Below are 115,470 nucleotides of genomic sequence, written 5' to 3'. Positions count from 1 at the left end.
TAGCTGCATTTCCAGAAGAAGAAAAAAAGGAATACTTACCTAGTAGGCATGGTCTGGGTCCTCCTGCTGCTGTCCGGAGCTCTGCCATGTGTCCTGCAGTCCTTGTTCGCCCATAGAATATCACTTCCTGGTTGCAGGATTTAAAAATCACGCCTCCAGGAAGTGATGGCTCTGATTGGCTGAGTAGTAGTGGACGAACCAATCAATACAGCGCTCGATGAACCAATGCGAGGGCTCGGATTGGTTCATCCAGCTCTGCATTGATTGGCTGAGCAAAGTTTGAAGAACCAATCATGCTGTGGTGGCGGGATTTATGAATTGGCTAATCAATGCCACGGTTCAGCCAACCTGATTGGTTCTTCAAACTCTGCAGCCAATCAATGCAGAGCTGGATCAACCAATGCCAGCCCTCGCGTTGGTTCATAGAGCACTGCACTGATTGGCTGAGAAGCGCTAAATGAACCAATCAGAGCCATCGCTTCCTGGACGCGAGATTTTTGAATCCCGCAACCAGGAAGTGATCTTCTGTGGGTGAAAGAAGACTGCAGGACTCTCAGCGGAGCTCCGGAGAGAGCAGCAGGAGGACCCAGACTGCGTCTGCTAGGTAAGAATTCCCTTTTTTCCCCCAGAGATTTCAGCTAGGCCTTATTTTAGGAGGAGGGCTTAACCTTGTCACGATTTTATAACTGGCAGGAGCGAAGTGAAGTGCGATTTTTCACAAGAAAAATGCAACACTGGCTAGAAAATTGCGGAAACACAGCTGCGATATCGCCACGATTTTGTAGCATCGATATCGCTGTCGCACGCGTGGAAGAGGCATATTCAATGACACCTTTTATTTGCATCACAAAAATGTGACACATGTGATGTTACAGGTTATTCATACATGACAGAACCGCAGAATTGCACACTTGTGAGAAGGGACTTCACAGAGACTCAGGAAAGCATTGCACATTTTTTTATCTTATATGGGACACTCCTGCAACCTATGATATCAGAATCACAAATAATGCATATGACCCCCTTCATCACCCCAACATGAAAACAGGTCCAATACAGTGATACCGACCACTATCCCCCGAAGTAAATAAAAACTCCACACCTTCTAAACTAATACAAACTCCAGACCAGACCCCCAAAGTAAATACAGATCCCAGCCCTGACACTCTAAATTAATACAGAGCCAAGATTAGACCCACCTCAATAAATAAAAACACTCCCAAAAAAACTAGTGACCCCAAACTGAACTCTCTGAACTAATATTGACCGCAGGTCAGACCCTCTAAACAAATAAATACCACAGATTACACCCTCTAAACTAATACAGACCCCAAACCATACTTCCCTAAATTACTAGAGACCCCAGACCAGAACAGACCACTAACGCCCTAAATAAATAAAGACCCCAGACCTTCTAAACTAATACAAACTCCAGACCACAGACTAAATAAACACAGTATAGGCTCCCCCTAAATAACTAGAGATTCCAGCCCTGACACTTAAAATTAATACAGAGCCCAGATTAGACCCACCTCAATAAATACAGCCCATCCCAAAAAAACTAGAGACCCAAGATAGATAAATATACAGAGATATGAGATAAGGCCATTTTACATGCAAAGATAATCTTTCCAATGACTGAAAGATTTAGCGATCTATTTGCATAAAGTATTAATGGCCATTACTGGGCATTAACACTTTACCATCTTCATTTGCATGTAAAAGGACCTCCAGGAGTTGTTTGCAGAGCTCATCTGTGTTTAAACACATGCCCCGCTGTGCAAACAGCTACTGAAATATTCCATTGTTCTCCTCTCCACTGGTGTAAACCTGCTGCGAGGAGAACATTGTTCAGTCTTTTGAAAGATAAGCAAAATACATTCAAATGGAATTTAAGTTTTCTAAAATCCACCGTTGAAAGGAAAACACAATGAGAGCATTTACATATAACGATTATTGCTCATTTTCACTAAAATCCGTCCGTTTGGACTAATTTTAAGCAATAATTGTTGCGTGTAAAAGGGCCTTGAGATAGATATGAGATAAATAGATAGATCGACATTCTTCCTATGAATGTAGTCATTCACTTCATGTTTTCTCCTCCCTCATCATTGTTCGTTATAATCCGGAGTGTTTTAGTAATTATCACTTGCACACAATCCTTGGAGGAAATGGATTAAGGACAATGAAGAGTGGGATCAGCAGCTTCCCAGGTGCTTCTTGGAGGTGCCGCGGCCCCCTGGCTGGAGCTGTGGACATTCCTGGGCCTGAAATCCTCCGTTTAGGGGCTCAGCTGTAAATATTTATACACAGAGGTTTCTTCCTTTCTGCTGAGTCACCGTGTTGGGTCTCATGCGTGTTCCTGCCATGTTCCACTGACTCCTGACAACTGAGGCTGACGTTCTATAACACCTAGTAAAGCCGGCGTAGACATTTAACTGGTTGCCGACCAAGTACAGTGAACTCGCGGGCAGTGTTGTCGGAGTACTCAGCTGCAGCCCCTCTCTAATGGCACTGAGATCTCTCAGGGCACTTTTACGCTGAACGACTCCATTGTGCGAAACTGAAAAAAAGTTGTTCGGTGTAAATACTAGCAGCGACTGCACAAGGAACGACAATTCTTTCGCTTACCTTCAGTTTAGGCAGGCCTAAAATCCGACTGACAGTCAGCTTGTGTAAACAGACAGATACTCATGTATGATCGACTGCCTGTTTATTGTGAATGGCGGCGGGCGTCTGGATGCGATCTCCACCTCCATTCACTGAGCACTAAAGGAACATGCTATGTAAGGGGCATCACTAGAGGCACTAAGGAGGCATCTTTAGTGTGTAGAGGGCATCATACTGTGGTGGGGCCAATAAAGGGACATCATTACTGTGTGGGAGCACTACTGAAGGGGTTGTCCATCTTCAGGATAGATAGTAGATTGGCACTGGATCCTCACCAATAAGTTCTCTGGGTTCTCGTACACTGAGCTAATTTTTGCTGGAAGCAGACACCGCTGTTCCCACTGCTGTGGCCAGTTTTGATATTGCAGGCATTGAAGTGAATGGAAACTTTGCCTGCAAGACCAAGCCTGGGCACTGCAGTGGAAACAGCACTGTTTGCTTACTGCAGAAATCAGCTCAGTGCATGAGTGCACCAATCGAGAGAACAGTGGATTAGAGGGTGTCCTAGGTGACACGTGCTGATTTACTTTTGATGGCTTATCCTGAGGATAGACCATCACTAGTTTACAACTGGACAACCCCATTAATGTGTAGGTGCACAAAGAAGACTGGGCAGGATTGCCCGGGCTGAGAGGTGTGGTGTGCTATGTGCGCCACAGGTATTGTTCTCCTTTTCATGCTCTGGAAGGTGGGAGGTATGCAGTATATGGCAGTGATATAATTCCCTAGAAGCAATGAAAGCATCTCGGGAACGAGAGATCCAGCAGAATATGGCACTATTGTTTTTCTGCCTGATTCTGTAGGGTGGAGAGTGCCCTATTACAACTCCATACAAGTTGGAGGTTGTACTGTGACATAATATGGCACAGAGCTGTTCTGCGTGACATGTGGCCCTATAGGATCTGATATTACGGCACATATTATCACATAACTAGTTAATAACTGCACAGAACTTTCTACAATGTGATGAAGGACTCATGTGGTTGATGTAAAGCAGCTTGTATCTTACAGTCAGCGTGAAGCGGAGCCAGTGGTATACAAGGCAGCGCTGTGGGGTCATCCCCTAGAAATACAGCTGCTGTGGGAGAAAAGTGCGGATCAGGTTCCTGCCAGAGAATTGTGTTCATTCATCATTTACCTCATTAAACGGAACAATCATTCATATCCAGAGGGACGGGGAAGGCGGTGAGGATGGAGGAGGCCTCCTACACGTCTAGAAGGGAGGCCACTGGTCATGGAACAGAATATACTCATTACTAATCACTACTGCCCTTAAAGGGCTCCTCATAGCCAAGATGGGAAACTGCAGCCATGACCACCGGCCACACTGCCGGAGCTTGTGCCGTTTATATAGTATAACTCTCACTGAAGTGAATAGTAACTACAGAAACAGTGTAGCACAGCAGAGTTAGTGTGATAATCTCCCACCCCTCCCATTGCCGGCAGCCGACAAGGGGCGGAGAGGGGGAGGGAGTTTAGCAGCAGCTCTGCTAAACTACCACCCCCTTCACTTTTCCGATAGCTCTCATAGGCTCTCATAGGAGTCTATGGGACTGTTCAGCATATTCCGGCAAAAGATAGGTCCAGACCTATCTTTTCTGGTCAGCGTAAAAGCAGTTGTCCGGAATGTGCACCATGTGCGTTATCCTTTCCGGACGGCCGATTTTACCCACCAAAAAAAATCGCCCATCTGAACGAGTGCATTGGAATCCAATGCTTCAGATGGACGCAATTTTAGGCTGGCGTTTTATCGCGGCAAATAGCAGCGATAAAACGCTCGTGTGAAGGAGCCCTCAGGCTGTGCCTGGGACTGCAACTCATTCCATTCGCTTCAAAGTGCTGCTGGCCTTAGGTTATACGGCACCTTGCGCAGAATTTTATTTTGGCACCCCCTTCACAAAAAAAAAGATGACATATATTGGACTGATGGGCAGTCTGCCTGTATTCTATTTGTGCATAAAGTAACAAGATACTGTGTTTCCCCAAAAATAAGACAGTGTCTTATATTAATTTTTGTTCAAAAAGGTTTAACTTTTTTACATGTATAGCTGCCTGGACACTATTTAAATTTACTTTTTAAATTGACTGTTAGCAGGGCTTAATTTTGGAGTAGGGCTTATATTTTAAAAAGCCTGAAAAATCATTTTGCATCCTCAAAAATTCTGAAAAATCATGCTATGTCTTATTTTCAGGGCATGTCTTATTTTCAGGGAAACAGGGTAGTAGTGTACCCACACCAGAACAGCTCAGTGAATACATATTTTACCAGAAACAAGCTCATAATATAAATACAGCACCATGACCAAACTCATAACATAGATACAGTACCAGAACCAATCTCCCTCCGTACATCGATACAGCACTAGAACCAAACTCATAACATAAATACAGCATCAGAAGCAAGCTCAGTACATAAATACAGCACCAGAACCGGACTTAAAGGGTTTCTCTGGGACTTAAACATTGATTGCTTAACCTTAAGATACGTCATCAGGTCATCAGTGATTTATTAAGGAAGTCTGACCTTCAAAACCACAAACGATCAGCAGCAGAATCAAGCTCAGTTCATAAAAACAGCACCAGAACCAAGCTCACAACATAAATACAGCTACAGAATTAATCTTGGTACAAGGATACCATACAACAGCCAAGCTCTTAACATAAACACAGTACCAGAACCAAGCTCACAACATAAATACAGTAGCAGAACTAAGCGAGGGTACCAGTGGACTGACAGTACCACCTTGGAACATCAGAGCGGAGGAGACTGAGCCAGGAGGAGAATGATTCATTTTGCTCCACAAGATGCTGTCACACATAGGAAAACCCAATGGGTGTGATTGCTCCCAGCCCACATCTGCCTGGTGCCCTCCTTACAAGTTAGTGGCTGGCACCCTGTACGACCATACAGCTTGCACATAGCTAAGGCCTGCCATGCTTCAATGGCACTGAGCTGTGGTACCAAGCAGAGCTGACCATACAGATAAACCACTGGGCCCATGTAACCAATTAAGGGGTGCTAAACTCTCTAAATATCTGGTGGGTCTGGTGGCACAGACATTCTGACACACCACTACTACAGTATAGACGAGAAGTCTCTAGGCTAATGATGAGTGTCTGGGTCTGACATGTCTCACCTCCACCTGGTGATTCTCACCCTCCTCAGTATTACATGCGCTCACTGGCATCGGTGCTGCTGGCAGGAGCTGTGCCACATCAGCAGAATTTGGTTATTAGAATGACTCCCCCTCCTATAGACAACCTCTAAGCGCTGGGATTGATGCAGTGAATTTGGCAAAGGCAGAGATTTCCAGATATGAATGAGCCAGACCTCACAGAAATCCTTTGTTTGGTTTGGTCTTCTACATGAGTACGGGATGCTGACAACCAGCTTTCCAAAGACCCTGCATGGCATATGAATCTGCACTGACTACTCATATTGAACATTTACTGATATTCTTGTTTGTGTCAGTCTAACTGAAGCCCTGGCATTTTATTCATAAATCAATAAGATCAGGATGAACAGAGTGTGTTCTAAACTGCAATCCATGGAGCCTCCTGCAGTTGCCCTTTAAATATACCTAAGGTAATTTTTCATTCTGAACCTCTTTTTTCACTTCTCACTGGTAACCAAACTGTATTTTCTAGGCTCTTTGAGTACTTGATGGGTGGGGGTACCCCCGCCATACTGATTGCATAGTAAAGTGTAAAAGAAGTATGGCGCTCCCACCGATTTCAATGGGAGTAAAGCCCGCGCCGCCGTGACCACTGATGACGATGTGCGGTCCACTGTCAGTGCAACTGATGCTGAGCGGCGGACCCTCGTCCAACAACTACTGATGACTTAGTATAGCTCAGCAATGCCAAAAGCCTGGGATACCCCTTTAATTACAGACTCCGTCATCAGCAATGTACGTGCATATAATATGTGGTGAATCACGGCAACTGAAATACATTGATTTTCGCTGTTCCACTGACACTTGCGTATAATCACTGTGTTAGAGCCTTATTGTTCTCTATGGGTGCATACGAAAATGCTGTACAGATGCAATTACATTGCGTATGTGTGGTGTTTTATGCAACAATGCTAAGGATAACTTCACACAGGTGAGAGCGATATGGAGCTGGAATCTGCCCCCATATCGCACTCCCCACCATGGGAATTCCCTAAGGGTGCAAGGCATTTTCATGCCAAAACAGCCTTCCATCACTTCGGGGAAGAAGCTGTTAGCCGAGGCGGAGCATCGCGGAGTCTCTTCCATTGCTTTCAATGGGAGACCTTGTGATGCTGCTGTCGGCCCCATTGAGAACAATGGGCGCTGTGATGCAAGATCCCGCAGGGAGATGGAACATGCTGCGACTTGTTTTCTGCATCGCATTGCGGTGCCATGCAGGAGAACATCGCTCATGTGGATGGGGTTGATGTTTTGTGCTTTGGGGCATACACATATCTCGCCCAGCCATAGGGACAATAGAAGGAAAGTAGAAAAAAAGAAGACACCAGGAAAACCAGTGTGTGAGATACACGGTCATGCGCAGGCATACACGATCAAAATGTGGTGATGCGCAGCTCCACACGCCAGTAAAGCACCGCGATGTTTAGAGTGTTTTATCATACGGTCGTGTGAGACCAGGCTTATGCTATGGAGGAATAAAACTTCATTAACTCCTATATTTTACAGCTTGGACATTGTATATTAGCGCTGAGAAGTAATTGCTTTTTTATGACTTTTACAAAAGTTTAAAGGGAACATAAAATGTGATGATTACAGGGCTCTGGTGATCGTCTGCGCCGCGCTCTCGCTAAGTACCACATTTTACAGGATGAGGTGGGACCCGGTCTAATGAGACTCTGGATAATTACACGTCTTACAAGAAGAGTGTAGAACACACGACACAAATGAGTATATGAGGATGAAGCCGCAGTACCAGGATAATGTCTTAGGAATGCAGGTCTGCTCCGGGCGAACACTGCCTGGAACTCCATGTTTCGTGATCAGACGCGGGCAGGGTCTGCACAACAGACCCTGAGGGCTGAACTTAGGAAGAATCATTTGGAATAGGAAACTGCAGGTTTATAATCACAAATTGCTATGACTGCAATTCTGTTTTCAGATGGTGCAGGTTTTTAATAGGGATGTCCAGTTGTAAACTATTGATGGCCTATCCTTATGATAGGGATGCCCGGGATTCCAGCTAATTAGCTGTATGCACCGAATGGATTTCTGCAGGAAGCAGACAGCTCTGTTCATTTTGCAGTGGCCAGATTTGGTATTACACCCACTGGCGTAACTAGGTAATGCAGTTGCACCCGGGCCCAGGAGCCTTAGGGCCCCTCATCTCCATATAGGTAGCCCAGTACTATGAATAAAGTATTATAGTTGGGGGCCCTGTTACAGGTTTTGCATTGGGGCCCAGGAGTTTCAAGTTGTGCCTCTGCGTTAAGGGGTTAAGAGAAGTTGGGGGCCCCCCGAGATAAAATTTTGCACCCAGGCCCATGAGCCTTTAGCTACACAACTGATTACACTCATTCACTTCAATGGGAACTTTGACTTTAATACCAAGTCTAGCCATTAAAGTGGGACTGAAGCTGTCTGCTTCCTGCAGAAATCAGCTCACTACACAAGCACACCGGTCCAGAGTACAGCTTATTAGTGGGGTACCAGGCAGTAACACCCACTGATCTACTGTTGATGGTCTATCCTAAGGATAGGCCATCAATCGTATAAATGGGTTGTCCAGTTGCAAAGTGATTTCATTCCTTATTCTATCTTCTTAATATTCAGAGCTTTGTTTTGCCTGCACCTACCACTAGAGGGAGCTCAGGAGCTAACTGCATACAGTTTACTGATGTATTTAGTTAGCTCCTGAGCTCCACTAGTGGTGGCTTAAGGTAAGACAGAAATTTTATCATTCAATCCTATGAGAATGCAGCTTTGCATTCTGAAATAGGAGTTTTTACCTCTACAATGATGTATTAAGTCCTTGAGGACATGGACATTTTTTTCATTTTTGACTTCTCCTACCCACTTAAAAAAAATCATAGGCCGAGGATGGCGGAACAGCAGGTGTTTAAGCTCGCCCACCCTGGCGTGATACAAGTCTTTGCTCGCTGAACAATTAACCGGACCTACAAAAGGAAGGTCATTACTCCTCCCCGAGGTTAGAGCTATTCTATTGGTGAACCCCTCTTTCACCCTTTCTTTTTCTTCCTATCTCTCTTATCCACGCCTCCTGGACCCCTACCCGGAGGTGGGGAAAATTTTTGTCGGTTATAGAAAAGTTTAAAAATGTTTGGGAACGAAAGCGGATATGACACAGTCTCCACGGATTCATATGAGTGGAGCAGTTAGTGGGTGCAACTTAAATATGCTCATGTTACAAGGGTTTCATTGTCGAATGTACACCTAATGTTGGTACGATTTATTGTATGCTTTCATATTCCAATAAAAATCTTATTGAGCAAAAAAAAAAAAAAATCATACCTTGTTTATGTTCCTGTCAAATTAGCCATTTGAGGACTTGATTTTTTGCGGGATGAGTTGTATTTTTCAGTGGTAACAGGTAATGTATTGCAAAGCCATTAAAAATTTCTAAGTGGAGTGCAATGGAAAAAAAACACAATTGCGCCATTTTGTAGTGAATTTTGCTTTTAAGTTCAAAAGGTTTTTATTGGCACAGAGAGAAAAACAACGTACATTTCAAGATACTTTTCAATTTTAGTGCAATTAGGATAAATCTAAACTTTATGACGCATCCGCTTACCGGCTCCACCTCCTCTCCACCATGGAGCCTACTGTAGGATTCTCTCTGTTCACCATTTATGTTAAGGAAGAGTCCCCCTTCCCCCTCGAGGAGGGGGTCCAGGGGGGTGTGGGAAACAAACAAACAAAAGGACAGAAGAAGGTATAGCTAAACATGGTGCTCCTAGGAGCGTAGCGAAGAATAAGAAATGATAGGAGTGGGGGGTGTCCAGAGATTGGGGTTATGGCATCGCTATGCGCATCCGTCTTCATGTGTCAATCGTCGTGCTTTGCGTCTCCCGGAAGGGGGTTGGGTCTCAGTAAGAGCACGTCTCCTCCGCTCCGCACTAGCGGGCCAGCGTCGCTTCCCAGTCTTTCTGGGCTGCGCTGTTGGTGTGTCACTTGTTTGTGTCACACCTGTGATCTCTCAATCCACTCTCCCATTCCGGGAGACGACCTAAAGTCTAACCAGGGCCTCCATGTCGCATAATACCCCACCACCGTGGTCTCCTCCTCTGCCCTCATCTCCTCGAATCTGGCCAACATGTTGATTGCCTCGACCCAATGAATTTTGGTGGGGCCCAAGGAGGTCAAATTTTGCTTTTATGGGATACATGCTGCACCAAAAATGACGATGACTTTATTCCGTGGGTCTGTATGATTACGACAATGCCAAATTATTTGTACTAATTAAAAAATATATATATGTAGATTTTTTTAACTCTATTTTGTCACCATCTTCTGACTACCATAACTTTTTTATTTTTCTCTTGATGAAGCTGCATGTAGGAGTGTTTCCTGCGGGACGATCTGCGGTTTCTAATGGGACCTTTTTGGGGTACACGCAACTTTTTGATCACTTTTTATTACATTTTTTTCTTGGAGACAGTCATTCGGTGTACGTGTACTTCAGGTGTTGTCAAGGGGCTCTGAAATTCAAGGGGTTGTGCAGCTCCTTTGAGAATGTGGGTCTCGCCCTGGATTACACTCTAAGCCCCCCCCCCCCCCCCGGGTGATTGGAAGTCGCAGCCAGCCTGACACTTACCATGCAGCAGCCGCAGAACTGGGCGACAGAAGGTCCACCAGATTAGTCATACTTACTGAGGGGCTCTCTGCTCTGGGACATAAAGGGGGGACCCGAGTGGAGGATCCAGCTTTATGATATTCATATGCTCTAATAGTGGGTACCATCTTGGCTCAAACCCCTTAATTATTAGCAGAGGTGAACCTAAACATGATATGATAAGGTGGAGATTCATGTTAAAGTGCTACTACTTATTGATGGTTTCCATCTTTATAAGGGCTCACACCAGTTTTTGTTCCATATTTTTTATGTGCACAATACGGAATACAGAAACCCCCTTGACTTACATTTGGGGATTTAAACATGCATATTTTACCTCTTACGGACAGAAATAGCCCATTGAAATCAATGGGGTTGCGCAAATACGAAGTGAGCACATATGATACATGCGTATTTACTGCGTATTTACTACATGAAATCTATGGGGCCTTCTTGCATTTTTATTTATGCGTGTAAATATGTAGTAATCACTGCGTATTTAGGTACACAAAAAAACTGCAAGCAGGTAAAAACATGTACACAGGCAGAATATTTCCGCAACCAAATACGTTTCACTCTTATACTTTTGCGCTGTTTGCGTGGCATTTTTTTCAAGCAGCACTACAATGACATTTAGGAATAGTTACATAAGGACTTATTCACCAAAGCGTATTTGGATTGCGCAGTAAGTGCACAATTTTTGCGCATAATACGCAGTGAATAGAACCCAATGATTTCAATGGGTTCATTCGCATATGCATATTTTTGAACTCAATCATGTGAAAAAATACACGGGCCACACTAGGCCACTGAAGTGAATGGTCTGGTGCAAGTACGCAGTGAATACACAGGAAAGCTGCGTATTTGTGCAGCAAATCAATAGGCCCTTTTGCGTACACAAATACAGTGTACTTGTGTGCACAAAAACCTGCAGGAGCCGGCAAAATATGCAGGCAAATGTGATTTTCGGTTGCGTAAATGCGTAGCATATTTATGTGGCCGAAACCCGTAAACTCCTATGTGAACGAGCCCTTAGTTTGGAAAACCTCACTTTTTTCTGCTGCCCCCTACTGGTTTAGGATCTATTTTAAATGCAGCTCTGGGTGTGACTGGAGTATAAGACACAATGTCACTGAAGATCAGTGCAATGTTACTTAATATTCTATGTAGATTTAACCATAACATCATGTTCAAAGCAGGAGCCATCCGGTGCCAAGCCAAGAGTTTATAGTACATTGGTTGCACTATAATGAGCATCATTATGATCTGTGTATTTTGGCGCCGATGTATTCTAGGATGCTGTACGGGCTCCGACTCTCCAGGCTTGGTCTACGTGGTTACATTTTATAGAAATGATTACAACGAATTATGACATAAAACACTTTATGATTATAATAAATAACACCTATACGGTCGTCTATCGGGGCTGACAAGTATACTCAATCAGAGAACAAGGGGAAGGAATCCAGATCTAAGATCACCATGCAGAACTCTGGAAAGACTGGGTAAGATCTCTGCAGGAGGTGTAATGGCAGCCATGGTGGTGGTCACCCATGACTGCCAGGATTATACAACTAAAACACAGAATAGATGTTTATGTGACACTTGATGACTTGAAGGGGTTGTCCATTTGTAAACTATTTTAGGACAGGCCAGCAGTAGTTAATCGACAGACCCCACCAATTTACTATTGGCAGTCAATCAGAAGAAAAAGAGGAAGGGCAGAGCGCTCAGGGTGGGCAAACCATCCCACTTATGTGACTAATCAGCCGATTGTCAGGTGCTGCCGGCCTAGTATGCTGGCCATAGTAGCGTAACTAAATGGCAAAGGAGGGATGGTGGATTTCAAATATTGATGGAATAGAACCAATGAAATCAATACATTTTATGTAAAACTAGCAGGTGGTGACAGAAAGGCATGGTCTATCCTGGACCCAGGGCGAGCTGCTGCTGGACAGTAATCCAGTTGTCTGATGAAGAGGTCTGCATGCCCCGAAACACGTTACCTTTTGGTTTTATATAAAGTGCATTTCTAATTTATCGATTTCTTCGTTTTAATTCCATCAATATTTGAAATTCACCAACCGCTTGCGCCAGAGTCTTGCTCTCTCTAGCCCCTCCTATCTGATTTACTATTGGTGGCCGGTCCTAAGGATATGCTATCAGTAGGACAACACCTTTAAACAGACAACAGCCCCATAACTAGAAGACATGTTGTACCCTGTAAAGCTATACAATCAAGTACTGTTCTATTCAGCGGCTTCAGCAAGCCTCTCGCCTTATCATATATTGTGCATTGAGGCGTTTACCTCTCTTGGATGTTCAGGAGACAGGCCGATGTTAGAACTTGTAGATATTGCTCTGGAAACATAATTAAGAACAAAAAGAAGTTGCAGAAAGCCTGGAGAGAGCGAGGAACAGATGGATACATAGAAAGATAGGTGATAGATTCCTTTTAATGTGATGGCTAATCAGTCTGTCACCAGTAACTTCACTATTAGGCCTCCTTCACATGAGCGACACGGCATCGCTGGTCCGTGCCATATCGCTGCGTCTTCTCGTGGCAATACCGCGATTTTGTAGCACCACATGCTTGAAATATAAGTACTACAGTGAAAATAAGCCCTAACTGCAGAAAAAAAAAGTATGCTTCACCTAGACGTGCTGTCCGGGGCTCCGCTGCAGCTTCTTCCTGGTTCCCGGCACTGGCCTTCTTCATCTCTTCTGGCCGGGGATTGAAAAATCTCCGCCTTCTGGAAGCGCTGGTTGTGATTGGCTGATGCTTAGCCAATCAGAGCCAGTGCTCGAAAAATGGCTGTGGTTGGTTCATCGAGCACTGGCTGTAATTGGCGAAGCGTCAGCCAATCAGAGGTAGCGCTTGCAAGAGGCAGGGATTTTTCAATCCCTGCCCAGAAGAGATGAAAGAATAGTGCCAGGGACCCAGGAAGAAGATGCGGCTGGGCTGACAGCGCTTCTAAGGTGATGTATAGTGTTTTTTTAATTTTTTTCCTGCAGCCAGGGCTTAGATTAGGGCTTTGACAGTAGGAATTCCTACTGTCAAAGTTGCATCGCACCACACGAAAATCGCGTTTTTGTGTGATGCAATGCAACAGAGAGGAACGCTAAATAGGGAAACATGGGCTACAAAACCTCCCGAGTCGTGGGCATATCGCAGGACCCGCAAGGTTTTTGTATTGGGATGTTGCATGCTACAAAACATCACGTGTAAATTAACCCATAGGAAAGCATGGGCTTCACATACATGTGATTTGTAGCACTGTAGCAACGCGAGCTTGCTGCCTGTGCGAAGGAGACCTTAAAGGGGTTGTCCCGCGGCAGCAAGTGGGGTTAAGCACTTCTGTATGGCCATATTAATGCACTTTGTAATATACATCGTGCATTAAATATGAGCCATACAGAAGTTATACACTTACCCCTCCGGTGCTGGCATCCCCGTCTCCATGGCGCCGACTAAAGCTGCCTTCTCCCTCGATTAGACGCGCTCGTGCTGCCTGGTCTTCTGTTCTCTTGAATGGGGCCGCTCCGGCATGCTCGCGCCGGAGAGCTGGTCTGCGCATGCGCAGAAGACCCGTGCGGCGTGAACACGCCGGAGCGGCCCCATTCAAGAGAACAGAAGAGCAGACAGTGCGAGCGCGTCTAATCGAGGGAGAAGGCAGCTTTAGTCGGCGCCATGGAGACAGGGACGCCAGCACCGGAGGGGGTAAGTGTATAACTTCTGTATGGCTCATATTTAATGCATGATGTATATTACAAAGTGCATTAATATGGCCATACAGAAGTGTATAACCCCACTTGCTGCCGCGGGACAACCCGTTTAAGCTGTTGCCATTGCGCTATCTAGTATGTTCAGGGCATTACATACATTACTGGTCAAAAGTTTTAGAACGCCTCAATTTTTCCAGTTTTTATTCATATTTAGAGTTTAATGTCTCACATGAACTTTGAAATGAAAGCCGAGAAGAAATAAACAAGATGAATAAAAAATAATGGACTAAATGTGTTGCACCAAAATTAAATCTAGATTTTTGACTCTTCACAGTTGCCCTAATAATTTAGCTAATATAACAATTTTACACAATTGAGGTTTTCTTTGTATAAAATTGCATTCAGATAATGTTCAAAAATTTCCTCCCAACATTGTTGCAGAAGTTCTCATAAATGTGCTGCACTTGTTGGTTGCTTTGCTTTTACCCTTCAGTCAAGTTCTTCCTAAACAAGCTCAATGGGGTTTAAGTCTGGAGATTGAAGCCTTTTCGATTTCTTCTGGTCTTCAAGTAAGAAGTAGGATTTGGTTCATTGTCTTGCTGTAATAACCCCTGCCCAATTAGGCGTGCACCAGGCGGTATTGCATGGCATATCAAAATGCTGTGGTAGCCCTTTTTATTCAGTATGCCAGTCACTGTGCAAGTTGTCAAATCTGAATCCAACGAAAGTGCTCCAGGCCATGATGCTTCCTCCTCCATGCGTGACAGTTGGAGTCACACTCAAACCATTCTTTCACCTACTCATCGGCATACAAAAACACTGCGTGGTGTAACAACGATGTCAAATACTGATTCAGCAGTAGTGCACTGAAAATTGCCTATTTCCTGCGGATTTCATTTCTTCTTGCACACAAAAAAAAAAGCAAAACCGTGCATTCATTTCTTGCAGAAATACGCAGTGAATATAGTCACTTCAGTGGCCTAGTTCGTTCCAAAATAGGACACACTGCATTTTAAAAATTCTTTTACAAATGACCAAAAATCGGTTAAAAATATGCATTTGTGAATAAACGTAATCAAATCCATGGGTCCTATTCACTCCATATTATGCGTAGAGCGGTGAGTATTTACGCCCATCTAAATGGGCCCTAACTGTTGGGTGAAAGCAGATTTAAAGAATCGTTTAGGCCTGACAATTGGTCTGTGTAAAAGGACCTTTGACACGGGACGGAATTAGGATGCAGCCAAATCCGCAGCTGCAGATTTTGGTGCAGGATTGCAGGCAGGTTTTAAGCAAATTTTAATTAGCCTGCAGATTTTGGTGCGGAATTTCCAGCAGCTTGAGGTGCATCATGCAGCCTATTCCGTCCCGTGTGGAACGTCCCTCAGCGTTGATCAGTATCTGGTTGATGGATTTCAGTATCTAGCAATTATTTGATTGCCACTTTGTAGAACATTTCACCCCAGTGCAGCAGCTATGAGCAAGTGGCCCCAGGAGTTGCAGTGGGGCCCGCCCCAAGGAGTCAGGAAGTCATCAATGGAAATCTGATGAAATAATGATAGATGCCGATTTATAACATTGTATACAAAGGGATTAACCCGAGTGATCCCCCCATCCCTGGTACAGATAATCTGTGTCCTCCACCCTCCGGCAGCTCATCACCAGCCTGTTACGCAGAGGGGATTTCTGCACCTGACAGGACTCGTCTTGCTCCTTTGCCTGCACCACAGAGTAATTCAGAATTCCTGGAAGCTTTCCATGACTTCTCCACCTAAAAACCATGGATATAAAAAGACAACACAGACTAGCACCCTACCCTGTGAGGGTTGTAGCCGAAATCTGTTTGTCTGTAGCCTCAGGAGCCTCTTAGCACCCGCTACAATTAGCTAATACGCCTCAATGAGAAGTCTGGTGCCATGCCAGCGGCGGGCCTGTGGTGTGGGCGTTGGCCCCTGTGTTTCTGCAGGTACAACTATGTTCTCATGCACAGAGGGCGGCAGTGCTCACTCTTTCAATGCCAGGCTTTGACTCTCAGAATACACCCTCAGGACATGATCACGTGTAGGGTTTTACTGCTGCAGATGTTATATTGCAGTGACTAGGATTTCACCATTATTCATAATATATACGCTGGCAGCAGAGAGATGTTCTAATTAAGGAGGATACGCCAAAGCAAGGCTTAAAATAGCACCCCCTCCTGGCGACTGTAAGCCTCAGCATGCCCTTAGTCCTGGGACTGGGGAGACCTGTATGTCGACACTGTCCCTTAGATAGCAGAGGTCTGACCTGAACTGCTTCCCCCTTTCAGTAGAAGCTGCCCATAGGACGTACACTAAATGACCACTTTTTTCAGAGACCCCAACTAGGATGGCCAACTTCCAAAAGCCAATGTAGAAATTAGTAGGTCAGCACCACCAGAACCAGGGCTATAGTGGGGCCCTTTTTTTTCCTTCCCTGAGGACACCTTTAATAAGGTTTTGGTGGTGCTGACATTCACATAGGCTTTTGGAAGTTGGCCATCCAGGCCTATGTTTTAGTGTATATGCACAAGTACACACGATACTAACGGATGACTGCTGGTCACATCTCATTTGTTACCACCATTTGACCATTTTAATTATTATTGATGTTGTCTTTTTTGAATAATAAAGCATTTAGATGATATTTTAGGGGACATTACCTGTGGGTATTTTTTGTCTTTGGCAATTAGAATTGTATTTATATAACCCGGAGTATTCCTAGGAAAATTTCATAATAGATTCAAGAAATCCTTGCCCACACTATTACTCCACCTCCTGACAGGAAGGGGCAGTGATTCATGCTGCTTGCACCAAATTCTGACCTCCCATCAGCATGGTGCAACAGAAATCTGACCAAGCGATGTTTTTGCACTGCTCGGTGACACAATTTTTGCCCTCTCTTGTCCGCTGGCGTCTAGTCTTTCTCTTAAGACACAATGGCACTGAAACTGGTCACCTGCTGGTATAGCCCATCCTTGCCGAGGAATGCCGTTCAGGCACATTAGTTGGAACAACAGTGTTGTGTTCTGATGCCCTTGACAGTGCAGCGCCTGTTCATCAGAACAATTCTTGACATCCTTCTCTGACCCCTTTTGGTAACGAGTGGTATCCATCCACAGGATCTCCTTTCTTGGATGTTTTTCCTCGATCACACCATTCTCAATACACGAGAAAACTCTGTACAGTTGACAGCGGCACCATGGCCCCGGCTAGTCTAGCACCAATGACCAGGGCTCGTTGGAAGTCGCTCATATCGCTGGATTTTCCTATGTGATGCGGATTCACACTGAAACTGATCCATGGAAAACTGGTCACCTGCTTTTATGCTGAACTCCGGAGTCACGGCTCTATTTTCCATACAGGTAAGCGCCAATCATGAGAGGGCTGGGCCTTTAATAAAGGGGCCACTCAGTGTATAGGTTCTTGGCTGGGGATATATTCCCTAGTATAATAAACTGCTGTATGCAGGTATTTAGCTTCCAGTGCAGTTCTGCAAGGCAATAGTGCTAAAACGGGCTGAATCAGGAGAGGACACAGATATAGTGTGACATTAAAGGAAGTGCAGCGAGTGTCCCACAATATAAGGGAGCTCTCCAATACGTACTTTCACGCATGTATTCTATCCCAGACTCCACAATGCAGCTGCAGGACCGCATACATAACCAACAACCCTACAGCTGATTTATGACGGCAGTAAAATGGATCTTGATCTGTGTAAAACAGAAGTAATGCTACTTGTAAAATGTTTGCACACTTGTATAATTGCACTTCTAACATGTCAGGGCTTCTAGCAGCAACCAGACAAAGCCAGAGGCAGCATGATTTCTGCTATTAAAGGGAGAGTAAACCAGCTAAAATAACCAGGATGAGAAGAACAGCCACAAGAGGGCACCACTGTAGAGCTGATCTTAAAGCAACCCTCCAGGCATGGAGAAACAAAGATGACTGCATCAGTTTCTCTGCCTACGTGCTATACACTGTACACTAGTATACATCACTACTCTAAGACACTACACCTGCTTTGATTAACCAGTGCTGGTCAGTCATAGCAGCATGTAGTGTCGTAGACTACAAATACATCCTATGCACAGCATGCATCAGGTAGTCAGAGACGAAATTTGGGCATCTTTGTTTCTCCAGGCTCCAAGGGTCACTTTTAGGTACCTTTACACAGGGTGATTAACATCGAAAACATTGCTGGAAACCGTGAACTCAGGTGATAGTTATCAAGTGTACAAGCAGCCGCTGGCATTGGACTTGAGCGACAAATTGCTCCATTCTCAGAAGCGTTTGGTAGTCAGTTGAACTAAAAACCAAGCAACTGTCGGGCAGCTATGAACGGCGGCCTATTTACAGTAAATGGAGGCGGACAGCCAGAAGCGATTATCTGACTGCTATGCCCGTTCACAGAATGACTATCCCACCTGTATAAAGCACAGTAACACTATAATTGTTGGACAGCTGTTGGGCGCTTCTGTGCCGGATAGTCGCCCCATGTAGACCCAGCTTTACTGTGAATCACTGACAACTGTGTCCCTATAGTCTTAATTTGCGGCTCCTTATGTGGGGGAAGATGCTGTCACTGCTTGTGATACAATCTTTAGTGTGAGCACATTATAGGCAAGTCAACAGGACCAATCCCACCATTTAAATTAAATTTTATTCCACATTTCTTTTATCGCTTCTGAGAACAGACAACACACAGACAATCGTGCTTGTCCCTCGTACAAGTTATGCAAATCTTCTACCTGGTAATGTTCTGCGGCAGCTGAATAGGTTCTTACACAGGAAAAAAAAAAATTTCTTCTCAAGAGGGTCACAGAGTTTAGAAACGCAGCCAGTACATTGCATTGCGGATGCGGTTGTACTCAGGAACCTGCTCAACGGGACCTAAAGAAAGAGGAGAGGACGATGCTGTAATAAGATTTACTTGTAACAAAACTTCAAGAACAACTAAACTTTTTAAAAACTTCTGACATGTCATGATTGAAGGGATTCTTGGTGCCGAGACACCCCCTGATCGCAAAATAAAAAGGAGAAAAGCACTTAGTCGAGTGCTGTGCCATCATAGCGAGCAGTGTACGGACTCCACAGACTTTCTATGGAACCTGTACAGTGCTCCAAGCCATGATGGAAGCAGCCAAATGAGCACAATGCTCAGCTAAGAGCTTTTAGTCATTCGTTTTAGCAACCAGTGGACGTCTCAACCCCCAATCCTCCTTCAATCATAACCTCTGAATGTCACTATGTATAGTTACTAGAGATGAGCGAGTATACTCGCTAAAGGCAATTGCCTGAGACTGAAGGTTCGGGTGCCGGTGCGAGGGAGTGGTGAGTAGCGGCTGTCAGCAGGAGGGAGCGGGGGGGGGGGGGGGAGAGAGAGATCTCCCCTCCGTTCATCCCTGCTCTCCCCCGCAGCTCCCTGCCCACCGCCGGCACCCGAACCTTCAGTCTCGAGCGGGCAGGTACTCGATAAAGGCAATGCTCGCTCGAGCAATTGCCTTTAGCGAGTATACTTGCTCATCTCTAATAGTTACCCTTTCATTACGGTGATGCAATCAATAAGACTGCACCTGCGACTGAGCTACAAAGAGATGATTAAAGGGGTTGTCTCGAGAAAGCAGTGAATTTTTTTTTTTGCCCAGTCCCCCTAATTAAGCATACATTACTAAGCCCCCCTGTAAATGACTTTTCTAGCTGGTTTGTACTTACAGTTCCAGCGTTTCAGCAACTTATAAAAATGTTCCCAAGATGGCCGCCGGCTCTTTTCCCATCGCTTGCTGTAGCCCGACGTGCGCCCTCCCGAGACGCTACCAGCTGTGTCTCCCTGACAACCAGACGCCCCACAGCCGCCAACCGGACCCCTGGATTGAACGCGGCCGACCACGGCACACAGTCACCCACCGCCAGGCAGCAGGTAACCGGGGCAGCCCCCCCCCCCCCCCCCAGGCACAGCGGCAGCCCCCCCCCCCCCCCCCCCCCAGGCACAGCGGCAGCCCCCCCCGGGCACAGCGGCAGCCCCCCCCGGCCCATCACTTACCTGGGCGGCGGGACGGCAGGACAGCTGGGCGGCTTCTCGGGACAGCTGGGTGGCTCTGCACCTTCCTCTAACAGAGGATGGTACAGAATGGCCGCGCTAGCGCGCTCCCGAGCAGTGACAGCTCGTCTGCGCATGCGCAGAAGAGCTGTAGCGGCGAGCACACTGAAGCGGCTCGTGCTGAAAGGAGAAGACCGGACTGCGCAAGCGCGTCTAAAAAAGCAAGCTGCCAGCGAATTTAGACGGAACCATGGAGACGAGGACGCTAGCAACGGAGCAGGTAAGTGAATAACTTCTGTATGGCTCATATTTAATGCACGATGTATATTACAAAGTGCATTAATATGGCCATACAGAAGTGTATAACCCCACTTGATTTCGCGAGACAACCCCTTTAATGAACGAAGCAGACATGCTCAAAGGATACCCCAAAGCCTTCATCACATGGAAACTTACCAACTGCGGCCACAGCAGGACAACGATCATACAGGTATTTGGAGCAGATATCCCTCAGGGTCTTGCTGCTGACAGCCTGGAAGACAACACAACATAGATTAAGATCTAATCCTTCCTTCTTCTGCCACTTCCTCATTGTCTGTAAATTTACCAAGAGCTTTAATGATAAACGGATATTTTCAGGTAGCTCCCACTGGGTACTACAGGATTTGCCCACAGACTTATATTCTCCATCTCACAAGCCTTTTCTGGTTCGAGGGCCACTCTGTCAAAGTGAACCAAGCTCGAATATAAGCGCTTGGCTATCTCGGGTAGTCTCTCTGAAGATGAATAGAGCAGTACCATGTATGTAGGACTGTCGCTCCCTTCACTCTCCTATTCATTGGGGAGGGTGCAGTAAGCTTATAATGAGGAAGTGAAGGGGTCATGGGACCCTCTTTCTTGGGAATGACAGCATTAAGACTCCCAATCATCTCACTTTTATCACCTATCCCATGAACAGATGATAAAAGTAAGTTTTGATACATTTGGAGGTTTAAATAAGGTTCAAGAGGGAAGAAACTAAACACAAGAACAATATAAGATTATTTGGGGGCGAGAAGATGAGAAAATGTCAGAAAATATTTTTTTCACTCAAAGAGCAGTAGATGCTTGGAACAAAGTTCCAGATGATGTGGCTGGAAAATAAACGATAAAAGGAATGCAAGCTGCCTGTGATAAGCATCTATCCTAAGATAAAAGGAAACCTATAGGACCGACTAGATGGACCCCATGGCCATCTTCTATGTTTTTCATATGACACTCACATCAATCCTGGAATTCCATTCCTGCAAGGAGATGCGTTGGCCATAAGACAATATCTGACGCCCAATATCTTCACACACAGGAGTTGTTCCTACATAATAAAAGATTGAGATGTAGCATGCTTCCAATATAAAATGTCTGTTATCTAAGTTTTTCTCCACACTTAAAAACCCACTTACCATCCAATTGGGCCACCAGAGAGTTTTTCAAGGTCTTCTTAGCCCGAGACAGTTCGCCATCTGTTGCGCTTGTACAAAGACGCATCCTGTGGCATAAAGGTCAGGAACACTTAGGATTTTACAATAAGGCAGCGAGTGTTCGATAAATAAACTGCGTACTGTGTAATACCACGTTTTCCCTGTGGAGGTGCTGCAGGAGAACGGAACACTAACAGGTTGCACCACAGATTATAGCCGATTGCTAGGACCCTTCTAATAAGATTGCTTATTAACATGTTAGAGACTGCAATGCACCTTTTTACTGACCTTACTAATGGGCTTTAAACCTGCACATACATATTTTAAAGCAGCAGCTTGACAGACCAACAGCCAGGCTTCTGCTTTAATTGCCATAGAATCAGACTAGTAGAGTTGGAAGGGACCTCCAGGGTCATCGGGTCCAACCCCCTGCTCAGGGCAGGATTTGCTAAATAATACCAGACAGATATTTGTCCAGCCTTTGTTTGAACACTTCCATTGAAGGAGAACTCACCACCTCCCGTGGTAACCTGTTCCACTCATTCATCACCCTCACTGTCTAATATCTAATTTGTGTCTCCTCCCTTTCAGTTTCATCCCATTGCTTCTAGTCTTTCCTTGTGCAGATGAGAATAGGTCTGATCCCTCTGCACTGTGACAGCCCTTCAGACATTTGTAGACAGCTATTAAGTCTCCTCTCAGCCTTCTTTTTTGTAAGCTAAACATTCCAAGATCCTTTAACCATTCCTTATAGCACATGATTTGCAGACCGCTCACCATCTTGGTAGCTCTCCTCTGAACGTGTGCCAGTTTGTATATATGTCTTTTTATTAAAGTGGGGTGCCCAGAACTGGACACAGTATTCCAGATGAGGTCTGACTAAGGAAGAGTAGAGGGGGATAATTACCTCACCTGATCTCAACTCTATGCTTCTCTTAATACATCCCAGCATTGTGTTTACCTTTTTGGCTGCTGCATCACATTGTTGACTCATGTTAAGTCTGTGATCTATAAGTATAGCCAAGTCTTTTTTACATGTGCTGCTGCTTAGCTCAATTCCTCTCATTCTGGATGTGCTTTTTTCATTTTTCTTGCCCAGATGTAGGACTTTGCATTTCTCCTTGTTAAATACCATTCTGTCATAGGGGTACCATCAGTGGCGACCCAGCCCTGCGCTTAGGGGGGCCAGAGGCCGCCCTCCGTCATATTATATATGCACATTCAGCGCATTACCGGCTGGTCGCTCTGTCTGCAGCACAGCTCCGATCACGCGGCAGGCAGAGCTGCCAGCCTGAGAGGAAGCAGAGAAGAGCAGGGGGGAGAAAGCCACACGGGACAGCAGGGACCAGTGATGATGTCATCACGTGCTGCCCCTGCCTCCGCCTGTCCTGCTATCACATGGCGAAGTGGTCCAGGCCCTGGGGTGTGTGTGTGTGTGTTATATATATATATATATATATATATATATATATATATCCATCTATCTATCGTCTGCCTGTCTGCAATTGGTATAAATTATACATCATTTTTGCTATATATAATTTCACACTTTACACATAATTAAAAAACACATGTAGTTTTTTAATAGTGTATGCAGACTCTTAATGTACATGGTCTTTAAATACTGCATGCAGATTTTTTAGGTGCTTTCCTTAATTGTGTTTCTAAAGTACAACATAAACATGAACACGCCTTAAGGCCGCTCTCACACGTGCGTTCAGAAAACGCAGCTTGAAATCGTGGCATTTTTACTGGAATTTTGAGTGGAGTTTTTGAACACACGGTACAGAGTTTGACAGCACTTTTTAATGCGTCCCATCATTGCAATGGTTGAGGGGGTGCGTTAAAAAAAGCAAAAAACAGAACAGACCCCAGGGCCCTGGAGCTGAATTTTTGCACCCGGGCCCCTGAGGCTTTAGGTATGCTCCTGCATTCTGTTAGTCGCCACCCACTGTTCAAGCTTTGCTAGATCTTTTTGAATACTCTCCCTCTCTTTCCTAGTGTTAGCTATCCCTACTAGCTTTGTGTCATCGGCAAATTTGATCAGTTTCCCATCCATTCCCTCCTCCACATCATTTATAAAAATGTTGAACAACATGGGCCCAGGACAGAGCCTTGTGGTACCCCACTTGATACATTCTTCCACTTCGATGTACAGCCATTTATGACCATTCTTTGAATACAATCACTCAGCCAGTTGTGAATCCACCTAACAGTTGCCCTGTCAATCCCATATTTGGTCATTTTTCCAATAAGTATGGTATCAGATACTTTGTCAAATGCTTTACTAAAGTCAAGATATACTATATCCACTGCATTTTCCTGATCAACCCTGTCATAGAAGGAAATTAGGTTTGTCTGGCATGACTTGTTAGTCACAAACCCATGCTGGCTCTGGTTAAAGGGGTTGTCCCGCGCCGAAACGGGTTTTTTTTTTTTTTTTTAACCCCCCCCCCCGTTCGGCGCGAGACAACCCCGATGCAGGGGTTAAAAAAACCACCCGCACAGCGCTTACCTGAATCCCGGCGGTCCGGCGTCTTCATACTCACCTGCTGAAGATGGCCGCCGGGATCCTCTGTCTTCATGGACCGCAGGGCTTCTGTGCGGTCCATTGCCGATTCCAGCCTCCTGATTGGCTGGAATCGGCACGTGACGGGGCGGAGCTACACTGAGCCGGCATCCTGCACGAGCGATCCCATTCATAAAAGAAGAAGACCCGGACTGCGCAAGCGCGGCTAATTTGGCCATTGGAGGGCGAAAATTAGTCGGCACCATGGAGACGAGGACGCCAGCAACGGAGCAGGTAAGTATAAAACTTTTTATAACTTCTGTATGGCTCATAATTAATGCACAATGTACATTACAAAGTGCATTATTATGGCCATACAGAAGTGTATAGACCCACTTGCTGCCTCGGGACAACCCCTTTAATTACTCCATTTCCATCCAAGTACTTGCATACATGCTGTTTAATAATTTGTTCAAAGATCTTTCCCGGTATAGAAGTCAGGCTTACAGGTCTGTAGTTTCCTGGATCCACCTTCTTCCCTCTTTTGAAGATAGGGACAACATTTGCCCTTTTCTAATCTTCTCGGACTTCTCCTGTTCTCCAGGAATTTTCAAAGATAGCTTCCTATAGTATTCTAGGATGTAATTCATCTGGACCCGGAGACTTGAATTCATTTAAGTTAGCTAAGTGTTCCCTCACCATCTCTCTGCTTATAGATAGCCTGCATTCTTTTACTCCCCCAATAGCACAGGGAAGATCAGTTTATGTTACATCCACTTTCTGAGAGAAAACAGATACAAAATAGGAATTTAAAAGTTTGACCTTCTCGACAACATTCTTAACCAATTCACCATTTTCATCTTGTAAGCATCCAATAGCATCTTTGACTTTTCTTTTGCTTTTGGTATACTCCCCAAATCCTTTTTTATTGTTTTTGGCCTCTGTTGCAAGCCTCAATTCATTATTAGCTTTGGCTTTTCTGACACTTGCCTAACAGTTTCTGCAGACACCATTATATCCTTCTTTAGATATTCCCCCCTCTTTCCATTTGCTAAACATATTTTTTTCCCTTTTAACATGTGTGCAAGTTCTGCGTTCATCCATCCTGGTTTCTTTAAATGCTGCCCATTCTGCTTTCTTTTAGAGATTGTTAACGATTGTGCTTTAAGAATCTCTTTTCGCAGTATTTCCCAACCTTCATGGACATTTCTGTCCTTAAGAACATCCAGCCATTGGATTCTTCCTACCCTCATTCTGAATTCATTAAAATCTGCCTTTATGAAATCCAACCTTGAGGTCTGAGTTTTCTCAGGTCTTCCTCCCTTTGTTATCCAAAATTCAAGGATAGCATGATCACTGCCTCCTCAGGTCCCAGTCACCCTTACTCCCTCAGCCATTCCCTCTCTGTTGGTAAGAATTAGGTCTGAGATAGCAGATCCCCTTGTTTTCTTCTCAACCTATTGGAACATAACATTATCAGCAAGGGCAGATAAGAATTTGTTGGATGCATTACTTTTACCTGAGAGAGATTCTCAACAAATGTCTGGATGGGTAAAATCTCTCATAATCACTATGTCATGCTTTTTCGAGAGCTTGGCCATCTGATGTAGAAAGAGTTCATCCATATCTCCTGCTTGTCCAGGTGGCCTATAGTAAATGCCTACAACAGTGTCCTTTCTGTTGTTCTCTCCTTGTATTCTTACCCAAACAGTTTCTACAGAACTGCCATACTCTGAACCTTGAATCTCTGTAGAGATTAATGTTTTCTAACATACAACGCAATACCTTTTATTAGGTCTGTTTCTTATAAATAAGTTGTACCCTTCAAGCCTTGTATTCCAATCATGTGTATCATTCCAAAAAGTTTTCGTGATGCCTATGACATCATATTTCTCTTCCTGTGTTAGGAGCTCCAATTCTCCTAGTTTGTTTCCCATGCTCTGTGCATTTGTGCAAAAACATTTTAGGCTGCCTGTCCACGGGCAATAATCATAGCGTGATCCACGGCGATAAATCTACATGTCTGCTATGTAACTCAGCCTATTAGGCTGCTATTATAGGCTTAATAGACTGCACTACATAAGTAATGCAGTGTACCTAGAGGGACTAAAAAAAAATAGCATAATAGCATTACCAGTGCCACGATTTTCAAGCTGAGTCTGTTCTATATTTGTCTGTTTAGCGCACCTCACCACCCATTACAATGACTGGGTGTGCTAAAATAAAGCGAAAGTAAAATCACGGCACTTTGCCACGTTCATGTGTGAGAGCAGCCTAAGACCCATTACGTTTTTCCAGCGCCGCGATCAAGCGCATATCTGCGAGGCCCCATTGATTTCAATGGAAGCTTTATACCGTGATTAACGCAGTGTTCAAAACGCTGCATTAATTGTGGTAAAAAGTGCCTGTATGAGAGGCCTTAGAATACGGCGATGCTGATTCAATAGTTTTTAGCTAAAAACATGCTATTGTGCAAAAGTTGTAAAAAACAAACAAAAAAACACTATATAAACTTGGTAAAGATATCGTGTTATTTTTATGAACTGTGAACACTGTAAAAACAAAACCCCCAAACAATGGCGGAATTTCTGGCCGTTTTACCCATCTCTTCCCCCGAAGTATAAAAATAATAATTGGCTCGTTCTCACGTTGTTGCACGTAACAATTGTTTAGCCATTGACATGCCCTGGTACAGAGAATGTAAGCGGCTGAATGATTTACAAACAAAATTACTATTTTTCTGCCTGTATAAACAGGCTACCCAAGCGAACTGCCATCGTATGCCTGTGTGAATGATTTCTCGATCTGTGTAAAAAAAACCTAAGGGGTTAAAATACACTATGCTATTGCTATATGATTTACTGATAACTGTGTGGAGGCACCTGATCCTGCAACCTCAGCACAGCAATTATTGGTAAATCACAAGCGTTGGCGTCAGCCACTAGGTGCTTGTATGCTAGCACCCTAAAGGGATGGTCTCTAATCAGATAGAAGGATGAAGCTGTTCCAGTACTATCGGCTTACCACTCTCCCTGAGCCACATGGAGCATGTCTTCAATCTTCATTTTATCAGTCACAAAGTGAACTCCGAAGAGGCCCGTGTCAGAGTAGCGGATATTGAAGGCCTGGAAGCTCTGGCATAGATTGTACTCGACGATAGCCCTTCCCACATTGCTGGACAGGTTCTAAAACCAATAAAAACAGAACGTAAAAACTGTTGTGGACAATTCCCAGCATGCTTAAACCCATTCTTCCTCAGGCAGTAAATGTACATCCTTGCTGGGAAGCAGTTCCCACAAATGGACATACATTCAGTCCTATGGACGGCGAGAGCTCAGAAGCTCAGCCTGCTCCATCCGCAGGGAAATTTAGCTATGATTAATACCATGACTCCCACTGTAAACCCCTTAAACACCACAAGCAATGCTGCAAACGCCCTCTGTGACTATCTGTCCTCTGCTATGTAATCGCGGAGGGCCGATGGGTAGCCATCGCAACCAGAGTCTACCGCAGTTTGTGGTCGCTATCATCATATTGATATTAGGTTCACATGTTAAAGTCCCCTACAGGGAGATTTAAAAAAAGCAACATAACATTTTTTTTTCTGGCAGTGGAGCTCTGTGAGGTCTTGTTGAAGGAAGAGTTGTAGTTTTTATTGGTACCATTTTGAGGTACATGTGACTTTTGGATTGCAATTTAGTACATTTTTTGAGAGGCGAATAAAAGAAAAGCAATTCTAGCATTACTTTTTAATTTTCACGGTTTAGGAGGTTCTGAACGCAGTAATACCTTTTTTTTGTTTTTGTATTTTATTGATTTAAAATGGGATTTTTTGTGGCGGAAAATATGTATTTTTTTTTTTACTGGATTTTTAGAATGTATACATTATTGAACTTTTTTTGATGCTATTTTATAGTCCTTAGAGGAAACTTGAAGATGTGATCGTTCGATCACCAGGATGATACACTGCATTACTTATGTAGTGCATTCTACTAAGCCTATGTCAGCAGCCTATTAGACTGCTGTATTAGATGGCAAACATGGAGGTCTTTATCAGGCTTCTGGCTGCCATGGGAACCAACTGGTACCTTGTGATTACAGTGAGGGGTGCCGATGGGTGACAGAAAAAGCCCCCTTCCCCTGTCATCTGCTTACATGCTATTAATGTTAGTGTTAAGCTGCCTGGATCTGAGGTTTCTCCTCTCCTGGAGGCAAGAGCAGGAGCCTGGCTATCAGTAGTCAGTGCAGCCATCCCCTTAAAAAGATATATATACAGGTTTAAAGCCCATTAGTGACCGCCGTAAATGGTCACTAAGGGGTTAAAATATTCTGTGGCAGAAATGGTGCATGCTGCTTCCATCATCCTCACCTTCCCGCCTCCATATGTGACATCATAGTTGCTAATTATGGTATTAGCTAAAGCCAAAGCAACATTATCGGTGCTGTTCACGCCGGGTCCTTCCACTGCAATAGCAACATGAGCCAGGGGCAGGTCGTCATCGCGGGCAGAAAGCTAAAATGGATACAAAAGAGGAAAAATTATGATAACTATCAACATCATCAAACACACTACAAAAGCTTCAATGAGAGAACTGGCGTTACGTGACAAACGGAGCTCGGTCTGGCAGCAATGACATTGAGGCTGGACAACGCAGAAACCCCTTACTGATCACACAACTACTGGTGAAGACAAGGTGATGGACCGCCAAGCTCCACATCTGCAGGAGTCCTGAATGTCAAGGGTCAGAAAGGAGAACGCAAGATCAAACCAAACAGAGTTTTGCTTGGTATGTATCTGGATACAAAGGTCTTCACAAAAGCTATGTACATTAAATGATTTAATTTTTTTAATCAGGATGTTGTGGAGAATATACAGAGGATGGTGTGATCGAGGAAAACCGTCCAGCAAAAGGGATTCCTATGGACAGACTAGCCTTGTCACCAAAAGGGGTCAAAGGAGGATATCAGGAATCATTCTGAACAACAGCTGTTCCACAGTCTAGAGCAGCCAAATACAATGCTCGAGCTCCAACTAACATGCTTGAACACACAATTTGTCATTCTTTCACCAAAAATGGGCTACAACAGCAGATGACGAGTTGCAGTGCCAATGTGTCTAACAGAAATAGAAAGGAGAGTCCATTGGGTAAAATAGCACAAAACTATCAATGTGCAGCAAAATAACACCATCTGGTCAGATGAACTAAGATTTCTGTCACATCATGCTAATGGAAGGTCTGAACTTGGTACAAGCAGCATGAATCGATGACCTTGTCCTGTCAGCTGGTCTGGACCTCCATCTAATCTGCAGTAACTGCAAGAAGCTTCCTGTCCATATGGGCCGATATTCCTGCAGAATGATTTCCTAGTGGAATCTACTTCACGATGATCTGCTGCAGTTTTGGAGGCAGAAGGAGGTCCATTATGCAACTAGATGGGGGTCTATAATGAAGCGGCCATTCAGTATAGAGAAGCTACTCATTTGGTAACATCTTGTGCAAATACTCACTGCGCTTCCGGTAAATCTGCATGGGGTAAGCACAGGGATAATGCTGTCCTCATATTGGGAAGAAAGTCCACCAAAGTGTCTTTGGGCAAGGTCACACAGCTCCTGGTGTTTGATTCCTGTTAACGAAGAACATGTAAAACAATATATAGTATCTGTGATAGGATATTGGACCTGTCGGAGAAGGTGGTTTGGAGAGAGTCACTAACAAGGATAAAGACTTTGATCTTAACATTTAAAAGGATCCAAGCTAGATGTAGCGTTACCTCCTGCTGCTGCCAGGACCACACGCGGTGCCTTGTAGTGGAGGTTGATGAACTCCAGAAGATCAGCCCGTGTGAACCTCCTGAAAGAAAAGATCATTATGAATATCTATACAACGGCGGACCTCTGTTCATCAGCTGATCGTTTGGCCTGGTCAAGTGCAGCGGGAAAGACAATGTCAGTAGTGATCACGATATTAACTGGGAGTGCTACTGCACTCCCACTGGAATCAATGGGAGCCTGCACTTCTCTTATAGTCACGTCTGGTTCTAGCCATAAGAGAAGCAGGAAGTGCAAGAAGCGCTGTGATCCCATTGGTTTCATTGGGAGTGAAGGCGGCATTCCCACTTCCTACACTGACGTCTGGCCTGCTGTACTTGACAGATAGCCGGATGATCAGCTGGTGGAGGAGTGTCTGAGCAGTGGACCTCCGTCCAACTACTGATTGCCTATACAGAAGGTAGGTCATCAGACCAAAAGCCCTGGAATACCCCTTTAACCTCTTAAGGACATGGCCCTTCCCCCGCACCCACATTTTCAGGTTTTTCCTCCGCCCCTTTAAAAAAAAAAATCACAACTCTTATTTACCCATTGCCGTCGCTGTCTGAGGGCTTGTTTTTTTCTGGATGACTTGTATTTTTTAATGGTACTATTTAATGTGCCATATAATGTTCTGAAAAACCATTAAAAAATTCTAAGTGGAGTGAAATGGAAAAAAAAAAACCTAAATTTCATTATCTTTCAGGGCGTCTTGTTTCTACGGCGTGTAAACTGCAACAAAAATGACATGATAACTTTATTCCCTGGGTCAGTACGATTACTACAATACCAAACAGTTTGTTTTGCCAACACCCGCATGGCAACCCGCGCTCTCATGGCGGTGGGAGGGTCGCAATACAGGACCCCCGAACATAGGTTAGGGTGTCCCATACTGCCCTGCGCGGCTTCTGGAGCTGTTGCGGGCAACAGCTGGCAGCTGCGATGTATGGCGCGAGATCACCTTGCGATCTCCCTCCATACATACCCCAAATCTGCAGGACATAACTGTACGTCCTGTAGCGTTAAAGGGTTAAACAACTTATTAAATAATAGATCGAAAGGCTATTATGTACATTGCACATAGGCAACAGTGAAGACAGAAAATCTGCACATTTCCTTCCATTTAGCTCTTTTCTCCAGTAGAATACAGAATCACTTACTTCACATTTTCAGTTGGGCCCACAATAGTTTGGCCTAGAGGAGTTCCTTGATAGGCAGTGGCATGAAGATAATCAAATGTCACTTCTTCGAGGTTAGAGTCAAGTTCTTGCATCTCCCTCAGCACCACCTCACGGGTCTGCTCAATCTGAGAGTCTTCCAGACTGTTATTCTGAACCACATCAGCCAGAATCTCGACAGCTGATAATAGAGTATAAAGGCAGACAAGTGTTGTTAGACTGCAGCCAAGGAACGGATGAAGATTAAAGAGACCCTCCGGTCCTGGACAAAAAGATGGCTGTACTGCTTCTCCGACTACCTGAAGCATACGGTCCACTAGTATACATTGGTATTGTAAGACACTACGTATATGCTGCTCATGTGGGCTATATGCTGCTCTGGCTAGTACTACTCATGTGGGCAGCTCCGGCCAATCAAAGCAGCATGTAGTGTCTTAAGGTATCTTTGCACGCCCGACAGTCATCCCAGCAAGTATTGCTCCTTGCTTTTACATAAGAGCAATAATTGCTCAAAGAATGGGGGTGGAGCGGGCCGGAGATCTCTTCCGGATGCCGGCCCCTTTCACCGTAAACAGGCAGTCGCTCAATGATTGAATGACCCCTGTTTATGCTGAGATACAAGTCACTCGGTCGTTCCGAAATGGAATGGGTAGAGATGCAGAGATGCTCCAGTACGGCTGTCACAGCCGCAGCAAAGGATCAAGGAGTATCTCCTATTGCTTTCAATGGGACCGGTGCTGCTGCCGCCAGCCATTGCAAACAATGGGCGCTGCGAGATCACGCAGCAAGATAGAACAGACGGAGATTTGTTTCCTGCATCACAGTGCCATGCAGGAAAACATCGCTCACGTGCAAGACCCCATTTAAAACAACGGGGTTCATATTTGTGCGTCTCAAAACGCACAAATCTCGTGCAATCTTAGCACATGTGTAAAGGCATCCTTAGTCTGGGACCAGAGGGTTTTCTTTAAAAGTGCTTTCCCACAATCCAATTATAAGGTAAGAAGGCTCCTCCAAACGTTTGCTCCCTCGACAATTGGACCGTGTGGAAGTGCCAATGATCATCTGACGAGTGAGCAAAAACTTGTTCATTGTCTAGCAGGTGATTTTCAGCATGCATAACATGCTTGCTATTCTTTTATACATCTCACCATGTGAGCAGGAAGATGAACAGATAGCCTATGAGGATGAAGAATTTTAACTACAATCGCTCGCTCTTTTAGGCTGGGCTCACACGACCGTGTGTGCCAGCGTGCCATGCACAACTGTCTTGCATGCGGGCATGCAGCAAGTACACAATGACATGCGTACTTGCTGCGTGCTGCAACGTAATATGCACCAAAATAGAGCATGCTGCGATTTTTTTAGTGCGCGTATAGCCCCAGCCTACTGTGTGTTGTCTTCATTACATCCCTGGAAGTCCATCATAAGGATTTAACGCCCTAAACCAATCCCAAATATTGTGAGCGACATGAAGATCAGTACAAACATACCTCATTTTGTCCTGAAATTATTGCTGTTCCAGAAATTAATTTTCTTTCCTTTGGTGCACAATATCGTTGAACCATCTGATGGACGGGTCTGCTGGCTGGCATTGGTGCAGGCTCTCTCCCCATGGTCCTGCAAAACATAACCCCTTGCTGAACCATCTCCTACTTGCACCACACATCCCAGACTAGGTGCCATCAGAAAAGCAAATGCTCACAGCAGGGCACATCAGTGTGAATGCACCTAGTCCCTGGTGTGCAGCGCAAGCAAAAGCTGGAGATGTCAGTCCTTCAGCAAGGGGTGAGGGTTTGGAGGACCAAGAGAAGGAAGCCCGAACTATTGCAGCCCAGTGAACTACCCAGCAGAATATTCAGAGCTAGCTTGCATATTGTGTGCAGAGAAAAATGGCGATTTTGGGGTCACAGCAGCACTTTGAGCAAAAATGAGGTATGTTTCTACGGCTGTTCATATCACCCATAGATACTTGGGATTGGTTTACTGTGTTAATTCCTTATGACAAACTTTCTTTAACCTAATAAGGATCAAAAACCATAAGTTTACGGCGCTAGGTCCTGGGCTTTTATCCTGGCCAACAGTAAAAATATGGTGCAGGATTAAATCTCCTGTAATCTCGCAGGAGCAGGTGGGGTTCGTGGCTGTTAGTCGTGGCTGAGGACACGGAGGAAAAAGTAAAAGCTGTTTTTAACTGCTTCGGTCTTCTCCCTTTCAGGCTACATAACGCTCAATGAGCGCTATGTAGTGAATAGAGAAAGAGCAAGTGCTGCTTCCGCTATTCGACCCGGCGATCATGTGACCAATGGGGGCTGCAGGGTCCCAGCAGACCTAGATTAGCTCTGTCAGTGATTACTGTCACTACAGGGGGATATTTCCCCTCTAACTGGAGCTCTTATGGATGCCCTAGTTATAGTGGAAAAATGTAAAATAAAAAAAAAATAAAAATGAGAATCTGTATTTATATAGCACCAACATATTCCACAGCACTTACAAAAAAAAACAAACATTGTGAATGACCCCCAAAGGGTCTTAAATGACATCATGGAGGACATAGATTAAAATAGTTACAGAAGGCAAAAAAAGAAATTACAAAATTAAAAAAAAAATAATATTTTATATATATATATCCCCACTGCCAACACCAACCTAAACTGTCGCCATGTGCGCCCTGTAATCCAAGACTATACAAATTATGTATCAAAATGTCCAAAATAAGGAACCTATTCCTGTACTTTATTTTAATGTAAATATACAACATTTTAAAAATAACTATAAATTTACATGTTTTTGTAGCTTTTCACTCAAAAACACAAAAAATATTCAGTGAAAAAAAAATATAAAAAATTGTTCTATAGGCCACGGAAGAAAGAAAATGCAGCAAAAATAATTTTGGGAGCTGAAGTAAAAAAAAAAAATTAAAAAAATAATAATAGGGTCATAAAACCACCACATTAGGGAAAATCCCTAAATAGTGTCTGGCAGACCAAAACAGCCTGGTCCTTAAGGAAATCTCCCTTTTTTTGTGGAATAAACATTGAGGAAGGTTGGCTAGAATAAAAGGTAACATCAGTTCTATAGTTTCTGTGCTTATTGTGTGAGCTGTGCTTATAAAGTACAGCTGACTACTTGTAAGACGGTGAGGGGTTACTACTCGTTACCTTTGGGCAGATCCTGGGACAGTGCCTTTATATAGATGGCCGTCTGATCTCGTGTGGTGTATGTGCTGAGGTGAGCGCCCATGCTCTCTACCTCTTGCTCCAGAGCAGCCTGCGGGCGCTTCTTTGTTCCCTGGATTAAACAGGAGAAAACAGAATATCATTCATATAAAGACAAGTTTATGTTATTTATATACACTGTATCCACGGGCATTGTTGTACCATCTCTACTTGTATACCAATACTTCCAGAGGAGAACGGCATGTCTTTATAAGACTCCTCATGCCTGCAAGACACTCCATGCCTACTGCACACTGATGAGGGGCAATCACCCCAAAACACTGTCTGTACATGGTTATCTTTTCCTTCTGGAGAACGCTCTGGCTTCAGCTTATATTCCCAGTCATTATTACAAGGCCTATAAAAGGGTGAGGCATTGACTTGCGGGAATGCTGGCTTCCAATAAGTGGCACTGCAGTGGCATTGTTCCATTTGCATATTTCCCAGAGGAGCGCGCATGGCCTTATAAGTCTCCTGACTAGAGATGAGTGAGAGCATACTCGTTGAGGCGATTTACTTGAGAGTGCATCGCCTTTTTCGAGTACCTGCTGGCTCGTCCCTGAAGATTCCAAGGGGGCGGTGGGGCGCGGCAGAGGGGAGCGGAGTGGAGAGTGAGAGAGATCTCTCTCTCTCCCTCCCGATCCCCTCCGCAAACCCCCCCCCCCCCCCCCCCGAATCTTCAGGGACGAGCCAGCAGGTACTTGAAAAAGGCGATGCACTCTTGAGTAAATCGCCTTAATGAGTATGCTCGCTCATCTCTACTCCTGACACCTTTAAGGTGCTGTCTCTAAGAAAAACCGATGCCCTTCCTGACCCACGTTTTATCTTTTCATTTAATTCAATAAAACGTCCCTTAATTAAAAAATATCTATCAGAACTCATCAGTGATCGCTTCAAAGGCTTGGGATTATCCCATTGCCATAAAAAGTGTCCAGCGAGCATACAAATAGTCAAAAAGAACAAACTCCAGTATACTCAGCTCTCTGATCCCTACCAGTCCAGCGCTGCTGCGTCCGTTCTCGCTGTCAGTCTGTTCCCTTGATTGCAGTGGTGGCGTTACATACACATACATGTCACCATTACAGCCAAGCACCGGCCATACCAGTATATGGCTTAAGATTGCCAAAGCCAGTGATTGGCTGCAACGGTCACATGTATATGGAATGTCAGCGCTACAGCGAAGTAAACACAAGGCAGCAGTGAGGTGGACTGGCAGGGATCGGAGAGCGCTGCGACTAAATGACAAACAATAAGCAAACCTATTACCGTTCATTGTTCAGTTTGTGCAGGAATAAAAATCAGACCATGATCGGCCAGTGGAAACAGGCAGTCGTTCATCTATGAATGACTGCCTATCTAATGTGAATAGAGGCGGGCGGGCGCGATCACTGTGAAAACAGGAAAACTGTGTGCAATAAGGTCCTATGCCTTGTTATAATTAACCATTGCCTGCCCGCTGAACTTCTTTACCCCTTAGTAACCACACTTTTTTTGTTTTCCATTTATGTCCCCCCCCCCACCCCCCCTTTAAAAAATCGTAACTCCTTTCTTTATCCATCATTGTAGCTGTATGAGGGCTTGTTTCTTGTGGGGCAAGTTGAATTTTCAATGGTACTATTTAATGTACCATATAATGTACTGAAAAACTTTTTAAAAATTCTAAGAGGAGAGAAATGGAAAAAAACTACGTTCCGCCATCTTTCAGTGCGTCTTGTTTCTACGGCGCACAAACTGCAAGAAATTTGACCTGATAACTTTATTCTATGGGTCGGTTCGATTGCTACGATATCAAACTTATATACGTTTTTTTTGTTGTTGTACTACTTATATATTTTTTAAAGATATTAAATTTTTTAAAATTCTTTTCTGTCTCCATCTTATGCGCACAATAACTTATTTTTCTGTCAATGGCTCCATTGTGTGAGGGCTCATTTTGTGTGGTACATCCTGTCCTTTCTGTTGGTACCATTTTGGAATACATAGTACTTTTTGATCGCTTTTTATTAGATTTTTTCTTGGCAACAATGTGACCAAAAAAAGGGCATTTCCGGCGGTTTAATTTTAATTTTTCGGACGACGTTCACCATGCGGGGTAAATAATGCATACTTTGATAGATCAGACTTTTACGGACGCAGCGATACCAAATATGTATTTTTCTATTATTATTTAGATTTTTTTATTGTAAATATTGCAAAAGAGACTGTTTTCTTAACTTTTACTTTTAAAAAAAAAAAAAATTAATAAAACTTTATTGTTCTTAATTTATATTTTTTTTTCAGGCCTCCTGGAGGACCACATCTAGCGATGCTTAGAATGCTTATGCAGTATGATGTAATGCAATAGTCCATTTACACCGGCTGACCGCTGTTGGGTTTTTGTGCCTGCACAAACTAAACGACAAACAAAGAGAACGACCTATCCTTCAGTCGCTGGTAGCGTTTACACTGAACGATTATTGTGCCGATTCACACAATCCAGAGAGAATCCCAATGATAACCGTTCTGGGTAAACTGACCCTTACAGGAAGCAGCAGCGTCACCTACCATACCGCCGCCCTGCTGGTCACACTGCCAGCACTACCGTATCAGCGATGCCATTGGTTGCCATTCTCTCTGCCTGGCAGCATTATAATGATCTCATACCTTGAAGGCCAAATGTTCCAGGAAATTCGCGACTCCATTGTTCTTCGCATTTTCATAGCGGCTGCCGGCAGCAATCCACACGCCAACCTGAAGACAGACAGAAATCAAATCTATGCTCCATGCTGTAACCACCATTCTATCACCTGGAACCACTGCAAGATCTCAGCTTGCTGTCAGTGGATGGATGCATTCTGCCCTGATCATTACAGCATATCGGAGCTTTGTCTTCATCAGGACGGGTTTTCAGAATATATATTACATCCATATTTCTACTCACTAAAAGCAAGCAAAATCTTGAAGAGAAGGAGGGACAGAAGCACAAAGTATATAAGAAGGCCGCAGGTTCTCCTTCCACATGACTAGATGGATAGACGTACATTGTCGCATGGACATCCTATCATTCCCATCCCACTGGCCCCTGTAAGGACTTACAGTACATGTAGGTTGTCCAGATTCTTCGGAAGCGACGCGCAGTCCATTGTCCAGAGTGCTGATCTGGGTGTCAGCACTGTTACTTAACGTTTGCGCGTAGGACACAGCGCTCCGATTCCTCCGCAGACATAGCAGTGCAGGCTGCAGGAAAACAACAGAAACCAGTTACTTGGGTCCAGTCTACATGCCTAGATGGGTCATCAATAGCTGATAGGTAGGGCTCTGCCATTTGGGATTCCTGCCGATCAGAGGAAGCAGACAGCTCTGTTCTCACCGCAGTGGCCCAGGGTGGTAACGCAGGCATTGAATTCAATAGGAGCTGCAACACCAACTCCGGTTACAGTATGGGCAGAGCTGTCAGCACTGACTATGAACCTGACAACCAGCTGATCGGCGGGCAGCCTTCATTTTTCCATTGACATGGCCGTATGATGGCGTTTTTTTTTTGTGGGCAAGTTGCTTTTTTTTTTTAATGGTAACATTTAATCTACCGTATAATGTACTGAAATACTTTAACAATTTTTTAAGTGGGGGCAAAAAGAAAAAAAAGCCATTTCACCATTTCTGGTGGGATTCGTTTTTACAGGGTGTTGAGTGCGGTAAAAACGCCATGTGAACGTTGCTTTATGACCATTTATGACAATGGGTGAAGCGATTCAAGGGAACGCCCAAATATAGGACATGCCACGATCTTCTCGAGGGTCGGTACGATTACGTAGGCGCTGTATAGAGACAAAAACCATCATTCTGCATTCAGCTGGATCTGGAGGCGCCCAACCCCCGCTGCGCTCTTCTTCCAGCGATGCAGTCCAGTCGCAGGGTCATGTGACTGCAGCAGCCAACTACCAGCTGTATGTAACTCAGGAGCAGCCAGTAATCGCCTGCTGCGGTCACATGACCCGGGGACGCCATCAGATCAGGAAAAGGGGCAAATAAATTTTTAACAAAATCCGGCAGACCGCGGCCGCAGTCACATGACCACAGCGCAGAGCGGAAATAAACACGTTAGTGAATGATGTCACCGCCACGTTCACCGACGTCAGAGCTGTGCTTTATGGCAGGCTGTAGTGTAATACGAGGAGAGCCCCCGGGGTAGCTGTGTTAGTATTCATGGGGCCTGCTGGGCTAGAGCACTGGGTGACCTTCACACATATACACCGGCCTCTGTATGCTGCCTCCCCAGCCACTGAGAACACCGCAGGACCGCACCCCACCGTCCCCCCTCCCCACGCCGCGGCCTGGCAGCGCCTGTACCCACCGAGCGGCCGGAGAGCAGGGCTTTGCCCGCAGCGCCCCCGGCTCGGTACATGGAGGCCGCCATCTTCCAGGTAACAGTGAGACAGACAGAAGCACGCATGCGCAGAAAGATGCAGAGAAGAGGCGCGGTGCTGCTGTGTTGTTTTAAGTAAGAGCGCCCTCTGCTGCTTGGAGGTAACTCATTGTGAAAACACATCCCTCTCCTAGAAGTTGTCAGAATGGAATTAAACTTTCCCTATGTGATTGTAACCCTGATATAAGTGATTACAATATCGGAGCAAAAGGGTCATTTATTTTATTTATAAAACTGACCCCTTAGTGGGAGGCTCTAGTACCCTGTTGTACCGCCTCTAGCTTGGATACAATATGTGATACGGGCGGGCATGGAGGCTCTAGTACCCTGTTGTACCGCCTCTGGCTTGGATACAAGATGTGACACGGTCGGGCATGGAGGCTCTAGTGCCCTGTTGTACCGCCTCTAGCTTGGATACAAGATGTGATATCGATGGGCATGGAGGCTCTAGTACCCTGTTGTACTGCCTTTAGCTTGGATACAAGATGTGATACGGGTGGACATGGGGACTCTAGTACCCTGTTGTACCGTCACTAGCTTGGATAGAAAATGCGATACGGTTTGGGGGGAAATGGAGGCTCTAATACTTTGTTGTACCACCTCTAGCTTGGATACAAGATTTGATACGGGCGGACATGGAGGCTCTAGTACCCTGTTGTACTGCCTCTAGCTTGGACACAAGATGTGATACGGGCGGGCATGGAGGCTCTAGTACCTTTTTATACCGCCTCGAGCTTGGATACAAGGTGTGATACAGACTGGCATGGAGGCTGTATTACCCTGTTGCACCGCCTTTATCTTGGATACAAGATATGATATTGGCTGGCATGGAGGCTCTAGTACTCTGCTGTACTGCCTCTAGCTTGGATACAAGATGTGATACGAACGGGCATGGAGATTCTAGTATCCTGTTATACCGCCTCTAGCTTAGATACAGGATGTGATACTGGTGGACATAGAGGCTCTAGTACCCTGTTGGGCTACCTCTAGCTTGCATATAAGATGTGATATGGCCAGGCATGGAGGCTCTAGTACCCTGTTGTACCACCTCTAGCTTGGATACAAGATATGATACGGGCAGGCATGGAGGCTCTAGTACCCTGTTGTACCACCTCTAGCTTGGATACAAGATATGATATGGGCAGGCATGGAGGCTCTAGTACCCTGTTGTACCACCTCTAGCTTAAATACAAGATGTGATACAGGCAGGCATGGAGGCTCTAGTACCCTGTTGTACCACGTCTAGCTTGGATACAAGATGTGATATGGGCGGGTATGGAGGCTCTAGTACCCTGTTGTACAGCCTCTAGCTTGGATACAAGATGTGATACAGGCAGGCATGGAGGCTGTATTACCCTGTTGTACCACCTCTAGCTTGGATACAAGATGTGATATGGGCAGGCATGGAGGCTCTAGTACCCTGTTGCACCGCCTCTAGCTTGGATACAAGATGTGATATGGGGGGCTTGGAGGCATACAGGTTCTGTGTGGTATCCTGCGGTATATCGCTCCACATTTGCTGTAACTGAGCCTCCAGATTGTGCAAATTTGTAGGCTGTTGAAGTTGGTGTTCCAGATGGTCCCATACATCTTCTATTGATAAGTCTGGTGACTGGGCAGCCACAGAAGTGTGACAGTGTTGTGGGGACATTCCTGTGACCCCCTTGTGTGCGCGGCTGGCCATTATCCTGCTGGGAAATGCCTCTTGGAAGCCGACATGAGAGGAACACATGTGGCTGCAGGATGTCCTGAACATATCGCTGAGCTGTCATTGTCCCTCGTACCACCACTAGGGGTGACCGACTGTCGTATGCGATGCCCCCCAGACCATCACACCAGCAGGGGGCAGTGTGCTGCTCCACAGCAAATGCAGGATTGAGTTGCTCACCCCGAGGTCTCCGAACACGGAAGAAGAGGTCACTACACACAAGGAGCCTCTGAGACCCTTTTATAGGCCAAGGTGGGAACCACTTTTAGGGCCTCCGGTGACAAGACCGTTCATTTAATCACCACAACTCTCATCATTTACATATCTGCCTGAGATGGAACTGCATGCTGGGTTTTGCCGGACAGTGACTCCTTCTAGAGGTGGATTGTTTTTAACAAAGAGTGTTTATAGTGTTTTAGGAAACGATTGTTCTGTTCCAGTCACTGCTGCCATATGATGCACTGCTAAAGCCCATTGATTTACATTGGGGCATTCAGACTTGCATTTTTCACGCACGCACATATTAGGCAGGTAAAAGCACAGTATTTCTTGTTTTGGTGCGTATTACATGCATAGTCAGGTGCATAAAATATTACATACGTATTTGCTACGTACTGCGTATTACAGGTACGTGCTGCAGGCCAGCGCTGTTTCTGTAGCTCTCAATGAAGTAAATGAGAGCTCCAGAAGTAGCGTAGCACAGTGCACTACACGTATCCGTTACCCTCATTCACTTCAGGCGGACGGTAACTAGAGCAGCAGTTTCCCACCTCAGCTATGAAAAGCCAAGATTGGAATACCCCTTTAATGATTGCAACATCTGCCTAGGAGGCCCACACGTATATCCTGCAGATCAGCGTAACATTCTGAAGCTTCCATGGGATACGGGAGCAGAAGACCCACCAGAGCGCTTCTGTTACCACCACACTGGGCACAGCCCTTCGCCTGGCCTTGTGAGGTCACTAACTGAACCCTCGAGGACTGGCAGCCTGTGGGGTGGTCCCATAAGTCACGGGACCAATTGTTTCAGGATGCTGGTAGTGATCACGTGTGGCACAGTCCAATGAAGTCATGGACCCCAGTTGTCAACAAGGCACTGTGCAGGCTGGTGGAGGCTCCATACTGGAGTTAGGTGTGTTCTCATGGCATGGGTTGGGTCCACTAGTTTAACTAAATATGTCATTAACTCTCGCTACATATCACTGCTTGGTGACCATTTATAGCCCTTAATGGACTTCATGTCCCCCCACAATGATGGGATATTCCAGCAGGATAATGCACTGCGCCATCGGGCCCAAGTTGTCCAGTATTAGTTGGAGGAGCATTCTGGAGAGTTCCTCTGCATTGTGCGGCCGGCACGTTCACCCGTCAGGAGCCCAATGGAGCATTTATGGGACATGGTGGGGAGGTCCATTCGCGCCAGAGCTGTTCCATTTACACTTGCCACGGAGCTGTGGGTGATTATCCAGACGGTTCAACATCCCAGCAGATGTCTTCTTTCTACTTGTGGAATTGATGCCACGTCAAGTTGCTGCTCTTCTCTGGCCTAGAGGGGGTCCGACATGCTATTGGGTCCTGTGCCATGACTTATGGCATGTCAGTGTGTATTACTTTATACAAGGTCTCTCTGTCCATAGTCATACAATGAATGGCACAAGTCACACAAGGGTATAAATAATATTTATTTTTCAATAATTTAAAAGGTGGCACAAACAACAACATGACCAGAAGAAACAACTACATAAAGTGAAACGTGCAAATAAATAACATGGGATATGTCATATGATAACCGTCCCGATCTGAGGTGTGTAAACAGTGAAGAAATCAACTCCACGCGTTTCAGGCAGCACACAGAAAATAAAATTACAATGACAACAAACTTGTAAACTCTGGAATAGACCTGGATGGGGCGCCTTTTACACGGGTCGATCCAGCGGCAATCTGAACGATATTGTTCAGTGTAAATGCCCCGAATGAACAACGAATGAAAATTTGTTCGCTTCTCGTTAAGTTTCTGCATGCATAAAACTGAATGACGGATTAGGCCATGGTAGTCACACATCTATGGATGACTGCCGGTTTACTGTGAATGGAGGCAGGCGGGCCAGAACGATCCGTGACCTGCTCTGCCTCCATTCATTGGATGAGCTGTCTGGAATCTGCGCCCAACAGGTTGTACCGTGTAAAAGGACCCCAACATCGATTATTACTCCTTGTGCTGGACCAGCATTGATGAGGAAATACAGGAGTCTAAAGCCAGGGTCACATTTGTAATCAGCACCGGCAGACCACCCCGCTGTTAGACTTTGGAATAAGCTACCCATACCCGAGATAGTTGTTAGCCTACTGCTGGTTTGGCCGACAGCCATCTCTCCCGATCCCGCATGTATGCTCAGCTGGGTGCGCATATGTAGTGACGGGAGAAAGCCGCTGCCAGATAATTCTGGCGCTAGCTTATCTCCAAAGAACAAGAGGATTATGTAGTTGATATTCAATGACTCCCTCCTTATGTTCTCCAACATCTGCCATTAGGAGGAAAGTTGGGAGCTCGCCACGCACATTAGATGATCAACTGGTCCTGCCGAAATCCAAACTTACAGCTTAGCTTTGACTCTATAGACATTACCTGAGCTCCCACAATGCACTGCTCTATGACAACAGGAAACCAACAGGATTCTGAAACTAGCTTTAGACACGAATGGAGAAGAGAATGCAAACTCAACCAACTCAAAAACACGAAAAGTAAAATCAAAATGACGCTGATCATTGTATGTGCACAAAAAGACATAATGGAGGCAAAACACAAAACCCACCTTAGATACCAGCTGAAAGTCCGCCATACCAAGTGACTCTATCAGGCTCCGTCATATGGCGCCTTCTTTGGTGGCTATCATTTGGTCAGGTGATCTCATTTAAACTTTAGGCTAACAAGAAGTGTGATATGTTATTTGAGTTGACGGTTTGTCTCTTGCATGTCTAGTTGTCGGCAGACTCTCCTCTAAAGTCTACAGCTGTTTTAAAAAGGGTTTTCTGTGCCACCATTTTTTTCTACCCATATTTATCCCCACCTTGGCATTCTGCCCCTGATCTCGCTGTGCAGAGACTCCGTTCTATGTAAACATTAATGGTGCAGTGATGAATAGACGGGCGTTCAGCCTGACGTGATGAGGTCACTTCCTTGGATAGATCTTACAGGTTTGCACAACGGGGAGAGGATCCTGCTGGGGTTTGTACTTTCTTTATTACTTGATTATGCATAATAGAAGGTGTCTGGAAACAACCTTTAAAGTGCTTGCACACCCCATAACCCCATTTTTTAGTTTATTTAAGGGGGTTGTCCAGTTGTAAACTATTGATGGCCTAGTCTTAGGTTAGGTCATCAATAGTAGATCAGCAGAGATACTCTGAGAATCCGACAAACCAGCTGTTCAGCAGGCTGTTGTTCTCATGCATAAAGCCAATTTCTGCAGTGGGACCTTTGCCTGTAGTACCAAAACTGGACACTATAGTGAGAACAGAGCTGTCTGCTTCCTACAGAAATCAGCTCAGTTTACAAGCTTATTTGCCCAGCGAACAGCTGATCGGTGGGGGTCCCAGGCACCAGCCACTCACAGATCAATTATTGATGACTTGTGCTGAGGATAGGCAATCAATAGTTTAAAATTGGTCAATCCCTTTAAAAAGAGGTCCAAAACTCTGATTAATTTCTTAACCTATGTTTATAGCATCTTTCCCAATACAGAGCTCCAGATTCCTTGCATAGATATAGGGGGATTTAGGGCTTGTTCACATCAATTGATTTCCACTAAATAAAAGGAAAGGATAGCGTAGCATGCTTTGCTACCGGTATTTTGTCCTGTTAAATGCTATACAGCTGGAAATCAAAATGGGAGCTATTATAGCCAATGGGATCTGTGCATCATTCATATCTGTTATAAGACAAAGTCGTTTGAATTCAATGGGAGCCGTGCCTGCAGTACCCAATCAGGCCACTGCAATGTTGATAAAGCTGTCGTCTTCTAGCACTCTCTGCACTGACAGCGGACCCAGGTGTCAGCTGATTGGCGGGGATCCTGAGCAGCAGACCCCTCACTGATCAACTATTGATGACCTACCCCGAAAATAGGTAATCAATAGTGAAAGTCTCGGACAATCTCTGTAAATGAAAACATTCTGCCTGCAGCCACCAGTAGAGGGAGCTTACTGTATACTGTGTTATGATGGTTCAGCACATCCGCATTGGAAGACCCCTGGAGGCAATGATCACATCTGACCCTGGAGGCAATGTAGCTGGAGGCAATGATCACATCTGACCTGAGACAGCTCAGCTGAACCAATAGGTGGCGCTGCAGAAGTATTGTCCCATCTTCGTTATTTACTCAGAGGAGCATGCATGGTCTTATAAGTCTTCTCACTCACCTTCTTGGTACTCTCCCCAAGGAGAGCGGTTACCCTTCCCGACCCACAGCACTGGCATCTCACTAGTCAAGCCAGAAACCTACTGCCCACTGATGAGGGGCAAAAACCCGAAAAAGCTGTCTGTGTATGGATTCTGGTTTGGTTTTCAATTCCCAATCATTGCTCCACAGACCTGTATAAAGGTCAAGCATTGATTTGAAGGAATGCTGCCATCCAATAGGTGGCTCTGCAGAGGTATTGTTCCATCTTCTATATTTGCATATTACCCAGAGGAGCATGCATGGCCTTATAGGTCTCCTCACTCACCTTCTTGCTGCTGTCCCTAAGGAGTGATGTTACCCCTCCCAGCCTGGATGAAGACACCCCATCCCTCCTGACATGTCTTCTCAGTGCACAATTATGGAAACAGTATAAAGCTACATAATACAGAGGATGATGCAGAGGAATAAAAAACAAGAATCGCTGAGAGGGTTAATGACATTTCAGCGCTTGCACCTCTTTCCTGGAATTTCTGTAATCCCACATCTATGTTCAACCTTCAATAACACAAATACCCTGATGCTCAATAAATAAATAAATTGATGGTTTCGGTGCAAATTATATAAAAAAACATTAAAAAGTGACCCCCATGAGCACTACTGCACATGTGCAGATATGATGGATGTGATGATGTAATTCCTTATCTGATGGGTTACTTATTAATGCATGTGTGTAGTAGAAAAACCTGACCCATGCCTAAAATGTACTTTTTAGAAAACGTTTTTTAAGCCGACGTCTTAATACATGTCACATTCCGTAATGACAATTTTTAAAATATATCTTTGTAGTGGTCGGAACTGCGATTTTCTGATACACCGCTCCAAATTCCCTGCATAGACATAGATGTAAGTGATAAAATTCTGTCTATCTGCAGCCACCACTAGGGGGAGCTCAGTGTGTGCAGTATAAAATGAGCTCCCTCTAGTGGTTGTTGAAGGTAGACAGAATTTTATCTTTTAATGGTCCTTTTGCACAGGCTGATTATTAGGCCTGAGACTTCCTCAGAACACTACATCACCAGACAATGGGGCTGTGTAAAGGGACAAATGATCAGCCGATGGACGAGCAAACACTTGCCAGCCTATTGGCACAAACGATAGCATTGGTGATACTTAGTGTCCATCAGCGAATTCCCGGTCTGTGTAACAAAAACATGAAAAGAGTCCTGACAGACATACGTGTTAATTGGCGCTCGTTACCGCAGGCTGAATTCTTGGCCAGTGTAAGACAACCATAACTCTATGAACATGCAGGAAAATGGAGTTCCAACCACTATAAAGATATATTAAACCGACCTTCCCATCCTGGACAAACAAAGATGGCTGCACCAATACTCTGACTACCTGATGCACATTATGCATAGCATGCACTGATAGTTTAAGACGCTACATGCTGCTCTGACCAGCACCGCTCGTGTACACAGTGTGCATCATGCAGTCAGAGAAGCGGTGCGACCATCTTTGCTTGTCCAGGACCAGAGGGTCGCTTTAAAGCCATCCCCTGAGGAGGGGTGTTATATTACCCAATATGACGGGTCCTATGGGCCAGTAGCTGTGATTCAAGCTCTGCTTATGTGAGCAGCTCTGCCCAATCAGAAAGCAGTAGTGTGGCCATCTTGAATCACCGCAGCATGGCCACAGGAAGCGGCGGATTGGCAATTGTACAGGTATAAAGAAGGGCATCAGGTAATATAAGCTCTCCTTCCAGTCCAGGATAACGTGAGGGTTTCTTTAAGAAATTAAAACACTCAGTCTAAAGAGAGCAGGATGTTAAAAGTGGACATACAAGCCCCTTTAGTACATCCTATGAAGGTGTTTTCTCATTTCCTTGGGGTCCAAGGTATCAAATATTGAACATCCAGAATGTCTTTTAGAAGCCTGCCTCTATTTAGTTCCCCTGGTTCTCAGCTTCTGACAGTAAGTGTTGTCATATGGGATACTGTGTGGCCATAAATCACAATCCATACCAATGTCTGCAGCATACTGATGTGGCTCATGATTTGCATCTATAATGCTGAACTTTTTGAGCACAAGACCAGAAGTGTTGTCATAGGGAAGATGGAACAATGCTTCTGCAGCATCACCTTTTGGGAAAGCAGGAAGTCAATGTCTGACCTTTTAGCAGGCCTTGAAACAATAAAAGACAATTAGGGCTCTTCACACGAGCGCTGTGGGTGCGCAGTATAGCCGCATGCAAAGATCGCGCCTATACTGCACTAATGATCGCCTGAAAGGGTTAATTCCAACTACATGAATTAGCCCATTCATATGGTACCTGTTATCCAGCTCCCATAGGAGTCTATGGAAAGAACGCACCAAAGATAGTTCAGGTCCTATCTTTGCGCGCACCACAGAGCAAAGATAGTCGCATGTCCTATCTTTGCTAGGTGTGCGAATTTAGCGTGTCTAGCATTCTTTCAGGTGAACGTTTCTACAGGAAACCATTGGTTTCAATAGAAGCGCTTTCTGTGCGCGGTTATACTGCGTGCCCACAGCGCTCGTCTGAACGAGCTCTTAACGAGAGAAACCTGTGATGAGTTGGAAGGGTTAAAGTTTCTCTTTAGAGAGAGCGCCTAGTAGGTGTGAGGGGACTTGTAAGGCCATGCATGCTCCTCACACCTACTAGGTGCTCTCTCTAAAGAGAAACTTTAACCCTATCAACTCTCATCATAGGTCTCTGACCCAGCTAGACAGCAACCTACTGCACAATGATGGGGGGGCAAAACCCCAAAACAGTCTGTCTGTACATGCCTATCTTTTCCTTATAGGGAACACTCTGGCTTTGGCGTATATTTTCAGTCATTGTTACAAGGCCTGTAAAAAAAGGTCAAACATTAACTTGCAGGAATGCTTCCTACTATTAGGCCGGGCTCACGTGGGCGGATTTTGATTGCGGATTCGGAGATCTCGCCATCCACTTGGCTGATCCGCGGTAAAACGCAGGCATTCAAAGGCATGCATTTTCGCTTTTTCATTCACACTCATGGATATGAATTGCGTATTCTGCGAGTGGAAGAAAAATCACTCTATTTCAGCACGGACGGCCCCCATTGAAGTCAATAGATGTGAGTGTTCCGTCGCCCAATGAATATTGCGTATGAGCAGTGGAAATGCTCGCAACTTCAAAGGAAAATAGAAAGAAAAGCTGGAATGCCAGCTGGAGGGGAGAAAGAGAGCTTTCTTTCTGCATAGCGTATATCTGCGCAGAAAAACATTTGCATTTGTGATTTTTCCCGCGATCATTCGCATATGATTGCAGGTCTTCCGCTGTGGAAATTCGCATGCGGAATCCGACCCGTTCGTGTGAGCCCGGCCTACAAGGTTCTCTCTTCCTACCAAAGGAACAGCCAAGAGCCATGCTTCTACAAGGCAGCCACTACAACTACTATTTTCTCACCTTCATCAAATACACTAAATGGGTTTTTCTGGTGGCCGTTCTCCATTGGTTGTCCACATCCGATATGATGACTATGTGAATGTGAACGGCGATATGAATGGTAGTTTTTGGTGGTGTTTTTAGGGTCTACAGACAAGCGATATTAAAAATTTTGCAAAAATATCGCACCCAGCCGTGTTTGGTATTCTCAAATATCCTGTAACGCAAAGCTAGTGAATCCAGCTCAGTGCGGCTTAACCCTTGCTGCTCTGTCTGACGCCACAAAGCCCATCTGTATATACTTCCTGCATACAAGCCGCACAACAGTCGCCTTACTCTGGTACCGAGCCGGGATGACAGCCCTACCAAATGCTCGCAGGAAGTGGAACAAGAAGGACAGGGCATGTAAATGACGGGGTAAGCGATGGCTGTGCTCTGCTCCGTACCCGCGTCTGCCTCTAGCCATGCTATGGTCCCGTTATAGGTCCACATGTATGTCCTTGTATGACTTGTCCACTGTCCACTCCTTTTGGCTTTCATGGTCATCTTTGGCATATCGCGCCATCTCCTGCAGGAACCACAGCTGTCGTGCCTTGTTGGGGTCAACGTTAATCCAGTTGTTCGCGATCCATTTGGTTCCCTCTGTCACAAGGCAGCCTCCGTGGAGAGCAAACTCATCCAAATCCCCGACCCAGCCTAAGGGATGGAAGAAGAAACACTATAAAGGCAGAGCTGTTAAAGGACTCTCCAGGAAAAACTTAAAGGGGATGGGCCAATTAACTTATTCCCTATCGCCTGTTGTTCAATTAATACTTGGGAAAAGGAGGATGTTCTCATGATGGAGGAGGGTCTTAGCAGTTGGCTGCGGACATGACTGGCCTGAGCTACGTGTGACCCGTGCAGTCCCACAGGCAGTTGGCTACCAGCTTGTGAGCGGACACCAGGAGGATTTAGGCTGGGGGTGATTGCACACCTTAGGTCCTCCTGGCCAGATGATCTTCATCCTCCATGCGACAGTGTCTTGTAGAACTACATGAATCATCTTCCTCCTATCTCTGTCTCCTCTCTGATGTTTCAAGGTGCCTCTGTCAGCCCATAAGCGCCCCCGCAACACAAATCAATTAGTTCTGCTACTGTATATATGTTATGAGCTTGTTTCTCGTGCTGTATTTAGGTTTTGAGCTACATTCTAGTATTGTATCTATCTTATAAGCTTTGTTTTGGTGCTGTATTTATGTACTGAGCTTGGTTCTGGTGCTATATTTATGTACTGAGCTTGATTCTGGTGCTATGTATTCATGTTCTGCCAAACATCTGAGTGCTTCAGTGCAATGTTGATTGTGTAGTTCCCATCGATGTGAATTGAAGCTAAGGAAAAAACATAGCACAGCGCTCTACACTGCTTCTGTAACACGAGGAGCATACGCGCTGTGCTACACTGTTTCTGTAGCTCCCATTCACTTCAATAAGAGCTACACAAATAGCGCTACACTGAAGCACTCAGCTATTTCCGACTGATGGTCGGAAACAGGATGGCTGGGTTTTTCCATTTTGGCCATGAAAAGCCGCGATGGGAACACCCCCTTAAGTAAAACAAAATCGTGAATATCCTCCTTTTATCATCAGATCATCTTTAGGTTGAAAATTCTAATTTTTCCACCTATCTTTACAAAGGTTGGAGCTCCATTTTTCTGACACAGGGCACCAAAACCTTTGCATAGACATAGAGTTATATGATAAAATTCTGTCTTACCTACAACCACCATTAGGGGGAGGCTACGAGCTTACTGTATATAGCGAGCACCCTCTAGTGGTGGCTACAGGAAGCAAAATTGTATCAGTTAACTCTGTCTCTGCAGCGAATTTGGATCTCTGTACCTGGAAAATTTAGCTCTCATTGCTATAACGATACATTAAGGCGATAATAACCACATAATTAATTACCCAAAAACAACATGGGGTTAAAAGGTGTAGATTCACTTTAAAGGGGAGCTGTCTGCGACCCCATTTACACTGAAAGATGATCACTCAAAAAACGCTCAAACGACGGTTTGAGTGACAGTTTTGAGTGATCATCTTTGCATAGTCTATGGTAGCTAATTAGCTACTAAAGAGCTATGCAGGTGAAGTGGGACACTGCTGTTATTGCTTGGCAAACAATACAGCTGTTTTGCATAAGCAAACAGCTGCATTGTTTTCCGTGCTTACAGCTCGTGTCCCACTGTGAACTACCAGCAGGACACGAGCTGAAAGAATCTCATCAGCGCTGCCAACTGTGATAACAGCCTGCATCGCTGATCAGAGTTCATCGCTCAATTCTAGAAAACTAGAATTGAGCGAGGAACGAATCGTGCACAAAAACTGCACGATGTGCGTGCATTTAGACGCAACGGTTATTGCTCAAAAGAGGGCTTTCAGCTAATTTTGAGTGAGAATCGCTGTGTCTAAATGGGCCTTGAGACCTTTACTATTGATGACTTATCCTTGGGATAAGTCATTCATAGTCGAATAGCAAGGGTCCACCACTGGGGATCCCCGCTGATCAGCCGATCACAATGCCCACTATCAGTGTACAAAGCACTGGAAACAGACAACACTGTCTGGGGTTAGTAGTGCAGGCACAGCTTTCAGTGAAATCAATGTCTGCAGTTCCAAACCAGGCCCCTGCAATGTTGACAGCGCTATCTGCTTAAATAGGGATCCTGAGCAAACCTGGACTACCTACAAGACTCTTCATGAACAAATACAGCAGGCAGGATAATGACTGAATTTCTAACTGCAGTATGATAGAAGGATGAAGAGATATGGAAGCCGATCAGAACAATATGGAGGTGATAAGACCCTTGAGATATAACAGTCATCACATCCTGGACTCTAGGGTCTGCCGAGTATAACTTAATCCCACGTACCTTTGCCATTAGACAAGTAATTGTACCAGAAGACAGCTGTTCCTTGCCGTGGCTTAATTCTCAGGTTCCCCTTATCACAATGCTTCCGCGTGTCTCTCAGATCAATGTCATTCTGGATTAATGACTGTAAGAAAAAAAGACAAAAGATATATGAAAACATGGAAAAGATAATTAGAAACATTAGTATGAGTTAATTGTTCCAATTAAAGAGACCATACACACAGAGTTTGTCATTTTTGGATTTACTGTGCAGTTAAATGCAATCTATTGCTATCTGTTATCAGCTGTTTCATGCTTAGGGAATTAATTACAGATCTTCTGTGGGTGTAGGCTTGCTCAGATCCTCCTGTCTCTTCCTGTAATCCTAGATAGACTGGATGATGCAGAGATCGGGGCTCTGTGGGACCAAATCATCACCTCCAGGACTCCTTGCACTTCCTTACACTTAAGATATGTCTTAATGACACTGGCTGGATGTTTGGGGTTGTTGTCCTGCTGCAGAATAAATTTGTAGCCAATCAGACGCCTCCCTGATGGTATTTCATGATGGATAAGTATCTGCCTGTATTTCTCAGCATATAGGACACCATTAATCCTTACCAAATCCCCAACTGCACACCAGATACTACAAATTATACACTAGACTTCACAAATTCCTTGGAAATGTATATTTTCTCAAAAAAAATTAATAAATTAAAGTATAGTCTCTCAGATTTTCATAAAAAAGAAATTTTCCCACGGAAATATAACCATAAAAAGGATCCCAAACCAATGGAATCACATAAACATAAATCTGGAGCTACGAATCTGACCCCAAATCGGTCAGGCAAAAGAGTAACCATTACAAATCGATTAAGTAAAACACCTTCAAAGAATTTACCCTCAACATCGGGTATGTGGATGCAACATGCACCAAAGATGACCCGCCAACTCCAAAAACAACTCGCTCTCCAGTGAACTTGTACCTACCACCACCCCCAAATACTCTGGGGTGATCACTAAACCCATCAGCTTAGAGATCCCCAGCCAACCATTACTTACAACCACATTAATAGACACACCCAAAACACTGGGTCAAAATCCATTTTTCACACCTCCGTCGGTTTTAAAACCTATAGCATCCAAGTCCATGCTCCAAACAATTCCACCTATGAATAATAGCCCACCACTATGAGACTTTAACATGACAGAACAAGACAGGGACACTCTACATCCTTCCACCCCAAATGAACAAACTGCATCTCCCTCTTTTTTAGGGTTGTAGAAAAAGGCCCTCCTGGCCACTTCTATCGTCCGGGACCATCAACAGCCCCACCAAACCCCTATTTCCCAACCCTGTTCACAACAGTTTCTGTACAACCAAACACCCCCCAGAAAAGAGAACACCCTGCCCATTGTAAGGTCCAAAATATCATAATTTTATCTACTTATTCACACAGCAAAAAGCATCCGTAAAAGAGGAAGTCGAGAGGACGAGGTAAACGAGGAGGTAAACACCAACATGACAAGCGGGGGAGGTTTTAATTTATCAAAATATAATCTAAATAGACGGAAAGTAGACGTCCTGTCAAAAGGGCCTCTCGTTTAGCCCGTCCAGCCCGCCGGATTTGTTCCAGCTTTACATTGATCTACGTAAGGCCGAATGCACGCGGCCGAGTCGGACTCCGCATGTTTTCCCATTTTAAACCCGGTCTATCCTTTTGTTCCTTATGAGCGCAGGACCAACTTTTTTCTCCTTTATCGGAGGGACATGGAAATCTATATGAGCCCACAGCAAATCATGGGTGCCATATTAATTATCCATATACAAAGGATCCATAATTCAGCCTGTGCAAGAGCCTGCAGTAGGGTCATATAGCAATCCTGGGGCACTAATTATTACACTCTGACAGACTTAATATGATATATTATTAGTATCAGACTACGGACTATTAGTATCCAGTAACTGCTAGGATGTGTTTTAGTGAGAAATGAGTTACGATTTAAATGTGCGCCAAAATTTTGTCTCAAAGTCAGTCAATCAATAGGGGGTGTAGAGTTAGATAAAGGCGTTTGAGGATGCATCAAACTTCTCATCCAGTATTGGACATGGTGATAAACTTGGCACATTTTCAGACTGGCTGATCTGAATTTACACTACTAGACTGGATTAGTACATCTGTGATGATGATATGGATTACTGAGGAAGATTTATGAAAACTGTCTGGAAGAACAAGCAACTTTCATTATTTAATAGCAGAATATGCAATGAAAGCTGCATTGTGATTGGTTGCTATGGGCAACAATAACAAGCGTTCTTTTAAAACGTGTCACAATAGATAAGCCCTGCCCCCTGCGTGTTATATTACCCGTTAAGATTCCATGATGCATCATTTCCATCTGCTACCCAAGGAAAACAGATTGTCGCCAGTCATCTGTTGCTATAAGATATGAAGATGGAGAAACCCGCAAGCGGATGGAGAACGAACCCCCGACAAGGTGAAGGTCATACTTACGGATAGTTGTAGTTAGGCTTTCTGTCACCCAGACAAAGATTTTATTCCCTGCCCCATTTCATGTGTAAATACCCCGTCCAGGGTCTGTTGGTGCCCCTCCTGGTATCCAGTACTGGGGGCACTCTGTACAACCATGGAAGCCCCCTGCTACTCCCATTCCAAAGGGTACACGGGGCTCTTTGTTGTCCCTAGCAACCAATCACAGCGCAGCTTTTATTCTACCTCAGCAGTATAAGAAATGAGAGCTGAGCTCTGATGGTTACTAGGAGCAACAAGGACAGATTTGATAAATTAGGCCACAAAAATTAATGGCAGCCATACCCCCAAATATTCTCTATCCAAAGGGACAGTCAGACAGCCAATATGGGCATTGTTACCATGGTTGCCATGGTAGCAGCAGCCATTTTGGTACAGTCAGTTAGAGGGAGAGGTTATGGAACTGCCGTACTAGACCTGAATGTAGCCGGAAAGCCGATAAGGGTCAGAAGGTGGAAAAAGATGGAATAAAAAGAAAAACATGATAACTGGAGGGCGAGGAGAGATTTATTATATGAAGTATATAAAAAGTGATTAATGCAAATTATGGGTCCTCAGTTACAACTTTTGACTCTCAACTGGCCATACATAATACAGATATACCAGCAGTGTAATCCGTGAAAGCTGCATTGTAATTGGTTGCTATGGGCAACAAAGACAATGGTCTTTAGATGATGGATAAGCCCCGCCCCTGTGTTAGGTTAGCTGTTATATCCCATGATGCATCACTTCCAACTGCCAATCATAGAAAACAACTGATCATCCGCCATTTATCTGCCATGGTAAAATATGAAGAAACCCGTGTGGAGCAGTGCATACAAAGCCCTGACGGCGTGAAGGTATTGTACGCTGATACTTGGGCAGAATCGGAATTATGCTTTCTGCCACCCAGGGCAAAGATTTCATTCCCTGCTCCACCTCTGTGTTTTCATCAGGCCTGAGGTTTGTTGATGCCACTCCTGGTACCCAATATTAACCTCTTCCCACTCCAGGATGTACATTTATGCCCTGCAACATTGGGGTATATATGAAGAGACATCGCGGCGTAACCTCTCTTCATACAGCGCGGGCGTCAACTTTAAATGCCGTTGTCAATTCTGACAGTGCCATTTTGGGTTACGGGCACGCAGCTATTGGGCCTAAATGTAGACAGAGAGCAGATAAGAAGGTAACTTCGGAAATGATAGAACATAAAGAGATACCACAACCTGCGAGGACGGAGAGATCAATTTCATAAATCGTCAAATAAGTGGTACAATTCTCATCAACCAGCGAGAACGGAAGAGAAATATGAGGGGGGGGATACATTTACTATAATTCTGTAATCCTAAAGCGCCAACATACTACACAGCGCCATATGGGAGGGCGAACCGCAGGACAATACAGTAGTGCCAGGAGGACCCTGCCCAGAAGAGCTTACAATCTGTGGCCGGCGTCAGCTTTGAAGGGTGACCTCCATACAGACGGCTCGTGGGTCGTACTTCATAGATAATCCAGCATTCTGAATTCTCTAAAAGCGTGGTTTTGGAGGGGTATTTTCTCATAACAATTTTACATTTCTTTTTAGGGGGGTCTTCCATTTACTACAGAAACATATAACACCTGGAAGCAGCAACGTACCAGACGACAAATGGAGCTCGATGTGAAGATGAAGATGTAATCCTGCCGCTAATAACCATGTCTACCTGTTAGTATGTAGATTACAGCTAATGTGTCAACTCCAGTTGTGGCCCCAATAGTAACTGCACCCCTAGCTGTGGCCCCCATAGTAATAGCTCCCCTCAGTAGTTGCCCTAGTATTAATCAGTGTCCCAATAATAATATTATGCTGTGAATAGCAATCATGCACCCCCTAAAGATAATACTGCCCCAAAAATAACAGTGCGCCTCCTTAATAGCCCCAATAGCAATAGTAAGCCTCCTAAATAGCCCCAATAGCAATAGTGCGCCTCCTTAATGGCCCCAATAGCAATAGTAAGCCTCCTAAATAGCCCCAATAGCAATAGTGCGCCTCCTTAATGGCCCCAATAGCAATAGTACGCCTTCTAAATAGCCCCAATAGCAATAGTGCACCTCCTTAATAGCCCCAATAGGAATAGTGCGCCTCCTTAATGGCCCCAATAGCAATAGTACGCCTCCTAAATAACCCCAATAGCAATAGTGCGCTTCCTTAACAGACCCAATAGCAATAGTGCGCCTCCTTAATGGCTCCAATAGCAATAGTGCGCTTCCTAAACAGCCCCAATAGCAATAGTGCGCTTCCTAAACGGCCACAATAGCAATAGTACGCCTCCTAAACGGCCCCAGTAGCAATAGTGCACCTCCTTAATGCCCCTAGTAACTATAGTGCACCTCCTTAATGGCCCCAGTAGAAATAGATCACCTCCATAATGGCCCCAGTAGCAATAGTGCACCTCCATAATGGCCCCAGTAGCAATAGTGTGCCTCCTTAATGGCCCCAGTAGCAATAGTGCGCCTCCTTAATGGCCCCAGTAGCAATAGTGCGCCTCCTTAATGGCCCCAGTAGCAATAGTGCGCCTCCTTAATGGCCCCAGTAGCAATAGTGCGCCTCCTTAATGGCCCCAGTAGCAATAGTGCGCCTCCTTAATGGCCCCAGTAGCAATAGTGCGCCTCCTTAATGGCCCCAGTAGCAATAGTGCGCCTCCTTAATGGCCCCAGTAGCAATAGTGCGCCTCCTTAATGGCCCCAATAGCAATAGTACGCCTCCTAAATAGCCCCAATAGCAATAGTGCGCCTCCTTAATAGCCCCAATAGGAATAGTGCGCCTCCTTAATGGCCCCAATAGCAATAGTACGCCTCCTAAATAACCCCAATAGCAATAGTGCGCTTCCTTAACAGACCCAATAGCAATAGTGCGCCTCCTTAATGGCTCCAATAGCAATAGTGCGCTTCCTAAACAGCCCCAATAGCAATAGTGCGCTTCCTAAACGGCCACAATAGCAATAGTACGCCTCCTAAACGGCCGTAGTAGCAATAGTGCACCTCCTTAATGCCCCTAGTAACTATAGTGCACCTCCTTAATGGCCCCAGTAGAAATAGAGCACCTCCTTAATGGCCCCAGTAGCAATAGTGCACCTCCATAATGGCCCCAGTAGCAATAGTGTGCCTCCTTAATGGCCCCAGTAGCAATAGTGCGCCTCCTTAATGGCCCCAGTAGCAATAGTGCGCCTCCTTAATGGCCCCAGTAGCAATAGTGTGCCTCCTTAATGGCCCCAGTAGCAATAGTGCGCCTCCTTAATGGCCCCAGTAGCAATAGTGCGCCTCCTTAATGGCCCCAGTAGCAATAGTGCGCCTCCTTAATGGCCCCAGTAGCAATAGTGCGCCTCCTTAATGGCCCCAGTAGCAATAGTGCGCCTCCTTAATGGCCCCAATAGCAATAGTGCGCCTCCTTAATGGCCCCAGTAGCAATAGTGCGCCTCCTTAATGGCCCCAGTAGCAATAGTGCGCCTCCTTAATGGCCCCAGTAGCAATAGTGCGCCTCCTTAATGGCCCCAGTAGCAATAGTGCGCCTCCTTAATGGCCCCAGTAGCAATAGTGCGCCTCCTTAATGGCCCCAGTAGCAATAGTGCGCCTCCTTAATGGCCCCTGTAGCAATAGTGCCCCTTCCTAATGGCCTCAGTAGCAATAGTGCGCCTCCCTAATGGGGTTTTGTCATTACAACAAAACCTTGTCCACCTGCTCAGCCTGGCCTAAAATAGGGCATCCTCGCCTGTCCTGGAGCCGCGGGATGCAGATGAGAGCCGCCGTCAGTGTTGTCGTCGACTTCCGGGTAGACGGCCCGGCGGAAGAGAGAGGTCTATGGCCAATCAGAGGCCACAGCGTAACTGTACATACATCACCATACATACTACTGGTAAGTATGTACGCTGACGCTGCAGTCTCTGATTGGCCGCCGACTAAACCTGACTTCGCTGGGCCATCCACCCGGTAGTCGCTGCAGATAGCAGCACGGCTCTCAGCTGTTTTAGGCCGGGCCGAGCAGGTGGACGGAGTTTTGTTTTAATGACAAAACTCCTCCAATGGCCCCAGTAGCAATAGTGTACCTCCTTTATGGCCTTAATAGCAATACTGCACCTCCTTAATATCCCCAATAGCAATAGTGCACCTCCTTAATTACCCTAATAGCAATAGTGCCCCCAATAGTGGTAAGGTCTCCAAAAATAATAGTACACCAACAATTTTTTTGAGTTGGGATTGACTGACTATGCCGTCTCCCAATCTGTGACTTGTAGTACCCCTGGTTTGACCTGGCACTGATGCCGATTTTGTTGTTGAGTCTGATTTGGCCTGATGCTAATCTCTACTGATCAGGCCACTTTCACACGGGCCACAAAATCGTGCGATTTTCCCGCGATGCGACACTGCTACAAATCACATGTATGTGAAGCCCATGATTTCTAGTGGGTTCCTTCACATTAGCTATGTTTTGTAGGCTGCTACATTGCAAGAAAAAAAATGCAGCATGCTCTATACAGCTGCAATTTGCGATGTTTTGTAGCCCATGATTCCAGATCGAGCCTTCCTTTCTGTTGCATCGCATCACACGAAAACGTGGTTTTCGTGTGGTGCGATGCAACTTTTACAGTAAAACAAAAAACAATACATTACCTAACAGGCGCTGTCCACTCTGCCGTACTTCTCCTCTTAAAGCTCTGGCAAACCTGTCTGTAGTCTTTAACCAGCACTTCCTAGTGGGTGAGGGGCTTCAAAAATCCCGCCTCCAGGAAGCGCTGGCTTAGATCAGTTCTTGAGTGCCATGGCTCAGCCAATCACTGCAGCACTCGATGAACCAATCAAAGCCATTCAATGTGATTGGTTCATCGAGCGCTGCAGTGATTGGCTTAGCCGCAGGGCTCGAGAACTAATCCGAGCCAGCACTTCCTGGAGGCGGGATTTTTGAGCCCGCTCACCAGAAAGTGCTAGCTGAAGACTACAGAAAAGTGTGGCGGAACACCCAGAGGAGAACTGCGGCGGAGCAGACAGCGCCTGTTAAGTAATGTATTGTTTTGGTGTTTTTTAAATGTAGCCAGGGCTTATTTTCAGGGTAGGGCTTGTATTTTAAGCCCTCCTAAAAATCCTGGCAAAATAGCGCTACAAAGTCGTGTGACTTTGTAGCGCCACAAAAATCACTATATCGCCGTAAGAGAATACGGTGACATTGCATAGAACACAGCTGCAATATCGCTGTGATTTTCTCGCGGCGATATAGCTTTTGCCTGTGTGAAAGAGGCCTTACCCAGTATTGACTCCAGGGCTTGCTGTTTACTTTCTTGCCTGTTTGCTCCACCAGTCAGCGACTACTCTGGAGATGCAACCTAGGGATTCGTAGCAGCGAAGTCCAGATCCCTGTATAGGGGTTAAAGGGTGAAAACCTGCGATCCTTAGATCCTGCTATCCAGAGTAGCCAGCGCCAAGTCTGGCTGTGGAAGTGCAGTTGCTGAACATGCATTAAAGGAATTCAGCATTATAGGAAATGTGGTGTAAATAATTTGAAGTGAAATTTGAGAAGGTATATAGGGGGAGGAGGTGAGGGTAGTGGGATAGGGAGGGAGGAGGTGAGGGTTTGTGGGATTGGGAGAGAGGAGGGGGGTTGTGGGAAAGTAAGGGAGGTGGTGGGGGTTTGTGGAATAGGGAGGGTGGGTATGGGATATTTATATTTTAAATGTGGTAATGTTTTAAAAGGGGTATTCCGGTTCCAATAGGTTAGCCTCTGTACATGGAATAGGGAATAACTAGCTGATCGGTGGGGATCCGACTGCTCGAACCCCCACTGATCACAAGAACAGGGGCCCGTTCGGTCCCCGTATGAAGGAAGCGTACGTTGGGCAGTGCGGGAAGCACAGGTTGGGCAAGTACAATGTGCTCTATTCATTTCAGTGAGAGCACCAAAGATTTCTGCGTCAAGCGCTCTCATTGAAATGAATGGATTGCAGTGTGCCTGCCCAACTTGTGCTTCCCGCACTGCCCAACCTGGGCACCCTTCATTCAGGTACCGACCAGGCCCCCATTCTTGTGATCAGTGGGGCTCCCAGTGGTCGGACCACCACCTATCAGATACTTATCTACAATCCTGTAGATAGGGAATAATTTGTTTAAACTGGAATATCCCTTTAATGTTTTTAGCTAGAATACCTATTAAAATAATTAAATATCTGCTAACTACTTGAATAAAAATTATTTTTTTTAAAGCCAGACGTGTGAATAGCTTATTTTTTTAAAACCGTTTAGCGTGATCATTAATGGCTCTCCTCCCAGTTTATTCCTAAAACATTTAAAAAAACTGAGTAGCTCAAGTCTGATTGGGACATGTAAACATGGTTTTATTATACATCTTCTCCACTTCATGGAATATGGGCTGTTGTCACGCAAGAAGAAGAAGACGTTTCAAGACAATATTAGTAGACAGCCTGCCCAGTTCTTGGTGGGATTGTCACCTATGAAAAGCAGCTACTTTTCCTCTTTTAGGCCAGTTGGTTACTGATCTGGAAATGTCTTCACTAGTAATTTGTAAATTGACAGGAGAGCAGAACACACGTATGTAATTTTTTCCCCGTGTGCTGTTCGCATGCGCGGGAAGAAATCGCAGTATGCTTCGTTCTTCTGCAGATCCTGCAGGGATGGCTTCCATTGAAGTAAATGGAAGCAGTCATATCCGTGGCACAGCCACTGCTGTCATTGTGGCTGTGCTGCGAATCCTCAGGAGATTAAAAATAAAAAAGGGAACATGGCGCATGCACGCGGCACACTGCCAGGGTGCCAAGCACATTCACCGGTTAGAAGAAAAAAGATCTGGCCGCGATGGAGGTGAGCCCCGCAGTGTCCGGACAGGTGAGTACATGTCATTTTTGGCCTCATGGCACGGGTGAAAACTGCAGTGGGATTCCACACTTGGAAGCCGTGCGTACCCGTGGACATGAAGCCTACGGCCTATGGCCATTTCTCCTTTGGACAACCCTTCTTAGAAGGATGCCTTGCTAACAAGCCAGCAGTGTTATTTCTGCTGTCATATGTGTAGAGAGCTGGCAGTAAGTGTTTGTTCACACGGCTTATTACTGTCAGATCCACATAGGAAAAAATTTTTCCGACACAGAACAATTTATTTCACAGCAAAACGTAGAGTTCAGCTGTGGATTTTCATGTGGATCTGCACGCGGATTTAGCCCAAAAGCATATTTTCATGTTCCAGCCAACATGGTTTCCGTACAGAAATTGCATCAAGACCTGACGCGTCAATACTTTTTTCACAATGTGGATTTCCAAATCCATACGCGGAAAAATACACACTGTGTGAACTCCAGTGTGGATTTCCATTGAATGCTAAAATGGTGCAGATTTTACAATATATTTGGGTGCGGAACCTGCACTTAAATGTGCTGCGATATCACTCCACGTGAAAGAGGCTTAAGGGTATGATCACACAGATCCAACATGGAATTTTCTCCACGGATTCCAACTCTAAAACCGAAACAGAAATCTGTGACCAAGCTATATACGTGATGGCAGCATGTAGCAGCAATCCTTGCGGAATTAAATCAGAAATTCTGCATGCAGATTATGTCTGCTGACAGGGCTAAAATCATGTGTGTATCTGTGGCAAATTCCGCAGCAGAATAGCCGTAGATTTCTACTGCCATCTTAGGGGCGGAATCTGCGCAGAAAATTCTGTGACAGATTTCACCGTGTGAACATACCCTTAAGTTTTCAAGTTCCTTGCAGAATCATCACAGGAGATATTAAATATTATACACTGCGCCATACTCAGCTGTAGACTTTGAATAAAGCGGCACAACGCATGCTTGATAGTGGGTCCATTTAAACTTTAGCTGGAGTCGTCTGATTGGGGAAGGGGAACAAGCACTGGCGTACCGCTAGGGGTTACAATTGTGAACTGGACCCTTTGCAAACGGGGGCTCTCAGGCCCCCTGTCACATACAGTATCACTGCCGAGATCCCTCTGCCAGATACATTGCCGCAGACCATGGGCTGGCTGTGGGTCGCATTCAAGGAGAAGAGGGCCGGCAGCCAATTACAGGCTGCAGACGTCCCCGGTGAACTCCTCCCTTCCACTGAGAGACTACAGTTGTGATTGGTCACAACTGCAGTCTATCAGTGTACTGCTGGCCACGTGATTGATCTGCCCGGCGGTGCACTATTGGTGACCAATCATGCGGCAGGCAGTGTCGGAGGTGGTAAGTATTGTACATACTCAAATATATACGTTATACCAGCTGTACATATATAAGTATATACAGGAGATATCCAGGTTGTACCTGCATGTTCCATATTACTATATACAGGAGATGTATAACTTATACCAGTAGTACATATATAATTCTATAAGGAGATACCCAGGTTACATCAGCGTGCTCCAGATCACTATATACAGGGATACAGGTAAATGTACATCTCCTGTATAAAGTGATATATACCATGCTGGTATAGCCTGGATATCTCCTGTAAATAATTATGTATGAACAGCTGGTATAAGCTATACATCTCCTGTATATAGGGATATCAATCATGCTGATGTAAACTGGTCCAGGATGCACTATATACAGAATATGTATAGGCGTACAGTTTGTGGTTGCAGGGGTCACAATGGCGACCCGGCCTCTGTGTTGAGGGGGCACATAGGCCAACCTCCGCCATATACATATACACATTCAGTGCATTACTGGCTGGTTGCGCTGTCGGCGGCACCACAGCGATCACGCTGCCGACATTGTGACCAGACGGAGAGGAAGCCAACACAGTGTAGAGGAGTAGGGAGGAGGAGAGAGGCAGCCACACGGCCCGGCAGTGAGTGGAGCAGTGATTATGTCATCACAGTGCTGCCCCTGCCTTTTACTGGACACCAGCTGCATCTACTTGTCCTGCTGCTCTGCTCACACGGAGAAGTGGACCGGACCCTGGAGTATGTGTGTGTGTATATATATGTACAGTTTTCTCTAAAAATAAGCCCTACCCTGATATTAAACCTTACCCCTATTTTCAGGATTAAGAGAGCGCTGTGATTGGATCGAGCACCAGCCAATCAAAGCCGGCGCTTGAACATTCACAGCCATTCAGTGAATTACATCACTGAATTGCTGCGATTGGCTTATCAAGCGCCGGCTCTGAATAACTGGCGCTTGATCCAATCACAGCACTTACCGGAGGCGGGGTATTCAAAGCCCCGACGCCAGAAGAAAATCCTGCCAGTGCTGAGGACTGCAGCAGTGTGGAGACCAGTGCAAGGGACACAGACGCCGGTGGCTAGGTGATTATTGCTTTTTTTACCTTATTGCTTATACTCACCCAGCCGCACCATGCTGCTGCAGTTCTCAGCACTGACAGGATTCTCTTTCTCTTGGTAATTGGGCTTTAAATACCCTGCTCCGGCAAGTGCTGTGATTGGATCGAGCGCCAGCCAATCAGAGCCGTCGCTCGATGAAGCAATCACAGCGTTTACCGGAGGCGGGGTATTCAAAGCGCCGTTACTAGGAGAAGAGAATCCTGTCAGCGCTGAAGACTGCAGCAGCGTGGGGTCCAGTGTGAGGGACACAGACACCGGCGGCTGGGTAAGACACCCCCAGAAAAAAAAGACACTGTCCTGTTTTGAGGCAAAAATTAATATAAGACAGTGTCTTATTTTCAAGGAAACACAGTATGTGTATGTATATGTCTGTCTATCTCATATCTATCCATCCAACTCTCTTTCATCTATTTATCTCATATCTATCCATCTGTCTGTATGTCTATCTATCCATCTGTCTATCTCATATCAATATATCTTTCTCACATCTATCTATGTTCCATCTCACATCTATATCTATGTTCCATCTCATATCTATGTATGTATCTATAAGTTATACATCTTCCTGTATACACTGTATATAATTGCACACTTCACACACAATTAAAAAACGCATCAAAAACACAGTTTCTTAATAATGTATGTGGTCTTTGAATACCGCATGCAATTTTTTTTCATGTGTTTTTCTTATTTGTGGTTCAAAAGTACAACAAAAACCTGAACACACCCTAAGGCCACTCTTACACCTGCATTCCGAAAACGCTGTCTGAAATCGTGGCATTTCTACTGCAATTTCAAGCGGCGTTTTTGAACACATGGTACAGCGCTTTTTAATGCACCCCATTATTGTAATGGGTAAGGAGGACAATTAAAAAACATGAAAACGCAAAAACAGAACAGACAGCTCTCGAAAATCGCAGGGTTAGGAACACGGCATTTGAGCGCAGGTTTGATTTACCCCATTAAAATCAATGGGAGGGTTGTACGGCGCTTGGGTCACCACGCTAATAGCAGTGAAAAGCGGTATGTGTGTGCAAGCTGAACTTTTGCACCCAGGCCCCTGAGGAGATGTAGAACTTATACTAGCTGTACATATAAAATTATATCCAGGAGATACTCAGGTTAAAGTGACAACACAACGCACAAATCTCGCACAATTTTCTTGGCTGTGTGAAAACGGCTTAATGGTGGCTACAAACATATTTTCACATAGTCCAGGAAATTAGTCATATTTAGAAAGCTTACGCGAAGGGGCTAGATCATGCATATGAATTTGTTTTGCAGCTGTATGCAGCATGGTTTAGATATGGGTACAGGTACAGTTGGGGGGTGAAAGCCCAGCTGAACTTTTGCACCCGGGCCCCTGAGCCTTTAGTTATGCCCCTGCACATAAGGAAGCCATTGTGAAGACGATGCTGCCTGTTTTTGTCAGAGTAAAACCTGTGACTCACCATCTCTTCATAGGTCCTATTATCTGCGATTGGAAATGTTGTTTCTCCACCGCCGGTCACATTGTTTAGATAGAAGAGAACTGTGACATATCTGAGGAGAGAGCACATTGTGTGAGTCCGGGCACACCACTGATCAATGATGTAATATGCCTGTATATCCTGCAGGGGGCAGGATTTCCACATCCATAAAACAGCAAAATGCATCAGAGACATCAGGAGGATGTGGTCATCTGAAGTCAACACAATGTAGCATATGCAATCAAAAAGTATTAGCTCCTCTATGCAGGGGGCCTGTCAGTAGGTGCCTGCATATATCTACTTATCTATGTCCTTTCTTATGGTATATGAGAAGGGAAAGAAAGAGAAGCAAAGGGGAAATAAATAGATATACAGGAAGGGAAGGAAACATCAAAAGGGAAATATATATACCATAAGGAATCTAGGAATGGAAGCAAGAAAAGAAGGCAAGAAAATAGCTATACAGGAAGGAAGGAAAGAGATATGCTATAAGGAAGGAAGAATAGGAAATAGATATACAGAAAGGAAGGAAGAAGAGAAGAGATGGAAAAGAAGTATACAGGTAGAAAAAGAAAGGAGCCATATAGTAAAGAAGATAAATATACAGAAAGGAAGAAAGGAAACCTATATAAGAATGAAGGAAAGGAAAAGGAAATGGATATACAGGAAGAAAGGAAGGGAAAATACATATACTATAAGGTTGGAAGGAAAGGAAAATAGATATACCAGGGAGGAAGAAGGAGAAGGAAGGGAAGGAAAATAAATATACAGGAAGGAAGGAAAAATATACCCTATTAGGAAAGAAAGAAAACAGACATATAGTTTAGAGGTAAGACAAATATTCAGTAAGGAAGAAAGAGAAGGGAATATAGGAAGGAAGTGAAATAGATATACAGGAAGAAAGAAGATATAAGCTACAAGGCTGGGTTCACATGAGTGTATTACGCACACAGATTTTAATATGCTGTACTAATGCAAAATAGACAACAGCACTTGGACGTACCTCGCAATGCTGAGGAAGGCCTCCGGTGAATGATGCAGGCTCAACAGGATGGGTCTGGATTAGAGATGAGTGAGTATACTCGCTAAAGGCAATTGCTCGAGCGAGCATTGCCTTTAGCGAGTATCTGCCCGCTCGAGACTAAAGGTTCGGGTGCCAGCGCGGGGGAGCGGTGAGTAGCGGCTGTCAGCAGGAGGGAGAGAGAGATCTCCCCTCCGTTCCGCCCCGCTCTCCCCCGCAGCTCCCTGCCCGCCGCCGGCACCCAAACCTTTCGAGCGGGCAGGTACTCGCCAAAGGCAATGCTCGCTCGAGCAATTGCCTTTAGCGAGTATACTCACTCATCTCTAGTCTGCATCCATGACCCATACAAACACGTATAAATGTTCCAATAGAGAAGCCGCATCCAGGGTACCAATGGTGCAAATACTCACAAGCTTTAAAACTGCTCCATCTTTATTCAAATGCACAGGAGTTTAGACAACGTTTCGGCTATCTCTCGTAGCCTTTTTCTAGTTACCGATTACCAGGGGTTGTGGTAATCAGTGACTGGGAAAAGGCTACGGGAGATAGGCGAAACGTTGTCTAAACTCCTGTGCATTTGAATAAAGATGGAGCAGTTTTAAAGCTTGTGAGTATTTGCACCATTGGTACCCTGGATGTGGCTTCTCTATTGGAACATTTATAATATGCTGTACTAATTCGCTGAGCCAATCTCACACGAACTGTGTGAAAAACGCTCGCAAAAAAAAAAACGCAGCAGATTTTATCTTGGCGCATATTATGAGCGCAGGAAGTACACATGTCAGTACGTGCTTGCTGCATACTTGAACGCTTATCTATCGCACCCGGCATGCCACGAATTACGGCTGTCTGAGACTGGCATAAGGAGGGAAAGGAAACAGATATATAGGAAGGAAATGAAGGACAGAATGAAGGAAAAATCCATATACGGGAAGGAAGAATGAAAGGAAGGGCAATAGATATACAGGAAGGATGGGGAGAAACGATGGAAAAAGGGAAAATACATACACCAGGGAGGAAGGAAAGAAAGAAGGAAGAAAGATAAATATGCAGCAATGAAGAAAGAAAGGAAGGGAAATAGATACACAGGAAAGAAGGAAAGGAGAACAATAGATATACAGGAAGGAAGAAAAGAAAAAGATGTACTGTAAGAAGAAAACCTATAGTAAGGAAGTTGGGAAGGAAGGAAAGAAAAGAAGGGAAGGAAGGGAAATCGATACATCAGAAGGAAAGGAAATGAACAGCTTTCATAAGGAATGGAAGGAAGGAAATAGACTCCTTTCCTTCCTTTAGTTTCAGGGTCCACGAAGAAGTGCAAGATAGAGCCTTTTTACACGGGCCGACAGTCTTTCAAACTACTGCACGAGCGCTAATGCAGCGCTAAGGTCGTCAGCGCTCGTGCAGACTGTTTACACAGAAAGACTTGCCTCTAGATCACGGGCTTCTCGCTGAGCGCTTCACCTCCTATGGGAAGCGCTGCGTGGGGAGCGTATACACAGGACAAGAAGCCAGCGAGCCAATGAGGTTTTTTAAGCTGACTGAAAAGTCATCTTAACAAACTGCAAATGACAAATGAGTGATTTTTCGCATTCACTCTGAACTATTATCGCTCAAATTCGTACGAACGAATTTTGAACGTTAATTCTTACATGTAAATGGGCCTTTAGTCACCTAGTCGCCCAGACTTCAAAGTAGTATGCGGTTTCCTGCCCTCTCTGTTGCTTCTCCTGCAAGGTTTTACACAAAATTCATTGCAGACCTCGATTACAGAAGCCTGGAAAGCACAGCCTGTTTTGGTGGCCTGTAGATATAATCACAATATATGCACAGACAATAAGTTGCGAGAGAGTCCATTGCCATTGTAAGAGTACTTAGCAGTTGTTTCTGCACATTGTAACCCGGGGTTAATAAAATTCACTTGACTTATTCCAACATTTCGAATGGAAGTGATGGGGGTAAGCAGAGGGTCTCTTACCGACATGAGGTTTCAAAAGCAGAACTTTCATTGGTTGTTAGCTTGGTGTGGGCGCATGCCGTCTCGGGAAACACTGGCCCGCTGTCCATGTGGGCATGGTAATGTCCCCCGCTGTCGTACCTCACTACCTGCAAGGGCTCGCTGTTCTCCACCACCTCAGCAGGCAGACGGGTTAACTTGATGACTCTAAAGAGTAGATACACCAGAGGCCATTAGTCTACTAGATCTACTATCCAGCAGTATACATCAGGTAATGACTGCAACTGGGAACCTTTACAGCATATATGTGGTCATAGCTTTTCATAGGCGCTAATGGCAAATAGATCCCATTGACCTTCTGCTCGCTTCTAAAATTTTCAGTGTCTTTCAAGAACCAGGAAGATTAGGATGAATAGATCCATTCTGTGCTCTGTGCATTGTGAGAAGATATGAACACAAGTTATCCCCTATTGACAGGACCGCTGAGACACCCACTGCGACCAAGAACCAAAGTCCAGAATGTCCCGCAATGTTCTTGGATTGTGGGGGTCCCAGTGGTTAGATCAGTGGGTTATCTCCTATGTATCTTGTTTGTGAGATAACCCCTTGAAGGATATTTGCACACGTACAAGTTTTCCATTGTGGATTTACTACAAAATCTGTGATGTATCTGCAACACAATCCACAAGTGTTATACAGTATATAGATTTTGTTGTGAATTTGTATCAGATTTTACTCCATAGGGTTGAAATCTGTGGTGAAAATCCATGACGTACATTTACATCATATGGATGGCGCGGGTTCAGGAGCAGAGTCCGTGCCATCCACAGTGGGGGCTGGTTGTGACAGACAGCCGGCCTCCTGCAGCAATGGCGGCGATAGTCGAGAATACCGATCCCCACTGTTAAAGCCCCTATAAGTTGATCACGGCATGTATGGCATTAACAGAGGGAAGGCACTCCCTTTGTGACAGCATCAGACCTGCGCCACAAAATCATGGCTTTCAGATCTGCCATAACAAGTACTGGCAAGTAAATCATATACACTGAAGTATTATCTGAGTGATCAGAAGATCGCAGGTTCATGTCCCTACAGGGGTATAAAAAAGGTAGAAAAAAAATAAAAAATAGCAAAAAAAACGATTAAAAAATAAGTGCCTTTTTGTGCACTTTTCCCTTTTAATTAAAAACACTTTTTAAAAAGCTATGTGTTTGGTATCACTGCATCCATAACATCTCATAGAATAAATTGAACGTTTTATTCCATGAAGGAAATGCTATAAAAAAGGGCCAAAATGTTTTTTTTCTGTTCACTTTACCTTCCAAAAAATAACAAAAAAAATTATCCAAAAAGTTGATGTGTCTTTCCACCATGCGCCCAAAAAAATTAATAAAGTTATACAATAACATATGTAACCCAAAATGGTACCAGTAAAAACTACAACTCGCCACGCAAACAAGCAGCTCACATATGGCTATGCCAACGGAAAGATAAAAATGCTATGGTTTTTGAAAAGCGGACATGAAAATCCCCCCAAATCTTTGCGCCTTTAGGTCCAAAATGGGTCCCACACCCTCAAGTGCATCAAATCCACACTGTAGGTCAATCTCTGTACCAAATTTTGTACTTGTGCGAACGTACCCTGAGGCCACTTTTGCACACAGTGCTTAGCAAAGGTTTTCTAATGGCCAGACATTTGTTGGGAGTTTACAGTATGGCGTATTGTCATCCGTCTTTTTCAATAGTCTTTTCTATATGCCATGATAAAGCATCGAATCAATCACTCCAGGCAACATATTCATTAGGACAAAGTAAATGAAAGTAAACAGAAGGGCGCCCACTGATTTCCGAGCTGTTTGCTGATAATTACAGGCGGGCTGGATCCTCATTTCCTCTGTGGCCCTCAATTAACACTACATCAGCTCAGTAAATAAACTCCAAGTGGATTATGGAGATAAGAGATTTCACCAGATCTGCAGTCACCTTCTGCCCTCACAATACAGGTTATTCCTTCATTACTGTTTAACCCCTTAGGGCTCCTGCACACTTGCGTTTTTCTTGCGCATTTTTTTTCACGCGATATCGCTGCGTTTTTTCACGCGATTGTCAATGGGACTTTCTAATGTTAAAAACGCATTGCAAGTTGGTGCTTTGCAATTTTTGTGCGATGCGTTTTTAACATTAGAAAGTCCCATTGACAATCGCGTGAATAAAATGCAGTGATATCGCGGGAAAAAAAACCTGCAAGAAAAATGCAACTGTGTAGGAGGCCTTAAGGACACGTTTTTTGTCCCCCCCCCCCCCCCCCCTCCCCATTTTCAGTTTTCCTCCCCCTTTTAAAAAATCATAACTTTTATTTATCCATTGACATAGATGTCTGAGGGCTTGTTTTTTGCGGAACGAGTTGTATTTTTCAATGATGCTATTTAGGGTACCATATAATGTACTAAAAAATTTTTAAAGTGGAGTAAAATGAAAAAAAAACCCAACAAAAAACACAAAATTCCGCATCTTTCAGTGCGTCTTGTTTCTACAGTGCACAAACTTTATTCTATGGGTCAGTACGATTACTAAGATACCAAACATATCGTTTTTTTGCTATACTACTTTTATTATTTTTGAAAGATATTTAATTTTTTAAAGTTATTTTCTACTGCCATCTTCCGACAGCCATAACGTTTGTATTTTTTCATCTATGCTTTTTATTGCATTTTTTTCTCGGAGACAGAGTGACCAAAAAAGCGCATAGCATAGCATTATATCATACTGAGAGCGGGCAGGCATTCTATCAAGCCACCCCACGGGCATGGCTTGATAGGCATTCTGCCATGACAGCCCTTGGACTTTTCAGAAGGCCCCCCGACTGCCATTTCACCCGCACGGCTCCCTGCAATCTCATCGCAGGGATCTGTACCAGATCCCCCGAAAATCGACCGGGGGATTTAAATTCCACTGTCAGAATTGTGGATTTGGCTGCGCCCTGCGGCCTAATTGCATCCCATGTGAAAGGTCCCTAAGGGTGCGTTCAGATGTCACTGATTTGGATGCAGATTTTGTCAAGGATTTTGGTGTGGATCTGCAAAAGATTTCACCCTTTCAACTGAATTCAAATTGAAAGGGTGAAATCTGCTGAGGATCTGCACCAAATCAGCTATGTGTAAACACATCCTCAGGCTGCCTTCGCGCTGGCGATAAAGTTGCATGAATGGAGAGTGAGTGAAAACGCAGAATTATGAAACCAATGATTTTCAATGCTTTCATTCCCATTTGTGAGGTTTTCCGTCCTGCGAGGTTCCGAGATTTGAAAATTGCAGAATGTCCCATTTCTGCGTTTTGCGATTTTTTTTTTCTAGCCCATGTTTCCCTATGGAGCCTCCTTTTTATCGCAACGCTCAGCTCTTCAATTTAAATTCAATGGAAGAGCTGAAATCTGCTGCAGATACACATCAAACTCTGCAACAAAATCCGTATGAAATAGTGTAAATTTTGACAAATTTTGGTGTGTACTTGCTGCAGACTTCTTTTAGGACACGGAAAATCCGCATCAAATCTGTTACATGTGAATGCACCCCAAGGCCGATTTCACAGGGGCAATAAAAACGCACGATTTTTCGGCGATGCGAGAGTGCGTGAAGTCGCTGGAATATGAAGCCCATGTGTTTCAATGTCTTACTTCACATGTGCAATGTCTTCCATCATGCTATGTTGCATGAAAAAAAATCGTGGCATGTGCTATCTTGCTGCGATATGGTTTTTCTTTCTTTTTTTGCTCATGCTTCTATATGGGGCCTCCAAAACATTGCATCGCAACGCACGAACGTGCAAGGTTCGTGCAATGTGTTTTTAACATTAGCAACTCCTGGTGTTGTTTACTGTGTGTCTATCTGTCCATCACTATATAGATGCTAAAAAGGAGAAGAACCAGGCAGCATTCATTAAAAATCCTCTTCTTTATTAGAATAGCATGAGGAAGCAAGCAGCTACGTATCGACCCTGTGCTTGGGTCTTTGACCAACGGTGGACCCGGGGAGTCGGGACCCTAACTGGGCTACTGCATAGTACCTTGCACCAGCGGTGTGACTGAACTTTTGGAGTGCTGCTGTAACTCTTTTTCTTCTTGTGGACTATATAGATGCTAGTAACCCTCCATACCCCACTTCTCACCTCTCCACGACTATAGAGATATTAGTGACTCACCGTACCCCCATTCCTCTCTCTCCATCACTATATAGCTGCTATTAACCCTCCATAACCCCCTTCTTCTCTAGTAATACTCTGCACTCCAGCTCTCCTCTCTCCACAACTATACAGATGCTCATAACCCTCTGTACCCGACTTCACCTCTCTCCACCATTATATAGCTGCTAATAACCCTCCATACCCCCCTTCTTCTCTAGTAATACTCTGCGTCCCAGTTCTTCTCTCTCCACAACTATACAGATGCTCGTAACTCTCTTAACCCACTTCTCCTCTCTCCACCATTATTTAGGTATTGGTAACCCTCTGTACCCCACTTCTTCCCTATTAATACTTTGTGCTCCAACTCCCCTTTCTCCACAACTATACAGATGCTCATAACCCTCTGGTACCCCACTTCTCCTCTCTCCACCATTATATAGACATTAGTAACTCTCTGTACCCCACTTCACCTCTCTCCACCATTATATAGCTATTAGTAACCCTCTTTACCCGGCTTCACCTCTCTCCACTATTATATAGCTGCTAGTAACTCTCCATATCCCCCTTCTTCTCTAGTAATACTCTGCGTCCCAGTTCTTCTCTCTCCACAACTATACAGATGCTCATAACCCTCTGTACCCGACTTCACCTCTCTCCACCATTATATAGCTGCTAATAACCCTCCATACCCCCCTTCTTCTCTAGTAATACTCTGCGTCCCAGTTCTTCTCTCTCCACAACTATACAGATGCTCGTAACTCTCTTAACCCACTTCTCCTCTCTCCACCATTATTTAGGTATTGGTAACCCTCTGTACCCCACTTCTTCCCTATTAATACTTTGTGCTCCAACTCCCCTTTCTCCACAACTATACAGATGCTCATAACCCTCTGGTACCCCACTTCTCCTCTCTCCACCATTATATAGACATTAGTAACTCTCTGTACCCCACTTCACCTCTCTCCACCATTATATAGCTATTAGTAACCCTCTTTACCCGGCTTCACCTCTCTCCACTATTATATAGCTGCTAGTAACTCTCCATATCCCCCTTCTTCTCTAGTAATACTCTGCGTCCCAGTTCTTCTCTCTCCACAACTATACAGATGCTCATAACCCTCTGTACCCGACTTCACCTCTCTCCACCATTATATAGCTGCTAATAACCCTCCATACCCCCCTTCTTCTCTAGTAATACTCTGCGTCCCAGTTCTTGTCTTTCCACAACTATACAGATGCTCGTAACTCTCTTACCCCACTTCTCCTCTCTCCACCATTATTTAGGTATTGGTAACCCTCTGTACCGCACTTCTTCCCTATTAATACTTTGTGCTCCAACTCTCCTTTCTCCACAACTATACAGATGCTCATAACCCTCTGGTACTCCACTTCTCCTCTCTCCACCATTATATAGACATTAGTAACCTTCTGTTCCCCCCCTTCCCATCTCTGCAATACTATATAGATATTAGTAACCCTCTATACCCCACTTCTCCTCTCGCATAACTATACATACCCTATCTATAACTCCCATTAGGAGTTATTACGAGGGCAATATAATTTGGAGAGTGGAGGAAGGGGGTACAGATTTCCACCGCTCTCCTGTATACCCACCTCTGGCGTATGGATCTCAGCACCTGGTGGGCGCCCTCTCCCTGGTAGAGCCAGGTGTGCTGACTGTTCCTCACCAGGTCGTTCATGGTGACTTCTCGATTGCCCAGGTACCGGTGGAAGTCCCTGAGGTTCAGCTTCTTGAACTCTTCCAAGCTGAGGACACCTGTGATGACAAGATGCGGATACCAGAAGTGGTAACCCTGATAATGTCCGCCATCACATCCTACATTACACAATTACAAGCAATGCTCAATCTTTGGGGTAATCCTCATATACTTCCAGGGCTGGAGAGACTAAGGCCTCATGTCCACGGGGAAAAGAAGAATTAAAATCAGCAGCGGATCACCCGTATGCGGATCCGCACCCCATAGGAATGCATTGACCACCCGCGGGTTGATAAATACCCGCGGATGGTATTTAAAAGTGAATTAAAAAATTTCTGGAGCATGAAAAAAAATGGACATGCTCCATTTTATTGCGGATCACACGTGCGGGGGCTCATAGAGCACATAGCTCAATTGATCTCCCGCATGAAAAATAAAAGACAATTACAGTGCATCCGCAGCCCAAATCCACGTTACAAATCCGCAGCGGATCTGATTTTCCCCATGGACATGAGGCCTCAGACAACTCTTATTAGCTTTATCTTATCAGAGGCAATGTCAAGATGACTGGCTGGTTGTGGGAGAACCACGGCTGGCTTATTTGCAGGGTAGTATGGCTGTCATTCTGAAGAGGGTGCTGTGGTTGGCAATATCATAGTGGAGCTGTTGCTATAACTTTTAAGAGGGCATGAGGGGGGCACATCGGTGAGCTGTGTTATAGAGAGACTGGGTTTGTTAGAGGAACACAGTGGCTGACACAGGTATGGGGGCACCGTGATTATTACTGGTATTAGGGTATTCTGATTATTGATATATGTGGCATATCCCAGATCTATTTATCTATCTATTTTCTCTCATATCCCTCTCTCTATCCATCTCTTACTTGTTTCATATCCTGCAAAAAAAGAAGCCATAAATGTCTGATCAGTGAGGATGGCAGTATGCGTCCCCCAATGTTCCGTCTCTGTGCTAGAACTCGGCTACTAGGGGTAGATATGTAAAGGGAGAGGATGCACAATCTCCATAATAGTCTATGAAGAGTTACAAGTTTCCCATAAGTGGGGCCCTGTAGCAGGCAGGGTCAGTCCTTTGGTGGAGGAAGATGGTGGGGTAAACTTAAAAAAGATATGTCACAGGGGGCTCTATCATCCTCTCCAACGGCTCCAAAGTATTGTAGGCCCAGCCGCGCGCAGACCCCGGGAAAATAGCAACAGCGCAGGAGAATATTATTACTTGTTTTGTCTTCGTGACGCCAGTACCTCTTTGTAATAGTCCGAGTAAATAACAGAGTCCACAAAAGTTAACCTTCAAGCAGAGGTACACGATTTTCCTTTACTTCAGTTTTCAATTAAACAGTCTTAAACATTACACCGCATAAGAAAATATTTACAATACCAAGAATTCTTCCCTCAACAAGTTTGTATCCAAAAAGTCACTCTCCCTGCATTTTACCTTTGAGCATCCACAGTCCAAGTTATCTGTCGGACTACTATGGGGGGGTACTCCCAATACTTGTCAGGTACATACCACAACGACTCTCACTTTCTCCATTACGTTCCTTCTCTCTCTGCGTTTCAATCACTCATACTCTCCTCTTTACACAGTTCTTACTGGTGCTGCCAATTATGGCAGATGAACAGGGGTCCCATGCATTCGCCACAGCCAACTCCAAGAGAACAGAATCTGATTCTCACACTCCTCAGAGGAGAGGCATCCCATAGCCACAAGAATGGGCACGAGATTCTGCTCATGTTATCTTCAGAGTTTCTGCCTCCTTTAAGCAGGGTCCCATTCTCCCGAACACCTCCACATTCACCTTTTCCAGACGCTCACCCCTATCCATGACACGCACCCTTTTTCTCTCTCCACTTAACTACCACGGCTCCTCTAGAGAGGATGGCTTTTGAGCGATGATCGTAGTGTGTAAAAGGGCCTCAACTCTGGGCCACTATAGCCCTTTGCTCTGGGACCCCTATCTATCAGATACTTATGATTTACAGTATTTCCTTTTGTAGGCAAACTAGTTGTGTATTTTATGTAAGACACAGAGAACAGAAATCGTGAAATAAATGATTACCCCAGTGCTGGAGTCCAGGAAAAAAATCATGGAATAAGTGACCCTGTATTGTACATTATAGAAGCTATTACACTGTAGAAATTGTATCCTAATCCTATTCCAAGCCCTAAAGAGAGATAACACAGTCATCTCAACATAGGGCTACATTTACAAAGCACTGTGCACGCAGCCTACTGACACTGAGTACTGCGTTTGACACTTCTGATATGGAGAGTAGATTTCATGCTGGCTCACCATTTCCATCGGGATCGGCTTTAACGGCTGCATACATTTCCCGAATATTCTCAGGCGTCATCCACCTGCCATTCCCGAGACGAGAATGGGTCAATACCTGCAAAAAGCATAAATTCATGATAATCAGAGTAAAACAAAGGTCCAATCTGAACAGAGACTAATGATCTGCAATACTTTACAATACACGGACTGCTACCAAATGACACTCCACCTTAGGGCTTACTCATGTGGGCCCACGTATTATGTGCGCAATTTTCACATGTTGTAATACATGGTACTAAAAGCCCATTGATCTTTACGTGGCCCCTCACACCGGCGTTTATTTGCACACGTATTACATATGTGGAAATAATGCAGCATGTCCTATTTTATCGCGTAATACACACCAATATAGGCTATGGAGATGTAACATATGCAGCAAATATGAATACATGCGTATTTGCTGTGTACTGTATATTTTACCGGCGTGCAAAATACGCAGGACACATATGACCCGCGTAAGTGAGCTCTCAGAGTAACGTTATGTTAAGGAATTGTATATAAGCAATGTCCTAATGAATACATATATATGGCTACCGTACACCGCTGCTACACCAAGAGGGCAACGTCATGGAATCTAAATAGCCCTGCACATGCCCAGGTTGTGCCACTTATATAGGCAATGACTCCCAGTTTTGTGTGCTGTGAGACGCACTTAACTCGCACGAAAATAGAACCCATTATTTTAAACGGGTCTATTTAACATGAGCGATTTTTTTCTCGCAATGCCGTTGCGAGATAGAAGACTGGCAGAAAGACCTGTTTAAGCGATAATCGCCCATTTTTTTCAATGAGATTACATAAAAAACTTTGCCCGTGTAACTATAGCCTAGTAGATATACTGTATATATTAGGAAATTACTAATATAGTAAGCCACGGAAAAGTAGGCCGGCACCGCACTGTTATGAGAGCTGTCTAAAGGAAAACCTGTTTTTATTGCCCATAGCAACCAATCACAGCACTGCGTACATTTTACCTCAGCAGTGTAAGAAATAACAACCAATCACAGCACAGCTTTCATTTCTTACACTGCTGAGGTAAAATGAAAGCTATGCTGTGATTGGTTGTTATATCTTATACTGCTGAGGTAAAATGAAAGCTGCGCTGTGATTGGTTGCTAGGGGCAACAAAGACAGATTTTCTCTTAGATTGCTTTCATTAGACCGTGGTGCCGGCCTTCTTTTCTGTGGTCCACCCGGTATTATGTCTCCGAGGGCCAGCGTCACATATTTCAGCACAACTTGCATTTGAGAAAAAGGGAACACTGGCTACATCTAAAAATCCTCTGCATCCAGATGCCCAGGTGGCGCAGAGCCTGATGCAGCCTGGCGTGAAGAGTGTGCCCCACGGGTCTAATGAGGAGGGACGCTACACAGGAGACTGCAGGCTACTGTAATTGGCTATTTTTAGACATGTATGGAAAGATCCAGGATAGGAAAAGATTATATTTGTCCCTCGAGGCAAGATATTCTCCATTTATATAACTCACAATGGACTAAATGCCAACTGAGTAATTTAATGTATTATGTGCTGCAAATAATCACTAGGCTGAACTGGATGGACATGTGTCTATTTTCAGCCTTACATACTGTGTTAGATTTAATGGGCAAATAAGGAAGATGGAAGCGCCACCTACGGTAGTAGATGGTGGCATTTCTTCAAATTAATGTCCGACTCTTTATACAAGTCTTACTAACCAAGAACCCATACACAGACAGCTGTTTTGTGGCTATTGTCTCTAATTGAGGAGAGCACCTAGGTGAGTGAGAAGACTTGTATGGCCATGCATGCTCCTTTGGGTAATATGCAAATAAGGAAGATGGAGCAAAATCTCTGCGTGGGGCAAACACCCCGAAACAGCTGTCTGTGTATGGTGTAGTGAAGTAAATGGGTAAAGTCCTGGATGGTGTGTATATACCACGGAGTTTACTAAACTCCAGGATAAAACTCCGGAGTTTGCATGAGACAGGGGCTGTCCTGGTCACACGTATATTCCAGTCCAGGAAGTACCTGAACCTGGAACTCAGCTGAAACATAATTGAAAAAGGAGCAGGAAAATCTCAGTAAGAGAGAGATTGTGGCAGAGTGTGTTCGGCCAGACCAGAGAGAGGACAGACTGTGTGCAGAGTCCCTGGAAAGCCAGGTGAAGAGAACCTGGAGAGCTGAGGGAAGCAAAACCCTGAGGAAAGGGTTGAGTGAGAATCCCTGCTTCAGATTACAAACACTGTTATTTTGTGTGCCTTATGGACATTATATTGCTGGAGAAAGCCTGTGTTTGTTTATGACTGAGAGTTTGGCAATAAACCACCCTGCTTTACCATCACCTGTCTCTGCTGCCGCCTGACTTCCCACAGCGGAAACATACCTGTTGTGGATCCTGCTTACAATGGGTTCTGGCTTGGTTTTGAATTCCCAGTCATTGTTAAGACTTGTGTAAAAAGTCGGACATTGACTTGAAAAAATGCTGACATCCAATAGGTGGCGCTGCAGAGGTGTTGTTCCATTTTCCTTATTTGCACATGGACAATATCCTTCCTGATTCATATAATGGGCAAATACGTACATAAAGGTATGCGCGCAACGTCATATCTACTGTATCTAAAAAAGTTGGCGCTTCCCTGTATAGAAACTCTCACCATGCCCCTACATTGCGGCATAAAATCAGGTGACAGGTTTTCCGTGGATCAGTTTTAGTGTGAATCCACATTAGATGGGAAAATCCAGCGATCTGAGCGACTTACAATGAGGCCTGCCAACTACGTGGGGTTTTCTCATGCAGCGGCGTGGAGAGTAGATCAAGAATAATGTGGCGGATGGAAAACATCTGGCGAAAGTGGATTCTGACAGAAACTACTCATCACCGACAGGGGTCAAAGGAGGATGTCAGGAATCGTTCTGCTGAACAGGCGCAGCATAGTCACCAGCAGCCAAATACAACACGGGGGCTCCAACTAACGTTTTTGAAGGCACATTTCACCATTTCTTAGCACAGATGAGCTATAACAGCAAAGGGCCAGCTCCAGTGCCATTGTGTCTAAGGAACAGAAAGGTTAGACTTTCAGAGACAGAAGAGCACAAAAATTGATCGTCTGATCAAATCGATCCAGATTTCTGTTGCACTGTGCTGATGGGAGGGTTAGAATTTGGCACAAGCAGCATGAATTGATAACCCTTTCCTGTAAGCTGGTCAAAACATGTCAGCATCTCCATCTAATTTGCAGCAACTGCAAGAAGCTTCCTGTCCGCAGGGGCCGATATTCCTGCAGAACAATTTCATCACCTAGTGGAATCTATGCCACAATGAAATGCTGCTGTTCTGAACAATAAAGGAGTCCAATGTGCTACTAGATGGTGACTCAAGTAAAGGGACCATTCAGTGGATTCTGGGAACAAGAACTGGATTATCAAAATTCCTGGATTATCAAGTGTCAGATTAAAGAAATATCACTGCATATGTAGATATTCAAAATAAAGCAGTGCTGGACATGTCACTCGTGACGCCACCGTTCCGTCCTCTGCGGTGAATCCTGAAGTTGTAATAAATAGTCCACACACAGGGGTAACTTTCTGAGCAAAACCGGGAACAGTCGGTAGAGCTCGTTTACTTGAAAAAAATCTCTCAACAGTTCAACATCAATCAGCAAACATAAATGTAACAAGAGAACGGTGGTGTGACAGGGAGGAGTCTCAGGGTGTCAGACGAAGCCACAGTCCCAGTTATCTGTGGGGTTCTGCTCCCGGCGTCTCGGTTCTTTTTCTTACTTGCTTTCTCTCTACTGGTTCACACTCATGGTTAAGTTGCACTCAGCGTTGCCTGGCAGCTCCTCTCCCTCAATACTCCATATTAGCACCAAGGAGGCCTGTGTGACTTGTGCCCAGGGCAAGTAGTATTCCATCGCTCGGACTCCTCCATCTTGGGGTCCTCCTAACATGAGGCACGGTTTCTCCTACTAACTAAAAATTCTTCTCTCTCCAAAGAATATCAGAGACTCCCTCTAATACACCTTGCAAACACACTACACACAACAAGATACATTTCCCAGACATTAACCCATTCATTGCTGCAGAGGTGCAATACACATCAAATGCATACAACATAGAAGACACTGACAATGTCATTGCACAGGACAAACATTTAACATTATGGGGGGGGGGGGGGGGGGGCGTTAACTCTGGGCCACTACACACACACATAGTGCTGGATACGTATTTTCAGTTTATTTATCCTGCTATAAGTGGGTCAAATCCAGGCAACTGTTCCCCTACCAATAAAAATGAAATGTTATAGTGATGGCATGTGTATACGGAAAGTGCCAGCGCTAATATATGGTCTGGACTTTCACGATGGTTCAGGGAAGCATATAATATAAATATGGCCGCACATAACGGTTTTATGAGGGTTCAAGTGAAGCAGGAGAATTTTCCTTAGAAGAAGCTTCTATAAGGTCAACTGTACTGTACGAAGTCTTCAAAACCCTGCAGCGAAGGCAAAGTAGGAAGCCTACACATTAACCCCTTTACAACCTTGTACCAGAGACCTGTATGCGAATTAAAGGGGTTTTCCAGGCAAAAATGCTATTGATAACGTATCTTAAGGATAGGTCATCAATAGTTAATTTTCCAAGGTCTGCCGCTTGCGATCCCAGCAGGTCAGCTTAGCGGGTGCCCGATGTGAGCGCCTCTTCACACCGGGGTTGGAGTGGAAGCTACTGCTCTGACCAGTGTAGTGGACGGTGCTTGTTTTAGTTGCAGGTGCAGCTCTCATTGAAATCAATGGGAGCTGCACCAGCAACTACAAGGGATTGCCACTACGCAGGAGTCGGAGCAGCAGTTCAAACCCCTGAGTATTTGCAGCGCTCTCAGAGGGCGTCTGCTCAGCTGATCATCCAGGATCCCAAGCGGCAGACCCTGGACAATTAAAGGGGTTGTCCCGAGAAAGCAAGTGGGTCTATACACTTCTGTATGGCCATACTAATGCACTTTGTAATATACATCGTGCATTAAATATGAGCCATACAGAAGTTATTCACTTACCTGCTCCGTTGCTGGCGTCCCCGTCTCCATGGTGCCGTCTAATTTCAGCGTCTAATCTCCCGATTAGACGCGCTTGCGCAGAAGGGTCTTCTCCCTTCTCTTGGGTCTCGGCACGAGCTGCGTTCTGGCCCCGCCCCCTTCTACGCGGCATCGCATAGCTCCGCCCCATCACGTGTGCCGATTCCAGCCAATCAGGAGGCTGGAATCGGCAATGGACCGCACAGAGCCCACGGTGCACCATGGGAGAAGACCCGCGGTGCATCGTGGGTGAAGATCCTGGCGGCCATCTTGGTAAGGTAAGTAAGAAGTCGCCGCAGAGCGGGGATTCGGGTAAGTACTAAACTTTTTTTTTTTTTTAACCCATCCCTTGTGTTTGTCTCGCGCCGAACGGGGAACCTATTGAAAAAAAAAAAAGCCGTTTCGGCGCGGGACAACCCCTTTAAAGGGGTTGTCTCGCGAAATCAAGTGGGGTTATACACTTCTGTATGGCCATATTAATGCACTTTGTAATATACATCGTGCATTAAATATGAGCCATACAGAAGTTATTCACTTACCTGCTCCGTTGCTAGCGTCCCCGTCGCCATGGTTCCGTCTAATTTCGGTGTCTTCTTGCTTCTTTAGACGCGCTTGCGCAGATCCGTCTTCTCCCTTCGGCTCGGCTTGGCACCATCGGCGTTTTGGCTCCGCCCCCTTGTACGCGTTATCGCGTAGCTCCGCCCCATGACGTGTGCCGGTTCCAGCCTCCTGATTGGCTGGAATGGGCACGTGACGGGGGCGGAGCTACGCGATGACGTGTACAAGGGGGCGGAGCCAAAACGCCGATGGTGCCAAGCCGAGCCGAAGGGAGAAGACGGATCTGCGCAAGCGCGTCTAAAGAAGCAAGAAGACACCGAAATTAGACGGAACCATGGCGACGGGGACGCTAGCAACGGAGCAGGTAAGTGAATAACTTCTGTATGGCTCATATTTAATGCACGATGTATATTACAAAGTGCATTAATATCGCCATACAGAAGTGTATAACCCCACTTGATTTCGCGAGACAACCCCTTTAAGTATTAAGGACTTATCCTGAAGATAAGTTATTAATAATATTTCTACTTGGAAATCTCTATTTTCCAAATGTGAAAAAAAAATCCAACAAAAACTATTTAAAAAGCTCAACACAACTAAAATAAGAAGCGGTTTCTCCAAATTCACCACCTCCTCATGACAAGGGTATTTAGTACTTAGTGGAGCCTCTTTTGCCGTTATGACCTCCTGCAGACGTGATGCATCACCAGACAGCAGCTTCTGGCAGCCTGAGGAATCTTACCCCGTTCCTAATGGACAATGGCCTCCAGGTCACTAATATTCTTGTATTTCTGTGCTGCAACTACCTTCTTCACATCCCACCAAAGACTTTGTATGGGGTTCAGGTCAGCTGACTGTGAAGACCACTCCAAAATCTTCCAGGACCTCTTCTTACACCAGACCTTGGTGGACTTTTGAGGTTTGCTTGAGATCGTTGTCCTGTTGGAAGGTCCAATGACACCCAAACTTCAGCTTCCTCACAGAATACATGACTGTTACGTTCATGCAGCGCACTAAAGTGTCACGCCTCAGCGCGGACGCAAGATGGTGTCCTAATATAACTGCAACACTCTCCCAGCATTTGCAGGGATTAATTACACCTCTCCAGGTAAAGATGGAAGGACCCATGTCCCTTACTAATCAGGGAAAGCTGGGAACCCTGCCTAAAAGCGGGGTGATTGTCCTGATAAGGACAGCCCCACTGTCTTCATCTGGGACCTAGCGATCCCATATTAGGAGCATGGAGATATGTACAAAACACAGGACATGACACTGTTCACACACACAGAACACAGGACACAACGGTTCACACCTCCATACAGGGTTATGCATACCACACAGAACAGGAACCCAACCCAGAACTCACATGCATACAGATAGTAAACCATAGCTAGTCCAAGTGTCCTCACACCAAGGGGATAGAGAGTCAGCCACTCTGCTAACAAACAGGGAACAGTGTCAGGCATCACCCATCTGACACACACACATAAGACATCAGATGTCTGAAAGCCGCACCTGTAAAGGAGATAAGGGAGAAACCTACGGGTGTATGCACCTGTGCGGTCACCATACCACACTACTCGATGCACACACCACAGAACGCAAGGAGGGGAGGTATTACAGGTGTCCAGATCGTCCTCAGGGAAGGTGATGGAGACATTTCAGACAAGCATGCATAACACCAGCTCGATCTGGGAGTAACACAGAGTTAGGCCTCTTGTCCACGGGTGGGTCGGATTTCGGGGGCGGCAGCCCGCAGCGGAATCCCACCCTGCCCGTGGCAAGGGCACATTACTGACCTGTCCAGATCCGCTGCATCGCTGTGCAGTTCTTCCATCTTCTTCACTGCGGATGTGGGCGTGCGTGCTGCTGCACATGTGCAGTGTAGTTTTATTTTTAAATCTTCTGCTTTCTCGCGGGATCATTAACTTCAATGGAAGCCGTCTGTGCAGGACCCACAGCAAAATGGAGTATGCTGCGATTTGTTTTCCAGATCAAAGGGTCCGCAAATCAAATCCGCATGCTTAAAATTAGCCGCGGGCGCCCATGATTGTCTATGCGCGGCTTGAACAGCAGATTGTCTGCTTGGGTGCCCTATACAGATTCCACAATTCAATTCCGCCCGTGGACATTGGACCTAAAGTACTAAAACGACCAGCATCTTCTACCAAGAGATGCTGGTCTTTATGTGCAGCAGACCAGAGTGGATTGGCTGGTGGAGAATACCACACTCAGCAAGCTCAATTAACCCCCACCTGTGAAGCTGGTTAATTGTGCTCATGGAAACCGGTAGAACCACAGGTCCCAGACGCACAACCTAACAATGACATTTTCTCCTAGGATTTCCTGATATGTGATTGAACCCATCTTGTCCTCCTCACGCTGCAGATATCCAGAGAAAGCAGAGCAGCCCCAGAGCATCACCGAGCCACCGCCATGCTTCATGTAGGCAAAGGGTTATTTTCGGCGTACGCTTCATTCCTCTTCCACGAGACATACCGCTGATCCATAGGTCTGAGAAGTTCCAGTTTTGTTTAATTGCTCTGCAGAACACAATCCCCAAATCCTGCGACTATTTATATGGTTTTTAGCATATCAGAGGTGACTTTTCTTGTGCTTTTGGGTTAGAAGCGGTTGTACATCTTGGAGTTCAAGTATGAAGACCTTCAGTATTTAGTATGTGCTTTACTGGGCAAACAGAAGCCTCATTGCCTGCTGCCACCAGATCTTGCTGCAGGTCTTCTGCAGTCACTGGATGGTTTCTGACCCCCTGCCTCCTCAGGAACTTGTTGACAGTCGGTGACAGCGTCCTCTTCCTGCCACATCCAGGCGGTGCAGCCAGTGTTCCTCTAACTTTGAACTTGTGAACTGCTTCTATCTATACCTCTAGGAATATTCAGGCCTTTGCCATCTTTTTGTATCCTCCTTGTTTGTACAAGGCCATGATCTCTTCTCATAACTTTTTGGACTGCTCTCCTGACTTTGTCATATTTCTAACATGCCATCCAATGTCGCAGTCACAAAGATTTGTTGCTTAGCTCAGAGGATTTCTTGATAAAATTGTATTTCACCCACTGCAGGCAAGAAATGAGTGCTCCTAGTTACTGACAGCAAGCAGAGCTCTTCAAAATGGTTCCACAGCAACAGAAAGAACAAGAAAGTTGTAGAACTTTTCAATATTTAATGATTTGACTTTGTTTGCATAAAACCAGAAATCTCCTATAAGTCACTGATGTTCTTGGCAGAAGAAAAAACGGACAATTTATTTTCCTTGCAGCCTCATCCTCCGGATGAACACAGTGTGCAGAAGAGCCATTAACTGCAGGGACCTGCTTCTTCTCACTATCTACCACTACACAACCAGTGACAGCTCCACTCCTGTGTCGGGGGAGGGGGAGGCATGGCATCCACAGATATAAGATGGCATGCACTGACAGCCTTAAGGTCCTTTTACATGGAACGTTATCGTTCAAAAAATGATTAAAACGAGCGAAAATGAGAGATAATCGTTCAGTGTAAATGCAGCCAATGATTGAACGACGAACGATAAATTGTTTTTTTTTCGTTCGCCCATATTGTGCAGGCATAAAAACCATTGTTGGCTCATTCACTAATCGTTCGGGTTAAATACCGATCGATCAATCGTTCTCAATCACTTATAAAGCGAATGTGAACAACTTCTCGTTTGAACGAGCCAACAATGTATCTGCCTGTTTAAACAGGCTGCACGATAAAACATTGGGTATAAACGGACCCTTAGCCATGTGTACCCCGTGTGCTCACAAAGGGCTACTGCTTGCAGGCAGGGCACCGGGCGGATGTAGGCTGGGTGCGATCTCCACCCTTAAAGGGGTTGTCCCGAGGCAGCAAGTGGGTCTATACACTTCTGCATGGCCATAATAATGCACTTTGTAATGTACATTGTGCATTAATTATGAGCCATACAGAAGTTATAAAAAGTTTTATACTTACCTGCTCCGTTGCTGGCGTCCTCGTCTCCATGGTGCCGACTAATTTTCGCCCTCCGATGGCCAAATTAGCCGCGCTTGCGCAGTCCGGGTCTTCTTCTTTTATGAATGGGATCGCTCGTGCAGGATGCCGGCTCCGTGTAGCTCCGCCCCGTCACGTGCCAATTCCAGCCAATCAGGAGGCTGGAATCGGCAATGGACCGCACAGAAGCCCTGCGGTCCATGAAGACAGAGGATCCCGGCGGCCATCTTCAGCAGGTGAGTATGAAGACGCCGGACCGCCGGGATTCAGGTAAGCGCTGTGCGGGTGGTTTTTTTAACCCCTGCATCGGGGTTGTCTCGCGCCGAACGGGGGGGGGGGTTTAAAAAAAAAAAAAAACCCGTTTCGGCGCGGGACAACCCCTTTAAGTTCACTTGGCTAGATGACCATCTTTCTCTGTGCCTCAATATCATATGGAGCTACAGGAATTATACTTCACCTGGCTCTGTCACCTAACCACTGATGTTCCAAAGCGCAGCTGTCAGGCCATCAGTGCCCCCACAATAAAATTGCTTAGTTCTGAGGCCGTATTTATGTTATGAGCTTGGTTCTGGTGCTGTATTTATTTCCTAAAGTTGGTTCTGGTACTGTATTTATGTACTGAAAGTGGACCTATTGTTGTATTTATGTTATAAGCTTGGTTCTGCTATTGTATCTAGGTACTGAAGTTGGTTTGTGTTGTATGTATGTTATAAGCTTGGTTCTAGGACTGTATTTATGTACCGAGCTTGGTTCTGGTGTTACATGTATGTTAAGAGTTTCTGCCACAGCATTTCCTCACTGAGCTGTTCTAGTATCGGTATGCTGCAGCTTTACTGGCAGACTCCATATCATTACAATGCATTTTTTTTCTTATATTTAAAAGAATATATTCTATTTCCATGCAATTTCAGTCTGATTTTTTCTGTCCGAAATAGTACTGAAAAAAAACGCTCATGTGAATACAGACTACAACTGGAAACCGGTTGAAGCGGTTTTCCAGGACTCCAATACTGATGATCTATCCTTGGGATAGGTCACCAATGTCCAGTTAGTGGACGTTTGCTACTCAGGCCCCCCACCAGATCAGATGTTTGAAGAGACCACAGCACTTAACTGCGTGCATTCGTCACTTCTTACACCAATAACATCACATTAATTTGTCATGTGACCTGAGAACAGCTAGATTCAATTCAAGTGAATGGGATTCAGCTACTATACCAGACACAGCTGACATACAAAGTAAGACCCTGTGCCTAGTAGGCAGTGAAGAGGATACAGTGTTTGCTCCAGCTCTGCAGCCTCTTCAAGTAGCTGATTGCTGGTGGTCCAAGCAGTCCAAGCCCACCGATCAGCTACTGATGGCCTATCCTGAGAATAGGTCAACACTGAAGTCCCAGGAAACCCCTTAAGCTCTTAGTGTATGTTCACGTGGTAGAATCCGGCACAGATTTTTCCATGTGGATTCAGTGTCTAAAAACTGCAGAAACAATTTGCAGCTCGGCAATATTTGGCCGCAGATACTTATGCAGATTGCGCCGTTTTCAGTGGACAAATCCATGTGCAGAATTCGAGATGCGGAAATAGTTCAGAATCTGCCTAAAGCAATGAGATGTTACTTCTTTTCTTTTCAGCATGTGGATTTGAAATCTGCACAAGGAAAAAGTTTGCACTATATACACTATGTTGATAAAAGTATTAACCCGCACCAATTCTGTGTTGTGAAGTGATGTGAAGTGATGTGCATTAGGTATAAGGGGGAGAATCACAGAGATATCTCCCAGTACTGAAACCATCAGCATGCCACCAGGGGTAGAGCGGACAACGGGGTCTGGTAGTGGTGGGGTGGTGTCACCAACTGATCAGTACGGGACATCGCAGCACTTTTGGACCTACCAAAGTCCACTGTTGGCCATGTTATTGGAAGATGGAAGCCATCTGGTGTGCGGTGCAGCCACGTTCAGGGAGACCTCGTAGATTGACAGAATGTGGACAACGAAGCCTTGTACCAGCTGTGAGGGCATCACACACCTCATCTGCCGTCGTCAGGAGGTGTCACAGGACATTGGAACATCCATTAGCATCAGAACCATCCGTAGGGAACTGCATGAGAAGGGTTACCATGGACGAGCGGCTGCACACAACATCACAGCAGTGACTGCACAGCGGTGCCTGCGATGGTGCTCGGAGTGTCGGACTGTAAGTGGAAGCAAGTGTTGTGGACGGCTGAATCACACTACACAATCTTCCAATCAGATGGCAGCACATGGGTGTGGCGGTTGCCTGGAAAAAGGTTTCTACGTGACTGCATCGTCCCAATAGTGAAGTTTGGAGGAGCTTCTATTATGGTGTTGAGGTGTTTCTGCTGGGAAGGACTAGGGCCATTGGTTATAGTGATGTTCACCCTCATTGCCAACGGGTACTGAGACATTCCAGACAAAGTGGCATCACCTACCCTGTGGTAATACTCTGGTACAGCTCCGTGTCTCTTCCAACATGACTGAGCGCCATATCATACAGCACGCAGTATTGAGGCTTGGATTGAGGAGCAGAACAACTACAGACTTCATCGCTTAACCCAAAGTCCGGATCTCAATCCCACTACGCATCTTTGGGACGAACTAGAACACCATATCCGTGCTCGCCCATCATTACCCACATCACTATCTGAGGCTCTCCTCCAGGAATGGAGGCAAATCCCTCCACATATCTACTGGAATTTGTGGAAAGTGTCCTAGGAGGGTTACTGCAATCATTGAGGCCAAAGGCGGCCCAACACCAGACTGAAAAATGTGAATAAAATCAAATTTCATCACCTTCTATGTCCCAATACTCTTGTCAAAATAGAGTAGACCACTATAGACTTCCACTGAATGTAATAAAATACAAACTGGTGTCAAATATTCTCCATGTGAACATATCCCAATGCCTTCTTTTAACCCTCTTCTCATCCTTCTCAATGAGCTGTTTTAACCCTCTCCTCACCTCTTTGATTTGCAGTTGCCCATCTTGATTGTGGTCCAATAGATTAAAGATGTCAGCCTTGCTTATCTCTAAGTTTTCCATGGCTTCCTTGTAGCCGTCCACAGGTAAAATCTGGCTGGCTTGGAGGCCTTTTAGCTGGGCCAGGTGAATGAGGAACTTGCACTCTTTTTCTGACAAAAAGTTGGGGATTTCTGTAAGGAAGGGATCAATTATTAATATACATGTAATAGAACCACGATTTGTAAGGAACGGTTGCATTATATCACATTGTAAAGACTTTTAACTCGATAATAGTACTGTATACAGCAAGGTCCTGAGCTCCCCCTAGTGGTGGCTGTAGGCAGACAGGATTATATCATATAACATTACAGGAGAAATTTATTTCTTTAATTTGCGCTACAATTTGGGGTTAAAGAGTCACAACATGGCCCAGGTTATATAACCCTGTATATTACCTTACTTTTAGATTGTATATCCACTGAACGGCCACTTTACTAGAGCCTCTATCTAGTAGCGCGTTGGACTCTTTTGGCCTTCAGAATGACAGCAATTCTTTGTAGCGTAGATTCCACTAGATGATAAAAATAAATTAATCTTACTATTCATATAGCGCCAATTTATTCTGCAGCGCTCTCAGCTAATTTATTTATTATCCTCCACCAAGCTGGGTACTCATTTTACCGACCTATGAAGGATGGAAGGCTGAGTCAACCTTGAACCGACTACCTGAACCATATGGGGATTGCAACCTTCAGGTCGTGAGTGAGAGCTTAGGACTGCATTTCTGCTGCCTTAACACTCTGCGTAATTGTTCTGCAGGATTATTGGCCCCTGCGGACAGGAAGCTTTTTGTAGTTGCTGCAAATTAGATGGAGATGCTGACCTGTTCTGACCAGCTGACAGGAAGGGGCCATCAATTCCTGCTGCTTGCATCACATTGTGACCTTCCAGCAGCACAATGCAAGAAAATTCTGGATTGATCTGGCTGATGATGGTGACGTTTTTCCACTGCTCAGCGATACAATTTTTGCACTTTTTTTGCAGACTGATGTGTGTAAAACGAATTGCAGCATAATCTATGTTGGTCTGTATTCATGGAAGTCTATGGGGCTGTAAAAAAAAATGCAGCAAACATAGACATTACATCTGCTGCATTTTTTAGGCTTATTGCAAGGAGACAGTGAAAACAAAAAAGTAACATCAAATGGGCCTATATGCATTATATCAAAAAATTGAACACACGCAACAAAAACCATGCAACATACACATACAGTTAGTTTAGGGACTGAAATTGCATGCAACCGTGTAAATAAGCCCTTCCGCGCGAGTTCTTTCCGTGTCTGAGATGGTCAGAACTTGTATGGAAAGTGAAGCCGTTAATTTGAATAGATTTGCCATTTTTCATTTGGACTGAGAAGTTCGAGTTTGAAGAATCTCTACATGTGCTACTTCCATTCGAGTCTCGCATGAGAACCAGACGTGTAATGTGCGGTATCTCACACAGACGGAGTGTCCGTATGATATGAAATGCGATCTGCCTGAGAATCTTGGGTGCAACCTGCACTTGGCCAGGTGAATAACGCCTTAGACAACAATGACGCTAGAACTGGTCATCAGGCATTACATCCCATTCATGCTAAGGAACAGCAAGTTGTGCACTTATATACGTTAGCTGGAGCACCAGAGTTGTGTTCGGCTGTGCAGCACATGTTCATCAGAACATTCCTGACATCCTCCTCTGACCCCTTTCGGTGACAAGTTGTTTCCACTGACAAGATCCCCTTTTGCTGGTTGTTTTTTCTCGATCATGCTATTCTCCGTATACTCTCCACCTCGTTACATGAGGAAACTCCACGCAGTTGGCAGTGAAATCCTGGCCCGGCTAGTCTAGCACCGATGACCAGGCCTCGTTGGAAGTCACTCAGATCGCTGGATTTTCCCATCTAATGTGGAATCACACTGAAACTGATCCACGGAACAATTGTCACGTGATTTTATGCTGCACTCCGGGGTCACGGGAAGAATTTCCATACAGGAAAGTGCCAATCGTGAGCGGGCCGGGGGCTTTAATAAAGTGGCCGTTCAGCGCAGATCCTATACAGCTAAACGTACCCAAAACGTGAAGTTGTCCAGGTTACATTTTTGTACTGGGGGCTCAGGAACTGCCTTGAGATGTCAAGGTAAACTGGTTCACTATTCCTGGGGGCTGTAAAGGCGGTGTACCTTAAGGACTAATCGAAGACTGTGACTTTTTTCTTTTTCCCCTGACATTGTGAAGGTTTTACTTAACAGTAAATGACATTCTGATTGATCACCGGGTAAATAAGATCCTACAATCTGTAAATGGATGCGAGCAGAGGGGGCGTATTGTTTTAAAAAGGAAACCGCGTAATGAGCGCAGTGTCCCATCATGTGTTGTTTGAGCCTCCCCAGAGCTAAATAAACAGGCCTCACTAATCTCCCGGCCAATAAATGATTGTTTTTTGGCTTGAGAACAGTGAGAAGGAAACACGTTGCATTTTACGTGATGGTTAATGATCACACATCGGAGAAAAGGGGGGATTGGTGGACAAATGGCTTCCTGCGGAGATCCAATCAAGAGTACAATAATGGGCCGAGATAATGCCATGGGCAGGAAAGTTCAAACATTCAACCTCCCTGTCTGCCCTTATTACAACACCTGCTGGTTAAGCTGCCCCCCTAACAAGACCAAACAATCAGGCCCACTAGCAAACACGATCTGCGCCATTGTCTTGTCCAAGTGAGCTGGACCTTAATGAGGGAGGATTAGCAAGAGAAGTGTCCCCGGCCCTATAAAATACCATCACACAAGACTTAAGGAGACATTTCTCAGTGGCTTTGTGCAGGCAAGGCATCGGATCTCATCAGGGATAAAGGCGATGGGTACGTGGCGATCCAGATGCCCGGGATGCCAGGACTCAAAGTGGCAGCTGATCTTCCTGCTCTGTTTTTTGACCGGCGGTTCTCAAGCAATGTACGTGGACTTTGTGAGCAGCTCGTCCCGATGCATGGCCATCCCAAGGCACATGCCCCTATGTTACAGCATTGGATATACAGACATGAGGATTCCCAACCTGCTGGAGCACGAGACGATGGCGGAGGTGATTCAGCAATCTTCCAGTTGGCTGCCACTGCTTGCACGTGAATGCCACCCGGATGCCAGGATCTTCCTATGCTCACTCTTCGCACCCATATGTCTGGAAGGGTAATGTATCCTAAAAAAAGTTTACTTTCCAGTTCCTTTCCGCATGTATTAGGGCATGTGGACGTCATAGAGAGGAGTCAATAATGAAGGGGGAAGTGGCCAATCTTATATGGTTGCCCACTGCCAGCATGTACTACAGCGACGGAAAAGTAGCCCGGCGTCAGACTATTAAGGCTCATTCACATGAGCGTAATTATACTTATTTTTTAATACGCAGTGATTAGAGCCCATTGATTTCAATGGGTTCATTCACAGCTATGCATATTTCACGCGACTTTCAGTAACAGTGTGGTGCCCGCCTACTTTTCAGTACGCCACCCTGTATAATTGCCCTGATCAATAGGGGTACGTTCACACAGAATGTATAGATTTGACATCGCTGATGTGCCTCGCGTTAGCGGGTTCTTGCAGTAATGAGTCGTGGCTCAGCACGACTCAGTGTAGTTACGCTATTTGTGTGGCATGGCCACTGTCCAAACTGAATGGCAGCGGCCGCTCTACACAATTAGTGTAGTGCAGCTTTCAGGCGCCTGGCGGTCTGTGCTGCAGATGTAGCGCAGCATCCTTCAAGGATGGCGATGCTATTGTACATCTGTATCGTCTACAGTAGAAAATCTGTAACAAACCCACAAAATCCTCTGTGTTAGGGCTTTTGCGCAGAACGTTTATCGTTCAAAAATCGTATCGCGCGAATTGGAACAATAACCGTTCAGTGTAAACCCGCTTAACGATTAAACAACAAATGATAATTCATTCCTTTATTGTTCGTTGTCCATTTTATGCAGGCATAAAAAAAAATCATTGTTTTAAACTCGATACGTGTAAACGGCGATCATTCAGTCGTTCGTATTCTCTGACACAGCACCCTGAACAACGGAATGATCGAGTGAATGAAAAATGGAAACAATTTATCTGCATGTAAAAACTGGCTGCACGAGAGAACCCAGTTAACATTCTGTTGTATCCAATGGGAATCAGTGTAATAGTTCATACGTTACGGATTTTTCCGTGCACAGATATTAAAAGTCGCGTCACGAAAAAAAGGACTGACATGTCCATTCTGGATGCGGTTTGTGCGCAGAAGCTGCACACCATTTGTACTATTGAAAGCGCCCAAATCCATTTATAGATCCTCATGCCAATCCACGGCAGAATTTTGCAGTTTGCTGCGGATTATTGCGGTAGATCAATGCCGAAAAAGTGCGATATGGAAGTAAGAGCGGCCATACTGGTTGTCCCCCAGCTTTCCCATATAACAAAAACCAGCAGCACAGAGTATTTTAAAAGGATGGAAATGCCTTTGTGAGGAATGGTATTGAAATTTAGGGACTAGGAGGCCATGACGATTACTTTCACGTGTGGACATGCTATACTTGCGTCACTCGCGTGGTAATTAGGAGCCGTGTTTTCCCATTAGTGGTTTCGGTATTGTTGGATGTCTCTTTGAATTACAGCTGACTGACCCTCCGTGCGTCACTCGGTGTCTTTGGGCAAAGCCGAGTCTCCTGTTCTTTGTTTCAATGAATCATACAAGTTGACAACAGAATTAGGGCCACCTACCGCCAGAGCCCAGCGGCCGCTTATTAGGGATTATCACAGCTGATGTCATATTATGGTATATGTATCTGAGCTAGATCTGTCTCTAGGAAAAGCCGGATGGAAAGCAAGATGGCTGCCAGTGTAGCTACCAAAGAGGTCATCACCCATCTATCCTAGAGTCCTGAAAAGCCAATCCGCCTAGATGTGTAGCCATATATCACACTACATATGGCGGCCATACTGCTCATAATCCAGCTTTCTCGAAAACAGAAAGAGATTAGAATGTAGCAGGAGACGACGACTCAGAGACTTGTACTGATTTTAGGTGGAAGGAAATGTTCTTGAAATATCATTTTCATCATTAATAATGAAATCCTTGTTTCTTCAGCGACAGGATTATAAAGCCGTGCCGAAGTCTGTGCGAGGCGGTAAGGAACAGCTGTGCCCCCATCATGGCGTGCTACGGGTACCCGTGGCCAGAGATACTGAAGTGTGATCAGTTTCCTATTGATCATGGGATGTGCATCTCCACAATTACCAATAACACAAGCGGAAGGAGTAAGTGATATCTGATACAGAGCTGTACTCACTATTCTGCTGGGGAGTCACTGTGTACATACATTACTTATCCTGTACTGGTCCTGGCTTACATCCCGTATTATACTGCAGAGCTGCACTCCCTATTCTGCTGGTGGAGTCTCTGTGTACATACATTACTTATCCCGTACTGATTCTGAGTTGCATCCTGTATTATACTCCAGAGCTGCACTCACTATTCTGCTGGTGGAGTCACTGTGTACATACATTACTTATCCTGTACTGATCCTGAGTTATATCCTCTATTATACCCCAGAGCTGTACTCACTATTCTGCTGGGGAGTCACTGTGTACATACATTACTTATCCTGTACTGGTCCTGGGTTACATCCCGTATTATACTGCAGAGCTGCATTCCCTATTCTGCTGGTGGAGTCACTGTGTACATACATTACTTATTCTGTACTGATCCTGAGTAGGATCATGTATTATCCTTCAAAGCTGTAATCACTATTCTGCTGGTGGAGTCACTGTGTACATACATTACTTATCCTGTACTGCTCCTGAGTTACATCCTGTATTATACTCCAAAGCTGCGCTCACTATTCTGCTGGTGGAGTCACTGTGTACATACATTACTTATCCTGAACTGATCCTGAGTTACATCCTGTATTATACTCCAGAGCTGCACTCACTATTCTGCTGGCGGAGTCACTGTGTACATACATTACTTATCCTGTACTGCTCCTGAGTTACATCCTGTATTATACTCCAGAGCTGCGCTCACTATTCTGCTGGTGGAGTCACTGTGTACATACATTACTTATCCTGTACTGATCCTGGGTTACATCCTGTATTCCAGAGCTGCACTCACTATTCTGCTGGTGGAGTCACTGTGTACATACATTACTTATCCTGTACTGCTCCTGAGTTACATCCTGTATTATACTCCAGAGCTGCACTCACTATTCTGCTGGTGGAGTTACTGTGTACATACATTACTTATCCTGTACTGATCCTGAGTTACATCCTGCATTATACTCCAGAGCTGCTAAGAGTCATCAATAATTCATTTTTTTTCCTTGATCTATGGAGTAGGTAGAAATGAGGTAACTGTCATTGGTACAATAGGCCTTGTCCAATCTAGATTTGCCTCCAATGTTCACTGACTATTACATCCCTTTCTTAGATTATTATAGATCCTTTAACATAACAATAAAGCTATAATATGAGCTGTCAGCAGCAATTAACCTGCTTGTTGATAGTTTCCATTAAGCAAAAAGATTTTTCTCCACTTAGTAAGAAGAAATGTAAAACCACTGCTGACTGTTACAATACTATATATAGATGTACTAAAGTTACTCTCATTTCTTACAGCGGTGCCCCGTGCCAGCTGCAGGGACTGTGAACTTGATGATGCCAGCTCTGCCAAGGAGATCCTGGATACATTCTGCGCTAATGATTTCAGTAAGTAGTGACATAATGCACACCTCAGTACACAGCTGCCTCTAAGTGCTACTGGCACTTAATGGGGAAGTGAAGCCGGTATTAATGTCACCATCATGGAAGAAATGACAATCAACCAATCCTTCAAATGCATTTTTTTTTTCTTTAAGGGCGGAGGGGGTGGGAGGTCCCATTTAGGACCCTCATCTAATATTCAGAGGAGAAGCTGAAAATATTGTCTCTCACTCTGGAGGACTTGCATTACATAGACAGTCCACTGATTTCAATGTACAGCATGCAATATATTATTTCTCCTGTGGTCGCTCTGTAGGAAAATTGAACACTTGCTGATTTCTACTGATTACAACCCCTTTAGGTCAATGGATGATACTAGTGTTGAGGTACATTTACGAACACAGATAATCACGCAAAATTTGTCAGAAATTGACAGTTTTGAGGGATAATTTTGCATTAGCTACTAATGGGCTAACTAGCTTCATTTGCATGTATTTAGAGAACAGCGGGTGGTCTGTTCTCTAAATACATGGCTATTGTTCTCCAGTGGGACAGCTGCTGAAAGAATGTTATCAGCGCTGCCCGTGGAGAACTCAGCGTGCGGTCCCTCTTATTAGGGGCGACTGATTTTAAGATGAGCTGAACTCAGCGATGAACGAAAATTGCACGATGGGCACACATTTACAGGCAACGATTATCGCTCAAAAGATGGCTTTTGGGGGAATTTTGAGCAATCATTGTTGTGTGTAAAAGGGCCATTACAAAAGCACCAGTAAAGATAAGATACTATTAAAAAGTGTCATACCTCTCAGGTTTTGAACAATCAAGAGAATGACAATCATTGTGGCCTTGCATTCTTTTTTACATTAGGTCACGCCCCTTTTGCGCCAAGTCATTAGTTACCCACTCACAGTAAGATTGTTTCTACAAGCCCCCAAGTGATAATACCCCCACTCAATAATGCCTCCTTTTATGCAGGCAATCGAAAAAGAAAAACAGCCTGTTCTCAACTTTTTTACTCCCCCCGCAGCTCTTATCTTGTACCGCTCCGGTCCCCTGCTCACTTCCAGGTAGCACAATCAAGTCATTGCAGCAGCCAATCCTCTCCCTCAGTGTTGGTATGGCTGAGGCCTGTGATTCACTGAAGCAATCAGGACCTAGAGGTCATGTGGATGTGCTATCCTGATGAGCCCCAGAGAGGTGTGGACTGGAGAGGTGGGGGAGTGGGGTGAAAAAGGCAAGGATGTGAGAGAACAGAGGTGACCCTTTGAGGTAGTGGGGGGAGAAAGAGGAACCTTCAAAGATAAGGGGGCACAAATTGGACACTTTGAGAATGTGATGGCACAGAAGGGACTCTGAAGATGTGTAGGTACAAAGGGCAGCCTATGAGGATGTGGGGGCACGGAGAGGACCCTTTGAAGATGTGAAGGCACAAAAGAGGATGTTGGGGGTGCAGAAGAGATTCTCTGAGAATGCAGGGACGAAAGAGGACCCTTTAAAGATACAATAGTACAGATGGGAGACTTTGGAGGATGTGAGGGGTGGTGCCTGTTAGCAGCTCTCAGCCAATCAGCATTATCAGGAACAATTTCAATTAACTCATATATTCCCTACATCTTTCATATTGTTATATTTAATGACACCATCACCTTCCAGTAGTTTCATCATCCACGTACGACACATCAAGTCACATAAGCTGGGACATTTATTTAATAGTTATTCTATGGATTCTTGGAAAGGTCTGAATTAGAGATGAGCAAGTATACTCTCTAAGGCTAACTATTCTGAAGGCCATGGAACATCCAACAAGCTACCAGATGGGGATCTCTATTAAAGGAACCATTCTGTGTATGTAATAGGTTGGACTTGTGTGCTTAATTAAAGGTGTTACCTAGAATGATAAAAAATAATGTCTCCCTTGGGAGAGACTGATGATGCCACCCATCTATGATGCGAAGACCCTCCAGGCACATTTACTTTGCTATATGTGATGGGTATCATCCGCTCCTTCGAAGTGTTGTGTTTTTTGCGACTTGCGCTGCCAACAACAGGTGAGCTGATCTCAGAACATTTCTCAGATGTTAATGGGAACTTTTTAAACAGTTTGCTTAAAGTTCAACCCCATAAAAGGTCTTGGCAGTTCAGCGCAACTTGTTCTTCCAAGGAGTAAATGTCTTGGAAAGCCACACTGCTGCATATAAGTGACTGCTGTGGAGGCGATCCGCATATATTTAAGGGATAACTGGCTGAAGTTACCCCTTCATAAAAGTAAATGACAAGCCGCTAACACTGGCTCTAGGACCATATAAAGACACAAGGCTCGGCTGAAATAGTCATCCAGGGAAGTATGCCGTATCCAGTTGGGTAGTAGTCATATCTGTTTTGTACACACAGACCTCCACTGTCTATTAGAATACTACCACCCCCTTGGTGTAAGGTCTTTAAGGAGGTTCAAGTTTGGCAGCACATTACCTTTTCATAGGGATACCAATAACCTGTCAATTTTGCTTGATCAATTTTTATTGGAAACAATTTTTGTTTTTAACAAAACCAGAAATAGCCAGTTTTTCGGACAATCAATATTTCAAATATCTATCATTTAACATATCACCGTCATTTAACATATATTACGTCAGAGCCCAATCTAGTATTTAGATACCAGAGGTGATAAATTCCGAATAAAGCCTCATTTACACAGGACGACTGTCGGGGTGACGATGCCCGACACTCGTCCCCGCATGTACTCGCTCCTGTGCTGTTGCACAGGAGCCAGTATCATTGGCTTGCAGCAGGGCGGCTGGAGATTTCTCTCCTCGCTCTCCCCCGCCCCTCTCCATTCACATAACATAGCGGCCGTTCAGTACTGAACGGCTGCTATTTACACTGAAGATCCTCATTCAGGATTTTATGCAGCTTAAAATTATAAATGATGATCGTTCAGTCTTGTAAACAGCAGCCGTTCAGTAGTGAACAGCCACTATGTTATGTGAATATAGAGGGGAGGGGAAGAGTGAGGAGAGAAATCTCCTCCAGCCGCCCTGCCCCCCTGCTGGCCACTCTGTCAGAAAGCCAGAGATACTCGCTCCTGTGTAACAGCACGAGAGCAACTACATGCCTGACCGTCATGACGTGTAAATGGGGCTTTAGACTGCTAAATCTCCAACAGTATTAAACTCCATTAAATGAACTGAAAATTGTACTCATCTGTACCCAACTTTGAATTTTCCTATGCATCATAGCTCTAAAGCCCCATTTACACGCAATGATTATAGATCAAGATTCGCTCAAAAGCCATTGTTTGAGCGATAATCGTTGTGTGTAAATGCTCCCATCTTTCACTGTTCGGCTGAACGATGATTTTTAGGTGAGCATAAAATCCATCGTTCAGCTGGAGAGCTGATAGCAGGGACTGCATGCTGTGTTCTCCACAGCAAGCGCTGATTGCATTGTATTCAGCTTGCAGCCCCATGACAGAACAAAGGAACTGTATGCAGAGAACGGATCACCTGCTGTCATTAGTGCCCATTAGCAGCTTATGCAAAATGATCGCTCAAACTGTCATTTTCTCTATCTTTTGAACGATTTTTGAGCGATCATCTTTGCGTGTAAATGGGCCATTAGTACAACTACCCAAATTAAAATATCCTAACAGTCAGGAGAAAAGAAAAAAAAACCACAAAACCCTCAACCACATGCCTTGCACACAATAGATGGGGAGATATGAAACTACGGCCTTAAAAAGTTATCACTACTCCATCAACAATGTACGGATCCTACACAACTGCCTGTGAGTTTTCAATCAATCTCCAACATTCTAGGGATCTCTGGAAATGTATCCAGGGACTCCAGATGCATGTAAACTTCTCCTGACAGTCCATCTCCTCCGCCATCTTTTTTTGATGGTAGACACTGAACCAGATAGCATAGACAAAAGCGTTATCTGCGGACAGGGAGTAACAGAGCGATTTTACTTTCACTTTCGGCCGCAGCGTCTTTTAGGGCACCCCAACATTGTGATGGGTGATGAGGTGCGCTAAACACACAAATATAGAGGAGACTCCGCTCAAAAATCACGGCGCTGGAAAGCGCTGTCCAGCGCCACGTTCGATTGCATGTCTGTGAGGCCCCATTGATTTCAATGGGAGCGTTACACTGCGATTAATGCGGTGTTCAAAACGCCGAGTTAAGCGCGATAAAGAGCGCCTGTGTGAGAAAGGCCTAAGGCTTTGCTCACATCTTCATTGGGGGTTCAGTTCAAAGCCTCCGTTGCAGAGGTAAGATCCAGGACGGAATACAGCTGAATGCGGATGGACCCTTTATAGTCAACGTAGTTCATCCCGGTCCGGTATGTACCAAATCGGCACTTTTGGTTTTACCATTGTTAGACTCCTAGGACGGAGCTGAATAATGAAATTAAAGAGGCTGTCCAGGACTTTACTATAGATGATGTATCCTCGGGATATGTCATCAATAGTTGACTGGTGAAGGTCTGCCACTCGAGATACCTGCTGATATCAGGCCAGCTGTCATTGGGGACAGAGCCAAAAGCAATCCACTCAGGTTTAACCCACAGCACACCTCAGGATTCTTCAAACCAAGCAAAGAAAGGGGACTAATAAGTCCAACGGATGCACGCCAGCAGTGTGGGGGTCAGAGCCTCCAGGGACCCCCCAAATTATATCACGGTCTCTCACAAAAGGATAGTCGCAGCATCCAGGGCATAGTGCAAAAACATATACTTTATTCCTCCAAAAACATGCTACGTTTCGACCCTCATGGGGTCTTTATCAAGCATAAGGCGTTTATGCCTTATGCTTGATAAAGACCCCATGAGGGTCGAAACGTAGCATGTTTTTGGAGGAATAAAGTATATGTTTTTGCACTACGCCCTGGATGCTTCCACTATCCTTTTGTGAGAGACCGTGACAGAGCCAAAAGCAGACAGCTCTGCCCATAGTGCAGTGGCCTGCGTTGGTACTGTATTGAAGTCAATGAAAGCTGCGCCAGTAACACCAACCCGTCCGCTGCACTATGGACAGAGCTGTCCGCTTACAGTTCTATCCTTATTGACCGGCTGATCTCGAGCAGCTGATCCCCACTGCTCAACTACTGATGGCCTATCCTGACAATAGGTCATCAATAGTAAAGTCCCAGACAACCCTTCTAATGATGGCAGTGTGAACGAACAGAACGACCCAAGGATTTCTACTGATCTTTTATTTCATCTCTTTGCAGCTGCCAAAGTTCGCATCACTAAGAGGAACCTGACTTCCAGCTCAGTATCGGACTTTGACATGGATTCCAGGGTGGATATCTTAAAGCATGGCCCGCTATCTAGAGCTGACATCTTCCCCAGACTTCAGCAGTGGCTGGACCTGGATGCTACATGTGTGCAGAACATTATGCGTGGGACCCGGACAGGCACTTATATCATCAGCGGGGATGTGCAAGAAGACAGGATAGCAGTGCACAACGCCTATGCCTGGCAGAAGAGGAACAAGAATCTGCACTTTGCTGTAAAGAGATGGAAGCACCATAAATGCAGATTGTAAGACTTCATGAAGTTGAGTCAAATAAATGTGCAGAAGAGAACCTCTAAAAATCAGCAAACCACCAGGAAATCCAATTCTGTCGTACACTATCCGACCAAAAATAATTGGACCCCTGAGCAGGAATAAGAAAGTACTATTTTTTTCCACATGTTAATACTTAGTGGGGCTCCTTTGGCCTAATGACATCAGATACTCTCCATGGCGTACTTTCTACTAACATCTAATACACTTCAGCTTGTATTTCCCTTCATCCATCCTGTAAACATCTGTTGAGTTCTCTCAAAGAAGATGGATGCAGTTCATATTTCCTGACGCAATGTTCCAGTTCATCCCATAGATGTTCAGTAGGGGACTCTGTGCAGCCAGCCCAATCATGGAACATCCATATCCTCAAACCAATGTAAAACAGCATTGGATTTCTGACAAGGCACGTTGTCTTGTTGGAAGTATGGCTGACCATTGCCAGAGTATTGCCACATGGTCGGCAGCACATTATTGTCTAGGATGTCAGGGTACACCTCCGTGTTCATGGTTCTTGTCACTACAACCAACAGACCGAGACCGTGCCACGTAAAACATCCCCAGACCATAACGGAACCTCCACTGTACTTAACGGTTAGCATAACCCACTCACGTAGAAGTCATGGTTCCCCAGGTTTCCTGCATACCCAGGTACGTCTATCTAATGTGAAGATGGAGTAGCGTGGTTCGTCAATCCACAAAACATTCTTCTATTGTTCAACAGTCCAATGACGACGTTCCTTGCACCATTGTAGACCGGCTGATTCATCATCTTAGTGAGAACTCGCCAGACATGATGAATGGAGGGAAATACCAGCTAAAGCGTATCAGAGCTTAGTAGAAAGTATGCCACAGAAAGTATCTGATGTCATTAGGGCCAAAAGAGCCCACTAAGTATTATCATATAGAAATAAATACTACTTTTGATTCTTGCTCACATGTCCTATTCATTTTGCTAGGATAGTGTATATCAGATCCTAGGAAAGCTGGGTGACAACAAAGATTGTCGACAGGTATGATCAACCGGCTTTCCTGAGTGGAACATCCACTTACGCAGTGATACATTTCTCCCCCACACTCTGAGCAGGTGTAGCCATTCTGGAAGAGATGGGTGAACCCCAGTGTGTGCTGCAGCGATGGTCACCCGGCATTCCTTAGAACTGATAGAACTAAAAAAGTGTGAAAAAAAGACGTAATATTCTGGTGATTTTTATTTTGGGGAAGCGTCCTTTGAGGCTGCGGATACACAGAGACTTTTGTTCCATAATATTAACTGTCACAGAAAAATATTTGGTGAAATTACGGTAATTTTTTTTATGTGAGCGAACACAATTTTTTTGAAAACTTGTGCCATCTTTTTCCCCATAGAGTACGGCTGGCATTACACGGGGCCATTATTGTCTGAATAGTCATCTGAAACAGTCGCTAAAGCGTCCGAATGACTGTTGCCTGTGTGCTTTTAGACCCAGCGATTGTTGTCTACTTGGCGAATTTCATGATCATTGAATGAATTGTTGGGAGCACAGGCTAAAAAATAATTTGTCGACTAGTTCGGAGGCGCAACGTTCTTTGGCGGGTGTACATATGAAGTCTCAACACCTCTCCAATGCACATCCATTGCTTGCGGAGTCCACTGAATGCACATAAATGCACTCACTGCTATGAGAGGCCGCAGCACTGAGTGCTTCATCAAAGGACCAACCGGCAAGAGGCTGCAGCAGCGAATGTTCCTTCGAAGATCAGCTGGGCCTGTTCAGTCCAGGATCACTCGCACGGATTTATTTGCTTTTGGGAACCAATCTTCAGACTACCTAATCCCCACAGTGCATTGGTAGTATTAGACAACCAATGCACTATACCTGATTTCTGACTGGCCAGAACTGCTCACGTGATCAACACTGGCCAATCAAACAGCAGTGTGCATTAGCCATTTAGAAAATTGCTGCGTCCACCTTGGACGGCCAAAAAGGAGCCCATCTGTCATCAATAGGAAAAAAGTCCTTGAATACCCCTGTAAACATAAAACTGGAAAAACGTTTTAATAACCTGAAGATGCGTTGGGTTCCCTGTGATTGTTACTGAAGTACCTACCCAAGGTTACAGCGGGCTGACCCTCTAGCAAAGCAGGATTGCATCATCTACCGCTGTGCATCACGGCTGGACAGTGTGGTGGCATAGCCTCAGCAGAATACATTATGACGGCTATGGATCCGGAAGGACGCTAAACAGTGATGTATATATGTGGGATGACCTGCTGTAATGGAGAGCAATACAAGTGTGGCTGGAATAAAGGTTAAGTGTGCTCTTCATTCACTAGAACAGCGATACCCTAAGAGGTGGGGCCCCTGTATAGGGGGAAATAACAACAGGGGCCCAATGCATATGGTGCACTTACTTGTCAACACCTTAGAAGGGACATCAGGGAGATCTCAAAAAGGACGAATAGCAACATACAGACCCCAGTCCAGACTCCTAAAAAATACAGACCCCAGCACTAAGGCCCTATGTCCACGATACGCGCGGATCTTTCATGCAGATTTCCACAGCAGATGCATTGCGAGTCATCAATAAATCGAAATTTTTTTTGCTTGCGGGAGATTGCGGATTGCGTTTTTTTTTTCCGTACAGATGTACGCAGACGCACTGCGGATCATCCGCAACCCCATCTTTCTGCAGCGGGAAACCTGCGGAAACCATTTGCGGGGAGATCGCGCATGTAAGGGTTTTTCCGCGTGGGTGTATGTGGATGCACTGCGGATCATCCGCTCAAAAAAGAAATTCAGAACCCCACCTCCAAGCCTTTTCCCCACCTTCGTAATTGACTTAAACCTTCGAATTCGCAGTGAATCCGCAAATGTATTTGAGGATTGTAAGCTCCCATGCAGATAAATGGAGCACATCCGCACGTGATTCGCAGTAAAATGGAGCATGCTGCAATTTATTATCCATGCGTGGCATCTGCAAATCAAATAAAAACAAATCCGCAGGTGTTAAATGAAGTGCGGATGCCCAATGCTTCCCCATGCCGCCCATTGATTTGCGGATCTCACGCGCGGACTTGGCAAATCAAAACTGCCCGAGGACATTGGGGCTTAGAACCCATTTACACTGACAGACGATCGTTCAAAAGTCGCTCAAATGACATTTTGAGTGCCAGTTTTGAGCAATCATCTTTGCATAGTCTATAGTAGCCAAGTAGCTATGCTATGGAGCGGGACACAGCCACTATTGCTTGGCGAACAATACAGCTGTTTTGCATAAGCAAACAGCTGTATTGTTCTCCGCGAATACAGCTCGCGTTTTGCTGTGAACTACCAGCAGGACGCGAGCTGAAAGAATCTTATCAGCGCTGCTGACTGTGATAACAGCCTGCACCGCTGATAAGAGTTCATTGCTCAATTCAAGAAAACTAGAATTGAGTGAGGAACGACTTCTGCACCAAAACTGCACGATGTCTGTGCATTTAGACCCAACGATTCTCGCTCAAAAGACGTGAATTTTGAGCGAGAATCGTTGGGTCTAAATGGTTCTTTAAGCCTTCTCCTCTCTTTAGAGACCTCGGAACAGATTCCCCTGTTTAGGGACCCCTGACCAGACCTCCTACCATGTATAGACACCAGACCCACTAAATACAAACCCCAGAACAGACACTCTAGAAAATGCAGACCCCAGAACTAGCTACCCATTTACAAACCCCACATGCAGACTTCTTAAAAAAATACCCCCTTCAGAAATGGGGTTGCCACCTGCTGTGAGCCATCAGCCCAACTGGTAATTTACTCTACATGTCGGTACTGGTATTTAATATTTTATGGTCCATTAATACAACCAGTAAAAACCACTGACCTGGTATGAGCAGCAACCCTGCCATCAAGAGCTGGGATTCACTGCCATGCTCTGGTCGGGAAAGGATGCCACTGCAGCACTAAGTGAGGATCCTCCTCCCAGCGTCTGCGCTGCGTCCAGTATGTGTAGGAAGGCAGACGCTGGGAGGAGGACTCAGGGCTTATCTGCAGCGGCATCCCAACCGGAGCTTAACTGTGCATTATAGCGCTTGATGACAGGGTTGCTGCGTGTCCGGAGGTTCAGGGGTGGGGAGGGCACCAAGAGGAGGCACTATTACTGCTGGGTCCACTATAGGGTGGGAAACTATTACTGCTGGGGTCACTTAAGGGAGCACGGTTATCACTTGGCCATTAAAGGGGGTAAAGGGAGCACTATTACTATTGGGGTCACTCAGAGGGGTGCAATTACTAATGGCACATTGAAGATATGGAGGTAAAACATACATCATAAGCCATGCCCCTAACCATACCCTCATTTACCTTGGGTACTATTATTTGGTGACAAAGATGGCGTACTCAGAACAGACCGCAGAAACCTCCCACTTGTTTCCAGACCCCTGTTCACAAACCCCAGACCAGAGCCCAAACTAACCATTTCCGGACCTGAGTCAAGGTATTCACATACTCCCCATTTCCCGCTCCTGTGTTGCCCTCCTCTCCGGGCGTCGCTGCAGACAATATCCTGATTCCGCTCGGGGTCAGAACAATGCCTGCAGCGCCCAGGAGCAGAAGGAAGCGCAGGAACGGGGAGATGTGAGCATGAGGGACACTGGGGAGATTTGCCGCTCTTCAAGGAGATCTCCCCTTTTCTGGGAGTCTCCCGGATACCCTATGATGGTTTTACAAAGAGGCCCGTGTATCAGGGAATGGCCCCACACCGGGGAGCGGATGTAATACACAAGTAGGAACAAGTGTCGTCAGTCCTGCGGGATAGAGCGGATTACTGCACAGCGGAGTCGGTGACCCCTATGCAGACGTGATTAGACCTGCTGCTCATTTCTATCGCCCCCCCCCATCCCCCACTCACATTAATAAAATGACAGGCTGCAGGAGGCATTAAGACGATTAAATTCCCGCACAACAGCTTGAAAGGCGACATCACCCATACTAATACCAGCAGCCTCTGGCACGGGGGGCGAAGCTCTTACCAAACAGAAGGGGCTTTAGGCTCAGCGTTTTCATGTCATGCATCTTGTTGTTGACTAGTTCAATCTTCTGTTTGTAGCCGACCTAAAAGAGAGGAACGGTCAGTACAATCATAGGGTTACGCTGTAGGGTTGTCATGTAGACCCTGAACGGCATACATATGACTTGTCATGTCCAGCCCTGGAGCTTATTCACAACTCTCTAATAACGGCTCATTGAGGAGTCCTGAATTAGTTGGAAGCAGGGTCTTGGGTCCCTCACATACAAGCCACAGTGGAAAGAGCATCTCTCACTCTGGAGGAGCCGACACATCCAAGTATTTGATGGACACCCCATTGATTTCAATGAGAATGGTGTAATACTGCATTTCTCCATTGGGAGTGCTGCAGGACAACTGAACACTTACTGCCAAGACTCCCTGCAGATTACAGCTGATAGCTGACAGCACCTTGTATCAACCTAAAGGGGTATTCCCAAAATATTTCCCCCTCAGCATGTGCAGTGCTGCTCCATTCAATTAAATAGGACTGATGGAAATACAGGAGTACAAGTGCCCGACTATCTCCAGCAGACCCATTGAAGATGAATGGAGTGGCACAGTGCATGCTCAACTGCCACTCCATTCAGTCTACACATTACTGCATGGTGCAATGAGCCCACAGTGAGGAGGAAAGGGGAAAATCCACTATTTTGGATCGGTGGGGTCTCAGAGGTGAGACAGTCACTGATCAGACTGTAGATCGGTGATAAAGGGGTATTCCCAAAATTGACTTTTAACAATGTGGAGCCTAAACAAGAAGGGACTGTCCAAGGACTCGTTTTTTTTGCACGCATTGATTTCTCTTGCCCTCACGCATAAATAGGCAGTAAATACACAGGATCCTATTGATATTATGGACAATTTTGGTCCATTATATAGACTAAAATAGAAAAATAGATATTTTTCACACCCGTAAATACGTGCAGGAAAAACACATCTCGATGCAAATCAATGGGGTTTAAGCTCTCTGTATCACGCGCACAACACGGAGCACAAACACGCCCCTGTGAATTAGGCCTAAGGTCTTTTTTTCACGAGTGTCTCCGAATGTGATTGACGGATTTTAATCCATGTGTATATCCGCATTGCATGCGTGTGTGTGTGTGCGCTGCAGGGTGTCCGTTTTTTTTTTACTTTGGTGTGTCTTACGTTTTTTCGTACATAAAAAAAATGAAAGGCGGCCCAGGTTTTTTTTTGCCTGCCTCGCTTAGTAACAATCTGTAAAAATTGGAGTGCGCATAGATGTCAATCTGTGTTTGCGCCATTTTTTTTGTGCACCCAATCACTTGAATGGACGAACGCCCTCCAAGAAATTGGACCAGAATAGAACATACAGCGATTTATTTATTAATGTAGCCCACCAGTCCGTGTTAAAAAAAAAAGTCATGTCTGATAGCCCCATTGTCTGCAATGGATCCGTGGAGAGTCATTGCGCAGTCCATTCAACTCATGGACAGCACACGGATGAGAATCACGCCCGTGTGAACCCCTTAAATTGCTATTTTATGCATTGCTTGCTGGGTGATTGTTGGCCGCTCCGGGTATTGATGTGGGGTTGTAGATGTAAAGGGGAGGCTGTCTGTATGCGGTCCTACATGCGCGCTGATGGAGGGGTGGGGGGAGGGGGGGCCGTGTCATATCTGGGGTCGCTAAAGGTGAAGCCACATTCCTTGAAGCGAATTAGTAACTGTTCAGAGACCGGCGATCCAGGCCTGGTGAGACTACAAGTATAGAACTGCCATGGTGACGGGATAATACCAGGATTACGCAGCATGTGATCACTGATCGCAGCGTTCCCTGGCGTTCTTCTCCGTCGGAATGCGATTAAAGTTATTACGTGCAAATCTTGCAGAAATGTTATTACGGTCCGTTCACATATAGCCGAAATGCTGTGGAATTTCAACAGCGGAAAATCTGTGTCAAAAATTCATAAAATTTTCACATTAAAACAACCGCTTAAAAATCTACACCGTTGCATGAAAATCTCTCACCTCTAAATACGGAGAGCCGCCAGTACCAAAAGCGCACTGTCACTTGGCAGCCGCTCCTGACCGCCAGCTGTTCCGGAAGTAAACTTATTCCCAGTGACAGGCAGCCCACTTCTGCATCACCTGACCGACAGCAACGGCATTCAGTAGCGGCTGCCAAGTGACAGTTGTGCGCTGCGCCCTCGGTGCTGGCAGCGCCCAGTCTTCAGAGGTGAGAGGAGCGTTATGTGCCAGCTGAAATCAGCAGCAGTGCAGATTGTGACGCGGCTTTTGATGCAGAAATGCTGCAGATTACCGCTACTTGTGAACATACCCTTGAACTCCTTCGCTTCTTGTTCAGTTTCTGCATGCATAAGCCTGAATGACGGATCGGCCATGTAAGCAAGCAGTCACTCATCTACATTTACAGTGAATGGAGGCAAGCACCTGGAACAATCCCTTGCCTGCTCCACCTCCGAACCGTCATTCATTTTCCTGCATGCAGAATATGAATGATAAGCAAACAAATCCTCATTGGTTGTTCATTCGGGGCATGTATGTAGACCGGACAATAATCATTCACATTCTCACTGAACGATTTATTGGCCCGTCTAAAAGGGCCCTAAAAGCACAGGAACGATTATCGCTGGAATAGACGGTCGGCCATCTGCATCAGACGGCTCGTCCCAAGTACGCAATGACATTGTTTTTCACACAATTTGAGTGAACGGCAACATGACGCGCAAAACCTGTGAGCGGAATGCGTTATACCAACACTGTCATGTAAGCCCAGCCTAACAGAAGGCCGCAGGTAATATTACCCCACCCCTACGACAAGCTTTGTCCCTGGGATCGCTGGGTCACTGTAAATCAAAACTTAGTCATAGGGTATTCTAAAGTTCTACAACTTTCTTCTATACTTTGTGGAGAATTACTTAGACCGCCTCTTCATATATTAGTCCCATCTAAGCTCCTCCGTGCGCCTACACAGAACTGTATGCCAGGTACGATCTGGCGTAGATTTCTGATACTGTATAGGTTTGTCGGTCCGAGGTGGCGAGATCCACTCCTGACAAGCCACACCTCCACAGAAAAGTGGTGTAGATTGGCGTAGCAGTCAAACATTTTTGCGCAAAATTTAGTGGTTTTTTTAATGCCAGAATCTGGTGTAAAATGGTATAAATTTCCCTCTTTGTGTTTCAGTTCATCGCCATTTTCAAGATCTCTGCTTGCTGTCAATGAATGACAACATTCTATTCTATCTAGAGACTAAAAACGTGTTTAGACCTAATATATCTCATCTGATAGCTTCCTTCAACTATAACTTATGGCGCGATCACATGAGCGGCGTTAATGATCATGTAGGTGCAGCCTGGCAATCACTGGCAAAATGAAGATGAAGAGCAACAAAGATCTCTTCCGGCCTTCATTCACTGCGTGCAGGCAGTCGTTCATAGATGAATAACTATCTATTTACACTGATCGGGAAGTACTCACTGCACCACATTATGATAAGATGTGTAATATGCGCCAAAATATGATAGGTTGCGTTTTTTATGCGTGTGTGAGAAACACAGGTCTGAATAGTCTAATGTAAATCAATGGGATTTTAGCACTGAGTATTACGTGTGCAAAAAATGCGCAGGGTACATACGTTGGCCTGCGCCATTAGTCACTTTATTTCTGGGAGCTGAAACAAAGTGAATAATGAGCGATTTCTCGCTGTCTGCCCGTTGTTTACACAGGACACCCATTTCTGAAAATCGCTAGTTGAGCGATCTTTTGACCAATAGTTGGCCCGTGTAAAGCCATCCATAGACAATCCTCTAGACCAGGGGTGTCCAACTCATTTTCACCAGGTGCCACATCGGCATCATGGCTGCCTTCAAAGGGCGCATTTGCGCCCAGTTTTATGCGCTTAATACGGACAGCTTAAACACCATTTATTTGCATTGGAGTATTCAAATATGTGTATTTTACACACGTGAAAAAAAAAAAAAATCACAGCATGCACCCATTTTGAACCAAAATTACCCATTAGTATATGCGTATTCACTGCGTAGTTCACGGACCAGAACTGCCCGTGTGAATGAGCCCTAAATGGAACTACTCCTTACCACGGCTGTGGAGCCTTATGCACTATGATGGGGTTTCTCCCCTTCCACCTCTTTAGCGCCAATCTTCCACCTTGGAGGGTGGCTAAGGTGCCTGGGTAGGGCTGGCAGAGCTGTGCCACCACCTGTCAGTTCCTGAACAGAGCAGTATGGAGGTGTGGGCCAGAACTTAGATGGCACCCGGTCCCTGTGCTGGCGTCGCCCCCTATGCCAAGCGTTGGCAGTATCCTCCGGGGAAAGTGTAGAGCCGGTCCTTCTGCGTCCGGACCTCACGGTCCACATAAGGTGGTGGGCCGGATTTAGCCCGAGCCACAGGCCTTGAGAGTTTGATGAGTGCTCTAGGCATAAAGCCTGCAGAATTTACCTGCTCTGACACACTGTAACAAAACTACCAGAAATCTATGACGCTGATTAGCTGAGCTCATAGAGAGTTGGCTACAATGAACACAACTTGTACAAAACCTCAGCTGGGAGTATCACATCTATATAAAGTCAGTGGGTGGAAACAAACAAAAAAAAACTAAACACATTTCCATCCATTGACAGCAAGCTGAGATCTTACAATAAAAAAAAAAAGAGAGAGAACCTGGACGAGCGCTTGGAGAAAGCTCTGCAAAGTCGGCACAGATGTGAGACGCAATAAATAACAATTTATTATCAAAAATAGGTCAGGCTAAGAATACCCGCGGAGCCCTGTGGTTACTGGAGCTTGTAAGCGGGGAGCGCACACTGGTGCGGTGGTAGCAGCTGCCTCATCCCCTGACGATACATTAACGAGGGGCAGCGTGGCGGTATGTGCTCCGGTAGAGGCGAGCGGCTGCACGCCCTCTGCATGAGACATAACACTGCTTGGATACATATGGGGCGCCATGATATAAGCTACGGTAACACCCAGGGGTGCACATATTTCCGGAATCTAATGGTTTATTCATACGGGCGTGTATTTGCGCGCACACTTAACCCGCAGTGAATAGAGCTTGTTGATTTCAATGGGTTTGTTTACAAAAGCAAATTTTGCACGCAAAAAAAACCCAAAACACGTAATGTTCCATTTTCGTGCGTGTCACACACAAAAATAGCACATATGAAACTAATTGAAATTAATTGCCCATTGACCATGATTAAGCTTTTTTTTCTGTGCGCAGATAAGCGTGCGCAAGAAAAGGGCCAAACTGCTCGCAAATACGCAAAGTCAAGCGTGCAAAAACACTGTGCAAATGCTCACGGAAAATGCGCCTACATGTGTGAACCAGGCCTGGGGCATATTTACACAGGTGAATTTGTGCTGCTTATTACGTGCGCAAATTCTACGTGTCTAATTAGTAGTGAATGGAATCCATTGATATCAATGGGTTTGTTCACATGCGTGTACTCTGTGCGTGCATTTAGTCCGTGCGAAAAAAAATTGCGCATCTTAGATGCGCTTACGCCCATGTGAGCCGGCCTAATGGTCCCTGCACGTTTGAGGAGGAAGCCCCTCAATTTTTCCCCATTGAAGGCTGCACACTGTTGGACCGCTCCCACCTGCGTGTCCTACTCCGATGCGTAATTCGCTATGGCGATTTTTTTAAAAAGCAGTAAATACGCATGTACGTGTGAAAAATACGCAGGGCACATATGCCCGTGTGAGTGAGCCCTGAGGGTACATTCAGTGAGTGGCACCTGACATTCTCAAGCGTGCCTCACATCACGCGGACACTACCCGTACGCCGTGCAGTAGACCGCACATCTGCCCGTTCTATTCTCGCGCGAGCCTTAAGACGCGTTCTGTGCATTTCTGTAACAAGAAGGGACACATCTTGATGCAAAAATACATAGAAATTAGATTTTCCACATCCAAATTCCACGTGCTGCTGCCCATTGACAAGGCAAATTCTGCATACGGATCCGTGCCACAAAAACACGCCAAACAGACGTGGATTTTAGAGGCGGGGATTCACGAGGAATTTGCCTTCCAGATAAAATACGAGAGCTCGAACGAAACGCCAGACAAATATATATTCCTGTGGACAAGCTGTGAAACAACATTTGCGTTACTTTCAGCCTGCGTGCGGCGACCGCCTATGCTGGGTTTAAACGTTCGGTGGGACTACCACGTGTTTATAATTAAGGTGTATTAAGGTGTATGCCCCGCAGCTCCTGTTCCCACGGTGCCCAGTGCCCCGCTGCACTGTTCTTGCTGCTCCAGTGATGATGTCACAGGGACATGTGACTGCTGCAGCCACTTATTGGCCGATCCTGCATTACAGACTGCTGTAATTGGCTGCAGTGATCACATGTGATGGGGCAATCGCTTGAGCATAGATAAAAGTGCAGCAGGGGGCTGGCACAGGAGCTGCGGGGCATCCGCTGAGAAGAGATGTTTTTAGGCAGCACTGAGATTTCAACTTAAAGGGGTTGTCCAGTTACCAGACAACATCCCTTAAATAGAGCTATGCTTACCCCTCCTCCGCTGCTGGGATCCAGTGCTGTAGTCCCGCTGTGGTCCTGGTATGACAGCTGATGTCACCGGAAGCCAAGTGGCGGCTGCAGCGTCCAATTCTGAACTCCTGGCACTCAGGATGTGAGCCCAGATGCCAGGAGAATAAGTGGTGATGCTGCAGATGCTGATTGGTTGCAATAGTCACCTGACTTCTAGTGACATCAGCTGTAACACCAGGACCACAGCGGGACAACAGCGCTGGATCCTGCCGGCAGTGGGGTAAGTATAGCTCTACTTATTATTTTACTGCAGTCTGCTCTATTAAAGGGATGTTGTCTAGTAACCGGGCGACCTCTTTCATTTTTGTCCCTAGACTGCCCCTTTAAATACTGTGAGGTATGCCCATATAATGAGGATATACCAGGGCTCGTTGTTCTGTCGGAGAAGGGGCAAAATGGGAAAATATTATTCAGTTTTACTTCCCATCAAATTTAAAGTGACCCCCCCAGTCCCAGGCAAACCAACATGGTGGCAGTGATTCTCTGACTACCTGATGCTTACTGAGCACTGGAGGTACATCAGTAGTCTACAACACTACAAGTTGCTCTGATTGGCCAGCGCTGCTCACATGAGCAATGCTTGTCAATCACATCAGCAAGTTATCCACAAGATAGGGGTTAAATGTGTGATCGCTGCCGGTCCGACTGCTGAGGCTGCCAGCAATTCCAAGACTGTCCACGCTGACTGCCGCGGCAGCGTCCGTGCTGGACCGCTGCTCCATTCACTTCTATGGGATGGGGGAAGATTGATGGATCTCAATTGCACGTTATCCCCTCCACAGGACAGGGGGTCCCACTGCTTACACCACAGCCAATCTCAAGAATGGGGGGCCCAGGTGCCACTAGGAATTTTCCATGAGTGGCATTGAAATGAATGAAGCGCTGATCCCGACTCAGCCATTCGCAGTGATGTCACTGCGTGGGCACGGGGGACCGATCCCTGCGGCGACAGTACAGCAGGACACAGGAGTCTTGTTCGTGAGATTGGCAGTGGTCTCAGCAGTGAGACCCCCATGATCAGCAAGGTCTCCCCTATGCTGGGGAGGGGGGTAACTCATAATTGTGGTCCAACCCCTTTAAGGCCCTCTTGTACAGAATGAATCATTCAGACTGCACATTCCAAATGCTGAATGATAATTCGTTTATTGATCGTCGTTAGGATTGCGCAGGCATAGAAATCAAGCGACAATCGGCCGTGTAATCAGGCAGTCATCCATCTGTGAACGACGGCCTGTTTACGGTGGACGGAGGCGAGCGGCACGATTACTGGTTCACGGAGCGATGATCATTCCTGTGTAGAAACAGAAATTATCCGGAACAACCAACTATTGAGCAGCGAAAGGAGGGGAAAACGTGGCTGCGTGCGCAGCGTGCCGCTGCTAATGTTTATGACAGGCCACGCCCCTTTAAAGATAATCCACGCCTCTCTGCATCCTGTAATACCGCCCTTCAGGGACTGCCTCACACTAGAATTGGCCTTGCCACGTATGGTGTATTGCACACGCGGTGTCTGCGTGATGCGATTTGCGCCCAAGGATCTTTGGCGCAACTGGTTATCGGCCATATACATATGGCCTTAATGGCCCTATTATTAATTGTGCCCCCGTTGGGTCATCACTTCTTCGCTCAACAGTCGCCCCATGTTAAAGGGCCCTCAGACAATCTCCCTCCATCCCATAGAAGTGAATGGCGTGGCGGTTGAGCATGTACTCCGCCCCTCTGTTCACCTGCGGCATTTGGATGTGCTGGTTAGCCCCCTCCGGTGGATATTCTGTGAACAGGGTATAAATGCCTTTAGTAGAAAAATCCCCTTTAAATCAAAGCATTTAGCAAAATGATTGCCATTAGAATGCGGTGGTCTCCAATAGCAACCAATGAGGTGGCTGCTTTCATTGTCCATAAAATCTCCATAGTAAACAGAAGCTACAATCTGATTGGTTACTGTTGTAGATAGCTCTTCCCCTTCACCTGTATTAACGCCGTATAGCACGTTAGGTCACATGACCCCGAACACCTTGCCGCAAAAGGTCACATGACCCCGAGCACTACCATGTGATTCTGCTCTCACGTGCCCCCCGACACCGTAATTGCTGCAGAGGTCACATGACCCGCGGACTGTCACTCACCTTGATGCCCTCCAGCCGGGGCAGGTAGCTGTGGGGGCCGCCAGTGTCCTCCTGGCGGTGGTGGGCTCTGTGCTCCGGGGCCGCGGTGGTGGCGGCTGTCGGTCCCCCCGCAGTGTCCGCGTCGTTCTGGCCGCCGTTGCTGTAGTAGACGTAGAGCAGCAGCGCGATGACATTGAGGATGTAGACGTGCACGAACACCATGACCACCACGAAGTAGGAGCGGGAGCACACGCTGTTCCCCTTCTGCATCCCGGCCAGCCTGTCCCTGACCGGCGGCTCCTCGGAGCTCTCCGGCGCTCCGGCCGCCTCCATCCCGACCGACTGGAGCAGCCGGGGCCGCGCCGTCACCATGGAGACCGCGCGTGTACCTGACAGCGACACCTGCAGGCGGAGCCCTGACGTCACCGCAGAGAGCGGCGGGTGCGGTGCAGTGTGCTGCCGGGGCTCGTGCGGTGTTGTTTTCGTTATTTTATTTATTTATTTTTATTTTGGGTTACTTTTTCCATTTTTTTTCTCCACCCCACATTTAAAAAAAATCAGTCCTTTTTTCCCCGATGACGTCACAACACGAGGGTTTTTTAATGTATTTTCAAGCGAACCCAGCTATAGTGAAAAATGTCCAAATGGAGTGAAATGTAAAAACAAAAAATAACATTTGCGCCATTTTTGGAGGAGCTCTTGTCTGTACGGCGGCCATGCTGCGGCGGAAATGAGACGATAACTGTATTCTGTGGGCCGCGTCGGACTGGGACGTCCAGAGACCACCAGTACAGTTTGTTCTCAGGGGGGCTGCTATTAGATAGACGGCCCTTCTACACCAAAATATATGGAGAGCGGGAAGCGGTGGACGCCGGCTGATCCCACAGGTGGCATTTTTACAGCGAGCGCAAAAAGTGCACCAACATGTAGATTTATCGCAAAATGCAAGTTTTTGAATGGTTATGCAGTTTTGAAGGCGAACGGCAGTTTTACCTACAAAACCGCGCCAACTTGCAGTAAAACTCATGTG

General features: G+C 45.3%; 3 protein-coding genes across 3 annotated transcripts; 1 reads left to right on the top strand and 2 right to left on the bottom strand.

Annotated features, from left to right (window-relative positions):
* Nucleotides 1-18,864: 18,864 nt before the first annotated feature.
* Nucleotides 18,865-38,864, bottom strand: UQCRC1 (ubiquinol-cytochrome c reductase core protein 1). Its single transcript, XM_066596815.1, has 13 exons — nucleotides 38,764-38,864; nucleotides 37,506-37,646; nucleotides 37,074-37,160; nucleotides 34,374-34,503; nucleotides 31,195-31,393; nucleotides 29,998-30,077; nucleotides 29,735-29,850; nucleotides 28,595-28,738; nucleotides 27,250-27,410; nucleotides 21,699-21,784; nucleotides 21,522-21,610; nucleotides 20,716-20,791; nucleotides 18,865-19,112 (listed from the first exon to the last, which is right to left on the bottom strand). Exons 1-13 carry the CDS (start codon nucleotides 38,860-38,862, stop codon nucleotides 19,048-19,050), a joined length of 1,473 nt encoding a protein of 490 aa, XP_066452912.1. The 5' UTR covers nucleotides 38,863-38,864; the 3' UTR covers nucleotides 18,865-19,047.
* Nucleotides 38,865-42,212: 3,348 nt separating this feature from the next.
* P4HTM (prolyl 4-hydroxylase, transmembrane) lies at nucleotides 42,213-114,791 on the bottom strand. Its single transcript, XM_066596814.1, has 9 exons — nucleotides 114,462-114,791; nucleotides 105,736-105,817; nucleotides 88,407-88,597; nucleotides 75,785-75,881; nucleotides 73,370-73,532; nucleotides 67,598-67,783; nucleotides 64,584-64,674; nucleotides 51,286-51,409; nucleotides 42,213-49,072 (listed from the first exon to the last, which is right to left on the bottom strand). Exons 1-9 carry the CDS (start codon nucleotides 114,771-114,773, stop codon nucleotides 48,855-48,857), a joined length of 1,464 nt encoding a protein of 487 aa, XP_066452911.1. The 5' UTR covers nucleotides 114,774-114,791; the 3' UTR covers nucleotides 42,213-48,854.
* On the top strand, nucleotides 91,352-100,721 carry LOC136619674 (secreted frizzled-related protein 5-like). The gene is made up of 4 exons (XM_066594437.1): nucleotides 91,352-91,632; nucleotides 93,566-93,729; nucleotides 95,086-95,175; nucleotides 100,405-100,721. The coding sequence occupies exons 1-4, from the start codon at nucleotides 91,400-91,402 to the stop codon at nucleotides 100,719-100,721; spliced, it is 804 nt and encodes a 267-aa protein (XP_066450534.1). The 5' UTR covers nucleotides 91,352-91,399.
* Nucleotides 114,792-115,470: the final 679 nt, after the last annotated feature.

The sequence above is a fragment of the Eleutherodactylus coqui genome, chromosome 3, assembly GCF_035609145.1.
Source record: "Eleutherodactylus coqui strain aEleCoq1 chromosome 3, aEleCoq1.hap1, whole genome shotgun sequence".
Taxonomy (NCBI): Eukaryota; Metazoa; Chordata; class Amphibia; order Anura; family Eleutherodactylidae; genus Eleutherodactylus; species Eleutherodactylus coqui.
This window is presented reverse-complemented; position numbering and strand designations above follow the sequence as displayed.

Coding starts and splice junctions, on each gene's coding strand:
- UQCRC1 (XM_066596815.1), bottom strand. CDS start 38,862: ATGCGTGCTTCTGTCTGTCTCACTGTTACCTGGAAGATGGCGGCCTCC. Junction 37,647..38,763: donor CCCTGCTCTCCGGCCGCTCG/GTGGGTACAGGC, acceptor GTTTTCCTGCAG/CCTGCACTGCTATGTCTGCG. Junction 21,785..27,249: donor CATGTGGCTCAGGGAGAGTG/GTAAGCCGATAG, acceptor TTTATGCCACAG/GATGCGTCTTTGTACAAGCG.
- LOC136619674 (XM_066594437.1), top strand. CDS start 91,400: ATGTACGTGGACTTTGTGAGCAGCTCGTCCCGATGCATGGCCATCCCA. Junction 93,730..95,085: donor CAATAACACAAGCGGAAGGA/GTAAGTGATATC, acceptor CATTTCTTACAG/CGGTGCCCCGTGCCAGCTGC. Junction 95,176..100,404: donor ATTCTGCGCTAATGATTTCA/GTAAGTAGTGAC, acceptor ATCTCTTTGCAG/CTGCCAAAGTTCGCATCACT.
- P4HTM (XM_066596814.1), bottom strand. CDS start 114,773: ATGGAGGCGGCCGGAGCGCCGGAGAGCTCCGAGGAGCCGCCGGTCAGG. Junction 105,818..114,461: donor CCCGGCTGGAGGGCATCAAG/GTGAGTGACAGT, acceptor CCTCTCTTTTAG/GTCGGCTACAAACAGAAGAT. Junction 49,073..51,285: donor TTACTTGTCTAATGGCAAAG/GTACGTGGGATT, acceptor TCCATCCCTTAG/GCTGGGTCGGGGATTTGGAT.